The sequence below is a fragment of the Pristiophorus japonicus genome, chromosome 21 (assembly GCF_044704955.1).
Source record: "Pristiophorus japonicus isolate sPriJap1 chromosome 21, sPriJap1.hap1, whole genome shotgun sequence".
In the NCBI taxonomy this organism is placed as follows: domain Eukaryota; kingdom Metazoa; phylum Chordata; class Chondrichthyes; family Pristiophoridae; genus Pristiophorus; species Pristiophorus japonicus.
Window position 1 is genome coordinate 87,939,991 of NC_091997.1, and position 144,179 is coordinate 88,084,169.

Genomic DNA, 144,179 nt, shown 5'->3' on the forward strand with positions numbered 1-144,179 from the left:
CATAATATAAAAAGGATATAGAGGCATCGGAGAGGGTGCAGAGAAGATTTACAAGGGTGATACCAGAAATACTAGGGTATATGTATCAGGAAAGGATGAACAGGCTGGGTCTCTTTTGTGAGGTGACCTAATAGAGGTCTTTAAAACGATGAAAGTTTTTGATAGAGTGGATACAGAGAGAATGTTTCCACTTGTGGGGAAGAGCATAATTAGAGGCCATCAATATAAAATAGTCACCAAGAAATCCAATGGGGATTTCAGAAGAAACATCTTTACCCAGAGAGTGGTGAGAATGTGGAACTCGCTACCACAGGGAGTGGTTGAAGCAAATAGTATAGATGCATTTAAGGGGAGGTTAGACAAGCATACGAGGGAGAAGGGAATAGAGAGTTATGCTGATAGTTAATGAGGAAAGACGGGAGGAGGCTCGAGTGGAGCATAAACACTGGCTGGGCCAAATGACCTGTTTCTGTGCTATTTATCCTATGTAATCCTATGTAGATACTGAATGACCTGCTGTGTATTTGCAATATTTAGTTTTTGTTTGTTATTTGTTACTGTGGTGCTGTCAGGATTAATGCATGGTGTGTGGGGCTAGTGCTGTCGGGGTTAATGCGCGGGGTGTGGGGAGGTGCAGTTGGGGTTAATGCGCGGAGGGGCCAGTGCAATGGGAGCTAATGCACAGTGAGCGGAGGTCCAGTGTGTATTGATGCCCGCCCGTGCTCGTATTGCACGGGACACATGACTCTTCATTCTGTAGCTGTCAGTCAGCAGTGAATGACGATTTATGCATGCTTAATTCACTGATAAAATGAGCACTGAATAATGGTTGTCTAGGAGGGCCATGCAGCTGAATGGAGTGATGAGGCAGTTGACCTGGGACCCTATGACATGGACAGGATGTGAGTTTGAGCTGGCACTTTGAGAATCTGCTAATTATTGGACACACAGGTCTCAACTATTCATAAAACGTCACCCTGTCTCAGTTTGTGAAATAAAGCAATCACTCAGCACTGAACTCCTGCATACAGGAATGGGCTGAGTGCAGATGTATAATTTGTGACGTTAGTCCATTTTCCTGCTCACTTTCTGTCAGTTTATTTTCAGTATTTTTCTGCTGTTCTTTATCCCTCTGCTCTCTGGAATAAGTCCTGGCTTGCAGGTCACTCTTCTCTTGCTGTGATATCGCTGAGAACTGCTTGAAGGAGGGGAATATTGTGAAGCACGGGCGGCGTGCCATCAATCACCTGTAGATCTGGGCAGTTAAGCACGGTCACTATGGGGCCAGGCCACTCTGACCTCAAGCACAGGAGGCACCAGGGCAAAGATTGCAGTAATTAATGAGAATTAAAAGAATGACTGCTGTACTGACATTTAATTCCTCCTTACAGTCCCAATGAATGAAGGATTGCCCTGGAGTCTCCAGGAAATAAAAACTAATCTCCCGCAGAAAAAAACCTGGGATAACAATCATTGGGCCATTCAAAAGAAAAAACGTGTTTTTTTTTTACATTTTCTTGGAACACTTCTCTTTATTAGTTATAAAAATTTTGGAGATGGGGCAAAAGTTTGTTTGACTGACCGTTAAGAATCATCCAATTGGGAAACGAGGAGCCAATTCGCTTTTCAATTGGTACGGGGGGAGGCACCTTGAAGATGGACGGGTCGGGCAACCAATAGCAGGATTGTGGAAGGGGGGGCACCGCAAGGATGGATGGGTCGGGCAACCAATTGCAGGAGTGTGCGGGGGCGGGAGGAGGCACCGTGAGGATGGATGGGTCGGGTGACCAATAGCAGGAGAGTCAGAGCGAAGCAGTTGGAGTAGGACGTCATGGGATGAAAGCTCTTGGAATACGCCAGCTCACAGTTGGCGACCCTAATTGAACGGGGCAGTGGGACGGACATAACTCCGCGTGCAAATTCATGGGTAATTACAGCCTGTTTATCCATGCTTTCCCTACACTGAATGCTGCATTTGTTGATAAGCCGGTTTAAACCAGTGTGGCCCATGCTTGCTCACACCAGAGAGGAAAGATTGCTGATAAATTGAGCAGATACTGAAGGTGGTGACTGGACTTCTCTCCTGCAGGGCTGGCGTCTACTTGTCAATGTGTTACTTTGCTCTCAGGCATCTGGCTCTCCTGCCCCGGGAACGGGAAACATGCCCCTTTCAACAGTGGCTCTGGATTCCTGGGTGAAGGGAGGTAGAAAACATTAGCTTGTTGTTTGAGCTGACACTATGTTGATGAGTGTGATGGGGCCTATATGTGCTCTCCGTTAACATGCATCAGTGCAGGCCACAGCCTCTGGCAGCAGCATAGGCAGAAATAGTTAAAGAGCAGATCATGAATGTTGTGATGATAGATCCAGAGTCTGCCAGTATTCATAGAAGTCTTCACTAATAGCTCGCTCTCGATAAAAACAAGATCTCAACTGTCTGCATATAACTTCCAAGGCTTGCAAACACCTTAAATAATAACTATAAGCAATATTCTTGTAAAGTCAGTTTTTAACTTCTTCGGGCCTGTGTGTCATTGCTGTGTTTACAGTTACAAGAAATACTGACCATTCCACACCCTCATTATAATCTTACATTGTCCCTGAGCTAAAATTTCAAACCCTCCATCTGACCTTCTACATTTTCTTCCTAGGATTCTTATAATTTAGTCAGAATTCTGGATTGTCGTTCACAGTAACAGCAATCGCCAGGCGCGTCTCACAGCCGACAACTCATCCTTCAAATAAACAGTGGCCGGACTCCAGGATCTCGACCCACTCTGGGATCCAGACCGACTCCGGGATCCTAATCAGACTGACTCTGGGATCCAGACTGATGCCGGGATCCCGACCGACTCCGGGATCCTAGTCAGATTGACTCAAGGATCCCAACCGAAGCCGGATCCAGACCGACGCCGGGATCCTAGCCAGACTGACTGCCTCACACACAGACACACAAGTGATGCAGTCAAGAGCCCTTTGCAGAACAAGAGACTGTACAAACAAATGTTTTTCTTCCCTGAGGGGTAAAGTGTACACCAGCGAGTGCCCTTTGTACATATTGCACTACCGAGGAATGACGTAAATGTGCAAAAAGCAACAGTGACACGGGCTCACTACACACACACACACACACACACACACACACACACATCTGCTTTAAACATTTCTACATCTTCGCCCTGTTTTTGGAATGTTGTTTCACAAGGAAACCTCCATTTCAAGGTTAAAATATTTTTTTTCCTCATTACCGGAAACACACTTACACTGTGGCACAATAGACAAGATTTCACTAGACAGAACCAGACATATTCTCGCAAGAAAATAATACCAAGCTTTTCGAAAATAACACTTCTTTCTATTATTGACTTGCCTTACAAAAAAAACGTAGTCTTACACAAATCACATCTCTTATTGCAGGAATATTTTAAGTGCTTCCTAATATTCATACGCGGGTTATAAAAATAGAACTCTCTCTAAAGTGGTCCAGACAAGGCTTTGTATTTTATAAATCATTTGATTCCATCATCTTTCACCATCCTATTCTTGATCTGAATCATTGACACATTAACCAGCCACACAGACTATGAAAATTGGAGTGAGTTTGTAAACCAAACTAAGTGTGTGGGCGTTCCTACAATACACATACATCCACCTAAAGAGCAGCATTCAAAACTCCCAACCTCCCCTCCAATACTCATCCGTTAAACTTGTATTTCTTGTGCAGTCCTATTAACAGAACTAATAAATACCAACATATCATGTACAAATTGGGAAAAAAAGGTGCTTAAAATGTAGATTCATATATCGTCTCACAGCACATCCAGGTTAAAATGATATACTGATAATAAATGTTATATTCACTGTATTTACTCTATATACCCTGTAAAGGATTTGTTCTAAATGAGCTTCCTGCATTATAATGTCACTGTACGCTGTGCTCTACACAAACTAAATGCATGAGAAAAACAAGTTCAACTTTTACTAAGAAACTAATATTAATCCCCGTCCCCACCCGCCAACCCCCCAAACTCCCCGCCCCAGAAATGTGCCGCCTCTTTGATCTCCTGGTCTGTGTGCGGGCACTGCAGTGTAGCAACAGAAGGACGCAAAGGTCTCTTCAATTGTTGGCTGCCGGTACTTCCAGGGTCCCGACGTTCTCTGGTGGCAATCTTTAGCCATCTGTTGGCATCATCTGCTCAAACTCAGAGCTGAACAGCTCCTTGTACAACGGGGGGAAATGGACCCGCACAATGTCTGGATGTATTGCTTTGAAGGAAGACAGCTTCTCAGTGTGTCGATTACACAGTGCTCGTAATGTAGACACTTTAGATAAGAGCTGGAAAGAGAAGGGGAAAGCAGTTAGAAAACATTCCCATTTCTAGCAATGTACAAATATTGGCGTTGAGCCTCCTCACACACCAAGGATTGATACTGTGCCCATTACTGAGGGAGAACTTGCCAGTGCCTGCAAGGTCCCTGTTATGCCATCTTTGAAATCATACAGCACAGATGGAGGCTATTCAGCCCATCGTGCCTGTGCTAGCTCTTTGAAAGCGCTATCCAATTAATCCCATTCCCCTAATCGTTCCCAATAGCCCTGCAATGGCTTCCTTTTTAAGCATATATCCAATTCCCATTTGAAAATCGCTGCTTTCACCATTCTTTCAGGCCATTCCAGATTGTAAGAACTCGCTACGTGAAAAAATTCCTCCTCACCTCCCTCTGGCTCTTCTTAAATCTGGTTACCAGCCCTCCGGCAGTTTCTCATTATTTACTCTATCAAAATTCATCCATTAAATCTCCCCTTAACCTGCTCTGCTCTAAGATAAATAAGGAATGATTTAATTGCCGTCCTGCCTAAGCCAATAGCAGGTTCATGAACAATCCATTTTTACTGCCATTTGCAAATTGGATTGTGCCAGCAATCATAATTCACTGTGTGAACAAGCGATTAGTTGTCCTATAAAGTCCTACAATCACCTACCACATCACTAAACTGGCATCAGCTGAGTTTTTCTGTGTGTAGGTGTGCCATATAAACCTAGAAATTTATGGCACAGAAGGAGGCCATTCAGACTATCGTGTCTGTGCTGGCCAACAAAGAGCTATCCAGCCTAATCCCACTTTCCAGCTCTTGGTCTGTCGCCCTGTAGGTTACGGCACTTCAAGTGCATGTCTTAAGTACTTTTTAAAAGCGGTGAGGGTTTCTGGTTCTACCACCCTTTTAAGCAGTGAGCCCGACCCCCACCGCTCCAGGCTAATGTGAAGACCTGCTTCCTAGTTCCCCCCAATCGGCCCTGACCCCGACATCCCTGGACTGCTCTGTGGCTGAGACTGGGAGCCTAGCACAGGTTCACGTGCCACCAGTGGGGCTCCCACACTCTTTTTAGCTACACATAAAACCATCAGTAGTTTCTGTAGAGGCAGAGAGAGAAGTTGTGTTGTTTCACACGATGATCCACGAGCTAAGACATTGTTCCAGTGCCTTGCCGAAATAGCCATTGTACCTGCCAGATTACTTACATATAGGAGCCCTTACGTCTGATTCTGATTCCAATTCCGACTACACCAGGTGTCCACTTACGCACTTACAAGCAAGGGGTCACTGGAAAGTGATCAGCAGAAAGAATCCTAGCTAGTAGAACTCTGGCCTCTCAGTCCAACTCCTGGACTCCAGCATGTAATCTTGGCTGACCTGGCAATACAGTATTGAGGGGTACTGCATTGTCAGGAGTGCTATTTTTTCCAGAGATAATTAATCCAGGCGCCATTTGCCAGTTCAGGTAGATGTAAAAAAATCCCGTAGCACTATTGAAAGAGCAAGGGAGTTCTCCCGGTGTCCCAGCCAATATTCCTCCCTCAACCAAAAATACATTAACTGGTCATTTGTTGCTTGTATGAGCTTGCAGTGTGTAAGTTGGTTGCCCTGTTTGCCTACGTGTTTTTTATTTGTTCACAGGATGTGGACGTCGCTGGCAAGGCCAGCATTTATTGGCGATCCCTAATTGCCCATGAGAAGGTGGTGGTGAGCCGCCTATATTACATTAACAGATTCAATAGTAACTTTCAGAAGGGAATTGGATAAATCCTTGAAGAGAAAAAATTGCAGGACTATGGAGCTCACACCATTCATCACCAGACACTCTCAGCTCTGATGGTGTAACGCGACCCCTGAGCTCGAGCCAGGGTGTCCACCGGTTCGCTTGCAGCCTTCTGCGAGAGGTGGATGCCGGAGGGACTGGAGTGCATCATCATCCCCGGCATCCAAATTTTAATTTGAATCATTATTGCAAAAAGTTAATTTGTTTAATTTGTCAGTTTTATTGCCCCCTTAATAAGGGGGCTCTTGATTTATTGTTTCAACCCAAATAGTTGTAGAGCTGTGAGTTGGGAATGGCTTAACCAGACATGTGATGGTCACAAGACTTAATAAAACCCCAGCCAGTTGGGTTCGGGGGATCCACGATGAGGCAGGTGGTTGTGAGCCTGGTGGTTCACATTGAACTCATTCCTTTTTGGCGTGGAAGCAAGTCATCCTCGATATGAGGGACCGTCTAAGAAGGAGGAAGAGGATGGGCTGGTAATATGTATTTAAATTTTAAACCTTTTGCTAATAAACCAACTAGTTCTTAACAAAAAAAACGCCAACATTCGTTTATATAACATTAGATATAGTAAAACGTCCCCAGTCATTTCACAGGAGTGTTTTCAAACCAAACCTGATACCGAGGTACAAATGCCTCTGTTTATATTAGGTCAGGTGATCAAAGAGGATTTCAAGGAGGGAATGCCAGAGCTTCAGGCCTCGGCAGCTGAAGGCATGGCTGTCAATAGAGGAGCGATGGAAATCACGGATGTGCAAGAGGCCAGAAATGGAGGAGCGCTGAGATCTTGGAGAATGAAACACTCCCTCTACTCTGGGCATTTCTAGAACCAATAGGACATTTTACCATCTCCTACTCCAGCCATTTCTGAGATTCCAAACTCAGTGACAATTAGTCGATTGAGAAGCTCCACATCATGTTACTTTTGTCTCTTGCAGATTTTCATCGCAGCAGTGCAGCCTGGATTTGAGCCCAAGCCTCAGGGATGAGTAGCCAGTGTCGAACTCACTACATCACCACACAAACTGCTCTTAATTCGATTTTATTTCCACCACCAGTTGGGGAGAAGCAACTGGCACTCTGCAGTCCTGTGTTGTCACTCTAGATGGCACTGATTCCATTTAATGTGTCAGGATGAGGCCAAGATCGGTTTCAAAACAAAAGCTCTGATTTTAACAGGTGTGCAAGGGTTAGTATACCGGTCAGGTATGAAACCATTGCCCCAACAACAACAACAACTTGTATTTATATAGCGCCTTTAACGTAATAAAATGTCCCAAGGCGTGACACAGCCACATAAGAAGATGACCAAAAGCTTGGTCAAAGAAGTAGGTTTTAAGAAGCGTCTTGAAGGTGGAAAGAGAGATAGAGAGGCGGAGAGGGGTTCCAAATCCTAGGGCCCAGGCAGCTGAAGGCACGTCCACTGATGGTTGAGCCATTATAATCAGCGATGCTCAAGAGGGCAGAATTTGAGGTGCGCAGGCACACATTGGCCTGACTGAGATCAAACGCCAGGGCCTGTCATTCAGACCCTGACTATATTTTAACTGGCAGCAGTGAGCTGAGTACCTGGGCCTGGCCTCACTGTGGAAACCACTGCCCTGGAATAGTAGGCCAAAAAAGGGCCGTAGACATTAGTCAGTCTTACTTGGGGAGCCAGGAGGAGCCCAGAAGGAATCCTTCGGCCCCCCTCTTCCCGGCCCCCCTGCCCCCCCCACTCTTCACTTGTCCTATGGGGGCCTTTCATGTGGGTCCCCGGATGCCAGCTCCTGCCATGCTCCCGAGTGCCCCACCCGCCTTTCGTCACGGACACTGGGCTCAGGCAGCTCTCGGGCCGGGTCAGTTTAAAGTGCAGCCCAGGTGGTAAAATGGCCTCAGCCCTAATTAAAAGCAGGGCTAATTACACGGCAACGTTTATTGGAAATACTCCAGTTTCTAATTATATAGCCATGAATTTGGCTCCTGGATCCATTAGTCTGATGACAGTGGGGAATAGCCATATATTAATATAACAGAACGCTGGGCAGCAGACACCAATCATTGTCACCTTTCTGACTAAAGGTGATGCACACCCCCAGATTTCTGGACTTCACATACAGTGACCAGCCTGCTGATTACCTGGAGAGATATTCTGACCGTGTCTCGGAAGATTTCAAACATCTTGTTTGCTTTTGCAAGAAATAGCAAACCGAGGAAATGTCTCCCTGCACACAATGAGCCGAGGAGAGCTTATTCCAGGCTCTCAATCCCAAACATAACTCTCTACTCAAAACAAAGCAGTGGACAGCAGCGGGCCGTTACTTCTGTCAAGCTGCTTGCTGAAATCCATCCTGTTTACGGGCATGAGTGATGACCTGCCTGACGGGCCAGTGTGAAGGGAAATCAATGGCAGCCTCCAGCAGTGGGAAGCTAATAGCAGGCTAATCATTTACAATAATGGCACAGGCTGTCAGGCACAAGTGTCCTCGGCAGGAAGATGGGCTTTCCTCAGAAATTGTAAGGTTACGTCAACCCCTAGTGAGTAATGGCAACTTGTTCATGTTCAACGGCACGGTTCCAATGCACTTCCAACCAGCGAAACTAAAGCAGAGTAAATGTTGAGATCCCCTCCACTAGTGAGAATTGATACCACACTGACTTAAACAAACTTTCAAATAGTATCTGTCATTGTGGAGGAGCAAACTTTCAGCGACAGTCAATGGCTGTGTGTGTGTGTGTCTATGCCAACCTCGAGACATCTTGTCCCGTGTCCCCACGGGTGACAAATTGATCCTCCTGGGTGATTTTAATGCCTGGGTTGGCAAAGACACAGCCCTCTGGGGAGGCGTGATTGGCAGAAAGGGGGTAGGGAATGCCAATTCCAGCAGTACCCTACTCCTGACAAAATATCTAAAACATGAACTCCTCATTACCAACACCCTGTTCCGCCAGAGGGACAAATACAAGGCATCGTGGCAACATCCTCGCTCCAAACACTGGCACCTGCTTGACTATGTCACTGTTCAAGCCAGAGATCGCAAGGATGTGCGCATCACCCGCGCCATGATAGGAGCTGACAACTGCTGGACGGATCACCGCCGAATCTGATCCATCATCAACATTAACATTGCCCCAAAGCAGAGAGGACAGCAGAAGCAGTTCCGCAAAAAAGTTAATGCTGGGGCACTGAGAGACCCAGCTAAGAGAGCCCTATACAGCCAGCACCTCACAGCCAATCTGGCGTGCCTTGATGACCCTGAGATGCTGAATCAGACCATAGCACTTGGTCTGCCCTCCAGGCCTCTATAACCAGTGCCTGTGAAGAGACACTTGGTCACTCAGCCAGAAAACATCAGGACTGGTTTGATGAAAATGATCAGTAGATCGAAGAACTAATAGATCGCAAGCGCAAAGCATTTCTGAGCCTCAAGCAACAGCCCAACTCGGGAGCTGCAAAACAACATTACAGACAGCTCAAGGCTCAGGTCCAACAAAAAACTCGGGACCTAAAGAACAGGTGGTGGATGGAGAAAGCACAGGAGATACAACAATTGGCTGACAGCCACGATATGCGAAGATTCTTCACTGCAGTCAAGGCCACCTACAGTCCAAACTCTCAAGGCCCCACCCCACTCCTGGCCAAGAACTGGGAAACACTTATCAAGGACACCGAGGCTGTCAGGGCCCAATGGAAGGAGCACTTTGGAGATCTCCTCAATCAAGACTCTGCCTTTGACTCGAGTGTTCTCGATTCCATCCACCTGCCACCAACTCAGTGAAAATCCAACGTTGCATGAGGTTGGCAAAGCCATAAAACAGCTTAAGAATAACAAGGCTATGGGTGCGGATGGAATCCCTGCTGAGACGCTAAAATATGGCGGAGAGACGCTGTTGGCGCGGATACATGATCTCATCTCTCTCATCTGGAGGGAGGAGAGCATGCCGGGAGATCTCAGAGATGCAGAGATTGTGACCATTTTTTAAAAAGGAGACAAGTCCGACTGCGGCAACTACAGGGAAATCTCCCTGCTTTCAGCCACTGGGAAAGTTGTCGCTCGAGTTCTCCTGAATCGTCTTCTCACTGTGGCCGAGGAGCTCCTCCCGGAATCACAATGTGAATTTCGGTCGCTACGGGGCACAATTGACATGATCTTTGCAGCGCGCCAGTTGCAGGAAAAATGCAAGGAGCAGCGCCAGCCCTTATACATGGTCTTTTTCGATCTTGCAAAGGTCTTTGACACTGTCAACCGTGAAGGTCTATGGAGTGTCCTCCTCCGTTTCGGATGCCTTCAAAAGTTTGTCAACATCCTTCGCCTCCTTCACGATGACATGCAGGCCATGATCCTTACCAATGGATCCATTACAGACCCAATTCACGTCCAGACCGGGGTCAAACAGGGCTGCGTTATCGCTCCAACCCTCTTCTCAATCTTCCTCGCCGCCATGCTCCACCTCACAATCAACAAGCTCCCCGCTGGAGCGGAATTAAACTACAGAACCAGTGGGAAGCTGTTTAACCTACGCCGCCTCCAGGCCAGGTCCAAGATCACTCCAACCTCTGTCATTGAGCTGCAGTATGCAGACGATGCCTGTGTCTGTGCACATTCAGAGACTGAACTCCAGGATATAGTCAATGTATTCACTGAGACATATGAAAGCATGGGTCTTACGCTTAACATCCATAAGACAAAGGTCCTTCACCAGCCTGCCATCGCCGCACAGCACTGCCCTCCAATCATCAAGATCCACGGCACGGCCCTGGACAACGTGGACCATTTCCCATATCTCGGGAGCCTCTTATCAACAAAGGCAGATATTGATGCGGAGATTCAGCATCGTCTCCAGTGCGCCAACGCCGCCTTCGGCCACCTGCGGAAAAGAGTATTTGAAGACCAGGCCTTCAAATCTACCACCAAACTCATGGTCTGAGGCCTGGACAATGTACAGAAGGCACCTCAAGTCGCTGGAGATATATCACCAACGATGTCTCCGCAAGATCCTGCAAATCTCCTCGACCAGGCTAGCATCCCCAGTATTGAAGCACTGACCACACTCGATCAGCTTTTCTGGGCAGGCCACATAATACGCATGCCAGATACGAGACTCCCGAAGCAAATGCTTTATGCGGAGCTCCTTCATGGTAAAAGAGCCAAAGGAGGACAGCGGAAACGTTATAAGGACACCCTCAAAGCCTCCCTGGTAAAGTGCGACATCACCACTGACACCTGGTGGACCCTGGCCACAGACCGCCCGAGGTGGAGAAAGTCCATCCGGGAGGGCGTTGAGCTCTTTGAAGCTCGACGCAAGGAGCATGAAGAGGCCAGGCGCAGGCAGCGGAAGGAGCGCGCGGCAAACCAGCCCCACCGACCCCTTCCCCCGACGTGTGTGTGCGCGTGCGCGACCAGGGCCGAAGGGACCCCGTGCCGGCCGCTTCTGTCCCGGGCCGAAAGGACTCTGCACCGGGCCAAATGGACTCTGCACCTGCGGAGCCCATCCCGGGCTGAAAGGACTTCACATCTGCCCATGCCTGTCCCTGTGGTCGCACACCAGCTGTTTGTTGTGCTGACAGATTCAGGGGACGTCGAACCGGCCAAAGGGACTCCTAGGCCTACGATCAACCGGCCGAAGGGACTCCGGGCCGGCGCTGAACCGGCCGAAGGGACCGAGACGGCGGGCTCAACCAAACGTCTTATACTCCCAACCAACTTTTAATTAATTTTTAACTTTTAATCAACTTTTAAACTTATTAAACAATTTGGGAGAACTTTTAAAACTTACATTTTAGACTCTTAATCGAAATACTTTTATAATCTATTATTGACCTACATCTTTGACTTTTTAACAACTTTTAGAAACTTTTTAAACTGGGGAAACTTTTATAATCTATTATTGATTTACATCTTAGACTTTTTAACAACTCTTAGAAACTTTTTAAACAAATTGGAAATCTTTAGCAACTTTTAACTTTTAAAATAACTTTGGAAGTCACCTTCCTAATGCCTGCCCCCAAACCAAGCCTCGGGCCATCTACCACCAATGGTGCTACTCGGCGCCGAGCTTGCGGCCAATACCTCGCCGTAGTCAATTAGGCTTAAAGAGCTGTGCCTGGTCTCCAGTTGTCTTGGACCTCCCTTGCCACTGGACCAAGACCTTGTTCAGCTAAGCCTGTGTGGTTGCCGGTGTGCAGCAGCCACCCCACGTTAAAAGAATTCACGCACAGGCATCTTCCACTTCGTCAGGATGAAGTTTGGGACCTGGAACGTCAGGACCCTCATGGACAATCCCAACAGCAACAGGCCGGAATGCCACACCGCGATAGTTGCCCGGGAACTCAGACGTTTTGACATTGACATCACCGCCCTAAGTGAGACCCGGCGGGCAGGGGAAGGCCAGTTGAAGGAACATGGTGGAGGTTATACCTTCTTCTGGAAAGGGAAACCAGAGGCAGAACACCGCCTTCATGGAGTCGGCTTTGCCGTCAAGAATGAGCTGGTCGACCGCCTCAAAGACTCCCCCTGTGGGGTTAATGAAAGCCTCATGACTCTTCGTATTACCCTATCCCGGAACCAATGCGCCACAGTCATCAGTGCGTATGCCCCTACACTCAATGCAACGGATGAGGCTAAAGAGAGTTTTTATTCCAACCTCGAGACATCCTTGTCCCACGTCCCCACGGGTGACAAATTGATCCGCCTGGGTGATTTTAAGGCCAGGGTCAGCAAAGACACAGCCCTCTGGGGAGATGTGATTGGCAGAGAGGGGGTAGGGAAAGCCAACTCCAGTGGTACCCTACTCCTGACAAAATGTCTAGAATACGAACTCCTCATCACCAACACCCTGTTCCGCCAGAGGGACAAATACAAGGCATCGTAGCAACACCCTCGCTCCAAACACTGGCACCTGCTTGACTATGTCATCATCCGAGCCAGGGATCGCAAGGATGTGCGCATCACCCATGCCATGACAGGAGCTGATAACTGCTGGATGGACCACCGCCTAATCTGATCCATCATCAACATTAACATAGCCCCAAAGCAGAGGCGACAGCAGAAGCAGTTCCGCAAAAAAGTCAATGCCGGGGCACTTAGAGACCCAGCTAAGAGAGCCCTATACAGCCAGCGCCTCACAGCCAATCTGGCGTGTCTTGATGACCGAGATGTTGAATGCCCATAGCGCTTGGTCTGCCCTCCAGGCCTCTATAACCAGTGCCTGTGAAGAGACACTTGGTCACTCAAGCAGAAAACATCAGGACTGGTTTGATGAAAATGATCAGGAGATCAAAGAACTAATAGATCGCAAGCGCAAAGCATTTCTGAGCCTCAAGCACCAACCCAACTCGGAAGCTGCAAAACAACGGTTCAAGGCTCAGGTCCAATAAAAAACCCGGGACCTAAAGAACAGGTGGTGGATGGAGAAAGCACAGCAGATACAACAGCTGGTTGACAGCCACGATATGCGAGGCTTCTTCGCTACAGTCAAGACCACCTACGGTCTAAACTCCCAAGACCCCACCCCACTCCTGGCCAAGAACGGGGAATCACTCATTAAGGACACCGAGGCTGTCAGGGCCCGATGGAAGGAGTACTTTGAAGACCTCCTCAATCGAGACTGCCTTTGACTCGAGTGTTCTCGACTCTATCCCGCAGCATGCGGCCAGCCACCAACTCAGTGAAACCCCAACGTTGCACGAGGTAGGCAAAGCCATAAAACAGCTGAAGAATAACAAGGCTACGGGTGCGGATGGAATCCCTGCTGAGGCGCTAAAGTATGGCGGAGAGGCGATGTTGGCGCGGATACATGACCTCATCTCTCTCATCTGGAGAGAGAAGAGCATGCCGGGAGATCTCAGAGACGCAGTGATTGTGACCATTTTTTAAAAAGGGGACAAGTCCGATTGCAGTAACTACAGGGGAATCTCCCTGCTATCAGCCACTGGGAAAGTTGGCACTAGAGTTCTCCTTAATCGACTTCTCCCTGTGGCCGAGGAGCTCCTCCCGGAATCACAAAGCGGATTTCGTCCCCTACGGGGCACAACCCCCGGACAGCCACGGATGCATCTGCAGACCTTGAAGTGATGCCATGTGAGTAAAGCTTACACCGTTGCGTGATGTAAAGTCAATAGATGCCACACCAACTCATATCCGACCAATAATATATGATGGGTGATTGCTAAAGATGTCATAGAAATAATGCTGGCCTAATGAAATTCATTGCAATGCACAATGTGTTGATGGTCATGAAATGTGATGGCTGCGATGATTTTGAGAGAGGTGGTGCTTTTGTCGTGCATATGCTGTGTGTAGCACTGGACTCACCTTATCACCCTAGCACCCCCTTCTCCTCTAACAACCTCATTTGTGTCTTGCAGCTCAGCCAGCAGCACGGCTCCAGGCAAGGCCACAGAGGCCAGAAGGTGGGGGCGTGGGGCAGGAGTTGGCGGACCATCCTACTACATCTGGTGCTGAGGAGCTCCGATTGTCGCCCGTCAATCCGCTGGGTCTGTTCTCGATGGATGAGAGCGCGGACTTCGAAGAACCTGCATCGCCATGCTCCAGAACCCATTCCACCCCAAGGCCATCTATTGGTCCTCCGGTCATTCCCGCCTCCACGCTGGAGGTGCCGGCCCCAAACACCTCTCCACAGGGCGCCCCATTTGTCCCCAGGATGGCGCCGACGCCGCAGAGGTCTCGTAGATGCAGCAGGTCTGTTCCACGAGCGCGACGTGACAGCGGAGAGATGGTACTGTTGTCCAGGAGGACTGTAGACATTGGTGACCAGCTCATCAAAGCTTTGGGGGGCACATCCCGACACCTGGCCAACATGACCGAGTACATTCCGCACATGGCAGAGGCCCTGGATGCGATAGCCAGGAACACTGCTGCCAAAGTCTTCCCAGTGGTCCCAGAGCGCGGCACTCCACCCCTAGGTTCCGCACCACCACTGCGAATGACAGATGAGAGCAAGGACCAAGATCCTGCTTCTGCCCCCTTGGCACCCCCCGCTCCTGTACCCGTCCAACCAACGCATCTGCCTTCATCCCCCCCAATGAGGCATCGCCTGAGGAGCTCCTCGGCCAGGCACCATGGAGCGAGGAGGGGAAGGGATAGAGGTGGGGAGAAGGAGAGGGGGGAAGGAAAGTGAGGTGCATGTGCGCAGGTGATGGCTGTATTATATCTCCATCTGGGTGTATGCAATTTGTTGCAATGTATGGGGGCTGGGGACCACGCTCCTGCTTTGCCTTTGTATTCTGTGTTGGTGGACATATTGAACATGTGATTGATGTCAATGGTGGAAAAAGTGGGATGTGGGCAGGGGTTGGGTGTTATTGGCTGTGATACTTATGATTTCAGACCAATGTTGGTATAAAACTTTTGTTATTGAACATAACCTTGTTGCACATTGTCTCAGATAGCTGGACCGTTACACACTAGTGATTCCTTACCATGAACGGGTTAAATACAACTTATCAATCAATGTAAACTTTAACTGGCACCAAGGTGATGGGCACCACTGATGTCTGAGCTGCACACACACAGCAGTGTGTCAGCGTTGTCACTCACATCAGTGCTCTTTCAGTCAAATCTTTCCGATATCAGCTCCTCACGTAAGAGTGGGATTTAACAAATGCCAGCCACACTGCTGGTGTTCGTTCAGGTTAGTTCCACTTTTTATGGCCGGTTTTTTGAGCGAGCGATATTGTGGGCGATATGTGTGCGAGGTGGTGAAATTGAAGATGGGCGATCTCCACGGCCGCTAGTTTGGGTAAATATGCTCTTTACGACAAAAAACAGTCACCGGGCGTTAATATTGAATCTCGGCGTTAATTTCGTGCAGAAAGTAACACTGGGCAATATTAAAGGGCGTTGAATTCGCCCATTCTGCTGATTCTGCCCAAAAAACAGTGGGCGGGCGGTGATATTTTTTCACGCCATTAAGCCCATTGGGAAAATAACGCTCGGTGATGTCTCCCAAAAAAGCCCGTCAGTTTCCATTTTGTGCCAGAATGGGCGATATCAGGGCGTTATATGTCATTTCAGCAGTTAAATGGGCTTTATGTGGGCGTTAACCATGCAAAAGAAGTTGAGGTTCTAGCACATGGACTTTTACGTCCACCTGAGAAGGGCCTCGGTTTAAAGACTCATCTGAAAGAGTATCAGCCTAGATGTTTGTGCTTAGCTCTCTGGAGTGGGACTTGAACCACAAACGTCTGACTCAGAGGCGAGAATGAGCCACAGCTGACACAAATTCTCAACCTAATCCTAACCCTAGTCCTTTGTTTCCTGTCAACCAACTTTCTATCCCTGCTTTACATTTCCTCTAAGACCATATGCCTGCATTTTTGGAACAAATTTCCTGAGGGACATCTAATTGAATGCCTTCCGAAAAGCCACACACACTCCATCTATTGCACCCCTGAACACACTCCCAACCCTCTTTTGTGTTCTTGTATTTTATTCTCTCCCCTTTCCTCTCTTTTTAGCTGAGAAAGCAAGGAGGAGGCATCCAGCAGCAAGGCATGTGAGCAACTGTGTGGAGATGCCTGGGAATAGCCAGCTAAACCTTGTTGTCTCAAGGTCCTTCCCCAGAGAGAAATGCCTAGTGTTTGACCAGAGTGACCCAGCAGAAAATCTGAAATAGGGGTGGTCTTCAGGGGACCCCTGATTCCACATAGCCTGCATGATATTGACGGGTCTGATTGCTACCACAGTTTATGCATGAGTAAGATGCCATGTCAGACTACTGTCATCTGTAACAAGCGAGTAATCACACCAGGTCTGAACACTAACCGTGCAATCAAATAGTGCCACTCTTCATCTCACACTTAATCCTTTTGCAAACAAGAACGTGAGTTAAAACAACATGCTAAACAGACCAAGCAACAAAACCATACTATCCTATGTTGTAGAATGATAGAATCATACAGCATAGATGGTCATTTGACCCATCGTCCCTGTGCCAGCTTGTTGAAAGAGCAATCCAGTTAGTTCCACCCAATGTTCCCTCTACTTCTTATTTGGGACCACATGGCCCCTTTAACGGGCTGTGCAGCTCATCCAAAATTCCGCGCATGCGCATTTTTTTCATTTAAAAAACGGATCACTGGCTGCATGGGACCTCCTGAGCCACACTGCTTAAATATTGGACCCACTCCCCCGCTCTTTCCCCAGAGCCAGGCAATGTTTTCCTTTTCAAGTATTCATCCAATTCTCTTTGTGAAAGTTATTATTGAATCTGCTGCCATCACCTTTTCAGGCAGAACATTCCAGATCACAATAACTCGCTGTGTAAAACAAATGTCTCCTCATCTCCCCTCGCGTTCTTTTGCCAATGATCTTAAATCTGTGTCCTCTGGTTACTGACCCTCCTGCCAGTAGAAACACTTTCTCACAAGTACTCTATCAAAACCCTTCATGATTTTGAATACCTCTGTTAAATCTCTCTCTAACCTTCTTGCCATACACCCTGTCTTATATTAGAGGACAAAATTCCTACCAGGAAGAAATGGACACGCAAGGGCCAGAAGATTACGAGTTGTAGAGTGAGCAGCCTGCAGTTTCCTTGCTCCCAGACAGTAATTAGCTCACCCTTTTAAAATTGGAATTGAATGCCAACTACTGTACATTAGCCGCTGTCGGGAAGAGCATCCTTAAAATGAGACTGCCCCTGATGCAGGCAGGTCTGCAGTTACTCCAGTGCTTGACTAACCATCGTCCAGCTCACTGAGTGAACCATGGAGGGGGAAACCTGTCATTAGGGGCTCGGATTCTGCCCACTGAGATACATCGGCAAACCAATACTCCAGTTAATGGTCCTAGCAGGAGAAGCAATGGGAAGTATACCATCACTCTCTGCACGTTAAACTCCATGGGATGCTAAGCCCCATGACTCTCCCTGCCTGTACAAGAGCACTCTGGATTTAGGGAAGTGGGTGTTGTAATGTATTTGCTTCATGGGTTCTTGGCTTAAGAATTCATAGCAACACATTGCTATTAAGAACTAGTTGGTTTATTCGCAAAAGATTTAACAATCACGCTACACATTACAATGGGAGCGTAGGAGGTTACTGCCCAGGAGCGCAGCTTTTAGTGCCCCGACCGAAAATTCATTAGCGGCTTACCAGGGACGCAAACCACTAGCGCCCGGCTGCTGACGATCGCTCCGATCCTGACATATTCCTTGTGCAACGCCTACGCTTGTGCCCGGTCGGTAAATTCGGTGCATGCGCCTCATTGAGCGCCCGCCAAGAACAACGTGGCTACTTAAAGGGATGAGGAAGCGCTTCCCTCGGCGGTCACAGTCAGTGCAACGTTTACACACAGCATGGTGCGGGAGCCTCCGAGCTTGCAGCAGCAGACAGACATAACAGCACAGGTTGGAAACAAGTGATTTTGAAAACTTTAATGGGTGCATTACTATGCCATGCCTTTAAGTCTTCGCTTTTCCCGGGATCTGAATCGGAGATCGGCGCATGCGCAATGGGTCTGCAAAATGTACCGACCAAACTTTCATTGACCCCCCCAGCTCTGGCATGTAACGGCTGATTTATCGCCCCTGTTAGCTCTTCGACCGATTCTGATGAATTTCTGGGAGTGAGGCGCAAACTTTCTCAAGGCGCTAAAATTATCGCCCCGCCTGGATTAACGCCGCAACAGAGGCGTGGCCAAATTTCTGTCCCTCTGGCTTTTAAAGAAGAGCATGACCTCTTCCAGTACATTTTATTAAACTTGTATTTTGTGGCTATCTGGTGTTCTTGTATGTGGTAAGTGTCAGCCGTGGATCAGTGGCCTCTCAGTCAGAAGATTGCGGTCATGTCCCACTCCAGAGACTTGAGCACAAAATCTAGGCTGGTACTCCCAGTGCAGAGGGAGTGCTGCACTGTTGGAGATGCCATCTTTCGGATGAGATGTTAAAAAGTGAGGCCCTGTTTGTTCGCTCAGTTGAACGTAATACATCGCATGGCACTATTTTGAAGAAAAGCAGGGGAGTTATCGCTGGTGTCCTAGCGAAGATTTATGGTCGCGTCAATTTACAACACCAGATTTCTGATTGGTCCCCTTGGAGGGCAAGACACATCCAGCAGTTTATCTGGAATGTGTAATTAGATCCTCCCTGCCTAAATAACTAAGTATTTTGCAATGTGTAATTTGATCTATTCCTTCTGATTGCCAGGCTCCAGACAGAGCTCAGAGAACAGACAGGGCTCACCCTCGTGGGTTAGGACCTTCTCACCTCTCCCTCCCCCTCCCCAAACAAGTTCCTGCACATCTCCCTAACAAGTTCCTAACCTTCCTCCTCACCCTTCCCCCTGCCCCCCAAAAAAGTTCCTGACCTTCTCCTCCCAACAAGTTCCTGACCTCCCCCCGCACCCCCCCCCCCACCCCCCTCCCCAAAACCATAGATGGGGCAGTATGTGTGGGTCACAGATTGTTAACAGGTTTATTGGGTAATAGTGACAGTGTCATGGCTTCCAGATTTCATCTAGTCCAATGGTATGAGAGTCAATGGCTATGGGGAGCGGTCAGGGAAGTGGAGTTGAGGCCAAGATCAGATCAGCCATGTTCTTATTGAGTGGCGGGGCAGGCTCGAGGGGCCAAATGGCCGACTCCTGCTCCTATTTCTTATGTTCTTATGTTTTTATATTCTCTAGAGTTTAGAAGAATGAGAAGTGATCTCATTGAAACATACACAGGGTAGATGCAGAAAGGATGTTTCCCTGGCTGGGGAGTCTAGAACCAGGGGTCACAGTTTTAGAATAAAGGCTCCACCATTTAGGAGTGAGATGAGAAGAAATCTCTTCACTCAGAGGGTGGTGAATCTTTGGAATTCTCTGCCGCTTGGGCTGTGGAAGCTTGGTCATTGAGTATATTCAAGACGGAGATCGCTGGATTTTTGGATATTAAGGGAATCAAGGGATATGGGGACAGTGCAGGAAAGTGGAGCTGAGGTCGAAGATCAGCCATGATCTCATTGAATAGCGGAGCAGGCTCGAGAGGCCGATTTGTTATGTTCTTATGTTATGTTCTTAAGAACCTTCATTGCACTCCCTCAATGGCAAGTATATTGCTCCTTAGGTAAGGAGACCAAAACTGTACACAATATTCCAGGTGTGGTCTCACCAGGGCCCTATATAATTGCAGTCTTTACTCTTATACTCAAATGGTCATTTGCTCTCTTAATTGCTTGCTGTATCTGCATGTTAACTTTCAGTGATTGGTGTACAAGGACACCCAGGTCCCTCTGAACACCAACATTTACCAATCTCTCACCATTTAAAAAATACTCTGCTTTTCTATTTTTCCTATCAAAGTGGACAACTTCACATTTCTCCACATTATATTCCATTTGCCATGTTCTTGCCCATTCACTTAGCCTGTCTATATCTCCCTTGAAGCCTCTTTGCATCCTCCTGAAACTTACATTCCCACCTAACTTTGTGTCATCAGCAAACTTGGATATATTACATTTAGTCCCCTCATCCAAATCATTGATATAGATTGTGAATAGCTGGGGTCCAAGCACCGATCCTTGTGGTAGAGATTTCTCTCTCTTATCTCCTCTCTCTTCCCCCATCCCCACTGTGCTCTCCGTGCTCTTTATCCTCCCCAAGTTCCTGACCTTCTCTCCCCGAGTTCCTGACGTCCTCTGTCCCCTCCGAGCTCCTGTCCTCTGCCCCTCCGATCCTCTCTCTTCCCCCTTCGATCATCTCTCTTCCCACCCCCACCCCCAATTATCTTTTACTCTTTGTCTCTGATCTCGTATCTCCCACTGATCCTCTCTCTACCCCGCCCTATCGCCCATCTCTCCCCGATCCTCTTGCTCTCCTCCCTCCGATCTCCCAGCTGTCTCTCTGATCCTCTCTCTCCCCCCTCTGATCCTCTCTCTCTCTTTCTCCCCCTCTGATGTCCTCCCTCTCTCTGATCCTCTACCCCTCTGATCTGTTCTCTTCTCTCCCATCGAGTTCCCCTCTCTCTCTCCCTCTCTGATCTCCCCTCTCTCCCTCCGATCTCCCCTCTCTCCCTCCCCACTTTCGACCTTTGATCTCCCCCCACCTCCCTAATCTTTTCCGCATGGAGCCGAGGAAAGCGTGGCCCATGGTGCAGGCCGCAACTGCAGATTGGGTACTGCACATGCGCGACTCCGGTATACTGCACGCCTGCGGAGAAGGTCGCAAAGGTGTTCATGGAAATAATCACAGCGAATATTTATCCCTGAATCAACATCACAAAAAAAAATTACCTGGTCATTATCACACTGCTGTTTGTGGGAGCTTGCTATGTGCAAATTGGCTGCCGCGTTTCCTACATTACAGTGACTACACTTCTGAAGTACTTCATTGGCTGTAAAGCGCTTTGAGACGTCTTGAGGTGGTGAAAGGCGCTATGTAAATGCCAGTCTTTCTTCCTCGGTGTTTGTCTGTGTCCAGGTTTTAAGCTGTGACTCAGAGGTCTCGAGTGAGCAGAGCTCTGAATGTGAACCACAGAATCAATGGGCCCGAAATCGGTGAAACTCAAGGCCCGCCCAAGTACTGCCCAAAGGACCGCTGATGGCTGCCAAGCGACCGGGCGGTACTTTGCCAGGAAGATTCCACTAAAAGTGGTGACAGTACCGCTCGACGGCAAAATAACGGTTACGCCATCAATCTGGGCGGCAGCGGGCGGGAGCTCTCAATCTCGGCGGCAAAGGCTCTTGCCGCCCAAGTGCCGGTGAAGATGGAGTCGGGCCCAGGAAGACCTGAAAATAAAAATCATTACAAAGAAAAAAATAAAACACCGTAACACCTTCAGGGGACCCCATCCAGGTAAGTCGCTGAAAAAAAAATGTTTTAAAAATGTTCACTAACCTTTTATTGCAGGTCTTTGTACTTAGACCTGCCTCCACGCAGTGGTCCTTCCCCCTGTTGGCGCCGACTCCCGCCCGCACCAATCTGGCAGCTCAGCGGGCGGCAGGCCACTTAGACTACTTGACCGCCAGCAGTCGTCAACGGGTGGCTCCCAGCGGTACTCCCCTCCCGCACACTGCAGCCCGAGTGGAAACTGATACAGAGGTGAGACCGGAGGCAAAACTCGGCGGCAGTGGATGGCATTGGGCGGTAAGGCCACGAATATCAGGGCCATAGAATAATACAATGCAGAAGGAGGCTATTTGGTCCATTGAGTTTGCGGCAGCTCTTTTGAAGAGCAATCCCACTCCCTCACTCTTTCCCCAGCCCTACAATTTGTTCTCCCACCTCTCCTTGGTTACCTTGGTCAGAATGCCGTCCTCTCTGTGATGTTTCTGCAAAATATGCTGAAGTGTTAGTTGGATTTTCTGTTGCAGTTTCTCAACCTTTATTTTCTCCTGAAGCCACAGACGATCTGGGAGGAGAAACAATGACAGAATAAACCCAGGAATCGACACAACAGCTTCGCGCCAGTTATTCTCATAGCCTTCACTGAGTGACTGTTCAGATATTCAGTGGGAGCTTGCGAGAGCAGTCAGATCCTCTTCTGTTCCCTATCTCACATAGAGACACCCAGCCCCCAACCCCGAGCCCACAACCAGCCCATAACCTGCACCTAGCACCCAGCTCACACCCCGCACCCAACCCGTACCAAGCACCTAGCCCCGAGCCCGCTCCCAGCCCATAACCTGCACCCAGCCCCCAGCACACAGTCCGTAACCTGAACCTAGATCCCAGCATATACCTAGTTTGTACCCGTCACCCAAGCCCACCTTCACCAGCTCTATCTCATGTGGTTCTATTTTTGGTGAAGGAATTGGCCATGTACAATGTTCGTACAATCCTACGATCAGAAAGTGGAATCATTATGGGTAGAGATAAGGAATAACAAGGGGCAGAAAACACTGGTGGGAGGTCACTCAAACAGTAGCTATTCTGCTGGGCAGAGTATTAATCAACAAATAATAGGAGCTTGTAACAAAGGTAATAAAATAATTGTGGGGGACCTTAATCTTTACATCGACTGGGCAAGTCAAATTGGCAAAGATAGTCTGGAGGACGAGTTCAAGGAATGCATTCGAGACAGTTTATAGAACAATACAGCATGGAACCAACCAGGGAACCATTTTAGATCTTGTATTGTGTAATGAGACAGGATTAATTAGTAATCTCAGAGTAAAGGGTCCTCTGGGGAAGAGTGATTATATATGATAAAATTTACATTGAGTTTGAGAATGAAATACTTCAATTCGAAATGAGAGCCTTAAATTTAATTAAAACCAATTACATAGTTATGAGGAGTGAGATGGCTAAGGGTAAACAGCCAGTTGTCATGGTGCATATAGGTACCAACGATATAGGTAAAAAACAGAATGAGGTCCTACAGACGAATTTAGGGAGCTAGAAGCTAAATTAAAAAGTAGGACCTCAAAAGTAGCAATCTCAGGATTGCGACCAGTGCCACGTGCTAGTCAGAGTAGGAATTGCAGGATAGCTCAGATGAATACGTAGCTTGAGGAATGGTGCAGAAGGGAGGGATTCAAATTCCTGGGACATTGGAACCGGTTCTGGGGGAGGTGGGACCAGTACAAACCAAATGGTCTGCACCTGGGCAGGACCGGAACCAATGTCCTAGGGGGAGTGTTTGCTAGTGCTGTTGGGGAGGGGTTAAACTAATATGGCAGGGGGATGGGAACCTATGCAGGGAGACAGAGGGAAGTAGAATGGGGGCAGAAGCAAAAGATAGAAAGAAGAAAAGAAAAAGTGGAGGGCAGAGAAACCCAAGGCAAAAAGCAAAAAAGGGACCACATTACATCAAAATCCTAAAGGGGCAAAGGGTGTTAAAAAGACAAGCCTGAAAGCTCTGTGCCTCAATGCGAGGAATATTCGGAATAAGGTGGACGAATTAACTGTGCAGATAGCAGTTAACGGATATGATGTAATTGGCATCACGGAGTCTTGGCTCCAGGGTGACCAAGGCTAGGAACTCAACATCCAGGGTTATTCAACATTTAGGAAGGATAGACAGGAAGGAAAAGGAGGTGAGGTGGCGTTGCTGGTTAAAGAGGAAATTAATGCAATAGTATCTCCAAATTTGCAGATGTCACTCAACTGGGTGGCGGTGTGAGCTGTGAGGAGGACGCTAAAAGGCTGCAGAGTAACTTGGACAGGTTAGGTGAATGGGAAAATGCATGGCAGATAATGTGGATAAATGTGGGGTTATCCACTGTGGGGGCTAAAACACGACGGCAGATTATCTGAATGGTGGCAGATTAAGAAAGGGGGAGGTGCAACGGGACCTGGGGGTCATGGTTCATCAGTCATTGAAAGTTGGCATGCAGGTACAGCACGCAGTGAAGAAGGCAAATGGTATGTTGGCCTTCATAGCTAGGAGATTTGAGTATAGGAGCAGAGAGGTCTTACTGCAGTTGTACAGGGCCTTGGTGAGGCCTCAACTGAAATATTGTGTTCAGTTTTGGTCTCCTAATCTGACGAAGGACGTTCTTGCTATTGAAGGAGTGCAGTGAAGGTTCACCAGACTAATTCCCGGGATGTCGGGATTGACATATGAGGAGAGACTGGATCAACTGGGCCTTTATACACTGGAGTTTAGAAGGATGAGAGGGGATCGCATAGAAACTTACAAGATTCTTATGGGACTGGACAGATTAGATGCGGGAAGAATGTTCCCGATGATGGGGAAATCCCGAACCAGGGGACACAGTCTTAGGATAAGGGGTAGGCCATTTAGGACTGAGATGAGGAGAAACTTCTTCACTCAGACAGTTGTTAACCTGTGGAATTCCCGACCGCAGAGAGTTGTTGATTCCAGCTGATTGGATATATTCAAGGGGGAGTTAGATGTGGCCCTTACGGCTAAAGGGATCAAGGGGTATGGAGAGAAAGCAGGAAAGGGGTACTGAGGGAATGATCAGCCATGATCTTATTGAATGGTGGTGCAGGCTCTCAGGGCTGAATGGCCTACTCCTGCACCTATTTTCTATGTTTCTATGTAAATTGAGAAATTATATTAGTAGGTATAGCAGTAAATAAGCAATGGAAAACATTTAAAGAAATATACCAAAATTGTCAACAAATATAGATTCCATTGAGAAATAAAAATTCCATGGGAAAAGTGATCCATCCGTGGCTAATTAAAGAAGTTAAGGATAGTATTAAAAGAAGAGGGTTATAATGTTGCCAAGAATAGTAGTGAGCCTGAGGATTGGGAGGGCTTTAGAAACTAACAAAGAATGACCAAAAAGTTGATAAAAAGGAAGAAAATAGAACAAGAAGTAGCAAGAAGTATAAAAACAGATTGTAAGAACTTCTCTGTGTAAAAAAGATGAGTGTATCAAAAGTAAGTGTTGGTCCCTTAGAGGCTGAGACAGATATAATTATAATGGGGAATAAGGAAATGGCAAAGACTTTAAACATATATTTTGAATCTGTCTTCACAGTAGAAAATTCAAAAAGCATACCCAAAATAGTGGGGAACCAAGGGACTAATGAGAGTGAGGAACTTTAAAATAATTACTATCAGTAGAGAAAAAGTACTTGAGAAATAAATGGGAATAAATCCCCTGGACCTGATAGCATACATCCTAAGGTTCTAAAAGAGGTGGCTGCAGAGATAGTGGATGCATTAGTCTGATTCCCTAGATTCTAGAATGGTCATAGCGGATTGGAAGGTGGAAAATGTAACCCTGCTTTTCAAGAAAGGAGATAGAGAGAATTACAGGCCAGTTAACCTGACATCAGTCGTCAGGAAAATGCCGGTATCCATTATTAAGGAAGTGGTAACAGGGCATTTAGAAAATCATAATATGATTAGCAGAGCCAACATGGTGTTATGAAAGGGAAATTATATTCAAAAATTAATTGAGTTTTTTGAGGATGTAACTAGCAGGATGGATAAAGGGTAACCAGTGGACGTAGTATACTTGGATTTTCAAAAGGCATTCGATAAGGTGACACATAAAAGGTTGCTACGCAAGCGAAGAGCTTACGGGGTTGGGGGTAATATATTAACATGGACAGAGGATTGATTAACGGTCAGAAAACAGAGAGTAGGGATAAACATAACATTTTCCAGTTGACAGGCTAGCAGGGTGCTGCAAGGGTCAGTGCTGGGGCCTCAGCTATTTACATCTATATTAATGACTTAGATGAAGGGACCAAATGTAATGTATCCAAGTTTGCTGACGATACAAAGCTAGGTGGGAATGTGAGCTGTGAGAAGGACACAAAGAGACTGCAAAGGGATATAGACAGGTTAAGTGAGTCGGCAATAAGGTGGCAGACGGAGTATAATGTGGGGAAATGTGAGGTTATTCACTTTGGTAGGAAGAATAGAAAAACAGAATATTTTTTAAATGGTGAGAAACTATTAAATGTTGGTATTCAGAAAAATTTAGGTGTCCTCGTACAGGAAACACAGGAAGTTAGCATGCAGGTACAGCAAGCAATTAGGAAGACAAATGGAATGTTGGTTTTTATTGCAAGGGGGCTGGCTTACAAGAGTAAGGCAGTCTTACTACAATTGTATAGGGCTTTGGTGAGACCACACCTGGAGTATATTGCACAGTTTTGGTCTCCTTATCTGAGAAATGACATACTTGCCTTCGGGGTGGTGCAACAAAGGTTCACTAGATTGATCCCTGAGATGAGAGGGTCGTCCTATGAGAAGAGATTGTGTATACTCTCTGGAGTTTGGAAGAATGAGAGGTGATCTCATTGAAACATAAGATTCTGAGGAGGATTGACAGGGTAGATGCTGAGAGGTTGTTTCCCCTGGCTGGAGAATCTAGAGGGTATAATCTCAAGATAAGGGGTCGGCCATTTAAAACCCGAAAGGGCTGTGGATGCTCAGTTGTTAAGTATTTTCAAGGCTGAGATAGATAGATTTTTGGACTCCAGGGGAATCAAGAGTTATGGGGATTGGGTGGAAAAGTGGAGTTGAAGTTGAAGATCAGCCATGATCTTACTGAATGGCAGACCAGGCTCGAAGGTCCCTATGGCCTACTCCTGCTACTAATCTTTATGTTCTTGTGTTCTTATGTTATAACCACTAGATCACCAAAACAATCGTATTAAAATGGACATGAGGTAGGCATCCAGTCGTCAAAGGATTCCCAATTATTTCTTTTAGCGGTGCCCAGTTTTTCTAGTTGCATGCCTCGCGACCTCTTTTCCTCCTAAGTCGCTCCTTCAAACAAATATTTGACAGGTAACCTTGCCCTGTGCAGCTGTAGCATTTTCCCAAAGGTTCCTCTTTTGGGTAATAACTGAGCTCTGCTCATCACCCACTCAATTAACAAATCGCACAGCATTTCTACGTCTAATCAGACAATTACTGGAGACAATTTTAAACAAACCCATCTGTCAGGAATACCATGGGATCAGGTGGAATACTGGCTTTACACCCAGACCACTGACTTCAATGGAGAGTAAAATCGGGCCAGGTGTTAAACCAGCATTACTTTTTCGATGGGTGGGTTGGGTTAAAATTTCCCCCACTAGTTCTAATGCAAGTGTGGGCAATTATTTGAACTGGAGGACCACTTAACAAGTTTTGGTGAGCTGTTGAGCTGTTGAGGGCCGCACACATAAAATTAATTAGGTTATCAACAGCTACCATTAAAATTTATCCTGGCATTTATTGTTTCCACACATTATAAAAATAACAACACTTATTAACATGCTAACGAACATGGTGCATGTTTACGAGTCACACAAAGTCTGTTTATTCCAAATGATCTAATTCATTCTTATAGTGGAAAATGAGAGATCGATTCTGCTTCCACTGGCAATTATAAATAAGGTATAAGGCACAATCAAGGATAAAATCATTGATACAACCTTTAAAAATTGCACATGAAAGTGCTACTTTAATTCTTTTGAAACCTCGCTAAGAAATAATTAGGTGACTCGGAAAATGATTTATACCGCAAATTGGACCCCTGATCAGCCATCAAATTGGGCTTGTTCATTGTCAACATGCTATCACTCATGCCAATAAAGCCAAGATGCCTATAAGTGGACTTTCATTTGAGATTGGCCACAAGTAATGCACCATTACAAACACATTTCTTCCCCGAGTGCTATTCATTACTGGGACTGGCCAACAAAATAAATCTCTGCAACCCTCTTCCAGTCAGGACAAATTTAAATTGATCATGGTATGGGGAAAAAAGGTTTAAAATTAAAAACAGTGAATGCAATGTCCCATATAACTGGATCCATTTAATTATGTCTCCACTAAAATCATTAAGTGGGATAATATTAAAATGAGTGAATAATTGTGCAAGAATTAATAACCACACTAACAGTGATTGGTGAGAGCAAAGTGTTAAACAGACCAACTCATAGGGTTGATCATCACTCCCACTGCTCCCCTCCCAATAATTTATAAACATAAATTCTGATAGTAGTCACATACTATCATAAGTACATAAAATGCAATGTAAAATAGTAAAATCTTCCATGACTAAATGGATGAAATGTTTAATCAATCGATTATATGTAGTACTGAAGGTCTATGTTGCTGTTTGGCAGAGCGGCTCGAGTCTCAGGATCCTCCGACATGAGAGGTGTTCTCTTTTCAGTGTGCAGAATACGGGAGCTCGAGACTTTGCAAGGCCTGAGCTACAATCGTGTGCCATTGCCTGGAGTCCTTGTGCTCCGGGATCCGCCCCCATGTCTAAGACGGCGATGAGAACCCCCTGCCCCCTGGGTACTGGGATAGGAAAGACGTAGCACCAGTCTCTTTCTTCGGTAAAAGAGTCATGGAGATGACTCGACTCAGACTGATGTGCAGCTCATCAGCGGGCGGGGAAGTGGAGCTGAGTCCATGATCAGATCAACCATAATCTTATTGAATGGCGGAATGGGCTCGATGGGCCAAATGGGTGACTCCTACTCCTATTTGTTATATTCTCATGCTCCGGCTCACGTTCTATTTCTATCCAATCTAGCAGGCCAGATAGAATTAATTGGTGGGCTGAATAAGGCCCGCTGGCCATAATTTGCTCACCACTGCGCTAATACATGGAACAGGTTACACCCACAAGAACTGTCTCTAATATGGTGCCATGGAACGCCTTCACGGCAAACGAGCCAAAGGTGGGCAGAGGAAATGTTACAGGGACACCCTCAAAGCCTCCCTGAAAAAGTGCAACATCCCCACTGACACTTGGGAGTCCTTGGCCAAAGACCGCCCTAGTTGGAGAAAGTGCATCCGGGAGTGTGCTGAGCACCTCGAGTCTCATCGCCGAGTGCATGCAGAAATCAAGCACAGGCAGCAAAAAGAGCATGCAGCAAACCTGTCCCACCCACCCTTTCCCTCATCGACTATCTGTCCCACCTGTAACAGGGACTGTGGTTCTCGTATTGGACTGTACAGCCACCTAAGGACTCATCTTAAGGGTGGAAGCAAGTCTTCCTCGATTCTGAGGGACTGCCTATAATGATGATGATGATGATGATGCCATGGGACAGTTTACACCCGCAAGAACTGTCTCTAACATGGTGCCATTATTATGACACCTGAGGCATTTGCTAATTGTCAAAAATCTTTAACAATGATTTTGACCCTGAGCCAACCCAGGACAGGACTTTAATGGTTTTATCACCACCAGAAAGAGCTTAAACATCCATGCCTGTGTTGCCTCTAGACTTGACTATTCCAACACACCCCTGGCCTGCCTCCCATCTTCCACAAACTTCAGCCCATTCAAAACTTTGCTGCCTGCTTCCCATCTGCCCTGTGCTCGCTGATCTACACTGGATCTCCGTCCTCTATTTTGAAATTCTCATTCTTGATTTCAAATCTCTCCATGGCCTTGCCAATCCCCGCCCCCCAATTATATCTCTGTAACCTCCTCCAGCCTTACAGCCCTCCGAGATCTCCACACTCCTCAAATTCTGCCCTCTTGCGCATCTCCGGTTTTAATCTCTCCACCATTGGTGGCCGTGCCTTCAGCTGCCAGGGCTCTAAGCTCTGGAACTCCCTCCCTAAACCTCTCTACCTCTCTACTTCTCCTCCTTTAAGACGCTCCTTAAAACCTACCACTTTGACGAAGCTCTTGATCATCTGTCCTAAAATCTCCATATACTGTTCGGTGTCAAATTTTGTTTGATAACACTCCTGTGAAGCGCCTTGGGATGTTTTACTATGTTAAAGGCACTATATAAATGCAAGTTGTTGTTAAACACAGTCAAAGTTGTGCTAAAGGCATCAGAGCTAAATGTTGGCAAGTGCCCATCTCAGATGTGCATCATATGGAGAAACAGAAAGCGAGAGCATCTGATTGAAGGGTGGCACTGAGTCGTGTGCCTCCCTTTCTGATTAAGATATATGGGTATATGTTTCAGATGAGTGTTCGTGCTGTCAGAGAATCGGACGCAGAAGCCAATGCACCTTAATTGCGGTGCTGCCGATTTTCCAGCAATTGAAATGAATGCCCATTAATCGGGAGGATCGTGAGCGGCTGTACTGACCTCACCAGAATCTCTGATCGCTGATACGCCCTTGGAAAAATTTACCGGATTACGTTTGGCAAAGAGTGGCCAAGGGAGGGTGGACTACAGAGATTAAACTAGGTGAAATGAATGGAGAAAAGTCATTAAATGAGAATTGGTCTCCGTATTTAAGGAAGGATATGCTGAGGTTCAGAGGTTCACTAGGTTGATTCCGGAGATGAGGGGGTTGACTTATGAAGATAGGTTAAATAGGTTGGGCTATACACATTGGAGTTCAGAAGAATGAGAGGTGATCTTATCGAAACATATAAGATAATGAGGGGGCTCAACAAGGTGGATGCAGAGAGGATATTTTCACTCATGGGGAAACTAAAATTAGGGGGCATAATCTCAGAATAAGGGGCAACCCATTTAAAACTGAGATGAGGAGGAATTTCTTCTTTCAGAGGGTTGTAATTCGATGGAATTCTCTGCCCCAGAGAGCTGTGGAGGCTGGGTCATTGAATATATTTAAGGCGGAGATAGATTTTTGAGCGATAAGGGAATAAAGGATTATGGGGAGCGGGCAGGGAAGTGGAGCTGAGTCCATGATCAGATCAGCCATGATCTTATTAAATGGCGGAGCAGGCTCGAGGGGCCAGGTGGCCTACTCCTGCTCCTATTTCTTATGTTCTTATGTTCTTAACTAGTTTATTGAGAAGCTTACCTGCAGAGATCAGCACATATGCAGAAAACAAGGCAATCTCGTCCTCTATTAGATGAAATGAACACAAACTTTTACCAAATTCAAAGATGGAGTTGATCAAGTCATCACAACCTGCCAGGAGAAGGGATGGAAGAACAATTAAAATAGACACACTCGGCTAATCACATTTTGTCCTAAACAGTCCAGTGTGGTGATACTTTTATAAATTGATGTAAATGTTTGAACTCCAGCGTGATCCAAACATGTAATTCATAATACAATTTGTAACTCATAAATATTCAAAGATCTGGAGGCTGACTAATGGAAGCATACTATGGTATATCAAACAGTTTACATTCATGATGGGCCAAATCTTGCTGGAAAACTAATGACGTGTAAATGGGCAAATCAGCCAGCAAATTCAGGGGACTAAGAGATGTGGCGTGAGTTGTGAATTCAAGAATTTGCTTGTCATAGAATCATAGAAATTTACAGCACGGAAGGAGGCTATTTCAGCCCATCATGTCTGCGCCAGCCGGCCAAGAGCTATCCAGCCTTATCCTGGTCGATTTATTTCGTTACGCTGTTTGCTTCGCATAATTGGCATTTTGGCCTTAGCCTCTCTGTTATTAATAGGAACTTGTTGGATTTGCACGCTAATTGCCCATTAAACTCGCTGCAGATAGTTAGGGCTGGGACTTAACAGTGAAAGTATCTTTTTAACGTTGTGCTAATTGTTAGTGCAATGCCAATCAACCTCTCTGACCCAGAAAAGGAACAATCTCATTCCTTCAGGTCATATATTCTTAGATTTTTTAAAATATCAAATTTTTATTTAATTTTTTTTTACAACTCATTTCTGTCTCTTTTTCTCTCCCTCTCTTAATTCTATTTTCCCTCTCTTTATTTATTTTTCTATAGCTGATTTGACTTGAATTCATCCTATTTTCTTCTCTGTCGTTCCTCGGTTTCTTTCTCAATCCTTGAATTCCACTATTCACTCAGGTCCCAGATGCCCCGTTGTCCCAGCTTGCACTTTTTGTGCTGAAGGGTGCAGGGAAAAGTCTAACTAGCGGCGCACCCCACTCCAGCAAGATTCGGCCCAATATTTATAGATTAAGAAATTGTTTTAACTGATTTATAATACAATAACATGATTTGAGGCACCTTACCTCCAAATCAGAGTGAGCATTAATCTAACAAATAGCACTCGGTGTATGGAATATGTTATGAAAAGCCCAGCTCTCACACTCAGGGTTCGAAATTCCGTTTCTAACGCCACCCGTTAACGCCGGAGAGGGGCGGCTAAAGGGCGTAAGTGCTTACTGTTGGCAGGGAGTGGGTCCCTGGCCTTCAGAAAAATTTAGTTGGGCGATGGGGACGGCGCCAAGAGGTACTGTTGCACGCTCTGCCGCCACCCACATGGTACTGTCATCGCAAGTGCTGCGCCCCCTTGGTGCCACGGCTGCGGAATTAGGTTGGTATAGTGGCCTTACCGGCAGGCGTCCATACGGCCTGGAAAAGTTGTTGGGACGTCAGGGATCCCAGAGCGGTATCATCCAGAGATCAAGGGTAAGTTGTTATCTTTAATTTTTTTCAGCATTTATGTATTAATGGCACCAGCGGGAAAGTGTGGGTCAGATACATTTTCGGAAATTTTTTTTTTTCAGTTTTCCCAACTCCGTCGCGAAATTCGATTGGCCTCCTGAACTACTGCTCCGTTGGCGTCCGAGGAGTGTGCAATGCCACTTTTAGCGCTGCTCTCTCACCTTTGGGCGGCAAAATTGAATTTGGCAGTTTGAAGAGGTGATTGCCGGCTGGCGGTAAAATCATCACTCAGCCGGTGTCACCGCCTCAAAAACAGCGATAACGATTTTCAACCCCTCAGTGTTTGGACAAGTTCAGTTGTATCTTTAACTATTGAGATATACTTGGTAAGCAGTCAGTTGGATTGTAATCTGGTTTGTAAGTAGTTAGTTCCACATATGAAAATTCTTAACTTGAATCACACACACAAATCTTAAAGTTAAAAGTCTCACAAGAACTGCCAAAATGGAGCCCGTTACCCAGGCTTAATATTTTACATGCAAGTCCAATTTCCGCGCCTACTTTAAATTGTGCCGATAACTTGTGCTGTATTTTGTAATCAGTAAAAACGGCTTTTAAATTGGTTATGCTCATTTTTCACTTCAACCCATAACTGTCAGAGAGAAGAGTTCACTGGCTCCTGTGAGCACTCACTGCAAGGTTACACCGTAATGCACTTAAACAGATGCTCTCTTGGGACTGATGGACTGGGTTTATATTAATAGAGTTTTCACATTGTGACAGGCCTTATGTCTTTCACTTATGATGCTTACAGAATGGTGAGGCATGAAGGGTGAAAGTTACACACTGATTCCAGGGGGACTGCACCACTGGAGATTAAGGTCTGAGGCAAGGAACTGAGAATGGAATTCAGACCCACACACGATCGCAACCAGTTGGGTTAACTTGTGGATGTACAAGATTTTTCCTAGTTCAGGAAATATGGTCTACCTGCCTTGGCTGGAGATGTCCCCGAGGGTGTAAGATGTCCCTCTGAGTAAGATCCCTCCAGCTATCTCTTTTCCCATATGCCTGGGATAGGAGAGAGGGTTGGACGGGGTGAAGAGGGTGGGGGAGGATGTCTGGGGTGCGGGAGGGTGGAGGGGGAGGTTGGGGAAGGGAGAGGGGAAGTTGTGAGGAGTTTGGGGAGGGAGGATGGTGGTGGAATAGGAGGGTGAGGGAGGTCGAGGTTGAGAGAGGGTAAGGGAGGGGGAGAGTAATTCTCGAGAGGTTGGGGGATGGTGGGTGAAGGGGAAGTGCTGGGGGGAGGTTGGAGGAGGGTATTTACAGTGGTGGGAAGGATGGAGGAGGGTATGTATCTGAAAGAAGGTGGGGAATATATCCAGGGTGGGGGGGGTGTGTTTGGGGAGTTTGGGGAACGTGGGTGAAGGGGGAGCGCGTGGGGATTAGAGGAGGGTATGTACTGAGATGGGGGTGGTGGATGGGGGGAAAGATGCAGGAGGGTGTGTACTGGAAAGGGGGGGGGGATGAAGGATGCTATGTACTGGGAGGGGAGAGGATGAAGGAGGGTATACACCTGGGGCCGGGGGGGGGGGGAGAATGGAGGAGGTATTTATCAGGGAGGATGTATCCAAGGTGGGGAAGGATGGAGAAGGGTATGTACCCTAGAGGGGTGGGGAATATATCCAGGGTGGGGAGTGTGTGTCCAGGTCCCTCTGAGTAATATGCCTCCTGCTATCCTGCCATCTCTTCCCCATGTGTTCGTGGTGGGAGTGGGAGGGTGGGAGATGAGGAGAGTGGGGGGGGGGGGCGGGAAGAGGCTGGGAGAGAGTGTGTCTGGGGTGTGGGAGGATGGAGGGAGAGGTTGGAGAAAGGTGTGTGTCTAAGTGAATCAAGGGATATGGGGATAGTGCATGAAAGTGGAGTTGAGGTAGAAGATCAGCTGTGATCTCATTGAATGGGGGAGCAGGCTCGAGGGTCCGAATGGCCTGCTCCTGCTCCTATTTCTTATGTTCTTATGTTCCTCAGTTGAAGGATGCTCCAGTTTATGACAGTACAATAAAGGCAGCCCTGCATTTCACTGCCAGTCTCGGTGCGGTTATTGGACCTGGGTGTAAGAAATCGTGGATTGGAAGAAATTGTGAATTGTTAAGAAATAACTTGAGACAAAAAAGTCCTTTCAGACTGGTAATACAATAACTGGATAAACGTTTAGAATCTGCTTATGTTTTTGATTTCCTGTGGTGATTTTATTTCCAGGCTAGCTGTTTGCCGTTTGTGTGCTAGAAAGATTGCTGACTGTAGCTTTGATTTGGCCAATCTTGGGAGGATAAACACGGGAGAGATAGTAGGAAATCAGATGGATGGGCCTTCAGAAGTATAAACAGGAAAGACATGTGTACAAAAATATGGGACCCCTTAGCGGAGAAGTTTCACTGAAGAATTGAGACAAAAACTTGACATGGCATTGGGCACCTAGTTTTAAGGGGAACCTCTATAGGTTGAATGATACTGTCCATCTTCTATAAAAACAGAAAATGCTGGCAATCTCAGCAGGTCAGGCAGCATCTGTTGAGAGGAAGCAGAGTTAACATTTCGGGTCGATGACCCTTCGTCAGAACTCTGAGGCACTTTCCCAGGAGGCGGTAGCGCCTCCTCCCCCAGGCAAAAACATCTTGTGCCCCGTTAGCGTCCCCCGAGGCACTAACGGGGCTATAAAAAGGGACAATTTTGCCCCCAAGATTTGCTGAGTGAAACGAACCTTAAAAAAAAATTTGAATTTCAGTTTGTATGAAAGTATGTGTTGAAGTATGGAAGTTTTCCTGATTATGAATGTTTAAGAAGTTACAGTATTCCTTTTGAATGAAAATCTGTTTTTAAAAAAAACCACATGTTATGGTTGTTTGGGCCCTAAGCGCTAATATTTCCTCCCTAAACCGCTCTGCCTCCCTCTCCTACTTTAAAATGCTCCTTAAAACCTACCTCTTTGACCAAGCATTTGGTCACCTGTCCTAATATCTTGATATGGCTCGGCGTCAAATTTTGTTCTGATAAAGCTTCTGTGAAGCACCTTGAGACATTTAACTATGTTAAAGGCGCTATGTAAATGTAAGTTGTTGTTGTTTTAGCTCCACCCACTTTTCGATGTACAGAGCTAAAAGCCGTTTAACCCTTTGTAGTCTTGTCTTGTCTTTTGGAAGTTTTGAGAATGTGTGAATATGTTGAGTGTGTTCAATTCAATTCATTAAGATTGTGCACGCAGAATTGGGGAAAAACAACTTTGAACTACAATTTAAGTTAAGTTGGTGTAGGACAGTGGAGAAAAAAAAAGTTTGTTTAACAAAGATTAAGTTTCAGTCTAAGATTTAACCTTGGAGTCACAGTTGCTATCGTGAAATTTACAAAGCAGTTTGATTTGATTTGTTTAAATGTGAAAACAAATTTTTCTCCAGCTGTGTTCAGTATTTTTAGTCATTTGAAAAGGCATCTGAAGAACAAAGAAACATATGATATAATTTACTGGGTTTTTGTTATCTAAAAATGCTGTCTTCCCTGATGAGAATGTTTAATTTAAAGTTAATAAAGATGGAGATCCAGCAGTTTTAAGAACTTAAGAACTTATCTGCAGACATCGACAGACATCAAAGTCACAGCATGGTGTGACGGGGTTATAAGGAATTTTTAAAAAATGTTAATAACTTGGGCCAAGTGGGACTGTTTTCTATCTTTAGTATTGTACTGGACAGTAAATTTCCTCCAGGGCTCATGAATGAGATATGCATGGTAATTGAAGGGATGTCTAAAATGGAGAGAGGAAGTGATTGAGGGTTTAAGATAAAAACAGAAGAATTACACTACCAAAGGGAATTTTCCTAGCTTTCTAGTGAAAGTCAGGAAAGTGTAGTTATGAATAGTAAATTGATAGTTTTCTCTTGGAGACATGTGTGCCCCTGCCTATAATGAACTTTAAGGAAACTGAATTTGATAGCTTGGCCACTACCCAAGACATCAGGACGATGCAGAGGGAAATGAGCAAAGATCTCCAGATGACTACAATCTTTTGATAAGATCACCTGAAAGCCCGAGAATGGCTTCTATCGGATAGCACATGTGACATGATATTCGGATGACATGGTATGATTGTGCAAATGTGATTTGTACTGAAGAACGAGTCTCATATATGCTTTTGTTACTTGACAACAGCAAAGCATAAAATGGCTAATATGGCTCAGGAGAGTGAGACAATTTTTAAAGCATTGACATACACACCATCGAGAAATTATCTAATTAATGAAGCAATCAGGATAGAGTGAAACACACTAGTACGTTAGAGGGATTGAAATTGAAGTTGAAGTGGAGAGTTACATTGAATTTGGATTGGAACAATTGAAGGCTAGGGAGAAATAAATTTAGCAAGATTTATGGATATGAGTAAAAGAGAAATCTGGAGAATCTTTCAAGTCCATGACTTGTTGATTAGATGTTAAACTGTAAGACTGGATTTAACTGTGACTGTAATAATTGCGGTTTGTAGGTAACAGAGCGTGCAAAAAGCCAGTATGAACCCAGCATGAGGTGGTTTTGGTGGTCCTTCCCGTCACTACTACTGTATTATGCTTTATGGGTCTAACAGGACCTCTCTCATTAATAGCCATTTCTGCTACACACCATCAACCAACACGTTTTACTCAATATCAAAATCTATACTCAAGTGAAACCAACAGTACATTCCCCTGTTGTCTGAGGGCTTCAGTGAGATTGTGATGTGACTGAACTCCCCCCCTAAAGCATTTTTATGTTTTGGAGCAAGACAACTCGAGAATAGATATTGATATTGACAGCATAGGGGATGACTCACGCTGGTGGGATACTGGGCTTAATATATCAGCACATCCTTAGGTTTGTATTATTTCACATGCTCTGTGAGATGAATCGTGGAAATGTGGAAGTGAAGGGATATCCATTTCTTCTTATAGTACAGTAAGGATTGGGAGGGCATGGGGAAAAGAGGCGTCACATTTTCTGCTGGCCTCTGCCTCCTCGCCTCCTGTGTGTATAAACCCAATCTTGGGATCTCCCAAGGCTAAATCACAGACTAACCCACATTTGAATAACAAGAATATCAGAACTGGTTCCTGTGACTTGCACAATCCATCTTGTGGTCATCCCCACTGAAGTGATTAGCATATTACATGACTCTGCCACAGTCTAACTTATTATTTCAGAAGAGTAAGAGATGCTTTTACTTTACCTAATGATTTGAAGATATCTGGACCAGCATACTTCCCATCAAAATAAACGGTATTGTTCTGTGGGTCGAAAGCTCGACACATTCGGACAAACACAACTTCTAAAGAACCTGAGAAGGTGGAGTGAAAGTTAACAACTCCGAATTAGCATTAACAGATCTGGAAAAATATGCAACTGTCTCTGGGGAGTGTCATCATTCTGTGCTACCAAACACATGAGAGTAGACAAATAGCAATATGGCAACTTGTACACATCAATTCTTCATACTGCTGCTCATGCAATACATGGTTTGAGAGACTTGTATGACAAGTCTGCGGCAGTAATGCGTTAAACTCCCAAAACTGTTTGTCACTCCAGCCCATCAGCCATGCTTGTGAAGACATTTCCCAATTCCTTATTGGGGCATTATTCCTTAATAGAGGAGAGAAAGGGCAATGATGAAAGAGACTTTCTTGTGCTACAGCAAGATATCCATTGCTGGCTCGAAAACATCCACAGTGCACCAACTCCCATCAACCCACCCTACCCCACCCTGATCACTGCCCAACACATCCCATCCCGTCTCATCCTACTCCACCCAGCCACCCCATCCCTTCCCACCATCCAGGACAAAGCAGTCCGCTTGATCGGTACCCCATCCACAAATATCCACTCCAGTGGAGTTAGACCCAAAGAAAAAAAAGAAAAGGGAGACTTGCATTTATATTGCATCTTCCACAACTTCAGGACGTCCTAAAGCATTTACAACCAATTAAGTTCTTTTTGAAGAGTAGTCACAGTAGGAATTGCGGCAGCCAATTGTGCACAGCAAGCTCCCACAACAGCAACGGGATAATGACCACATAATCTGTTCTTGTGATGTTGGCTGAGGGATCAATATTGGCCAGAACAGCAGGGATAACTCCCCTGCTCTTCTTCAAAATAGTGTCATGGGATCTTTTACATCCACCTGAGAGAGCAGACAGGGCCTCGGTTTAATGTCTCATCCAAACGATGGCTAGAAATAAACAATGTGGTTGACTCTTATTGCCCTCAGGGTGACTAGGGATGGGCACTAAATATTGTCCTTCCACTGTCACCCACATCACATGAACAATTTCTTTTTAAGTTTCCAGTTGTCAGTCGGTAAGTACCCTTACATAGAACTTACAGCACAGAAACAGGCCTTTCGGCCCGACTGGTCCACATGAGCCTCCTCCCACACCTCTTCATATAACCCTATCAGCATATCCTTCCATTTGTTTGTGCCTCATGAGCTTATCTAGCTGGCCTTTAAATGCTATTCGCCTGTATCACTTCATGTGGTAGCGAGTTCCGCATTCTCACCACTCTGTGGGAAAAGAAGTTTCTCCTGAGTTCCTTATTTTATTTATTAGTGACTATCTTAGATTTAAAAGAAAAAAGATTTGCATTTATATAGCGCCTTTCACGACCACCGGAAGTCCCAAAGCGTTTTTGAAGCATAATTACAGTTGTAATGTAGGAATCGTGGCAGCCAACGAGTTTCCATCCTGCCCGGTGTGCCCACCCGGCCAAAGCCCTTCCTGGTGGCCCAGTGGGCGCCACTAAAGTGGCTGCAGAGCTCGCAGCAGCCCTCTCCTTTAAGTGAAGAGGAGGAACGTCGCTACGCGTCAGCATGCGGCGGCACTTCCGCGTCGCGCTGATGTCATCAGTGACATGCTGACTTGCTCAGCGCGGTGCTGATGACACCGTCCGCCTTCCGCCCCGCTCCAGACCCACAGCCGCCCGAAACACCGCCGCAACGAAATCACAGAGGAAAAGAGGGCAAAATCCCTCTATTCTCCGCCCCATGGATTGGGGCAGAGAATAATCATTTAATTCGAATTATCCGCCCTGTTTGGGGCAGAGGTCAATTTCAGCCCCCCGGTCTCTAAACCTGTAAACAATCAAGGAATAACAAGGCAATGATTGAGTACCTGCTTTCAGAAGTACGATCTGATCGTTTTGACATAGTTCCATGAATCCGTCAATGCGTTTGGCAAACTCCACCACATACTGAATTGCTTCTGTTATTTTGATTGCGCACAGCTGCCACATCACCTCCCTGGGCTACACAAGAGGATTATCATGTTAACTTCCACATTCCAATAAGAAAGTGAGGCTTGTTGCTGCGGCACTCACTGTTTGATCAGGCGCTCTTGGGTCCCCTACCTTATTCTGGTAAATCTCCACTTCCTCTTGCACATATGCTTGCCATGTTATCTGCTGCAGCTCCTCCCGTAAGTACTGGCAGGTCTCAATGTGGGACTTGGAAATGTTCTGTGCAAGGTGCTCTACAGGGGAGAACATTCAGCAATTTAGGGAGCATCAGAAAAAATGACCAATGGTCACAGAACCAAATGAACAACAATTCTAAACAAATGATATCAAAGTCTTGAAACACATGAGCGGGGTCTGGGGAGGGTGTCTTACTGAGACCAGCAGTGCTGTGTGTGGCAGCAGTAAGGGTGATCAATCTTTAACAAGGGGATGTACCACAAACCCCAGTTGATAATGAGGCACTTACACACCTACCCCAGGACAGCTGTGGTCACTGTAGTAGAGTGAGGCTAGAATCATACACGTTTACAGCACAGAAGGTGGCCATCCAGCCCACCATCTCTGTGCTCGTTCCCAATCTCTACTGCACTGTATCAATTGAAAACTAAGCTCAGTGCCCTGCTCTCTCCCCATAGTACTGTATCTTTGGTTGCTTCAAATATTTAGCTAACTTAAGAATGTCAAATATTCAGCACTGATAGATTGCAGTGCAACAGGTGGCTGCATAATAGGGCAGTGTAACAGGATACGGGAGCACAGTGGTTAGTAATCTAGAGGCCCGGAATAATGATCTAGAGATGTGATTTTGGATTCCCCAATGGCCATTTGATTAAATAAGTCTGAAATAAAAAGCTAGTATCAGTAACGGTGAACATGAAACTGCCGGATTGTTGCAAAAACCCATTTGGTTCACTTACCCAGTCTGGCCTACATGTGACTGCAGAACCACAGTAATGTGGTTGACTCTTAACTGCCCTCTGAAACAGCCTTGTCAGCAATGCCCACATGCCGTGAACAAATGTTAAAAAAGAACGGATCAGTGTAACAGAGGTTAAGTGTAGCAGGGACTTTGTAACATGGATGGGTCACACCGCCTCCCATGACATGTTTCTAATTCAAGCAAATATTCGAATGAGTCCATGCCCAAATCATAACCTCATCTTTTCCCATTCAAGATGCTGACTTTCTGTGGATTTTCAGCACTTTCTGATTTATTTCTGTAATTATCATAATTCATCGAATATATAACTGCCGTAGAAATGCGGCTGGGATTTTCTACTTTAGCTCACTCGGGTAATTTCCCCCATTTGGTCCGAACATTACAGGCTGAAGATCTGAACCTTCTTGACCTCGAGGCATGTGTCAGGACCAGCGAAGTGAAATATCCCCACCACAAATACTCATTGTTATATTACAGGAACCACCACCCAGCATTCCTTTTTAAATATTAGAAAGCAGTCAGTGTAAAGGTATGAAATGAGATGACCATTCCTTAACCGAAACCATTACTTCATTAAGACTGTTCCTTAACCAAGACCATTCCTTCATCGAGACCATTGCTTAACTGAGACCATTCCTTCATCAAGATCATTCCTTAACCAAGACCATTCCTTAACCGAGACCATTGTTTAATCGAGACCATTGCTTCATCAAGACCATTCCTTCATCAAGATCATTCCTTCATCAAGATCATTCCTTAACTGAGACCATTGCTTCATCAAGACCATTCCTTAACCGAGACCATTCCTTAACAGAGACCATTGCTTCATCAAGACCATTCCTTAACCGAGACCATTCCTTAACCGAGACCATTCCTTAACCGAGACCATTGCTTAATCAAGACCATTTCTTAACCGAGACCATTGCTTAGCCAAGACCATTCCTTCATCAAGACCATTCCAACAGCAACTTGCATCTATATTGCACCTTTAATGTAGTAAAACAAGGCGCTTATCAGGAGCATAATCACATGAGGACAGGTGACCAAAACTTGGAGTGTATTCAAGAAGGAGAGGGAGGTAGCAAAGTGGAGACATGTAGGGAGGGAATTCCAGAGCTTAGGGCCAAGGCAGATGATTATACAGCCACCAATGGTGTGATGATTCAAATCGGGAATGTGCAAGAGGCTAGAGCTGAGGTAAGGCGGAGACGGATGATGTTCCGGAACTAGAAGTAGGCGGTCTTGGTGATGGAGCGGATATGGTGTCGGAAGCTCATCTAGGGGTCAGGGAGGATGTCGAGGTTGTGAATGGTCTGGTTCATCCTGACAGTGACCAGGGAGAGTGATGGAGTCAGTGGCTAGGGAACAGAGTTTGTGGCAGGGGCCCTTGTCTTTGGTCCAATGTCGTATGAGGAGAGATTGGGTCGACTAGGCCTGTATTTACTAGAGTTTAGAAGAATGAGAGGGGATCTCATTGAAACGTATAAAATTCTGACTGGGTTGGATATACTGGATGCGGGGAGGATGTTTCTCCTGGCTGGGAAGTCTAGAACAAGGGGTCACAGTCTCAGGATACAGGGTAGGAAATTTAGGACCGAGATGAGGAGAAATGTTTTCACTCAGAGGGTGGTGAACCTGTGGAATTCTCTACCACAGAAGGCTGTGGAGGCCGAGTCACTGAATATATTTAAGAGGGTGATAGATAGACTTCTAAAAACAAAAGATATCAAGAGATATGGGGAAAAAGCGGGAATATGATGTTGAGATAGAAGATCAGCCATGATCATATTGAATAGCGGTCCAGAATCGAAGGGCGAATGGTATACTACTGCTTCTATTTTCTATGTTTCTATATCCTCGCCCAAACTCCGTTCACTAGCCACTGACTCCACCAAGCACTGTATGTCGGATAAGCAGTGTGTCGCACCAGGCACTGAAGCAGTTAAGACAGGTTGGTGGTGAGGTACAGTCTGGGTATCATCAATGTGCATGTGGAACCTGGCATAGAGTTTTCAGATGATGTCGCCGAGGGGCAGCATGTAGATGAGAAATAGGAGGGGACCAAGGATAGATCCTTAGGGCACTCCAAATGTAAAAGTGCGGAAGCAGGAAGAGAAGCCATTGCAGGTGATTCTCTGACTATAACTGGATAGATAAGAATGGAACCAGGTGTGGGCAGCTCCACCCAGCTGGATGACGGAGGAGAGGAGTTAGAAGAGGATGGTGTGGTCAACTGTGTCAAAAGCTCCAGGCAGGTCAAGAAGGATGAGCAGGGATAGTTTACCATGGTCACAGTCACAGAGGATGTCATTTGATACTTTAATAAGGGCCATTTCAGTGCTGTGGCATGGGCGGAAATCTGATTGGAGAGATTTAAAGATGGAGTTCCGAAAAGATGAGCATGGATTTGGGAGGTAACTCAAGGACTTTGCAGATGAAAGGGAAGTTGGAGATGGGGTGGTAGTTTGCAAGAACGTGGAATCAAGGGTTGGTTTTTGAGGAGGGGGATGACAGCAGATTTAAAGCGGAGGGGGGACAGTACCTGAGGAAAGGGAACCATGAAAAATATTAGCTAACATGGGGCCCAGGAAGGGAAGTTGGGTGGTCAGCAGTTTGGTGGGAATAGGGTCGAGGGGATAAAATGAGCTCAGAGAGGGCATGAGGGGAGATAGGAGAGAAACTAGAAAAAGACGTGAGTTCAGGGCTAGGGCAGAGGAGAATCTTGGTGGAAGTTTTGCCGAGTGAGCTAGGGGAAGGGAGGGAAGCGGCAGAGGCAGCTGAACAGATGATCTCAATCTTAGTGACAAAGATATCCATGAGCTCCTCACACTTGTTGTTGGAGGTGAGGGTGGAGGAGACAGGGGAGAGGGGTAGCGGAGAAGAGAAGCCGGGGTTATTTTTGCATTCCAGGATGATCTTGGAATAGTGAATGGTTTTGGAAGACGAGAGCAGGCCCCGATGAATGGCTAAACCAGTTGTCCGCCAGAAACGTTCAAGTCTGCATCCCTTGACCTAAAAACAGTCGTCAAGACCATCCTTAACCAAGACCATCCTTAACTAAGATGTTCTCAAACATGATTCCATACAAGTAATTTATCTCAAGTTAGCTAGCACACTTGGTGAACAATGAAGACATTCTAAAGTGAAATTTCGAACAAAGATAAACTCAACCCTGCTTTCAGTAGTTTCTTGTTATATCAGTGATAAATCCATTAGCCCTTATCTTTGAGACTATGAATCCTATGAAAAACTCCTTCCGGAGTTTGTTGCAGTGGGTCCTAATATTATCACAGCCTGTGTAGATCACAGCCTCAAATCATTGCAGTTTATTATGGGTGATAATTGGCAGTGCTCTGATGCAAACACCGGCATCCAAAAAAATAATTTCAGGCTCAAAAATAGCACAGGAAATGATTCTTGTCCCGAATCAAATTCAAACTTAAAAAAAAAAGATAAACAATATAAACTCTTGGACGTAGCCCTTGGATGTGACATTCTGTCCCAATGCAGACCCCTGGATGTGGTGCAGCAGTGCGTTGGAACAGAGACACCATCCATGGCCAAGAAGGAAAGCAGAAGGGTAACAGGTCCCCCTCAGAGTTCTTCTCCCCCAGGCAAACTTTTCCACCTATGCTAATGACATGGGGGAGACCAGCCATTTGATGTGGGTAGCAGAATTCATGAAGCCACCAAAGTCACAATCCCTACTTAGAAACATAGAAAATAGGTGCAGGAGTAGGCCATTCAGCTCTTCTAGCCTGCACCGCCATTCAATGAGTTCATGGCTGAACATGCAACTTCAGTACCCCCTTCCTGCTTTCTCGCCATACCCCTTGATCCCCCTAGTAGTAAGGACTTCATCTAACTCCCTTTTGAATATATTTAGTGAATTGGCCTCAACTACTTTCTGTGGTAGAGAATTCCACAGGTTCACCACTCTCTGGGTGAAGAAGTTTCTCCTCATCTCGGTCCTAAATGGCTTACCCCTTATCCTTAGACTGTGACCCCTGGCTCTGGACTTCCCCAACATTGGGAACATTCTTCCTGCATCTAACCTGTCTAAACCCGTCAGAATTTTAAACGTTTCTATGAGGACCCCTCTCATTCTTCTGAACTCCAGTGAATACAAGCCCAGTTGATCCAGTCTTTCTTGATAGGTCAGTCTCACCATCCCGGGAATCAGTCTGGTGAATCTTTGCTGCACTCCCTCAATAGCAAGAATGTCCTTTCTCAAATTAGGAGAGTACACAATACTCCAGGTGTGGCCTCACCAACTGTAGCAACACCTCCCTGCCCCTGTATTCAAATCCCCTCACTATGAAGGCCAACATGCCATTTGCTTTCTTAACCGCCTGCTGTACATGCATGCCAACCTTCAATGACTGATGTACCATGACACCCAGGTCTCGTTGCACCTCCCGTTTTCCTAATCTGTCACCATTCAGATAATAGTCTGTCTCTCAGTTTTTACCACCAAAGTGGATAACCTCACATTTATCCACATTATACTTCATCTGCCATGCATTTGCCCACTCACCTCACCTATCCAAGTCACTCTGCAGCCTCATAGCATCCTCCTCGCAGCTCACACTGCCACCCAACTTAGTGTCATCCGCAAATTTGGAGATACTACATTTAATCCCCTCATCTAAATCATTAATGTACAATGTAAACAGCTGGGGCCCCAGCACAGAACCTTGCGGTACCCCACTAGTCACTGCCTGCCATTCTGAAAAGTACCCATTTACTCCTACTCTTTGTTTCCTGTCTGACAACCAGTTCTCAATCCACGTCAGCACACTACCCCCAATCCCATGTGCTTTAACTTTGCACATTAATCTCTTGTGTGGGACCTTGTCGAAAGCCTTCTGAAAGTCCAAATATACCACATCAACTGGTTCTCCCTTATCCACTTTACTGGAAACATCCTCAAAAAATTCCAGAAGATTTGTCAAGCATGATTTCCCTTTCACAAATCCATGCTGACTTTTTCCAAATGCGCTGCTATGACATCCTTAATAATTGATTCCATCATTTTACCCACTACTGAGGTCAGGCTGACCGGTCTATAATTCCCTGTTTTCTCTCTCCCTCCTTTTTTAAAAAGTGGGGTTACATTGGCTACCCTCCACTCGATAGGAACTGATCCAGAGTCAATGGAATGCTGGAAATTGACTGTCAATGCATCCGCTATTTCCAAGGCTACCTCCTTAAATACTCTGGGATGCAGTCCATCAGGCCCTGGGGATTTATCGGCCTTCAATCCCATCAATTTCCCCAACACAATTTCCCGACTAATAAAGATTTCCCTCAGTTCCTCCTCCTTACTAGACCCTCTGACCCCTTTTATATCCGGAAGGTTGTTTGTGTCCTCCTTCGTGAATACCGAACCAAAGTACTTGTTCAATTGGTCTGCCATTTCTTTGTTCCCCGTTATGACTTCCCCTGATTCTAACTGGTACTGTGCCACCACACGCTTTTATTTCAAAGCGCTGCTCTTTGGTTCTCTATTGAACATGTTTGTAGATGTATGTCCCCTTTCTCCAGAGGTGTACCTTACCTAGTTCCGTCATCGAAACAGTGGGAGACGTTTCACCATTTGTAAAGGAGCAGTAAGGAAAGAAATCTGGGACTGCTGTGTATTCACATATGGGTTCCTGTTTAATACCATTGATGTCTAGACCAGACTGGTCTGGGGATGGCTGAATGTCCAAATAAAAGTTGTTCATTCCTGAGTCTGCTTTGCCCACCTCCGTCGTATGCCCATCCATATACAGGTTGCTGAGGTCATTGTTTAGTTCTGTCAGCCCGTTATAAGTGGGAGTCAGGGGCTCTGCTTCCCCAGGTTGCTGCTGGTGATCTCGCTGTTGCTGCTGCAGACGATGTTTTTGTACCTCAGCGTACAGGCTGTCCCTCTGCTTCTTGGACATCCGACCAAACTTGACGGCTGCAAGAAACAACACACACCTCTGTATGAGACATGGGGTGAAATTGCCCTTTTTTATAACCCCATTAGCACCTCCAGGGGACGCTAATGGGGCGCATCGAGGTTATCGGCCGGGGAAAGGGATCGATAGTGCCTTCGGTGAAATTGCCTGGAGGTTTGCAGGGCATTGTGTCGTTAGCGCCACGCTGCGCGATTTGTGCCCGGGCACGCACACGCACGCCGATGATGTCATTGCTGAGTGCGTCGCACCCTCACCACCCAACGCTGATCCATTTGCGCCCCGCGGGGGAAGTCCACCGCCAGGGCAACCCTTAAAGGAGAGGCCGTTTGTGCCGAGGGCTGCCATATTTTTCTGCCGGCCGACTCTTCTGTCGGCCAAAATTGGCGGCCCTCGCCTCGACCGGGCTGCCATCTTGCAGCCTTGCACTCTGTTATGGGTGCCGGGCTAGTGGCCCGGTCGAGGGCGTCCCTGGTGGCCCAGTGGCGGCCGCCAAAGGGACTGCAGAGCGCGCAGCGGTGCTCCCTTTTAATTGAAGGGGAGGGGCATTCTGCCGTGGATGCGGGGCACTGAGCTCCAATAGCGATGATGAGGGGCGGAACTTCTGGGCCGGGTAATAAATGTCCCGGCCCCGGAAGGTTCTGCCTCCAAATGGGGCACCGGGCAATTTTGCCCCCATGACCTCTGCCTTGTTTGCAAAACTAGGTTGACCTCAAAACCATCTGCCATACTAAATTAAACTTTTAGAAGCTCGAGGAACAGCACCTCAGGCTAAAAATTCGTTATAGCCTGGTTTGAGGCGGTAACACCGCCTGATCGTTAACTTTAGCGCCGGGAGATGTTTACCACCTCCAACTGCGATATTCACTTTTAGCGTCCCAAGAAGGGAGTTGAGCGCTAAGGGAAGCGTTCCACACCCCTCTTAGGGCGCTTACCCTGATTCCTGGGGCACTATTACGGGACCGCTGCAGAAGTTCTGCCGCTAGAAAACCAGCATCCCAGCGCCTAAAGGGGAGGACAGCTGGACTACCCGAAAAGTTCAAGAAAAGCCAAGGCAGCTAAACACCAGTGTCCAGCATCTAGGAGAGATGCATTAATGGAATAAACATTCATTTTAACGGCCCACTAGCTCCCCCTCGACATATCGGCCAGCAGCTTCTCGGTGACACCTGCTTTCTCTGTCGGAAGTTGCGCTGGGCGCGACGGCAGGCAAAAACAGTCAAGATCGCAACCGTAGCGCTACAGGGGCGTTGCACACTCCCTGACATCACCCAGTGGGTGGCACTAGAGTGCGCAGCGCTAACTGCTAGCACCGCTGGTAGACCTCCACTGAAGGTGGCGGGAGGCACTCGGGCGGTAAATGCTTCGGGGCCCGTTAGCATCCCTCTCAGGGAAGTGGACCTGAGTCCATGATCGGATCAGCCATGATCGTATTAAATGGCGGAGCAGGCTCAAGGGGCCGTATGGCCTACTCCTGCTCCTATTTCTATGTTCTTACGTTCTTACATCTCGAACCTTTTTCAGTTCTGACAAAAGACCAGCGACCTGAAACGTTAACTCTGTTTCTCTCTGCACAGAGGCTGCCTGACCTGCTGAGTATTTACAGCACTTTCTGTTTTTATTTAAAAAATCTAGAGATATCTGCTGGTAATTACGGATACGATAATTATGTGCATTGTTGAATCTGGTGGTACCCTGCAGATTTTAGCCCTGCAATGGCATCTGATAATAGCGGACAACTATTAAGTTTGTTGGTATCAGAATTAGCTACTCACTATTCGGTAAGGTATTAACTTGTTTCTAGGCTAAATATGGACAGAAAGTGTCATAGGGCCCAAGTTTCGGCCTCAGTTGCTCATGATTTTTTGGAGCAACTGGTGTAGAACGGAGTATCTTAGAAACTCAAATTCTCGGCATTTAGTTTGCTCCAGTTCTAGTCAGTTGGAACAGTTTCACTTTGGAACAGAATTTTTTTTTCAAAAGGGGGCGTGTCCGGCCACTTACGCCTGTTTTCAAAGTCTCGGCAGTGAAAACTTACTCCAAATTAACTTAGAATGGAGTAAGTGAAGATTTTTGTATGTTCCAAAAAACCTTGTCTACACTTTAGAAAATCAGGCGTAGGTTACAAATTAGGTGTAGGGAATGGGTGGGGGGGCGGGGGGGTTTAAAGGGAAGTTTACAAACATTAAACACTTCAGTTTTACAAATAAAGAGCCATCATCAATAATAAATTATAAATACATCAATAAATCAACCAATAAATCAATCAAAAAAATTTAATTAAAAAAAAAAATCAATAAATAAAACATTTTCTACTTACCGACTGCAGCACCGGGAGTCCTCCAACAGCGTGCTGGGATGGTCCCCCCAGTGTGTCTCTGTCAGTGTCTCTATCTGTCTGGCTGTGTGTGTGTGTCTCTCACTCTCTGTCTGTCAGTGTCTGTGTTTCTGACAGCGAGGGGAGGGGGAGAAGGGGGGGAGGGGGAGAAGGGGGGTGGGAGGGGGGGGGGAGAAGGGAGGTGGGGGGGGGAGGGGGGCGAGAAGGCGAGGGGGAGAGTGGGGGGGGAGGGAGGGAGAGGGGGAGAAGGAGAGAGGATGTAGGGAGGGAGGGAAGGAGAGAGGATGGAGGGAAGGAGAGAAGAGGGAGGGAGGGAGAGAGGAGGGAGGGAGGGAGGGAGAGGGGGGGAGGGAGAGAAGGAGGCTGAACAGCCAGGCCCAAGACCTCGGGCTAGATTTACAGGTAGGTGGTGTCGGGTCTCGGGGTGTGGGGGGGGGGGTCGGGGAGGTCCGCGAGGGGGGGGGGGCGGAGAGAGAGTGTCGCGGAGGTCCGGGGGTGGGGGGGGGGTGAGAGAGAGTCGTGGAGGTCCGGGGGGGGGGGGGGGGGGGGAGAGAGAGTCGCGGAGGTTGGGTTGCCGGGGGGGGGGGGTGGGGGGGGAAAGCGGGAGTTGAGTCGGGTCGGGAGGAAGCAGGAGCTGGGTGTGGGAGGCAGCCTTATGCACACAGCCCCAGTGAGGCCATTTGGCCAGGGCTAGGGGCTGCGTGCTTAGGGCCCCTCCCACACAGTTTTGGGCGCCTGGAGCTACTGCACATGCGCGCCCACTGTAGCGCATGTGCAGAGGTCCCGGCACTGTTTTTGGCGCAGGGACCTGGCTCCGCCCCCAACAGCTCGTGCTGCGCTGCGCCGAGGGTCAGAGGACCTGCAGGGAGCCGGAGAATCTGGAAGTTTTTTTAGGCGCACTTTCTGGCGCGAAAAACGGGCGTCCAGGTCCGGCCTGCGCCATTTTAGGCGCGTCCCGAAACTTGGGCCCAATGAAACTACAACACATAAACAGTCTATTTGTCCCATCAGACCATGTTGGTGTTTATCCTCCACATGAGCAGTATCCCAATCCCATGAGCCCACCCAGCTCTCATATCCCTCGTTCCTTCATTCACCTATCTAAGCCATTCCTCAATGTTGACAATCTGTTTCGATCACCCGTAGTTCGCTCCACAGCTTCACAAGCAATGCTCCCTTGAACGCGGTCCCTTGAACGAGCTGCGCGACCCATTCAAAGTTTCGCGCATGCATGAAATTTCACATTTGAAAAGCCGTTCCCGGTGTCCGCGCAGCGTAGCGGAAACATTGCTCACAAGTCTCTGAGAAAATGTCTCACCTCCTCTCTGTCCTACATCATTTACATTGATTCTTTTGTCCCCTCACTCTATTTCATTTAACCACAGATCACACTCTAGCAATGCAGTTTGCTAAAAAATCTTATCTGTGGTGTCCCATTGGGAGTTTAAAGCATGATCTTGTGATTGTACTTTTCCTGTTAAAGTGAGGTGGGATTTTGTGGAGGTTCCACTGAACAAAGAGTTGGTCTGTGGTGCCAAGTGTACAATCACCAATGTCACAATTAAATTCCTAGCCTATTCGCATGGCTGATATTTTGGCCAGTTTTACGTGTCACTGGTGAGATTTCTAGGCAAAACAGACAAAACAAAATTGTGAAAATCGCTTTAATTTGTGGAGCATATATGTACGTTCCTATTGTCCATGGTCAGTCCGGGCATCTCCTCCTTGAAAGCACTCATGCACACACATGAAAACACATACTTGCACACACACACACACACAAGCACGCACATATACACACGCGCGAAAACACACATTTGCATACAAGCACACACGCACCCACACTTGGACACTGACACAGAGGAAAACTATAATAGTGTACAACATTCTATTCAGTTTGTAATAACCTCCAGTGTTATGTTTTGGTGAATCTGGTTAAATTACAGGTTTTAGATCTGATGCTGTTTATGATATATGTAGCATGCTAAATATTGCTTGATATCACTACCGCTCAACTTGGACAAGGACAGAAACAGTCACCATGGTGACAATCGCCAGACCAGGAAGGAGGGTCTCTAATGAGCTCACACTATCAGGGAGAAGCCATTAATTAGAGGAAGGTTTTCCTGATTGGTAAACCCGATGTCTCATTACAGATAACAAATGTTGGAAAATAAATTTAGTCTGCTAATATTTAAATATGATATTTATTCAAATATACTTGTTTGCCCCAGAACAAAACAAAGGCATACACTCTTCAAGAAACTATACCATTCTTCACAAAATGGAACAGGATCCAGAAGGAATACTAAACTTTGGGAGAGCGACAGCAAAACAGGACCAGTTTTAAGTTGTGTTAAAAGCATACTTCTAACTCACCCGTGCTGTTAGGCCTGGGTTTGCCACGCCAGGGTCTTGGAGCCACGAATGGGGAGAATGTCCCCCAAAACCAACCCTTGAGAGGCTGTTTTGCAGGTACTGTCCTCTGCAGCATACCCAACGGGCACCGGGAGAACCTGCGGCATCTTACCCGCTGCTTCTAGGGTTGCCACCCCTCCAGGAATACGTCCAATCACAGTTGGCAACCATAACTTTTTCTGACAAACCCACTCTCCACATCCTGTGAGAGACTCAGTAAACTCGTAGCATCTCACACAAAAGCAGCTGGAAGCCTGGGCAGTTCTTTAATAAGAACACCAGCTGCTTTTTGAAAGGAGGCAGGATCTGTCCCTCGAGCTGAGGGAGTTGGGCACCTAGAGCCACAAGGTGAGATTCTCTCTTTTCTCGCTGTCTGCCGCCTGCTCCATTGTAGCCCGCTCCTCTCCTCTGGATTCATGTCTGGGAAAGGGGAATAAGACAGCTTATTGTTGGCAAAAGAATATTTTATTCAATTAAATTTATAAAGTGTGAGATATTATCTGTGAAAAATAACCTAGTCAAATTAGAATGGTAGAACTTCTCAAGGTTGGAAGGAACCATGAGACCACTTTACATGGCCTGTGCAACGCCCCCGCCCCCCCCGACCAGGCATGCTCCATTCCCCAGGTACAAAGGATACAGGAGACTTGGGGGCTGAAATTCAGGGTCTGAATAAGGCCCGTTATTGCCGTTTTGCGGCAGCCATGAGGCGGAAACAAGTGGCTGCCGCATTGCCATCCACTGGCCACCACAATCCAAATTCAGCTCGAGGATTTTTCGGCCTGTCCCCATTTCCACCCCGCTGCTGCCGACCACCGCAAGCGCATCATCAAAGCACGCACCGCCACTCTCCCGCACCTACATCCCAATCCACGTGAAAATTATCCGCCCAAATCTTTCACCCACCACGCAGTGCCCACGACAGCTTTCTCTGTCAGGGCACCTTGTTTCGTGTGTGTGAGCCACGGCATCGCGGCGGTCCTTCAAGGGGAGGGCGCACTGTTGTGGCCTCCATGTTTTTTTGCCAGCCGACTTCCCGATCGGCTGGACAATTACGACCCCGGGTTCAGCCGTGCCACCAACAGTCAGCCTGGCACCCCCTCTTGGGTGCCAAGCCGCTGGCCCGGCCAAAACCCTCCCTGGTGACCCAATGGCCGACCTAAAGAAACGCTGCTTCTCTCCCCTATAATCTCCGTCCCTTCACCAGCACTTGCCTCCGCACTTCCGCCCCTATTATGACCGACTTCCAGTCTGGTCGAAAAAAAACGACAAAGACCTGAATATCGATCAAGAGTTGACCTTTTCCCATACGGTGGTGAGAACAGTTAAAAAATTGTAGGTGCGCCAAGTTTTTGGTGGGCCTGAATTTCGGCCCCTTGGATTGTTGGGCCTTTGCTCCTTTAATGCTGCCCTAGATTTCTGGGGCTATCCTGTTGGTGGTGGTGGGACCAGGGGTTTGGGGGAGGGGCAGAGCTTGGCCTGCATCTGCAGTAGATACTGGCCTGATGATTTAAATGAGGTGGGAGGACAGTGTTCCGATTCTCCTGCCTTATTTTCCATCTGCAATGTTAGCAAGATGCCTCAGTGTGGCCGCCCAGAATGGTTGATCCATCCAATGTGACTCCCTTTCCTCTTCTGATGTTATCAGTAATTTCCTATTAATCCGGTAATCACTCTGCATGAAAGATCCCATGGCAGTATTTCGAAGAAGAGCAGGGGAGTTCTCCACGGTGTTCTGGCCAATATTTATTTCTACACCAACATCACGAAAACAGATTATCTGATCATTATCACATTGCTGTTTGTGAGAGCTAGCTGTGCTCGAATTGGTGTTTCCTACATTACAACAATAACTACACTTCAAAAGTATTTCATTGGCTGTGAAACACTTTGGGTCGTCAAAGATATTATAGAAATACAATCCCTCTTTTATCTGTTCCCGTAGTTTTAAGTGCATGACATTACATGTGTCCATATTAACCTGCAGCAGAGGTTCTTTCTCCAGTAATCAACCCCTCTGCCACTGGAAACAATTTATCCTTATTTAATTTATTAAAACCCTTCAGAATTTTGAACAACTCTATCAAATTTCTTCTTAACCTTCTCTGCTCTAAAGAGAACAACCCATCTTCTCTAATCTCTTCACATAACTGAAGTCCCTCATCCCTGGTACCATTCAAGTAAATCTCCTCTGCTCCCTCTCCACGGCCTTGTCATCCTTCCTAAAGTTTATTGTCCAGAATTGGCCACAATACTCCAGCAGAGGCCGAACTAGTGTTTTATAAAGGTTTAGCATGGCTTCTTTGCTTTTGTACTCGATGCCTCTATTCATAAAGCCAAGTATACTTTTTTAACAGCCTTCTCAACTTGTCCGCCAACATCAAAGATTTGTGTATGCGAATCATTTTATTTTACAAAAGTCACTGGTAATTATGCAATTCGCTAATTTTTTCCAAATATATAAAAGAATCAGCATCATTTATTTGTCTGTTGAAATGAAGAAATATTACTCCATCACTCCATCACTTCGGTATCAGAAGCTCTCTCCTCACGGTCACAACCAGGTCCCCATAAGAACATAAGAAATAGGAGCAGGAGTAGGCCATACGGCCCCTCGAGCCTGCTCCGCCATTCAATAAGATCATGGCTGATCTGATCATGGACTCAGGTCCACTTCCCTGCCCACTCCCCATAACCTCTTATCCCCTTATCGTTTAAGAAACTGCCTATTTCTGTCTTAAATTTATTCAATGTCCCAGCTTCCACAGCTCTCTGAGGCAGAGAATTCCACAGATTTACAACCCTCAGAGAAGAAATTTCTCCTCATCTCTGTTTTAAATTGGCGTCCCCTTATTCTAAGATTATGCCCTCTAGTTCTAGACTCCCCCATCAGTGGAAACACCCTCTCTGCATCCACCTTGTCAAGCCCCCTCATAATCTTATACGTTTCTGTGGTGTCCCTGCACCATACTACAAACTCACACGAGGTATGAACTGTCGACAGTCACTACGTGACCTTAACCTTTATTCCCAGGACCAAGGAGTGATGATCCTGGGTGGGACCTACCCTTTTATACCTGGAAACCCAGGTGAGGAATGTCTCCCACAAGTTCACTCCCTGTGGTCAGGGTGTGCATTTCTAGGGTATAAGTACAGTGTACAGGAGTTGCATGAAGGTTACAGTTACATGAAGATTACCATTGCATGATGGTTACATACATGCCAGTTTCGATAAGATCACCTCTCATTCTTCTGAACTCCAATGATTAGAGGCCCAACCTACTCAACCTTTTCTCATAAGTCAACCCCCTCAATCCAGAATCAACCTAGTGAATTTTCTCTGAATTGCCTCCAAAGCAAGTATATCCTTTCGTAAATATGGAAATCAAAACTGAACGCAGTATTCCAGGTGTGGCCTCACCAAAACCATGTATAGCTGTAGCAAGACTTCCCTGCTTATATACTCCATCCCCTTTGTAATAAAGGCCAAGATACCATTGGCCTTCCTGATCACTTGCTGTACCTGCATACTATCCTTTTGTGTTTCATGCACATGTACCCCCAGGTCCCGTTGTACTGTGGCACTTTGCAATCTTTCTCCATTTAAATAATAGCTTGCTCTTTGATGCCAAAGTGCATGACCTTACACTTTCCAACATTATACTCCATCTGCCAAATTTTTGCCCACTCACTTAGCCTGTCTATGTCCTTTTGCAGATTTTTTGTGACCTCCTCATACATTGCTTTTCCTCCCATCTTTGTATCACCAGCAAACTTGGCTACGTAACACTCGGTCCCTTCTTCCAAGTCATTAATATAGATTGTAAATAGTTGGGGTCCCAGCACTGATCCCTGCGGCACCCTACTAGTTACTGGTTGCCAACCAGAGAATGAACCATTTATCCCGACTCTGTTCTCGTTAGCCAATCCTCTATCCATGCTAATATATTATCCCCAACCCCGTGAACTTTTATCTGCTACCGTAACCTTTTATGTGGCATCTTGTCAAATGCCTTCTGGAAGTCCAAATTCACCACATCCACTGAGACAGTATCACCCATTGTGACAGTAAGATGAAGACATTCCATGGAGTCAGTGCAGTAAGGTGACCCTTTTGCTGGACCCTTATCTTCTGAATCCTCTTGTGTGTATGTATGAAGAAAGCAGCTTGCTTTGTACCAGATCATTTACCAAAATAATCAGAGGAACTGCAAATTGCACTCATTTTGCTAATTGCTCCAGAGAGTAAACTACCCTCTCCGCATTATTAGGTGGCTTGTAAAAAACAAGTGCATTGGCATAAAGTCTAAAATGTCTCCATGACAGCATCCTAATGAAACACAAGTCAAAGATTCTGCGCTCATGCGAGACAAGCCCCATCTCCAAGCCACACTGGAGTTAAGCCGAGTTTCCTGCTGGGAATGTGAGCTCATTGATTTCACCCTGTAAAGAATCCCGACAGTTTGATATGTCTAAACAATACGGCAGAATACATCTGTCAGTGGGTGGAACGAACTCAACTTTATATATGTCCACGTCTGCAAGTTCAATGTGCAGAAAATTGCACGCCAGCTTGCTTGAGTCAGACTCGTTCCCTTGTAATTGGATTTAACAGGATCTTAGTGGGTTTGTCTTTACTACTTGAGTTCTGTGACTAACTGCAGGAAAAGAGCACTGGAGTAATTACTCTCAAAGTACAGTTAACATTAAAATGATCGTAATGAGAGTTAACATTACCACACACTAGAGACTTGGGCTAACAACTTGTGTTTGTACAGAGTGTGCTGATTAGGACATCAGACTTAAAGGAATTTCTGCGGGTAAAAGTGTCAAGGAGCTGATTTAATAGCGAGTGATGATCAGAGTATTCCAGTTCCCGTTTGCTTTCTCCAATTATATCATAATCAAACCTTACTTGAATAAAACTATTCAAAATGTCAAAGTAACAGAGAAATTTAAAGGAAGCTTTTAAATTAAATCGCGGCCCCAATTTTAACTGCGGACAGGTGGTGGGCTGAAAACCCGCTGCTGCAGAATTCAGGCTCCAGATATTTTAACTTCGGGCCTCATTAGCATGTGCCCCGCTGCTCTCGCCCGCAATGGGCAGGAGGTGGGGCGTCTGCTGCAACAAGGTAGGTGTCAGAGTCTGGATCCGGGCACAACCTGTGGGGGGGTCTTATCTTTGGGCGGGGAGGTGGAAGTCTGGAGCAGGGGAAGTGTAAGCTTTCCTTGTAGGGCCCAGAGGAGACCTCCAGCTCATCCTGGCCTCACAAATGAACGACAAAGATTTAACTTTCTTGGCCTAATCCTTTTCTGATCCGGTTTAGCCTGGCGGGAAAGGTGCAGGGGCCTTCCCGCTCAGGCCCGAGTTAAAATTGCAGTTGGGCCCTGATTATGTCATGGGGACATATGGAAAGGACCCGCTGGCTTTGGGTGGGTTTCCTTGCCACTTGTCCAGGAGAGGTGTTAAAATCGCGGACTGGGGCATCCCAGCAGCTCCAGGGCAGGTAAGTGAGCCAGTTGATTTTAACTGCTCGCTCGCCCGGTTTCCACTGGGAGGATAGAATTTAAATTGCCCCCCTCCCTCACATCTTGAAATTTAAATGGGAGGGGCACACGGGGAAACACCCTCATAAAAGATCCAGTGAATTCTGTCAGTGTTTTTCTTTCCATTCTGACTTTAAAATGTTAATAGACTTTTCATGCCATCAGCCCATTAGTAAATTATGTCACTATGTTATACTGGTGCAATTTGTGCATAGATCTCTTTCAAACGATAACACCCTTTATTATGTGTCAAGCATTGCAAGCCATACTTAATAAATTATTGATTGTGCATTCTTTCAGGTACAGCAGTGCTGGTCACTCTGACTTTATGTTCAGGAGTGTGCCCAGCCTGCCCGATATGTAACTAAATGTTAGCATAACCCAGGGAATAACAACATGACCATGCGTTCTGAACTGGATATTGTATTTTTTGCACATGCCTCTCTCCTATCTTTCACTAGGTTGACTCATAAAAGCACTTCAGTCAGTCAAGTCAAGATACAAATCCTTACGCTGCCTAATTTACAGTCAGCAAGTGAACAGATAGAGTAACAGTTGTAAACAAACTTCACTGACCTAATCGGTTTTTACTTCTCGTCTTGAAAAAAATGAGACCAAAATAATAACCCCTGTGCCCTGTCACTTTCACGTGCCAATATCTTTTTATTGCATTACCATTCTTTCTCAACAACTTCAAACTGTAAAAACTTACCTCCTGCATCTTAGCTTCAGGCTCTGGTCCTGCACCTCACAGTTTCCTGTTTAAAACCTTCTGCCTCTGCTCTCCTATTCTCTCTCTGCAGAGTGGAAAGACAATGTTCCTCTGGTTTCTTTCCCATTCAGTGATTCGCCAGTAGGCTAGTCAATGCAATTGGCCCCTCCCCCTTTTGGGATGTGCATGTAAATCCTGATATTTACAAAATGAATAAGGGCCATCCTGGATTAATGGGCCTGGGATGAGTAAATTGATCCTCATTGTCTCATTTTGAAGTAGATTATGAACCACAATATTCCACAAACTGGCTTGTCAAGCTTTAATACATAGAAACATAGAAACATAGAAAATAGGTGCAGGAGCAGGCCATTCAGCCCTTCTAGCCTGCACCACCATTGAATGAGTTCATGGCTGAACATGAAACTTCAGTACCCCCTTCCTGCTTTCACGCCATACCACTTGATCCCCCGAGTAGTAAGGACTTCATCTAACTCCCTTTTGAATATATTTAGTGAATTGGCCTCAACTACTTTCTGTGGTAGAGAATTCCACAGGTTCACCACTCTCTGGGTGAAGAAGTTTCTCCTTATCTCGGTCCTAAATGGCTTACCCCTTATCCTTAGACTGTGACCCCTGGTTCTGGACTTCCCCAACATTGAGAACATTCTTCCTGCATCCAACTTGTCCAAACCCGTCAGAATTTTAAACGTTTCTATGAGGTCCCCTCTCACTCTTCTGAACTCCAGTGAATACAAGCCCAGTTGATCCAGTCTTTCTTGATAGGTCAGTCCCACCATCCCGGGAATCAGTCTGGTGAATCTTCGCTGCACTCCCTCAATAGCAAGAATGTCCTTCCTCAAGTTAGGAGACCAAAACTGTACACAATACTCCAGGTGTGGCCTCACCAAGGCCCTGTACAACTGTAGCAACACCTCCCTGCCCCTGTACTCAAATCCCCTCGCTATGAAGGCCAACATGCCATTTGCTTTCTGAACCGCCTGCTGTACCTGCATGCCAACCTTCAATGACTGATGTACCATGACACCCAGGTCTCGTTGCACCTTCCCTTTTCCTAATCTGTCACCATTCAGATAATAGTCTGTCTCTCTGTTTTTACCACCAAAGTGGATAACCTCACATTTATCCACATTATACTTCATCTGCCATGCATTTGCCCACTCACCTAACCTACCCAAGTCACTCTGCAGCCTCATAGCATCCTCCTCGCAGTTCACACTGTCACCCAACTTAGTGTCATCCGCAAATTTGGAGATACTACATTTAATCCCCTCGTCTAAATCATTAATGTACAATGTAAACAGCTGGGGCCCCAGCACAGAACCCTGCGGTACCCCACTAGTCACTGCCTGCCATTCCGAAAAGTACCCATTTACTCCTACTCTTTGCTTCCTGTCTGACAACCAGTTCTCAATCCATGTCAGCACACTACTCCCAATCCCATGTGCTTTAACTTTGCACATTAATCTCCTGTGTGGGACCTTGTCGAAAGCCTTCTGAAAGTCCAAATATACCACATCAACTGGTACTCCTTTGTCCACTTTATTGGAAACATCCTCAAAAAATTCCAGAAGATTTGTCAAGCATGATCTCCCTTTCACAAATCCATGCTGACTTGGACCTATCATGTCACCATTTTCCAAATGCGCTGCTATGACATCCTTAATAAGTGATTCCATCATTTTACCCACTACTGAGGTCAGGTCTATAATTCCCTGCTTTCTCTCTCCCTCCTTTTTTAAAAAGTGGGGTTACATTGGCTACCCTCCAATCCATAGGAACTGATCCAGAGTCAATGGAATGTTGGAAAATGACTGTCAATGCATCCGCTATTTCCAAGGCCACCTCCTTAATTACTCTGGGATGCAGTCCATCAGGCCCTGGGGATTTATCGGCCTTCAATCCCATCAATTTCCCCAACACAATTTCCCGACTAATAAAGATTTCCCTCAGTTCCTCCTCCTTACTAGACCCTCTGACCCCTTTTATATCCGGAAGGTTGTTTGTGTCCTCCTTAGTGAATACTGAACCAAAGTACTTGTTCAATTGGTCTGCCATTTCTTTGTTCCCCGTTATGACTTCCCCTGATTCTGACTGCAGGGGACCTACGTTTGTCTTTACTAACCTTTTTCTCTTTACATACCTATAGAAACTTTTGCAATCCGCCTTAATGTTCCCTGCAAGCTTCTTCTCCTACTCCATTTTCCCTGCCCTAATCAAACCCTTTGTCCTCCTCTGCTGAGTTCTAAATTTCTCCCAGTCCCCAGATTCGCTGCTATTTCTGGCCAATTTGTATGCCACTTCCTTGGCTTTAATACTATCCCTGATTTCCCTAGATAGCCACGGTTGAGCCACCTTCCCTTTTTTATTTTTACGCCAGACAGGAATGTACAATTGTTGTAATTCATCCATGCGGTCTCTAAATGTCTGCCATTGCCCATCCATAGTCAACCCCTTAAGTATCATTAGCCAATCTATCTTAGCCAATTCATGCCTCATACCTTCAAAGTTACCCTTCTTTAAGTTCTGGACCATGGTCTCTGAATTAACTGTTTCATTCTCCATCCTAATGCAGAATTCCACCATATTATGGTCATTCTTCCCCAAGGGGTCTCGCACAATGAGATTGCTAATTAATCCTCTCTCATTACACAACACCCACTCTAAGATGGCCTCCCCCCTAGTTGGTTCCTCGACATATTGGTCTAGAAAACCATCCCTTATGCACTCCAGGAAATCCTCCTCCACCGTATTGCTTCCAGTTTGGCTAGCCCAATCTATGTGCATATTAAAGTCACCCATTATAACTGCTGCACCTTTATTGCATGCACTCCTAATTTCCTGTTTGATGCCCTCCCCAACATCACTACTACTGTTTGGAGGTCTGTACACAACTCCCACTAACGATTTTTGCCCTTTAGTGTTCTGCAGCTCTACCCATATAGATTCCACATCATCCAAGCTAATGTCTTTCCTAACTATTGCATTAATCTCCTCTTTAACCAGCAATGCTACCCCACCTCCTTTTCCTTTTATTCTATCCTTCCTGAATGTTGAATACCCCTGGATGTTGAGTTCCCAGCCCTGATCATCCTGGAGCCACGTCTCCGTAATCCCAATCACATCATATTTGTTAACATCTATTTGCACAGTTAATTCATCCACCTTATTGCGGATACTCCTTGCATTAAGACACAAAGCCTTCAGGCTTGCTTTTTTAACACCCTTTGTCCTTTTAGAATTTTGCTGTACAGTGGCCCTTTTTGTTCTTTGCCTTGGGTTTCTCTGCCCTCCACTTTTCCTCATCTCCTTTCTGTCTTTTGCTTTTGCCTCATTTTTGTCTCCCTCTGTCTCCCTGCATCGGTTTCCATCCCCCTGCAATATTAGTTTAACTCCTCGATGCTTGGTCCACTAAACAATAATAACTGTAGCCTGTAGCTTTTTAATCTGTGTAAACACTTAAACATTACTTATTCCAAAATGCTTTCCTTGAAAAAAAATTTAAAATCCTGAAACTTGATAATGATATTTTTGTAAAACACGGCTGAATTATCTCATGCATTATTACATGGAGCTACATTAAGATTGGAGTATTTTTAACAGTATGCCAGTACTTTGAAATCTCACCCTCCTTTCATTTAACTCACTCATACTGAATGAGAGTTTAGGGCTAATATCCCTCTGCTTTGTTGCTTCTCCCCCTCAAGCAGTTCTCAATATAAACCTTTAATAAAGCTTTAATAGTCCTTAAGAAGCACGTTTTTCTGTTGTTTCCTTTTACCCATTTCCGGATGAAAACAAGAAGTAGAATAGTGCTAATTATGAACAAACCATGTGTCACCCTGTTCACTTGGCCTTGTATGTCTACTTACCATTAAATTTAACACCCAGAGGACAATGTAACTCATGTGCTTATGCTGCCAATATAGCTCATGTGCATAAAGCGCTTTCAGTCAGGGAGAGCACATACTGGATAATCAGAATCACTCCCAGAAACAGGAGACAGCTTACCATCTCGTGACATTCCAACCGTCAAACATTTCTGTAACCGGCAGTGCTGGCATCGATTCCGGCTTGTTCGGTCGATCAAGCAGTTCTTTTGCCGAGGGCACGAGTATGTGGCATTGCTCTGTTGGCTTCTCCTGAAGAACCCCTTTGGAACAAATAAAACAGTCACATCAGACAGAGGCTCACGCTAAGACCCAGCTTCAACCTTCTTCACTTGTCAAACTGAACCCCATTTCTGAGCTTGGTTAGAGTAATGTGCAGTCAATATAAGAAGACCACTAGAAAAGTTAGGGACAAGAAAAGGTCATTCTGCCCTTCAAAGAAAAGCCCATCCTTCCAGTACATTAATTCTCCAATCATGACATCTAGTATTTTAAATCAGTTCTTTGCTTTTCTTCGTAAATATTCCATACATTTCTCACTCTTCGAGCAAAGAAGATTTTCCCCATTTGTTTACATTTACTTTTCACTTAATTCCATGAGTGGTCCGACTTTCTTAGAGTACTTTGAAGTAATAATCTGGGTTCAGCGTATCTATACTACTTAATATTGTATCTACTTCAATGAGGACCTTCCTCAATTACCAACTTTTTTTTGTTTGTGTGCCTAACCAACTGTATACTTTTATGCTGAGTCCTCTGTCTCTACTGCGATCTCTGACAGAAAACGTATCAGTTAACAACTGGTTTCAATATCCAGGTCAATTATACAGATTAAAAATAGAGGAGTTTACTGGAATCTATCATCAGGGAAAGAGTGACTGATCACTTGGACAGTATTAGTTGATCAAAAGGAGGCAGCATAGATTTGTGAAAGGTAGGTCATGTCCGACTAATCTAGTTAGATTTTTTGAGGACGTCACGAACATAGCGGATAGGAGAGTGTCTATGGATGTTTTCTATATGGACTTCCAGAAAGCATTTGAAAGGGTTATGCACAAAAGATTATTAGCAAAAATGGGAGCGCATGGAATTGCAGGTAACTTTGTGACACGGATTGCTAACTGAGTGGAGACAGAAGATAGAGAGTAAGGATAAAGGGAATGAACTCTGGCTGATGGGATAGGACTAGTGATGTTCACCAGTGATCTGTACCAGGGCTTTTCATCATAGTTATCAATGACTTGGATGAAGGAATAGAGAGTCGTATACTCAAGTTTGCAGATGGCACTAAGTTAGGAGGCACAGTAAGTGGTGTGGAGGGGAGCAGGAAGTTACAATGACCACATACAGACTAAGTGAGTGTGAAAAGTGTGGCTCTAAGGAGTTCAATGTGCGGAAGTGTGAGGTCATCCACTTTAGATCTGAGAAAGACAAATCAGAATATTTTCTTAATGGTGAGAGACTCGGAGCTGTGGAGGAACAAAGGGATGTAGGAGTCGATATACACAAATCATTAAAGGCTAGTGCAAAGGTACAAAAACATTAACAAAAAGGAAAATGCATTATTGTCCTTTTTCTCAAGGGGGTGGAATTCAAAAGCGAGGAATTTATGTTCACTGTGATTATTTGCACGGGGCCTTCTGCGCACTTCTGCATGTTGAAGTATGGGGACAGAGCCTAATCATCGGAACCATGCATGCGCACCCGACATTGCAGCGGTTGCAGCTTGCAACATCAACCACGCTTTCCTCGGCTCCCTGAGAAGGTCAAAGAAATGGAGTGGGGGAAGAATGAGAGGAACTCAGAGAGAGGAGCAAGGTAATTGGAGGCGAGGGAGAGAGGCGGCAGGGAGAGAGGAGCATGGAGAGCGGTCAGACGGTCAGGAGTTCAGAGAGGGAAGAGAGGAACTCTGGTCGGGGTGTGGGGGGCGTGGGGAGGAGAAGGTAAGGAACTCTGCCGGGGGGGGGAAGTCAGGAACTCTGCCGGGGGAGGGGGGGAGGTCAGGAACTCTGGGGGGGGGGGGGATGGGAGGAGAAGGTCAGGAACTTGCGGGGGGGGGGGGGGCGGAGATCAGGAACTCTGGGTGGGGGGGGAGGTCAGGAACTCTGCGGGGGGTGGGGGGTTGAAGGTCAGGAACTCAGTGGGAGAAGGTGAGGAACTCTGGCGGGGAGAAGGTCAGGAGCTCGGGGGTGGGGGGGGAGGTCAGGGACTCTGGAGGGGGAAGGTCAGGGACTCAGAGAGGGTGGGGAGACAGTCAGGAGCTCGGGTGGGGAGGTGGTCAGGAGCTCGGGTGGAGAGAAGGTCAGGAACTCAGGGAGAGAAGGTCAGGAGCTCGGATGGGGAAGTGGTCAGGAGCTTGGGTGGGGAGACGGTCAGGAGCTCGGATGGGGAGACGGTCAGGAGCTCGGGTGGGGAGGTGGTCAGGAGCTCGGGTGGGGAGAAGGTCAGGAACTCAGGGAGAGAAGGTCAGGAGCTCGGGTGGGGAGGTGGTCAGGAGCTCGGGTGGGAAGAAGGTCAGGAACTCAGGGAGAGAAGGTCAGGAGCTCGGGTGGGGAGAAGGTCAGGAACTCAGGGAGAGAAGGTCAGGAGCTCGGGTGGGGAGAAGGTCAGGAACTCAGGGAGAGAAGTTCAGGAGCTCGGGTGGGGAGGTGGTCAGGAGCTCGGGTGGGGAGAAGGTCAGGAACTCAGGGAGAGAAGGTCAGGAGCTCGGGTGGGGAGAAGGTCAGGAACTCAGGGAGAGAAGGTCAGGTGCTCGGGTGGGGAGGTGGTCAGGAGCTCGGGTGGGGAGACGGTCAGGAGCTCGGGTGGGGAGGTGGTCAGGAGCTCGGGTGGGGAGTAGGTCAGGAACTCAGGGAGAGAAGGTCAGGAACTCAGATGGGGAGAAGGTCAGGAGCTCGGGTGGGGAGAAGGTCAGGAGCTCGGGTGGGGAGAAGGTCAGGAGCTCAGAGCATGGAAAGAACAGTGGGGATGGGGAAGAATGTGATCCAGGTCTAAAGGGGAGGGCGGGGGGGGGGCGGTGAGGTTGGGAGCAAGAACGTGATCCAGATGGGAAAATGAATTACGTTCTCCCCCTTTGTTAGACGTGGATCACGTTGTTCCAACCAGATGAATTGGTGAATCCCTTTTCACACAGAGCAGGTGAATGGCCTCTCCCTCGTGTGAACTAGCTGGTGTGTCAGTAGGTTGGATACACATACAGACCCCACGTACACACAGTCTCTTCAATCTGAATTAAAAAGTTTTTATCATATCCAGGAGGGAAAAAAATCATAAAACTCCAAAGGAACTAACTTACTAATTTGAGTATAAAGGAGGAGAAATTCATTACTGCAGGTAGGATTAAATTACACATTCCATAAAAACTGTTGGGTGTGTCTTGTCCTCCAAAGTGATTAATCAATAAACGCAGCTATTTATGTTACAACTGTATAGAGTTTTGGTTAGATCACATCTGAAACACTGCGTTCAGTTCTGGGTACCGCACCTCAGGAAGGATATATTGACCTTGGAGAAGGTTCAGTGCAGATTCACCAGAATGATACCGGGGCTAAAAGGGTTAAAATGTGAGGACAGGTTGAATAAAGTTGATTTGTATTTTCTTGAGTTCAGAAGTTTGAGAGGTGCTTTATATGATAACGGGATTCGATAGGCTAAATGGAGAGAAATCCTTTCCTCTGGTAGGGAATCCAGGACAAGAGGGCATAACAGTTAAAGTAGAGCAAGGCGATTTAGGCATGAAGCAGTTTTTCCACACAAAGAGTACTGGAAATCTAGAACTCACTCCCCAATTGACTGAGATCGATAAAGTTTGGTTAGTTAAGAGTATCAAGGGACATGGAACCAAGGGAAGTGGAGAGTTTTGTGGATAGCATGAGGACAAAGGGTTTGATTAGGGCAGGGAAAATGGAGTACGAGAAGAAGCTTGCAGGGAACATTAAGGCGGATTGCAAAAGTTTCTATAGATATGTAAAGAGAAAAAGGTTAGTAAAGACAAACTTAGGTCCCCTGCAGTCAGAATCAGGGGAAGTCATAACGGGGAACAAAGAAATGGCAGACCAATTGAACAAGTACTTTGGTTTGGTATTCACTAAGGAGGACACAAACAACCTTCCGGATATAAAAGGGGTCAGAGGGTCTAGTAAGGAGGAGGAACTGAGGGAAATCTTTATTAGTCGGGAAATTGTGATGGGATTGAAGGCCGATAAATCCCCAGGGCCTGATCGACTGCATCCCAGAGTACTTAAGGAGGTGGCCTTGGAAATAGCAGATGCATTGACAATCATTTTCCAACATTCCATTGACTCTGGATCAGTTCCTATCGAGTGGAGGGTAGCCAATGTAACCCCACTTTTTAAAAACGGAGGGAGAGAGAAAACAGGGAATTATAGACCGGTCAGTCTGACCTCAGTAGTGGGTAAAATGATGGAATCACTTATTAAGGATGTCATAGCAGCGCATTTGGAAAGAGGTGACATGATAGGTCCAAGTCAGCATGGATTTGTGAAAGGGAAATCATGCTTGACAAATCTTCTGGAATTTTTTGAGGATGTAACCAGTAAAGTGGACAAGGGAGAACCTGTTGATGTGGTATATTTGGACTTTCAGAAGGCTTTCGACAAGGTCCCACACAAGAGATTAATGTGCAAAGTTAAAGCACATGGGATTGGGGGTAGTGTGCTGACGTGGATTGAGAACTGGTTGTCAGACAGGAAGCAAAGAGTACTTTTCAGAATGGCAGGCAGTGACTAGTGGGGTACCGCAAGGTTCTGTGCTGGGGCCCCAGCTGTTTACATTGTACATTAATGATTTAGACGAGGGGATTAAATGTAGTATCTCCAAATTTGCGGATGACACTAAGTTAGGTGGCAGTGTGAGCTGTGAGGAGGATGCTATGAGGCTGCAGAGTGACTTGGATAGGTTAGGTGAGTGGGCAAATGCATGGCAGATGAAGTATAATGTGGATAAATGTGAGGTTATCCACTTTGGTGGTAAAAACAGAGAGACAGACTATTATCTGAATGGTGACAGATTAGGAAAAGGAGAGGTGCAACGAGACCTGGGTGTCATGGTACATCAGTCATTGAAGGTTGGCATGCATGTACAGCAGGCGGTTAAGAAAGCAAATGGTATGTTGGCCTTCATAGCGAGGGGATTTGAGTACAGGGGCAGGGAGGTGTTGCTACAGTTGTACAGGGCCTTTATGAGGCCACACCTGGAGTATTGTGTACAGTTTTGGTCTCCTAACTTGAGGAAGGACATTCTTGCTATTGAGGGAGTGCAGCGAGGATTCACCGGACTGATTCCCGGGCTGGCGGGACTGACATATCAAGAAAGACTGGATCAACTGGGCTTGTATTCACTGGAGTTCAGTAGAATGAGAGGGGACCTCGTAGAAACGTTTATAAGATTCTGACGGGTTTAGACGGGTTAGATGCAGGAAGAATGTTCCCAATGTTGGGGAAGTCCAGAACCAGGGGTCACGGTCTAGGGATAGGGGGTAGGCCATTTAGGACCGAGATGAGGAGAAACTTCTTCACCCAGAGAGTGGTGAACCTGTGGAATTCTCTACCACAGGAAGTAGTTGAGGCCAATTCACTAAATATATTCAAAAGGGAGTTAGATGAAGTCCTTACTACTTGGGGGATGAAGGGCTATGGCGAGAAAGCAGGAAGGGGGTACTGAAGTTGCATGTTCAGCCATGAACTCATTGAATGGCGGTGCAGACTAGAAGGGCTGAATGGCCTACTCCTGCACCTATTTTCTATGTTTCTATGTTTCTATGTAATAAAGAGGAGAGACAAGGTACACAAAAAACTAAGGAGAGACAAAGAGCAACAGAATAGTGTAGAAAGAGCAGGAATTAGATGAAGGGAATAATCAAAGTTGACTAGCATTGTATTGGAATGCATGTGTGCTAATGTGAGGTGTGTTACAAATATGGTTTAAACATGGGCAGGAATGGCAACTAAACATTCCTGGTTACAATGCATTTAGGAGGCATAGAGAAGAAAAAAGAAAGGAAAGGGGTGGCAATATTGTTCAAGGATAATATCATAGTTCTACAGAGGGACGATATACTAGAGGATTCAAAGACTGAGGAGGAAAGTTTCATCCCCTTAGCATTACTAGTTATCGCTGTGCGTTAATGTGGCGTTGAATCCAGTGCCGACAGGGCGAGGTGAGTCCAGCGTCACACACTAAATCAGAACCCCCCACCTGTAGCGCTTTTTCCGAGGAGATCGTGACGTCAGTGAGTGTGCAACGCTCATTGAGTACCCGATTTCCCAAATTGCTTTTAATTACTTACCTCTCCACCTGGTATAAACACCAACAGGGAGAGCTGATATGCAGCACCAGGAAGCCGGCTGCAGGAACGTTATTTAAATGGATCATCAGTAATCACTCGCACCTGTCATGTTAGTACAGTTTCAGTGGCTTTTTGTTAGTTTCAGCTACTACAACAGTTTCATTGAGTAATTTCAAGGTTCTTTTGTATCAGAAGTCTTGTAGTAAGTACTAGGTAGCTACATTTATTCTTCAAACATTCAAACTGCAACAATTGGTAAGATTAATGGGGGCTGTACTGGCATGCCAGCTTTCCTTCGGGACGAGGACAAGGAGAAAGAAGATGAGGAAGAAGATGACGAGGAACAGGAGGGAAGGGGGACGGGTGGTCCATGATGTGGTGTACCACCTCCCTCCACAGCGCGGCAGACTTGTGGAAGGGCCTCCTGCCAGTTGGTGGGTACAGGACTGCCCGCCTTCTCTCCGGCACTAAAACCAATGCCTCCAAAGCTTCATGGGAAAACCTGTGGGCTCTTTCGCTGGGGCGGCAATCTGCCATGAGGATTTGTAAATAAGTGCTCCTTCTCCTTGTCCTTCTTATGATTGTTGAGGCAGCTGCTGAGAATGAGATGCTGCAGCATTAATGAACCTCTCCTTTAAGTAGTGAAAAAATCCTGTGTCAATCATGAGTTGCGATTAGACTGCACCCGATATTGGTCCAGCCTTTAAGTGTAACGCCAAAGAGCTTGTGTTTTTAGATTTGATTTAATATTCCAATCATTTTATTGAGCAGTGAGGACGATTAATTTGTCTGTTATTTAATTCCTAGGAGCCATTGGCAGTACATAAGAACACAAAAAATAGGAGCAGGAATAGGCCATACAACACCTCGAGCCTGCTCCGCAATTCAATGAGATCATGGCTGATCTGATCATGGACTCAGCTCCACTTCTCTGCCCGCTTCCCATAACCACTTTTCGGTTAAGAAACTGTCCATCTCTGTCTTAAATGTATTCAATGACTCAGCTTCCACAGCTCTCTGAGGCAGCGAATGCCACAGAGTTACAACCCTCAGAGAAGAAATTCCTTCTCATCTCAGTTTTAAATGGGTGGCCCCTTATTCTAAGATTATGCCCTTAGTTCTAGTCTCCCCTATCAGTGGAAACATCCTCTCTGCCCCCTCATAATCTTTTATGTTTTGATAAGATCACCTCTCATTCTTCTGAATTCCAATGAGTAGAGACACAACCTTCTTAACCTTTTCTCATTAGTCAACCCCCTAATCTCAGGAATCAAGCTAATGAACTTTCTCTGAACTGCCTCCAAAGCAAGTATATCCTTTCCTAAATATGGAAACCAAAACTGCACGCAGTATTTCTAAGTTTACCCTGTATAACTGTAACTGCTTTTATACCCCAGGTCCCGCTGTACTGCAGCACTTTGCAATTTTTCTCCATTTAAATAATAATTTGTTCTCCGATTTCTTCTGCCAAAGTGCATAACCTTACACTCTCCAACAATAGTTTCAGGAGCGTTTAAGTGAGTTGTATTGTTCAATTTGGGGTGGAAGGGGAAGTTGGTTTTGAATCTTCAAGGGTTAGGGGAGCAGTGCACGTCCACAGTGCAGAAATAGAAAGCGTTCACTCAGGGGGATTTTAACTTCTTGCTCCCGATGGAGTTAAAATTAAAGCTCTTTCCCTACCCTGCAACAGTTTTAAAGCTGAGTGGTTGACTCAGGAGGGAGCCTTGTGAATTTGTGCTAATGGGGCTCCAATTAGATTTCTTTGATCCGAACACCATTTTCACAGTGTATTGGGGCAGAATGTCTGGAGTTTTCGCTGTGCCCGGAGGTGCCTCTTGGCTGATGTGGGCACTCTGCTCTGTAGAAGCAGTTGGAGCAAAAATGGAGGCTCCCCAAAGTAAGTAAAAGAAACATATTTATGAGGCGCCAGGTAGAGCAGGAGAGCTCCTCTGAATCCCAAATAAATAGTTTGTTTGGGCTTCTGCCACCCTGGACTCCTCCACGCCCCATCACCCCAGCCTCCGGACCACCCGACATTGCACGGCCCAAATTCCATCAGCTGCCTCTGGGCACCTGTTTCCCAGCTCACCACTGAGGCTTGGACATGAGAATGAACGGGGCTTGCGCTGCACCCCACAGTCAGTCAGCACACTCATTCAACAGGGCGACTATCCGGAAGATAAAATAACCCCTTCTGTGTCTATAGTTTGTTAATTCAAAAGAATAGGAAGGAATTTAATAAAGGGACAGCACATATTTGTTGTTTACCTTTGAGGAGCCAGATATAGTTTCCACTGCAAATATATTTTTGTTACGTTCTCGTTCATTGTTGTCTTGCACTTAATCAATGCACTTTTAGTCAAAGTCTGAATCAAAGTTTGATGTTGTAAACTCTGGTTACTTTCCATAGTTGAGTAAGATTGTGTGAGGTATGGGTAGCCCCAGCAGGTAAAGCAGTGGATGGTCTTCCCATTTGTTTTCTCGGGTCACAGGGAGATGGGTCTCAGCAATGAGAGAAAACAAATAGAGCAGCTAGAAAGTCTCGAGCCAAATACTTGAATTGTGCAAACATGCAACATATTAAACAGGACAGGCCCAGCTGGTCTGAACAGTCTTGATCCCAAACTCTGTCAAGGCCCTGAACCCTAAACACTTCCCCTCCCCTCCACAACCCAGGAACACATTCACTCCCAGAGTCAACCCCTCTAACTCCTTCACTCTGACCCTCACACCCTCTAACTCCTTCACTCTGACCCTCACACCCTCTAACTCATTCACTCTGACTCTCACACTCAACTCCTTCACTCTAACCCTCACATAGAAACATAGAAACAGAGAAAATAGGTGCAGGAGTAGGCCATTCGGCCCTTCGAGCCTGCATCACCATTCAATAAGATCATGCTTTCTCTCCATACCCCTTGATCCCCTTAACCGTAAGGGCCATATCTAACTCCCTCTTGAATATATCCAATGAACTGGCATCAACAACTCTCTGCGGCAGGGAATTCCACAGGTTAACAACTCTCTGAGTGAAGAAGTTTCTCCTCATCTCAGTCCTAAATGACCTATCCCTTATCCTAAGCCTATGTCCCCTGGTTCTGAACTTCCCAACATCGAGAACATTCTTCCTGCATCTAATCTGTCCAGTCCTGTCAGAATCTTATGTTTCTATGCGATCCCCTCTCGTCCTTCTAAACTCCAATGTATAAAAGCCCAGTTGATCCAGTCTCTCCTCATATGACAGCCCAGCCATCCCTGGAATTAGTCTGGTGAACCTTCGCTGCACTCCCTCAATAGCAAGAACATCCTTCCTCAGACTAGGAGACCAAAACTGTACACAATATTCCAGATGAGGCCTCACTAAGGCCCTGTACAACTGCAGTAAGGCCTCCCTGCTCCTATATTCAAATCCCATAGCTATGAAGGCCAACATACCGTTTGCCTTCTTTACGCCTGCTGTACCTGCGTGCCAACTTTCAGTGACTGATGAACCATGACACCCAGGTCTCGTTGCACCTCCCCTTTTTCTAGTCTGCCGCCTTCGTGTTTTTGCCCCCAAAATGGATAACCTCACATTTATGCACATTATACTGCATCTGCTATGTATTTGCCCACTCACCTAATCTGTCCAAGTCACCCAGCAGCCTCTTAGCGTCCTCCTCACAGCTCACACCGCCACCCAGTGTCATCTGCAAACTTGGAGATATTACACTCTATTCCTTCATCTAAATCGTTAATGTATATTGTAAAGAGCTGGGGTCCCAGCACTGAGCCCTGCGGCACCCCACTAGTCACTGCCTGCCATTCTGAAAAGGACCCGTTTATCCCGACTCTCTGCTTCCTGTCTGCCAACCAGTTCTCTATCCACGTCAGTACATTACCCCCAATACCATGCACTTTGATTTTGTACACCAATCTCTTGTGCGGGACCTTGTCAAAAGCCTTTTGAAAGTCCAAATACACCACATCCACTGGTTCTCCCTTGTCCACTCTACCAGTTACATCCTCAAAAAATTCCAGAAGATTCGTCAAGCATGATTTCCCTTTCATAAAACCATGTTGACTCGCTGTCGCTGCTTTCCAAATGGGCTGCTATTTCATCCTTAATGATTGATTCCAACATTTTCCCCATTACTGATGTCAGGCTAACTGGTCTATAATTACTCGCTTTTTCTCTCCCTTCTTTTAAAAAAAGTGTTACATTAGCTACCCTCCAGTCTATAGGAATTGATCCAGAGTTGATTTTGTACACCAATCTCTTGTGCGGGACCTTGTCAAAAGCCTTTTGAAAGTCCAAATACACCACATCTACTGGTTCTCCCTTGTCCACTCTACTAGTTACATCCTCAAAAAATTCCAGAAGATTCGTCAAGCGTGATTTCCCTTTCATAAATCCATGCTGACTTGGTCCGATCCTGTCACTGCTTTCCAAATGGGCTGCTATTTCATCCGTAATGATTGGTTCCAACATTTTCCCCACTACTGATGTCAGGCTAACCGGTCTATAATTACCCGCTTTCTCTCTCCCTCCTTTTTTAAAAAGTGGTGTTACATTAGCTACCCTCCAGTCCATAGGAACTGATCCAGAGTTGATAGATTGTTGGAAAATGATCACCAATGCATCCACTATTTAGGGCCACTTCCTTAACTACTCTGGGATGCAGACTATCAGGACCTGGGGATTTATCGGCCTTTAATCCCATCAATTTCCCTCACACAATTTCCCGCCTAATAAGGATATCTTTCAGTTCCTCATTCTCACTAGACCCACTGTCCCCTAGTACATTCGGAAGGTTATTTGTATCTTCCTTTGTGAAGACAGAACCAAAGTATTGGTTCAATTGGTCTGCCATTTCTTTGTTCCCCATTATAAATTCACCTGAATCCGACTGCAAGGGACCTATGTTTGTCTTTACTAATCTTTTTCTCTTCACATACTTATAGAAGCTTTTGCAGTCAGTTTTTATGTTCCCTGCAAGCTTCCTCTCGAACTCTATTTTCCCCTTCTTAATTAAACCCTTAGTCCTCCTCTGTTGAATTCTAAATTTCTCCCAGTCCTCAGGTTTGTTGCATTTTCTAGCCAATTTATATGCCTCTTCCTTGGATTTAACACTGTCCTTAATTTCCCTTGTTAGCCATGGTTGAGCCACCTTCCCAGGTTTATTTTTACTCCAGACAGGGATGTACAATTGCTGAAGTTCATCCATGTGATCTTTAAATGTTTTCCATTGCTTATCCACCGTCAACCCTTTAAGTATCCTCTGCCAGTCTATTCTAGCCAATTCACGCCTCATACCATCGAAGTTACCTTTCCTTACGTTCAGGACCCTAGTTTCCGAATGAACTTTGTCACTCTCCATCTCAATAAGGAATTCTACCATATTATGGTCACTTTTCCCCAAAGGGTCTCGCACAACAAGATTGCTAATTAGTCCCTTCTCATTACACATCACCCAGTCTAGGATGGCCAGCTCCCTGGTTGGTTCCTCGACATATTGGTCAAGAAAACCATCCCTAATACACTCCAGGAAATCCTCCTCCACTGCATTGCTACCAGTTAGGTTAGCCCAATCTATATATGGATTAAAGTCGCCCGTGATTACTGCTGTACCTTTATTGCACACATCCCTTATTTCTTGTTTGCTGTCCCCAACCTCACTACTACTGTTTGGTGGTCTGTACACAACTCCCACTAACGCTTTCGACCCTTTGGAATTCCGCAGCTCCACCCATACCGATTCCACATCATCCAGGCTAATGTCCTTCCTTACTATTGCATTGAGTTCCTCTTTAACCAGCAACGCCACCCCGCCTCCTTTTCCTTTCTGTCTATCCTTCCTAAATGCTGAATACCCTTGGATGTTGAGTTCCCAGCCTTGGTCACCCTGGAGCCATGTCTCCGTGATGCCAATCACATCGTATCCGTTAACTGCTATCTACGCAATTAATTCATCCACCTTATTCCAAATACCCTCTAACTCCTTCACTCTGACCCTCAGACCCTCTAACTCCTTCACTCTGACCCCAGACTCCTTCACTCTGACCCTCAAACTCCTTCACTCTGACTCTGAGACCCTCTAACTCCTTCACTCTGACCCTCTATCGCCTTCACTCTGACCCTCCGCTTCCTTCACTCTGACCCTCAGACCCTCTAACTCCTTCACTCTGATCCTCTAACTCCTTCACTCTGACCCTCCGCCTCCTTCACTCTGACCCTCTGACCTGCTAGCTCCTTCACTCTGACCCGCTAATTCCTTCACTCTGACCCTCCCTCACACCCTCTAACTCCTTCATTCTGACCCTCACACCTCTCCTTCACTCTGACCCTCCCTCACACCCTTGAACTCCTTCATTCTGACCTTCACACCCTCTAACTCCTTCACTCTGACCCTCAGACTCCTTCACTCTGACCCTCAGACCCTCTAACTCCTTCACTCTGACTCTGAGACCCTCTAACTCCTTCACTCTGACCCTCTAACTCCTTCACTCTGACCCTCCACCTCCTTCACTCTGACCCTCAGACCCTCTAACTCCTTCACTCTGACCCTCACACCCTCGAACCCTTCACTCTGACCCTCACACCTCTTCTTCACTCTGATCCTCCCTCACACCCTCACACCCTCTAACTCCTTCACTGTGATCTTCAGACTTCTTCACTCTGACCCTCAGACCCTCTAACTCCTTCACTCTGACTCTGAGACCCTCTAACTCCTTCACTCTGACCCTCTAACTACTTTACTCTGACCCCCAGATCCTCTAACTCCTTCACTCTGACCCTCCACCACCTTCACTCTGACCCGCTAACTCCTTCACTCTGACTCTCACACCCTTTAACTCCTTCACTCTGACCTGCTAGCTCCTTCACTCTGACCCGCTAACTCCTTCACTCTGACCCTCACACCCTCGAATTCCTTCACTCTGACCCTCACACCCTCTAACTCCTTCACTCTGACCCTCACACCCTCTAACTCCTTCACTCTGACCTTGAACTCAGGGGTGGGCAATTATTTGGGCTGGAGAGCCACTTAACAAATTTTGGCAAGCTGATGAGGTCCGCCCACCAATGTTCTCCCAAGACACGTGGCCGCACGGTCGCCCACCAATCGCACGGTCCCGTGCAGGCCGCTCCCCAGCTCCTGCCTCTGGAAGAGACACTGCGCATGTGCAGCTGCATAGTTGCCGGTCGCACAGCAAATTTAAATGGCCCGCGCGCGAAAAATAATTAGAGGGAACATTTCATAAACATAAACATTACATAAACATAAATTCAGATAGTAGTCAGATGCTATCTTTAAATTCACAACATTAATTCGATACTGCCTAGAAATGAATCAAAGATAAAAGTTGAAAATGTGGTATCTTGAGGTCTCTGTAAATCAGTGCTGTAGAATAGAACTGTTCCTTGTGTCAGCATCAATTTCCGACCTCAGTCATCCTTATGTCCCTCTGCAAAGATTACTATTGCCATCCCAAAGATGCCAGATGAGAAATTCTCTGGGTACTGGAAGAGGAAAGATGCAGCGCCAGTCACTTTCTCCAGTGAAAGATGCATGGAGATGAGCAGCCATGACTCCACTCTAAAATGGATAGGGCATAGTCAGTACACAGTGTATTCTGGGTAAGGATGTCCACCATTGGGGCCCAGAATCATGGAACAGATCTTTTTAAGATCTGGCTGGGAGAATCACTTTTGCGAATTGTTAATTTTAATGAAGTATTACTTTGTTTTTTCCTTGGCTGCAGTTCGGTTCTGACCCATGAGAAGTGAAAGTGCACAGACAAATGTGCAGCTCGAGCTCCGGCTTGCGTTCTATGTCTGTCCCATCCAACAGGCCGGATAGAATGACTTGGCGGGCCGCATATGGCCCGTATTTTGCCCACCACTGCTCTAACTCCTTCAGTTTGACCCTCAGATTTCTTCACTCGGACCCTCAGACTCCTTCACTCTGACCCTCAGACCCTCAGACTCCTTCACTCTGACCCTCAGACTCCTTCACTCTGACCCTCAGACCCTCAGACTCTTTTACTCTGACCCTCAGACTCCTTCACTCTGATCCTCAGACTCCTTCACTCTGATCCTCACTCCCTCTAACTTCTTCACTCTGACCCTCAGACTCCTTCACTCTGACCCTCAGACTCCTTCACTGACCCTCAGACTCCTTCACTCTGACCCTCACTCCCTCTAACTCCTTCACTCTGACCCTCAGACTCCTTCACTCTGACCCTCAGATTCCTTCACTCTGACCCTCACTCCCTCTAACTCCTTCACTCTGACCCTCAGACTCCTTCACTCTGACCCTCAGCCTCTTCACTCTGACCCTCACTCCCACTAACTCCTTCACTCTGACCCTCAGACTCTTCACTCTGACCCTCACTCCCTCTAACTCCTTCACTCTGACCCTCAGACTCCTTCACTCTGACCCTCAGACTCCTTCACTCTGATCCTCACTCTCTCTAACTCCTTCACTCTGACCCTCAGACTCCTTCACTCTCTCAGACCATGCATCACCCACTTTTTTATGCATTCCCGAACTCAGTCCCAGGAATGCCACCACTCCCAGACTCATAGAAACATAGAAATTTACAGCGTAGAAGGAGGCCACTTCAGCTCATCGTGTCTGCGCCGGCCGACAAAGAGTAACACGGCCCTTGGTCAGCAGGTACCTGAAGGTTACATATAAACCTATGAACAATGAACAACGTCGAAAGGTAGAGCACCCAGCCCAACCAGTCCGCCTCACACAACTGCGACACCCCTTACACTGAAACATTCTATACTCCACCCTAACCGGAGCCATGTGATCTCCTGGGAGAGGCAAAAACCAGATAAAAACCCAGGCCAATTGGGGGAAAAAATCTAGAAAAATTCCTCTCTGGCCCATCCAGGCGATCGAAACTAGTCCAGGAGATCACCTTGGCCGTATTCAATTCCCTGCAATACTTAGCATTATATCTGCGCCGGCCAAGAGGTTATTCAGTCCAATCCCAATTACCAGCTCCAGGTCCGTAACTCTGCAGGTTACGGTACTTTAAGTGCCCATCCAACCATCTCTTAAAAGTGGTGAGGGTTTCTGCATCCACCACTCTTCCAGGCAGTCCCAAGAATGCTTGCACTCCTGGACTCAGGACCGCTCTGACCTCTGACCTTGCCTGATGCCCTGGACTTTGCTGCTGCTCGTGGTCAGATCACAGGGAACTGACTCAGGTTGGTCCCTGCTTGAACCTGGTCTCGCTGTCCTGTCTCCTTGCTCCAATTCCAAGTTCCCCAACAACTCCTCTACCCTGCCTATGCTGCATTCATCACTCAACTGCTGCGGTCCCTGGAAAATTAAGGGAGAAAGCACCCGATTTTCTGATGTGTGCTCCCAGCAGAAACAGTTATGCCTCAGGAGTGTGATTTTTTACAATTACTCCTATATTACAGCACAGAAACAGGCCATTCGGCCCATCTGGGTTACGCTGGTGTTTATGCTCCACACGAGCCTCCTGCCACCCCTCTTCATCTCACTCTATGAAAATAACTTTCTATTCCTTTCTCCCTCATGTGCTTATCTAGCTTCCCCTGAAATGCATCAATGCTACCCACCTCAACTAGCACACGTGGTAGCGAGTTTCACATTCTCACCATTCTCTGGGTAAAGAGATTTCTCTTAAATTCTCGATTGGATTTATTAGGTCCCTAGTTTTTAACTCCCATATTTTGATTTCTGCAGATAGTCAGTGGGATCAGTGCACAGCACGTCAGAAACAGCCAATCCGGATAGAGAGAGCTGGGGTCTGAACATATGGGCCGGAATCGCCACAGAAAGAGTAGCCACCAGATTGGGCAAGTGCAGAGCTCGGATCAGATAAAGGACGGGTTAAAAGTTGACATTGTTTGGTAAACTGATGATATTAGCTAAATGAATTGACACTAACAGCTAATTATCATAGAGCTCTGCCCCAATAGGCCCATATGTTTTAATTAGTTAGTCACTAGCTGTTTAATTAGGACAAAAGCAGCTGACAGCTGCCAAGATGCTTTTGAAAGCGCAGCACTTGCGCATTTGCAAGAGAATAGCCCATGACAAGCGGGCGAGTTTATTCTTAGTACAGTGAAGTGATTTATCATCTCTACTCATCTTTACCAACATGCCTCAGTAAATCATTCTGGTTGCATTAAATCTGCGTGTTGATACAGTGACAACAATATCAGGATCTTGCACACCCTTCCTGCCCAGACTAACAGAGGACAAAAACATAAGAGGCAAGGACGAGGAAAGTCCATCGAAGCTCATCCTTCTAGGACCCTGACCCATGTCCCCAGCAACTGTACTTCCAACAACCCCACTGTGCTTTACCTTCACTGCCCAATTTCAAAGATTCCAAACATTTCTCAGCTTTTGAGTGAAACGGTTTTTCCTAATATTCGTTTTAATTTTGTTTTCACTGATTTTACTTAACTACTTAGGTATCAGCGGTGGCTCAGTGGTAGACTCTTGCCTCTGAGTCAGTAGGTTGTGGGTTCAAACTTCACTCCAGAGACTTGAGTACGTAATCTAGGCTGACAATCCAGTGCAGTATGAGACATAAAACTGAGGCCCCGTCTGCCCTCTCAGGTGGATGTAAAAGATGTAAAAAATCTAAAAGATTCGAAGAGGAGAAGGGGTGTTCTCCCTGGTGTCCCAGACAATATTTATCCCTCAATCAACATCATTGAAACACATCTCATTATAACGTTGTTTGTGGGACCTTGATGTGCACAAATTTGGCTGTTGTGTTCCATACATTACCGTGGTGACTACACTTCAAAAGTACTTCATTGGCTGTAAAGCACTTTGGGACGTCCTGAGGTGGTTCGAGGTGGTGTAGAAGTGCAAGGTTTCTTTCTTTAGTTTATCTCTTGTGGCATTTCTCACAGATAAAGAGTTAATCTCCCACTTCCAGCACAGACTGTGAGCTGAGTACTTGGTGCAGGGCCACACAGCTTCCTCCTGGGTACCGGGTGCATGTGGAGGCACACAACAAGCATAGGCCAAAGAGTAGGGAGCCTGGGAAAAATGCTGGATCTAAGGTACTGTTAAAGCAGCTGGCAACAACGACTTGGCCTTGAAATTCAATAAGGCCCGAAAACGGGTGGTACCAGCGCGGGGCGAGAACCGCTCGTGTCCATAAACAATCGCATGCAGCATGATATTTTGGTACTGCCTGCTGATTTGAATGACTTCAGTGCACAGCTGAGCAATGAATGTGCTGCTTCAGGCTATGTGCTCAGCAGGAGGCCCAATGCCGTGACCCTGCAGCGAGGCTGCCTTTTCTTAGCTTTTACATAGACTTACCTGGCAGCAACAACACGGAAACAGCTCATTCAGCCCAACACTGTGTTAGTGTTTATCATCCACATGAGCAGTAGTCTGATCCCATAATCCTGCCCTGTTCCCATATTTCTTTACTCCCCAATCCTTCAACCGCCTGTCCAACCTATTGTCAAATGTTGGCCTGATCTCTGGTTCAATCACTAACTCTGCTCGTGCATTCCACAATCTCACAGCTCTCTGTGGAAAAACAGTTTCTTCTGTTGTCTGTCTTAAATATATTAGTGAATTTTATATCTGTCTCCTGGTTGTAGATCACCAATAACTAGAAACAGTCTGTTTCTATTTGCTCTGTCCCATCCCATAATTTTAAACACCTCTAACTTTGCCCCTTGCCATAAAACCCAGATATCCATGAGCTTTTATGGCCTCATCCACTTGAGGTTCTGCTTTTCATGTCTTGTAAAGCTGAACCCCCAAATCCCCCAAATAAATACAATCGGAAATTTAGGAGAAACTTTTTTTTAGCCAGAGATTGGTGGGAATGTGCAACTCACTATCACAGGGAGTGGTTGAGGCGAATAGCATCGATACATTTAAGGGGAAGCTGGATAAACACATGGGAGAATGGAATAGAGGGTTATGCTGATAGGGTGAGATAAAGAAGGCTGGGAGGAGGTTCCTGTGGAGCATAATCTCTGGCCAAATGGCCTGTTTCTGTGCTGTAAATATTATGTAATTCTATGTTTAATCTCCTCCGTTCTAACAAAAACAGTCCATAATTTTATTTCTTATTTGTATTTCCCTTATGCCAGGCAGCATCCTAGTGAATCAGCGCTGTACCCTCTCCATTGCCTCAGCGTTCTTCATATAACCCCCAAAACTGCACACAGTTGTCCAATTGTGGGCTTACTAAGGTTTTATATAGATTCACTATTACATCTGCACTTTTATATTCTCTACCTCTTGCCATAAATCGCAGGATTCCATGAGCTTCTTATGGCTTTCTCCACTTGAGGTGCCACTTTTAAACCACTTGTAAACCTAAACTCCCCAAACCCCCCGCTCCCCCCTCATCACCCAGCCTCCCCCCATTCAAAATAGAATGATCACTTTTACTTTTTCGAAAACAAAATGTACCACCTCACTTTCCACCAATATTTGGTGCTCAGAATTATCCGTAAATTCGAAGACCACTCACTCTGGCCCTAAATCAAAATTAATATACACAGTGAACAGAAGCGGCTCCAGAACTCACCCTTGTGGGACACCACTACCTACTTCCAACCTCTCTGAAAAACTGCCCTTAATTCCTACTCTCTGGTTCCTCCCTTCTACAACAACAACAAATTGCATTTATATAGCACCTAAAACATAGTAAAAAGTCCCAAGGTTCTTCACAGGAGCATTATCAAACAGAAATTGACACTGAGCCACATAAAGAGATGTTATGACAGATGAGATGTAGGTTTTAAATAGCATCTTAAAGGAGAAGAGAGCAGTTTAGGAAACGAATTCCAGAGCTTAGGGCCCAGGCAGCTGAAGCCATGGCTCCCAGTGGTGCGTCGATAGAAATTGGGGATACACAAGAGGTCAGAATTGGAGGAGTGTAGCGATCTTGAAGGGTTGGAGGAGGTTATAGGGAGAGGTGAGGCCATGGAGGGATTTGAAAACAAGGATGATCATTTTAAAATGGAGGTGTTGCCGGATCGAGAACCAACGTTGGGGTGATGGGTGAACGGGACTTAGTCTGATTGGTTGATGAGCCTTGCTTTTTCTTTACCTGCTCACACACAGCACAGATTCCCTGTACAGGGCACCTCGCTAGATCAGATGTGCGAGTTAGGACACGGGCAGCAGAGATTTGAATGAGCTGAAGTTTATGGAGGATTAAAGTTGGGAGGCCGGCCAGGAGAGCACTGGAATATTCTATCCAGTTTTTAATCCAGGTCTCTCTGCTCCTCTACTCATTGTAAAGTTTTACCATCTAATGTATATGTGCTCTCCGTAATTGATCTTTTGAAAATGTATCACCTTGCATCTCTCTGCCCGATTTACTATCCTGTCTGTGTTCTCCTGAAGTCACTTGCAGTCCTCTTCACAGTTTCCACAGATTGTTGTGTAAGCTAAAAATGTGACCCCTTTCCGCCCTGCGGATTGTGAACCGGGTCGGTCACCCATCACGGGGCGAACATTAAAGGGGAGGTGCGCTGCGCCACACGCCATCATCTTTAATTGCACCCCCCCTTACCAGTAGGGCCATTCGCCGCTCCTTTCGTGGGGTCCGGACCATGGCACCCCTTCGCTTTCATGGCCCAGTGGAGACCTTCAAACGGCCTGCAGAGTCCGCAGCGCCCTTTCCCTTTAACAGAATGTGAGGGGCGCTACGTGGCTCCCGAAGCTGCCCGCGTAGTGCCCTCGGACCCGCCCCAAAAGGAAGTGGCGCGCATGACATTGCACTCCACTTCCTGTGGGGGCGGAAACCTGAAATTTCGCGGCCGGGGCAGGAAGTCCCCAGGTAATCCCGTCTCTCCTCAGTTACCACCCCCAAACGGGGCATAACCAAATTTTGTCCCCAAGGACTCTGGTGAGTTTGTAGACTGCAAACAAACTGCAGCGGTTGTGTAATCACTTTAGTCTGTTTTGTTCAAAACGCACACAGCCTATTTTTAAAAATACAATGGCCCAGATTTTGCAGTCAGCGGAAAAGGCACAGCTAGCTGCCCACAGAGTTTTCATGGTTTTTAAGCAGAGACTTGCTGTCATCGGACGTCTGATCCAATGCTTCTTCGATCCTCTCCCCCACCATCCCCCCTCCTCCCTCCCCATCTACAGGGCATCTGTGACGTATGTGAGCTGAACAAGCAACAGTGAGTCTCATCATCCAATCAAATTAAATAATCCTCACTGAACCACAGAGTCTAAACTAGGAAGTATAAATCAAATTTAAATCAGTACAGAAAGCAAAATAAATATTGATAAAAAAAGATGGGGTTAAGAGAGAGAGAGGTGAAAGAGATAGACAGAAAAAGTTAAAAAATAATAATTAAAAAAATAATAACGTGCTGGGATGAGGGTCTTCAGCTGGCGGAGGGATGCACTTGCGCTGGGGTAATGGACTTCAGCTGGAACTTGGTGGCTTTTGGGGAGATCTATCCTCTGTGGCTTCTGAAGTCAAAATGGATCGAATTACAAATTCGAAAGTCACTCAGAACTTGGGTTGGGCAGTTCCAGTTACACATTCCAGAGGAACTTCAGGGTGTGGCTTATCCTCCAATTAGCAACAGGTTATGTGAAAATGGAGAGCCAATCAGAGAAACGGCTGCCTTTCAGTTAGTACACATAGACGCACTCCACTATTATACACCTCCTGTTCCATTATAAATTGCTATGTTACATGAGTAAACTACTTGTTGCACTGTAATTACACCCTTACCACGTGTAGAAGTTTATTACACTTGGTCCTTGTAATCGACTAGTATATATGAAAAAAAACTTTAGTGGCCCGCCCACCCACTTCCTGTTTTGTCACAATTGTCTTTTTTTCTATTGTAAATTCCTATGCCAAATTTCCCAATCAATTTTGTCGTGTCTGCTGTCACAATATAAAATCACTCCAGGCTATCTGGAAAAAAATTGCCCACTATCTTATTTTTCAGTAACGAAAATTTCTGTATCTACAATAAGGTTTTAAACAAAAGAAAATTAAAAATCTACTTCACAATAACATGATTAAATTCACCTAATGAATTGTCTTTTTCGTCTCCCAATATCGTCATTTAATATTTTTACTTGAAGGCCTTGGCCTCTCACAAAAGCCTGGGTTGGAGTTAATATTCTCCCCCCAATCTGTGACACTGTGAGCTGAATGCAGATGTGCATCTAATTTCCCAGGATGCACCAGTAGCACCTAATTTACTGAATATTGGAATTTTTAAAAATCTTTTACCCTCTAGCCATTCCTGATCAGTTAGTTTATGAAATGTATTTCAAGAGCTAGAGGAAAGTTTCATGAGTTTTATTAAGATAAAGTTTATATTAAACAGGTTTGATTTTGCGGCCCCTACGGTAAAATGGTAAGTTCAGCTCAAAATTATTTTTAATAGGCTCTTAACAAGGTCATAATGACCTAAATTGCCTTCCCCACTGCTGCATGTCGGGTCTGTTTAGCGTTGGCAGACCCAGCATCTGGGAAAGTAGTGTGATGGCGGGTCCCGACCTCTGTCAATCATTTAAAATTTACCAGCTGACTCGCCACCGATCCTATCCTCTGAGTGCCAGCAATTCCAGCCTAAGTGTTTGTTGAAACTTCCTAAACTTGCCTTTCTTGCAGTGCACTGTTGAAACACATAAAAGATGGGGATTCCAGTCTCAGCATATCACTGGTTTTTGTGCCCAAGATATATTACGTATCAAATAATAACTAACAATTTAAGAGGGAATGCCCTTGGCAAATCATTACTTCAGCTGAAATCAGGAATAATTTAGCCATCTCACCCATGAAATGACCTTGTGTGACTCTGCCGTACACCGTGCTTACTGCCGCTGAGTTAGAAAACCAGTTAATGAATGGGGTGTGACCCTTCTGAGGGACTGTCCTATCGAATCACCTTCAAATATGGGAGAGGCTGGAGGAGCTGATTTTACAGGAGGCCTTCACAGAGATTTGTACCTTTGCAGAGATTTGACATCAAGCCAAGGAAACTGAGCAGAGTGCGGAATTGCTGTTGAGCACGACCGGAGTGTGCGGTGATGCACTTGATGAGTTTTGGAATTTACTCAAACGTACCTGATGCTTGAACAGTACATAAATGAACAAACATAAAACTACCTTGCTGTTTAAACATATATGTACAAAGATGCACCAATTAGAAGATTGCCAATGCACATCTCTGATGGCTCAAATTATCTCCTGATAAAATAATTGAATTATTCATCAATTTGAATTGAGTAAAGTAAGTAACATTGGAAAGCAGGAGTTGGATTTTCAGGCTTCTGCCGCCCCTGTTAGGCCCCGCAGAGGCTGCAATGGCGGTGGTAAACACTTCTGGGCGGGGAGGCCAGCTTCCAGCGCCCCACCAGGACTTTCAGTGCCGGTTTCGACAGGGCACGGAAGAAGCGAGCCGGTGTGCAACACCCCTGGTTGCGACACTGGCTCGACTTTTGGCTGCCGCCCGATCTGTAGAGCGGCCCCTGCTGGGACTGCCTGGGAAAGTGAGCAGTCCGAGCTGTAGCAGCCGCAGTGAGGTAAGTAATGTTCACCTTGTTATGTATGCAACTATGTAATACTTGCCACCAGAGGGCGCGACTGTTGGAGTCCTAATGGTCACCTGCACACACGTGCAGGGCCAGTATAAAAGGTTGGCTGCCATATTGTTTAGGCACTCTGGAGTTGTAATATCAGAAGACTAAGGTCACACTAAGTTTAGCTCACAGTACTCAGGCTCGTGGAGTTCTTCTATACATAATACACCTAAGTGGGACTGATTTTTATTTTTTATTGTTTGCAATTCATGTTGTGGTGTCGAGAGTTATTTAGTGGGGATGTTTTTGGTGTTTTTTCTTAAGGTTTTTTCTCCCCCCAGGCCTCTCTTACAGCGCTCCGAGGCCGACTGTTTAGCTCGGGATTTTCGCATGCTCAGCTGGCCCAGCACCTTAAGAGAAGTGTGGAAGCCTCCTTTAGCGCTCCGTCCCACACTCGGGGCCCAGCTGATGAATTTTGCTGACTGAGGCGCAAACTGTTCCTGGGCGCTAACTTTACCGTCCTGCCGTCATTACCACCCCAAAATGAGCAGAACCGAAAATCCAGCCTCAGGAATTTTGAATGATCAGATAATTTAAATGAAGAATCTTTGAAGTAAAAGTAGATAGTACATGCAATTCTGCTTGTAAAATATTTGCTTCATGCAGTGCCTATCCATCAAGTGTTTTCTCCACGAGTAACCTGGACTAATCCAACTCCTCGCTCTCTTTAATATTCCTCTTTTACGAACAATGCTCTAAGTTCCTTGTAAAAGAATTGATGGGGTCTGTTTCAACAACAGTGTGAGAGAGAGTTCCACACGCTAAACACTCAATGTGTAAATTAATATTTTCCACTTAAATAGTTTAATAGTTGTCTAAAATTTGTTCCCTCTTGACCATGTCACTAACCAAGCAAAATAATTATCACTGTTTATCTTAACTTGAAGACACCTATCTGCTTAACACTTTACCTTCTCAGTTCACGGCCACCATTTGTCTCTCAACCAACATCATTAAAACAGATTATCGGCCCATTTATCGCATTGCTGTCTGTGGGAGCTTGCTGTGAACAATTTGGCTGCCCCGTTTCCTACATTACAACAGTGACTCCATATCAAAAGCATTTATAAAGCCTTTCACAGCTGATGAAGTACAAGTTCTTTCTCTTTCTTGCAAACAGCTTGCTATCAATGCTGCCACACTCCCTTTAACACCCTGTGCTTTCATTTTATTAAGCCTCCAATGTGGCACTTTGTCAAAAGCCTTTTGAAAATTCATATACACAACATCCACAGCACTTTCTTTATCAGCACAGTTGCTCAAAGACCCCGAGTACTCTGTAGAAACAGGGTTCAGCCTACCTTGCAGCCTTCGCAAGTAATGACACCATAATGGATTCCTGATGATTTATCTCCACAGATCTTGCACGGGATAATTTCAATTTGAGCTGAAACAGAAGAATATAGGAGTTTAAACACATTTTACTTTCATAGGATCATAGAATAGTATAGCACAGAAGGGGGCCATTCAGCCCATCGAGTCTGCGTTGGTCCAGTTAGTCCCACTCCCTTGTCCTTTCCTCATATTCCTGCAATTTTTTCTCCTTCAAGTATTTATCTAATTTCAATAGCACCCTTTTGAAGGCTGCTATTGAACCCTATCATGCAGTGCATTCCAAATACTAATCACTCGTTGCGTAAAAATGTTTTTCCTCTCTGGTGTCCCCTCGGGTTCTTTTGCCAATCACCTTAAATCTGTGCCCTCTGGTTACTGACCCTTCAGCCAGTGGGAACAGTTTCTCTTTAATCACTCTATCTAAATCCTTCATGATTTTAAACACCACTATCAAAACTTCTCATAGCCTTCTCTGCTCCAAGGAGAACACCACCAGCTTCTCCAGTCTATCCACATTCCCTCATCCATTCAAGTAAATCTCTTCTGTACCCTTCTGTGAGATTGGTGTGTGTGAGGCTGAGCTGCAACACGGTTTGTAAATACAAGCAAAAGCCCTAGTTATCATTCAGAGGAACAGAATGAGTACTGTGCAAGGTTGTATCTGTGCGCACACACGTGGGGACTATTCTGTGAGCACTGCGTAAGGTTGTTTATATGTGAGTACATGCAGTTGGGGTGATTCACTCAGTATCTGTCACTGCTTGTGACAGACCTGTTTCTCGAGTAATGGCAACAAGACTGTTTGCTCTCAGGAGGTTGTCTGGAGGTGACTTGGAGAGAATGTTATTTCAGTAGACGTATAGGTTGTGTCCCTGACAGCAATACCACCAGACATCAGGGTCTGGAGTTTCCTCCCCATTCATGACCAGAGTCGCACGAAATCCAGCCACAAACCAATCACATGGCCTAAAAGATCGCAGAACTTTGGGCATGTGAGTTACCCACATAACTACAACACGCCCGATTCTCCTCCATCTTTTACGTCTGTCTGACGTCCAGACGCCTTTCCGCCAACAAAACTGACCATGCCCACAAACTGGCACAAACAGACCACACCCACAACACAGGCCACACCCACAATACCAGCATAAACAGACCACACCCACAACAGAGGTCCTGCCTGCAAAGCAGGCCACACCCACAATATCAGCATAAACAGACCACACCCAAAGCATAGTCCACACCCACAACACAGGCCACACCCACAATGCCACACCACCAACACAAACAGACCACACCCACACCATAGGCCACACCCACAATGCAGGCCACACCCACAACAGGCCACACCACCAACACAGGCCACACCCATAATACCAACGCAAACAGACCACACCCACACCACAGTCCACATCACCAACACAAACAGGCCACACCCACAAATCAGACCACACTCCCATAATACCAACATAGACAGAGCACACCCACAACACAGGCGGTGCCCACAAAACGCCCACAGCCACAATACAGGCCATGCCCACAAAACCAGCTCAAACAGACTACACCTACACCCACCGGACACACCCACAAAACATACCACACCCACAGAACATACCTACAGCACTGGCCCTGCCCACAAACCTGGCAACATCCACAAAACTGGCCACGCCCACAACACTGGCCATGCCCCTGACTCTCAAATGCACGTATCCTCCAATTGCACATGTTTGGAGAGTTTCAGCTTTGCAACCAGATTTTCAGGTGCAGCTGACACGGACATGACTTTAGCTTCTTGTGCTGTAAGTCTGTTCAACAATCCACTGCACTGTAGAGAGGAAACTTAACCAAACTATAATTCTCCTTCAAAACTTGGTACATGTGCCCTTGTGTCCTCAAGTTCTGCCCCAGTAAAATAAGTTAACTTTTATACTTACACGTATATTATTCATTTTAAAGATATGCATCATACTAATCTCACAATCAAGCATCTAAAAGAAAATCTAACTTAAAATAGCTGGAGAAAACATTCGGGATACAATCAAAGCACGTCTGTCTCATTGTGTGGACATTTCTTGGGATGATAGTCAGTCATGCAGGGAGATCCACTCTGGTAAGGTTAAACAGGGGCCACTGAATGGCCAGACTGCTTAATCCTGGCCGACAAACATTCTCTCCCTGGAACAGGCAAATGGGCATGAGATGCGGCTCCTCAGAGATCAGGTCGGAGGTGTACACTGACCCTCCCCTCCTACCCCATACACCTTTCCTTCTTCCTCCACCCTTCCTCCTCCTCCATGCACCCTCCTCCCCCCCTTCCCCTCCTCCTCCTTCCCTATCCAGTCCTCCCATCCTCCTCTCCACCTTCTCTCCTTTGTTTTATTCATTCACGGAATGTGGGCACCTGGGCAGGACCGGAACCAATGTCCTAGGGGGAGTGTTTGCTAGTGCTGTTGGGGAGGATTTAAACTAATATGGCAGGGGGATGGGAACCAATGCAGGGAGACAGAGGGAAACAAAAAGGAGGCAAAAGCAAAAGACAGAAAGGAGATGAGCAAAAGTGGAGGGCGGAGAAACCCAAGGCAAAGAACAAAAAGGGCCACTGTACAGCAAAATTCTAAAAGGACAAAGGGTGTTAAAAAAACAAGCCTGAAGGCTTTGTGTCTTAATGCAAGGAGTATCCGCAATAAGGTGGATGAATTAATTGTGCAAATAGATGTTAATAAATATGATGTGATTGGGATTACGGAGACGTTGCTCCAGGATGATCAGGGCTGGGAACTCAACATTCAGGGGTATTCAACATTCAGGAAGGATAGAATAAAAGGAAAAGGAGGTGGGGTAGCATTGCTGGTTAAAGAGGAGATTAATGCAATAGTTAGGAAAGACATTAGCTTGGATGATGTGGAATCTATATGGGTAGAGCTGCAGAACACCAAAGGGCAAAAAACGTTAGTAGGAGTTGTGTACAGACCTCCAAACAGTAATAGGGATGTTGGGGAGGGCATCAAACAGGAAATTAGGGGTGCATGCAATAAAGGTGTACCAGTTATAATGGGTGACTTTAATATGCACATAGATTGGGCTAGCCAAACTGGAAGCAATACGGTGGAGGAGGATTTCCTGGAGTGCATAAGGGATGGTTTTCTAGACCAATATGTTGAGGAACCAACTAGGGGGGAGGCCATCTTAGAGTGGGTGTTGTGTAATGAGAGAGGATTAATTAGCAATCTCATTGTGCGAGGCCCGTTGGGGAAGAATGACCATAATATGGTGGATTTCTGCATTAGGATGGAGAATGAAACAGTAAATTCAGAGACCATGGTCCAGAACTTAAAGAAGGTTAACTTTGAAGGTATGAGGCGTGAATTGGCTAGGATAGATTGGCGAATGATACTTAGGGGGTTGACTGTGGATGGGCAATGGCAGACATTTAGAGACCGCATGGATTCCTGTTTGGCGTAAAAATAAAAAAGGGAAGGTGGCTCAACCGTGGCTATCTAGGGAAATCAGGGATAGTATTAAAGCCAAGGAAGTGGCATACAAATTGGCCAGAAATAGCAGCGAACCTGGGGACTGGGAGAAATTTAGAACTCAGCAGAGGAGGACAAAGGGTTTGATTAGGGCAGGGAAAATGGAGTACGAGAAGAAGCTTGCAGGGAACATTAAGGTGGATTGCAAAAGTTTCTATAGGTATGTAAAGAGAAAAAGGTTAGTAAAGACAAACGTAGGTCCCCTGCAGTCAGAATCAGGGGAAGTCATAACGGGGAACAAAGAAATGGCAGACCAATTAACAAGTACTTTGGTTCGGTATTCACTAAGGAGGATACAAACAACCTTCCGGATATAAAAGGGGTCAGAGGGTCTAGTAAGGAGGGGGAACTGAGGGAAATCTTTATTAGTCGGGAAATTGTGTTGGGGAAATTGATGGGATTGAAGGCCGATAAATCCCCAGGGCCTGATGGACTGCATCCCAGAGTACTTAAGGAGGTGGCCTTGGAAATAGCGGATGCATTGACAGTCATTTTCCAACATTCCATTGACTCTGGATCAGTTCCTATGGAGTGGAGGGTAGCCAATGTAACCTCACTTTTTAAAAAAGGAGGGAGAGAGAAAACAGGGAATTATAGACCGGTCAGTCTGACCTCAGTAGTGGGTAAAATGATGTAATCAATTATTAAGGATGTCATAGCAGTGCATCTGGAAAATGGTGACATGATAGGTCCAAGTCAGCATGGATTTGTGAAAGGGAAATCATGCTTGACAAATCTTCTGGAATTTTTTGAGGATGTTTCCAGTAAAGTGGACAAAGGAGAACCAGTTGATGTGGTATATTTGGACTTTCAGAAGGCTTTCGACAAGGTCCCACACAAGAGATTAATGTGCAAAGTTAAAGCACATGGGATTGGGGGTAGTGTGCTGACGTGGATTGAGAACTGGTTGTCAGACAGGAAGCAAAGAGTAGGAGTAAACGGGTACTTTTCAGAATGGCAGGCAGTGACTAGTGGGGTGCCGCAAGGTTCTGTGCTGGGGCCCCAGCTGTTTACATTGTACATTAATGATTTAGACGAGGGGATTAAATGCAGTATCTCCAAATTTGCGGATGACACTAAGTTGGGTGGCAGTGTGAGCTGCGAGGAGGATGCTATTAGGCTGCAGAATGACTTGGATAGGTTAGGTGAGTGGGCAAATGCATGGCAGATGAAGTATAATGTGGATAAATGTGAGGTTATCCACTTTGGTGGTAAAAACAGAGAGACAGACTATTATCTGAATGGTGACAGATTAGGAAAAGGGAAGGTGCAACGAGACCTGGGTGTCATGGTACATCAGTCATTGAAGGTTAGCATGCAGGTACAGCAGGCGGTTAAGAAAGCAAATGGCATGTTGGCCTTCATAGCGAGGGGATTTGAATACAGGGGCAGGGAGGTGTTGCTACAGTTGTACAGGGCCTTGGTGAGGCCACACCTGGAGTATTGTGTACAGTTTTGGTCTCCTAACTTGAGGAAGGACATTCTTGCTATTGAGGGAGTGCAGCGAAGATTCACCAGACTGATTCCCGGGATGGCGGGACTGACCTATCAAGAAAGACTGGATCAACTGGGCTTGTATTCACTGGAGTTCAGAAAAATGAGAGGGGACCTCATAGAAACGTTTAAAATTCTGACGGGTTTAGACAGGTTAGATGCAGGAAGAATGTTCCCAATGTTGGGGAAGTCCAGAACCAGAGGTCACAGTCTAAGGATAAGGGGTAAGCCATTTAGGACCGAGATGAGGAGAAACTTCTTCACCCAGAGAGTGGTGAACCTGTGGAATTCTCTACCACAGAAAGTAGTTGAGGCCAATTCACTAAATATATTCAAATGGGAGTTAGATGAAGTCCTTACTACTCGGGGGATCAAGGGTTATGGCGAGAAAGCAGGAAGGGGGTACTGAAGTTTCATGTTCAGCCATGAACTCATTGAATGGCGGTGCAGGCTAGAAGGGCTGAATGGCCTGCTCCTGCACCTATTTTCTATGTTTCTATGTTTCTATCCCTAATTGCCCTCGAGAAGGTGGTGGTGAGCTGTCTTGTTGAATCCCTGCAGTCCTTGAGTGTTGTTAGGGAGGTAGCTCCAGGATTCTAACCCAGCGACTATGAAGGATGGCAATATATTTCCAAGTCAGAATGGTATACAACTCAGAGGGGAACGTGGAGGCGATGGTGTTCCCATGCGCCTGCTGCCCTTTTCCTTCTAGGTGGTAGAGGTCGCGGATTTGGGAGGTGCTGTCGTTAGAAGCCTTGGCGAGTTGCTGCAGTGCATCTTGTAGATGGTACACACTGCAGCCACGGTGCGCCGGTGGTGGAGGGAGTGAATGTTGAAGGTGGTAAATGGGGTGCCGATCAAGCGGGCTGTTTTGTCCTGGATGGTGTCGAGCTTCTTGAGTTTTGTTGGAGGTGCACTCATCCAGGCAAGTGGAAAGTGCTGCAATACACTCCTGCCTTATGCCTTGTAAATGCAGGAAAGACTTTGGGGAGTCAGGAGGTGAGACACTCGCTGCAGAATACCCAGCCTCTTACCTGCCCTTGAAGCCATAGTATTTATGTGGCTGGTCCAGTTACATTTCTGGTCAATGGTGACCCCCAGGATGTTGATGGTGGGGGATTCGGCGATGGTAATGCCGTTGAATGTCAAAGGGAGGTGGTTAGACTCTTGCTTGTTTGAGATAGTCATTGCCTGGCACTTGTGTGGTGCAAATGTTACTTGGCACTTATCAGCTCAAGCCTGAATGTTGTCCAGGTCTTGCTGCATGTGGGCATGGATGCTTCATTATTTGGGGAGTGAACACTATGCAATCATCAGCAAAAATCCCCACTTCTGACTTGATGATGGGGGAAGGCCATTGATGAAGCAGCTGATGATGGTTGGGCCTAGGACACTGCCCTGAGGAACTCTTGCAGCGATTTCCTGGGACTGAGATGATTGACCTCCAACAACCACAACCATCGTCCTTTGTGCTAGGTATGACTCCAGCCAGTGGAGAGTTTGCCCCCTGATTCCCATTGACTTCAATTTTACTAGGGCTCCTTGATGCCACACTCGGTCAAATGCTACCTTGATGTCAAGAGCAGTCACTCTCAACTCACCTCTGGAATTCAGCCCTTTTGTCCATGTTTGGACAAGGTTGTAATGAGGCTCCAGACCTCATTACAGCCTTGGTCCAAACATGGACAAAAGGGCGGAGCCCAAACTGAGCATCGGTGAACAGGTTAGCACCGTCAACGACACCTTCCATCACTTTGCTAATGATCGAGAGTAGACTAATTATAGAATCATATAAATTTACAGCACGGAAGGAGGCCATTTTGGCCCATTGTGTCTGCGCTGGCCAACAAAGAGCTACCCAGCCTAATCCCACTTTCTAACTCTTGGTCTGTAGCCCTGTAGGTTACGCACATCCAATGCACATCCAAGTTCTTTTTAAATGTGGTGAGGGTTTCTGCCTCTACCACTCTTTCAGGCAGTGAGTTCCAGGTTCCCTCTGGATGAAGAAATTTCCCCTCAAATCCGCTCTAAACCTATCAATTACAGATTGAACGTCCGAAATCCGGAAACCTTGGGACCGAGGCCGTTCCGGATTCCGGGTATTTCCGGATTTTGGAACGTCTTTGCCTGGGCCGAGGTAGGTGGGGTCGGGCAGCCAAGGTAAGTGGGGGGGGGGGGGGGGAAGAGAAGGGGCCAGAGCGAGGTTGGGCCGCCGAGGGCCGGGGCGAGATCGGGCCACTGATGGCCGGAACGAGGTAGGGGCAGAGCGAAGTCGGGTCACCAAGGCAGGGGGAGTCCGGATTTTGGAACATTTTCCGGTTTCTGGATGACCCCGCCATGGATTGGCCCGGTGTCCGGATTCAGGAACATTCCGAATTTAGGAACTCCGGATTTCGGACGCTCAACCTGTACTTTATCCATGCCACCTGATTATTGACTCCTCTGCTGAGGGAAATAGGTCCTTCCTATCCACTCTCTCTAGGCCCCTCATAATTTTATACACCTCAATTAAATCTCCCCTCAGCCTCCTCTGTTCCAAAGAAAACAAACCTAGCCTATCCAATTTTTCCTCATAGCTAAAATTCTCCAGTCCAGGCAACATCCTCGTAAATCTCCTCTGTACCCTCTCTAGTGCAATCACATCCTTCCTGTAATGTGGTGACCAGAAATGCACGCAGTACTCTAGCTGTGGCCTAACTAGTGTTTTACACAGGTCAAGCATAACCTCCCTGTTCTTGTATTCTGTGCCTCGGCTAATAAAGGCAAGAATTCCATATGCCTTCTTATCTACCTGGCCTGCTACCTTTTGGGATCTGTGGACCTGCACTCCAAGGTCCCTTTGTTCCTCTACACTTCTCAGTGCCCAACCATTTAATGTGTATTCCCTTGCCTTGTTAGCCCTCCCAAAATGCATTACCTCACACTTCTCAGATTGAATTCCATTTGCCACTGTTCTGCCCACCTGTCCAGTACATTGATATCTACCTGCAGTCTACAGCTTTCTTCTTCATTATCAACCACACAGCTGATTTTAGCATCATCTGCAAACTTCTTAATCATACTCCCTACATTCAAGTCTAAGTCATTGATGTACACCACAAAAAGCAAGGGACCCAGCACTGAGTCCTGCAGAACCCCACTGGAAACAGCCTTCTAGTCACAAAAACACCCATCAACCTTTGCTTCCTGCCTCCGAGCCAATTTTGGATCCAACTTGCCACTTTGCCCTGGATCCCATGGGCTTTTACTTTCGTGACCAGTCTGCTAATCAAAAGCCTTGCTAAAATCCACATACTCTACATCAAACGCACTACCCTCAATGACCCTCCTTGTTACCTCCTCAAAAAATTCAATCGTTAGTCAGACATGACCTCCCCTTAACAAATCCATGCTGATTGTCCTTGATTAATCCGTGTCTTTCCATGTTAAGATTTAACCTGTCCATCAGAATTTTTCCCAATATTTTCCCACCACCGAGGTTAGGCTTACTCGGTCTATCCCCTTCTCCTTTTTTAAACAAAGGTACCACATTAGCAGTCCTCCAGCACGACACCTGTAGCCAGATAGGATTGGAAAAATGGGATGGTAATTGGCTGGATTCGATTTGTCCTGCTTTTTGTGGACATACCTGGCAATTTTTCACATTGTTGGGTAGATGCTTGTGTTGTTGCTGTACTGGAACAGCTTGGCTAGAAGTGTGGTTTGTTCCAGAGTGCAAGTTTTCAGCACAACACCGGGATATTGTCAGGGCCCATAGCCTTTACTATATCCAGTGAGCTCCGCCGTTTCTTGATATCACATGGAGTGAATCGAATCGGCTGAAGAATGACTTCTGCAATGGTGGGGACGTCGGAGGAGGCCGATATATCCTCTGCCGCCCTCCTCTTCCTCCCCCACTCCTCCCCCTCACCCTCCGACTCCTCCCCTCTTCCTCCTCTGCCCCTTCCCTTCTTCCCTCCTCCCTCCCTCCACAACAACAACTTGTATCTATAAAGAGCCTTTAACATAGTAAAACATCTCAAGGCGCTTCACAGGAGTGTTAGAAAATAAAATTTGACACTGAGCTACATAAGGAGAAATTAGGACAGGTGACCAAAAGCTAGGTCAAAGTTGTAAGGGGCTTCTTAAAGGACGAAGGAGAGGTAGAGAGGCAGCGAGGTTTATGGAGGGAATTCCAGAGTTTAAGGCCGAGGCAGCTGAAAGCATAGCCACCAATGGTGGAGCGATTAATAGGAAATAGGTGGTCTTAGATGTGGCACGGATATGTGATCGGAAGCTCATTTCAGGATCAAATATATAACCAAGGTGCGAACACTGTGGTTCAGCCCTCCTCCCTTCTCTACGAACTGTTCCTGCTTTCTCCTATCTTCCTTGCTGCTCTCCCCTGTCTTCTAGCTCCAAAGACAGCTCGGGACCACCATGACTCTCTCTCTCTCTCACACTCACAGTGGGGTAATGAAAATTGGGAGAGATGTCTAACGCGCAGCTGAATCGACAGCACCCGTTTTACACTATCGCTCAACATCAAAATTATCCCCACACACTCTCCCATACACTCGCTCACACATTCTCTCTCCCTCCCACATACTCTCTCTCCCGCCCACACACTCTTTCCCACAAGCTCCCACACTCTCTCACAATCTCTCCCCTACACTCTCTCATGTTCTCTCTCTCTTTCTCACACACTCTCCTACAAGCTCCCACATTCTCTCTCTCCCACAAGCTCTCGCACTCTCTCACCCACACTCTCACATGTTTGTTCTCTCCCTCTCTCTTTTGGTGCAGTTACAAGGAGGGAGCAAGAGGGGGCAGTGTGGGTCTGAGAATTGCTGCATCCTTCCAGTTGTCAATTATTGCCAGGAGACTCCCAGGGGACGATTATAAACCTAACCCTTTGGCTTAAGTTCAGCTGAAATGTGCTTTGGGCAAAGTGTAAGTACATGTCATTAGTTCAGGCTGTGGCTTTCATGACATTTGCAAGACAGAAATGAATATGGTTCAGTATTATGATAGCCATGTTTTATTTTGTAATATTCTGGGAGAGAGCACCTGAGGGGAGCCAATGTGACAGATTGTTGGAAGCTAGTCTTGGTGAAACCACACTGATCTGCTAAAGGACCAGTCCGAAAGGCTTCTTTCTGTGTTTGGTTTGCTGTGAGGAGTTCAGGGAAAGATGGTGTCTGGGTCAGAGTTCAGCAGCTGGCACTGTGTCCGAGCTTTGTAGCTGCCTGTCCCCTGCAGTGTGACCTGAACTGCCCGTTACCAACAGCTCATCTGGCTAAGACTCTCTAATCTACAGCAGTGTCGGGCCCCAGGATGGAAGATGCATTTCCCCTTTCCATTTCCAGACTGACCTGCCGTGTGTTTTCAGAGTTTAGGATTTTGATCACAGTCTGTCTCAGTTTGACTGAGCGGAGGGGAAGATAGAAATCTCGCTCTCTGGGAATGAAATGGCCAATTAGATAAAGGAATCGATAAAAACTTACCACTGTGCACAAATTTTCAGTTACAAAAATGGCGCATTTTGCTGTTGCTCAGTGGGTAGCACACTCGCCTCTGAGTCAGAAGATTGTGGGTTCAAGTGAGCAGAAAAATCTAGGCTGACACTCTTAGTGCAATGCTGAGGGAGTGCTGCACTGTCGGAGATGCTGTCTTTTGGATGAGACGTTAAACCAAGGCCCCGTCTGCTCTCTCAGGTGGATGTAAAGTATCCCATGGCACTATTTCGAAGAAGAGCAGGGGAGTTATCCCCAGTGTCCTGGCCAATATTACTCTCTCAATTAACATCACTAAAACAGATTATCTGGTCAGTATCATGATGCTGTTTGTGTGTGCAGATTGGCTGCCGCGTTTCCTACATTATAACAGTGACTACGTTTCAAAAGTACTGTAAAGTGCTTTGGGATATCCGGTAGTCAATGAAAGGCGCCATATAAATGCAAATCTTTCTTTTTTCTCACGATACTGGCTATTGTGATGATTTCCTAAAGTTTTTTAATTTTCTCCGAAAGGTGCACCTAGAATTTCCATCACCGCACAGTACTCTCTTATGTTTTCCACCACAGCAATTTATGCAAATAGGCAGTTCTAGCTGTAAATGATGGGCACATGCCTGACACATTTGTATATATTGAGACCAGTATTCCTGGCCAGAATGGAGATGATTGGATAATTCCCTCCCGTCAGTCACACCTGGAGCCCGTACTGCTGCAAGTGACTGGGACTGATTTTACACACTGTTTGCTGCAGTTTATAGAGATTCTTTTTAAACAGTCTCTGTAAACAGACTTTGTGAATTTTGCTCTGTTTCTTGTAAAATGCACTTGTTTAACTAAGTCCTGCTGGCCGGAAGTCCTGCCCCGTCCCTGCCTCATTGGCTGACACAGTGGTGTCAATAATCACTGCTGTCAGTCACAAGAGGTACAAATGGCTCCAACGCCACCAGTCAATCAGCGCATTCGTCACAAGCAGCGCCCAACTAATCGACAGGGATCTCGTGTATGTAACTGTGATCTGCTACACGTTCCATTACACAGGTTATAACACCGTCATACTCACTCTGTATGAACGGGGGATGCTACTGAGTGAATCTTACTGGAAACGGCTTGCTTATGTATCAGCCGTGGCTCAGTGATTAGCACTCTCGCCTCTGAGTCGAAGGTTATGGGTTCAAGTCCTACGCCAGGAACTTGAGAACAAATTCCAGGCTGACACTCCAGTACAGTACTGAGGGAGTACCGCACTGCAGGAGGTGCCGTCTTTCTATTAGAGACCTTAAACCAAGGCACGAGGGTGTGGAAGTTCTTCCCAGTATCTTGGCCAATATTTATCCCTCAAACATCACTAAAAACTGATCATTATCAAATTGTTGTGCACAAATTGGCTGCCACGTTTCCTACATTACAACAGTGACTACACTTCAAAATTACCTTCATTAGTTGTAAAGCGCTTTGTGACGTCTTCAGGTTGTGAAAGGTGCTATAGAAATGCAAGTCTTTCTATTGCTGAATGTCCTGACTTTCAATGAAGTTCCCAACTATCAGCTTGGATCAATCGGTAACATTCTGGAAATATGTGTAATTTAGCGTAAATTGTCCTGACACAATATGGGTAGAAATTGAACATAGTGCAATTGGAGCATCCTACTGTGTGAGTGTTCAGGTTTGGAACACAACAGTAGTTGAGGAGTATCATACAAACTTACAGCACAGGAGGAGGCCATTCGGCCCATCGTGCCTGTGCCGGCTCATTGAAAGAGCGTTCAATCGGTCCCACTCCCCTGCTCTTTCCCCATAGCCCTGCAAATTTTTCCATTTCAAGTATTTATCCAATTCGCTTTTGAAAGTTATTATTGAATTGGCTTCCACCATCCTTCCAGGCAGCGCATTCCAGATCATAACAACTCGCTGTGTAAAAAAATTCTCATCACCCGCTGCCCTGGTACTTTTGCCAATGACCTTAAATCTGTGTCCTCTGGTTGACGACCCTCCTGCCTGTGCAAACAGTTTATCCCCATTTACTTCATCAAATCCCTTCATAGTTTAGAAATCGGAGGCAGTTTGAGTACAGATAGTCTTGAGCCAAGGGAATGAGGTCTTGCTTCGGTCCCCAGCGTGAGATGTGAGTGAGCTGTATTTTTTGACCTTTTGATGCTGCACACTTTATTTGGTGCATTCTCCAGCAGTTTAGAGCAGATCTTGTAGAGATACAGACCAGTGCAATAGGCAGGACATTTTGGGGGGAAAGTACAGTCTTGTCAGAAAAAGAGATTCTTGCATTTCTACACCACCTTTCACAACCTCAGGATGTCCCAAAGTCTTTTACAGCCAATAAAGTACATTTGGAGGGTAGTCACTGTTGTAATGTGGGAAACACAGCAGCCAATGTGAGCACAGCAAGCTCCCACAAAAAGCAATGAGATAATGACCTGATAATCTGTTTCAGTAATGTTGATTGAGGGATATATATTGGTCAGAATACCCCTCCTCTTCGAAATAGTGCCGTGGATCTTTTACGTCCACTTGAGAGAGCAGATTGGTTTAATGTCTCATCCAAAGGACAGCACCTCCGACAGTGCACTGCAGTGGAGTGTCAGCCTATATTTTTGTGCTCAAGTCTCTGGAAGTGGGACTTGAACTCACAACGTTCTGACTCAGAGGCAAGAGTGCTATCCACTGAGGCATGGCTGAATGACACTTTGACTGGTTTCTGGGACCCAGAGTACAGCTTCTGAAGTTTTGCACATATTGACATCTGCATGCAATCCCTGTCGAAAAAACCTCACATCCTGTTCTCACATTTTGGTCACAATTTTTTCCATTGCAAGTTTCTATGTGCACATCTATAATGGGAACTGCCCATGTAAATGTGTCACTGAAATTACAACCTCCCGCAGAGGTGACGACTTGCCGCACAATTTTACACAGGATTTCAGACCCTACCTTCTAGGTAGGTTTAAAACAACAGCTTTAACATCTTTAACATAGTAGAAAGTCCCAAGGCACTTTCTAGGAGTATTATCAGACACAAATTTGGCACCGAGCCAAATAAGGAGATTATGAGGACAGATGAGGGGTAGGTTTTAAGGAGCATGGTAAAGCAGGAGAGGTGGAGAGGTTTAGGGAGGGAATTCCTGAGCTTAGAGCCTCGGCAGCAGAAGGCACGGCCGCCAATGGATGGGCGATGAAAATCGGGAATGTGCAATAGGCCAGAATTAGATATCCCAGAGGGTTGTGGGGTTGGAGGAGATTACAGAGATAGGGAGGGACGAGGCCATGGAGGGATTTATAAGCAAGTATTGCCAGACCGGCAGCCAATGTAGGTCAGCGAGCACAGGGGTGATGGGTGAGCGGGACTTGTGAAATATGTAAATTATTTTTACATTTTATAATGCTAGAACCTCACCAGCCTGATGGCAAAAAAAACGGGTTGCTGTGGCTGCTGGATCAACTGAAATTGATAGACTTTTCGGTAAGGGATTATGGAAAAGGAAATAAAGCAACAGAAGCTGACACTTGCGAGGGCATTGGTGAGAGAGTTAGAGGATCTGCAGATTGGCAGGGAGGGATGTGTCTCAGGAGAGAGACAAGGACAGACTGTTACCCTTTAGCAGTCAAAACTTTTCATCCTCAGTGCCTAAGAGGGTTAAATTATGAGGACAAGTTGCATAGACTAGGCTTGAATTCCCTCGAGTATAGAAGATTAAAGGGTGATCTAATTGAAGTGTTTAATATGACTAAAGGATTCAAGGGGGTAGATCGAGAAAAACAATTTCCTCGGGTGGGGGAATCCAGAACAAGGTGACATAACCTTAAAATTAGAGATGGGCTATTCAGAAGTGATGTCAGGAAGCACTTCTTCACACAAAGGGCAGTGGAAATCTGGAACTTGCTTCTCCAAAAAGCTGTGCAGGCTGGGGGTCATTTTTAAAACTGAGATTGCGACTGCGATACCCTGGTCCACTCTTCAATCAGCCTAAACACCTCTTCCCCTTTCCACGGCATCTTCCTATGCAAACGCAGGAGATGCAACACCTACCCTTTCACATCCTAACTTCCCACTATCCAGGCTCCCAGACACTCCTTCTGCGTAAAACAGCGATTTACTTGTACTTCTTGCAATTTAGTATAGTGTACTCGTTGCTCATAATGCAGTCTCCTCTACATTGGAGAGACCAAATGCAGATTGGATGATTGCTTTACTGAACACCTCCAGTCAATCCGCAAGTGTGACCCTGAGCTTCCTGTCGCTTGACATTTTACTTCTCGGTCCCACTCCGACCTCTCTGTCCTTGGCCTCCTACACTGTTCCAATGAAGCTGAATGGAAGCTCAAGGAACAGCATCTCATCTTTCAATTAGACGCTTTACAACTTTGAGTTCAACAATTTAAGATCATAACCACTGCTCCAATTTTTTTGGATAGCAGGTTCAGGTAATGATTCTGCTGTCTTCCACTCGATCACAGACCTTCCCTTTTGTTCCTTCCTCCTCTCCCCCCTTTCCTTGCCTCTGTACTTGCTTAAAACCTGTTACTTCTCTAACCTTTTCCAGTTCTGACAAAGGGTCATCGACCTGAAACGTTAACTGTTTCTCTCTCCACAGATGCTGCCTGACTTGCTGAATATTTCCAGCATTTTGTATTTACATTTTAGATTTCCAGCATCGCAGTATTTTGCCTTTGATAAATTTTTGTTGGATAAGGATATTAAGGGTTATGGAACCAAGGCGAGTGGATGGAGTTAAGATACAGACCAGTCACGATCTAACTGAATGGCGGAACAGGCTCGAGGGGCTGAATGGCCTCCTCCTGTTCTTATGTTCTCATGTCTGGGCAGTAATCTGGCGGTGTGGATTGTCCGCATGTTACAGGACTTGCAATGCACTCTGCCAGGTCACTGCCTGGGCAGTGACACCATAAATCTGTCCCCATAGATCGAAGGGGGTTGATGTGGGTGTGGTTGAGAGAGTTCATGTGGAATGTTAAGTTGCACGAGGAAAGGAGAGGGCAGAGTCAGCGCAGGTCTGTTTTCTATGTTTTGACAACACAAATTCTCACATGTTTTTCACAGGGAGCAGTATTTACTCATATTGGTGTGAAAAGCAACACGTGGAAAAGCAGCAGCAGCCGCAAAGGGAAGCAGTGCTGGTGGGAGACTACGTACAGGCTTACTTGTATAGAAGCAAACACTGTTTCACAGATAGGCCCCTGGCAGAATGAGTAGGTGTGTTGGTGCGGAGGCAGATTGATCTGTGGAGGGCAGAGGTGGCAATGGTTCTGATAGGATCCTGCCACCAGTTGAACACAGTATCCAAGATTTCTGAGATAAGGGGTAAAGTGTGCCTTCAGAAAACCACCATGGTAATAGTAATAGAGGGCGTGTAAAAGGACAGATATGGATTGCAAGCCATTTATTAGGTGCTGTGTGTACTGAGAGTCCTGCTGTCATCACATTGTGAGCTAAATGTGGTGTGACAGTTTAAATGAATGTACATAAGTTCTACAAAGATTGCTGACATGCATATAGAGGATGAATCAACCTGGCTACTACTGTAAGTGAGGAAACCACATACTGTCCTATAAAGGCAGGTGTCTCTGAGGAAATGGAGAGGGCAGCTTCATATCACCGAGCCGATCTGCTCTTGCTGCCGTGCACATCCTGTGTTTGAGGCACTCTGAATGAACGGCTGTGCCATATATCTGGGTTGGCACGGCAGCACATCAATATCACAGCTTATTCCAGGAATCCCAAATCCTCACTCACCCATTCACATAAACCAGCTGCCTCTGTGAAACCTTCTCAATGAGCAACATTCGGTATAACTGACTTCTGGCCAAAGTTACCCTGACAGCCGGACCAGAGATGATAGCAGTAGCGGAGGATTCGGGGAGAGGACCAGGCGCCTGTGTAGCAGAGCAGTAGCTCGTGACACCTAGCTGCATCTCTCCACCAGTACCACCAAATCCAGCCCTACTATGCGACTGCCTATCTGACATCCTCAGGGATAAGCTTAAACTTCCTTAACATGCATTTCAATTCCTGCTGGCTCCAGGCTGAAGTAACGGCAGCCAGGCTGAGCCATGAGATGCCAGGCCTCCACACCACGCTTGCCCCTGAGCCGATGCTCGAAGATCACACCCAGGTCACCAGGATTGCACTTTTCCTCAGTTCACTATTTCCTGCTGTAATGTATTTGCTTCATGAGGAAATATAATGTAATGTATTTGCTTCACCATGACCGGTGGTTGTGAAAGACGCTATATAAATCCAAGTCTTTCTTTTTCTCTTTTCATGGTTTCTTTGCTTAAGAATTCATAGCAACACATCGCTATTAAGAATTAGTTGGTTTATTAGCAAAGGTTTAACAATCACACTACACATTACCAGTTCATCCGCCAGGCTCACATCCACCTGCCTCATCGTGGATCCCCCGAACCCAACTGGCTGGGGTTTTATTGAGTCTTGTGAACATCACGTGACTGGCTAAACCACTCCCAACTCAACAGCTCAACCAACCTGTGAGCATCCTCACAAGTGCATACATTACACCTGCTCTTGGGAATTTCATCCCAAACCACTTTTCCTTCTTGCACTCTACCTTTCCCCTGAACTCTAGAGCTTGAGTCACCTCAGGCCCAAAGTCACACATATACAGCACCTCCATTCTTGAGCTCCACTGCCTCCCTGTGTACTGAATTCAAGCTCTTCCACATCCTCACATCCCCCATGGTCCTTCTCTACCTTCCCAGAACAATCATAAGTCCTACTTCACACCCACTACATCTCTAGATCGGGATTCTGCTCCTTCCCCCACTCTTTCTACTTCACAGTCGAACCCAGTTCACTAGTTCCTGCTCTTGGGAATTTAATCCCAAACCACTTTTTTCACTTTTGATCCCTTCTTTCGAAAGTCTACTGCAAACCTCCAATGATCCTGGCCTATTGGTGTTAGTGCACCACATGGGTGGCACGGCCACATAAAGAGAAACTCACTGACCTGTCCCCGACTTACAGGGATGGGGTCGCTGGCTCGCCTGGTCAGGGTGCCTACCCCAATTGACACCCAGTCTGATGGAGGGCTCGCATGCAGAAAATGTGGCGTAAGCAGGACCTCCCAAAAACAAGGTAGCCCCTCCAGCTCTGCAGCCTCAAAAAATCCCTGTCCCACATCCCTGCGGACGACAAACTGATCCTCCTCGGTGACTTCAACGCCAGGGTCGGCAAGGACACAACCCTCTGGGGAGGCGTGATTGGCAGAGAGGGGGTAGGGAAAGCCAACTCCAGCGGTACCCTACTCCTGACAAAATGAACTTGAACTTGTCATCACCAATACTTTGTTCCGCCAGAGCGACAAATACAAGGCATCGTGGCAACACCCTCGTTCCAAACACTGGCTCCTGCTCGACTACGTCATCGTCCAAACCAGGGATTGCAAGGATGTGTGCCATGACAGGAGCTGACGACTGCTGGACGGACCACCGCCTAATCCGATCCATCACTGATATCAACATAACCCCAAAGCGGAAGGGCAGCAGAAGCATTGCCGCAAAAAAGTCAATGCCGGGCCATTTAAAGACCCAGCTAAGAGAGCCCTGTACAGTCAGTGCCTCACTGCTAACCTCGCGTGCCTTGATGACCCCGAGACGCAGAATTCCCACAGTACTTGGTCTGCCCTCCAAGTCTCCATAACCAGTGCCTGCTTGGTCACTCAACCAGGAAACCAGGACTGGTTTGATGAGAATTACCAGGAGATTCAAGAGTTAATAGATCGCAAGCGAAGGGCATTTCTGAGCCTTAAACAACAATCCAACTCAGAAGCAGCAAAGCAGCATTACAGACGGCTTAAGGTTGAGGTCTAACAAAAAACCAAGGACTTAAAGAACAGGTGGTGGATGGAGAAAGCACAGGAGATACAACAGCTGGCCAACAGCCATGATGTGCGAGGATTCTTCATCGCAGTCGTGGCCACCTGCGGACCAAACACCCAAGGCCCCACCCCACCGCTGGCCAAGAACGGGGAAACACTCATCAAGGACACTGAGGCAGTCAGGGCCCGCTGGAAGGAACACTTCGAAGATCTCCTCAATCGAGACTCCGGCCTTTGACTCGCGTGTTCTCGACTCCATCCTGCAGCATGCTATCCGCCACCACCTCAGTAAAACCCTAGCACTGCACAAGGTAGAAAAAACCGTAAGACAGCTTAAGAACAACAAGGCTACGGGAGCAGATGGAATCCCTGTTGAGGCACTGAAGTATGGCGGAGAGGCACTGTTGGCGTGAATACATGACCTCCTCTCTCTCATCTGGAGGGAGGAGAGCATGCCGGGAGATCTCAGAGATGCAGTGATCGTGACCATCTTTAAAAAAGGGGATAAGTCCGACTGCAACAACTGCAGAGGAATCTCCCTACTATCAGCCACTGGAAAAGTCGTCGCTAGAGTCCTCCTCAACCGTCTTCTCCCTGTGGCTGAGGAGCGGATTTCGTCCCCTACGGGGCACAATGGACATGTTTGTGACAGTTGCAGGGAACAGCACCAACCCTTATACATGGCCTTCTTCGACCTTACAAAGTCTTTTGACACTGTCAACCGCGAGGGTCTATGGAGCGTCCTCCTCTGTTTCGGAGGCCCCCAAAAGTTGGTCACCATCATCCGCCTGCCTCATGACGACATGCAGGTTGTGATCCTTGCTAACGGATCGATTACAGACCCAATCCACGTCCGGACCGGGGTCAAACAGGACTGTGTCATTGCCCCAACACTCTTCTCAATCTTCCTCGCTGCCATGCTCCACCTCACAGTCAACAAGCTCCCTGCTGGAGTGGAACTAAACTACAGAACTAGTGGGGACCTGTTCATCCTTCGTCGCCTCCAGGCCAGGTCCAAGACCACCCCAAAGTCTGTCGTCTAACTACAGTACAGGGATGATGCCTGCGTCTGTGCACATACAGAGGCTGAATTACAAGTCATAGTCGACGTATTTACGGAGGCGTACGAAAGCATAGGCCTTACGCTAAACATCCGTAAGACAAAAAAGGTTCTCCACCAGCCTGTCCTCGCCACCCAGCACTCTCTTCCCTCTTCTCCCCCCCCCCCCCGTCATCAAGATACACAGCGCAGCCCTGGACAATGTGGACCATTTTCCATATCTTGGGAGCCTCTTAGCAACAAGAGCAGACATTGACGACGAGATTCAGCACCTCCTCCAGTGCGCCAGTGCAGCCTTCAGCCGCCTTACGAAAAGAGTGTTTGAAGATCAGGCCCTCAAATCCGCCATCAAGCTCATGGTCTACAGGGCTGTAGTAATACCCGCCCTCCTGTATGGCTCAGAGGTCATGGACCATGTACAGTAGACACCTCAAGTCGCTGGAGAAATACCACCAACGATGTCTCCGCAAGATCTTACAAATCCCCTGGGAGGACAGACGCACCAATGTTAGCGTCCTCGATCAGGCCAATATCCCCAGCATTGAAACACTGACCTCACTTGAACAGCTCCGCTGGGCAGGCCACATCATTTGCAAGCGCTCTACTCGGAGCCAAAGGAAACATTACAAGGACACCCTCAAAGCCTCCCTGATGAAGTGCAACATCCCCACTGACACCTGGGAGTCCCTGGCCAAAGACCGCCTTAAGTGGAGGAAGTGCATCCGGGAGGGCGCTGAGCACCTCGAGTCTCATCGCGAGAGCGTGCAGAAATCAAGCGCAGGCAGCGGAAAGAGCGTGCTGCAAACCTGTCCCACCTACCCTTTCCCTCACGACTATCTGTCCCACCTGTGACAGGGACTGTGGTTCTCGTATTTGACTATTCAGCCACCTAAGGACTCATTTTTAGAGTGGAAGCAAGTCAATTCCGAGGGGCTGCTATGATGATGATGATGATGATGCAGTTCCCAAAGGAATTTTCAAACGGTCCTAGGAAGGTATTCAATCCCATTCAGGACTCAGTAGTTGCCACCTCCAGCATACTAGCCCAGATCGAAACCCCTGCCCTCTCTCAGCTCTCAGCAGGAGTGGGTTCCAATGGATCTATCAAGAGATGTACTGAGTAGAATTCCCGTGTAGCCCAGGAACTTGCCACATTGAAAACAGTAAACATAGAAACATAGAAACATAGAAAATAGGTGCAGGAGTAGGCCATTCAGCCCTTCTAGCCTGCACCGCCATTCAATGATTTCATGGCTGAACATGCAACTTCAGTATCCCCTTCCTGCTTTCTCGCCATACCCCTTGATCCCCCTAGTAGTAAGGACTTCATCTAACTCCCTTTTGAATATATTTAGTGAATTAGCCTCAACTACTTTCTGTGGTAGAGAATTCCACAGGTTCACCACTCTCTGGGTGAAGAAGTTTCTCCTCATCTCGGTCCTAAATGGCTTACCCCTTATCCTTATACTGTGACCCCTGGCTCTGGACTTCCCCAACATTGGGAACATTCTTCTTGCATCTAACCTGTCCAAACCCGTCAGAATTTTAAACGTTTCTATGAGGTCCCCTCTCATTTTTCTGAACTCCAGTGAATACAAGCCCAGTTGATCCAGTCTTTCTTGATAGGTCAGTCCCACCATGCCGGGAATCAGTCTGGTGAATCTTCGCTGCACTCCCTCAATAGCAAGAATGTCCTTCCTCAAGTTAGGAGACCAAAACTGTACACAATACTCCAGGTGTGGCCTCGCCAAGGCCCTGTACAACTGTAGCAACACCTCCCTGCCCCTTGTACTCAAATTCCCTCGCTATGAAGGCCAACATGCCATTTGCTTTCTTAACCGCCTGCTGTACCTGCATGCCAACCTTCAATGACTGATGTACCATGACACCCAGGTCTTGTTGCACCTCCCCTTTTCCTAATCTGTCACCATTCAGATAATAGTCTGTCACTCTGTTTTTACCACCAAAGTGGATAACCTCACATTTATCCACATTATACTTCATCTGCCATGCATTTGCCCACTCACCTAACCTATCCAAGTCACTCTGCAGCCTCATAGCATCCTCCTCGCAGCTCACACTGCCACCCAACTTAGTGTCATCCGCAAATTTGGAGATACTACATTTAATCCCCTCATCTAAATCATTAATGTACAATGTAAACAGCTGGGACCCCAGCACAGAACCTTGCGGCACCCCACTAGTCACTGCCTGCCATTCTGAAAAGTACCCATTTACTCCTACTCTTTGCTTCCTGTCTGACAACCAGTTCTCAATCCACGTCAGCACACTACCCCCAATCCCATGTGCTTTAACTTTGCACATTAATCTCTTGTGTGGGACCTTGTCGAAAGCCTTCTGAAAGTCCAAATATACCACATCAACTGGTTCTCCCTTGTCCACTTTACTGGAAACATCCTCAAAAAATTCCAGAAGATTTGTCAAGCATGATTTCCCTTTCACAAATCCATGCTGACTTGGACCTATCATGTCACCTTTTTCCAAATGCGCTGCTATGACATCCTTAATAATTGATTCCATCATTTTACCCACTACTGAGGTCAGGCTGACCGGTCTATAATTCCCTGTTTTCTCTCTCCCTCCTTTTTTAAAAAGTGAGGTTACATTGGCTACCCTCCACTCGATAGGAACTGATCCAGAGTCAATGGAATGTTGGAAAATGACTGTCAATGCATCCGCTATTTCCAAGGCCACCTCCTTAAGTACTCTGGGATGCAGTCCATCAGGCCCTGGGGATTTATCGGCCTTCAATCCCATCAATTTCCCCAACACAATTTCCCGACTAATAAAGATTTCCCTCAGTTTCTCCTCCTTACTAGACCCTCTGACCCCTTTTATATCCGGAAGGTTGTTTGTGTCCTCCTTAGTGAATACCGAACCAAAGTACTTTTTCAATTGGTCTGCCATTTCTTTGTTCCCCGTTATGACTTCCCCTGATTCTAACTGCAGGGGACCTACGTTTGTCTTTACTAACCTTTTTCTCTTTACATATCTGTAGAAACTTTTGCAATCAGCCTTAATGTTCCCTGCAAGCTTCTTCTCGTACTCCATTTTCCTTGCCCTAATCAAACCCTTTGTCCTCCTCTGCTGAGTTCTAAATTTCTCCCAGTCCCCGGGTTCGCTGCTATTTCTGGCCAATTTGTATGCCACTTCCTTGGCTTTAATACTATCCCTGATTTCGCTTGATAGCCACGGTTGAGCCACCTTCCCTTTTTTATTTTTACGCCAGACAGGAATGTACAATTGTTGTAGTTCATCCATGCGGTCTCTAAATGTCTGCCATTGCCCATCCACAGTCAACCCCTTAAGTATCATTCGCCAATCTATCCTAGCCAATTCACGCCTCATAACTTCAAAGTTACCCTTCTTTAAGTTCTGGACCATGGTCTCTGAATTAACTGTTTCATTCTCCATCCTAATGCAGAATTCCACCATATTATGGTCACTCTTCCCCAAGGGGCCTCGCACAATGAGATTGCTAATTAATCCTCTCTCATTACACAACACCCAGTCTAAGATGGCCTCCCCCTAGTTGGTTCATCGACATATTGGTCTAGAAAACCATCCCTTATGCACTCCAGGAAATCCTCCTCCACCGTATTGCTTCCAGTTTGGCTAGCCCAATCTATGTGCATATTAAAGTCACCCATTATAACTGCTGCACCTTTATTGCAGGCACCCCTAATTTCCTGTTTGATGCCCTCCCCAACATCACTACTACTGTTTGGAGGTCTGTACACAACTCCCACTAATGTTTTTTGCCCTTTGGTGTTCTGCAGCTCTCCCCATATAGATTCCACATCATCCAAGCTAATGTCTTTCCTAACTATTGCATTAATCTCCTCTTTAACCAGCAATGCTACCCCACCTCCTTTTCCTTTTATTCTATCCTTCCTGAATGTTGAATACCCCTGGATGTTGAGTTCCCAGCCCTGATCATCCTGGAGCCACGTCTCGGTAATCCCAATCACATCATATTTGTTAACATCTATTTGCACAGTTAATTCATCCACCTTATTGCGGATGCTCCTTGCATTAAGACACAAAGCCTTCAGGCTTGTTTTTTTAACACCCTTTGTCCTTTTTAGAATTTTGCTGTACAGTGGCCCTTTTTGTTATTTGTCTTGGGTTTCTCTGCCCTCCATTTTTGCTCATCTCCTTTCTGTCTTTTGCTTTTGCCTCCTTTTTGTTTCCCTCTGTCTCCCTGCATTGGTTCCCATCCCCCTGCCATATTAGTTTAAATCCTCCCCAACAGCACTAGCAAACATTGGTTCCGGTCCTGCCCAGGTGCAGACCGTCCGGTTTGTACTGGTCCCACCTCCCCCAGAACCGGTTCCAATGCCCCAGGAATTTGAATCCCTCCCTGCTGCACCACTGCTCAAGCCACGTATTCATCTGCGCTATCCTGCGATTCCTACTCTGACTAGCATGTGGCACTGGTAGCAATTCCGAGATTACTACTTTTGAGTACTCGCTAGTGAGCAGGTGTTGATAGAATTCTGATTTTACCAACAGGCGTAGATCTACCCAACGCCCCCCAGCCCCACTCCCCCACCCCCCCACCAACCGGAATTTCCCAACCTGCTCCCCTCGGCACGAAATCTTGGGTTCGACCCTATTACACCTCCCCCCCCAACCTCGGCAGCAACACTTTGGGATGCGCCCATTGCATGGGCGGAATGTAGTTTACCAGGTTCTTTGTCCTCCTCCCACCTCCTGCCCTCCCTTTAATCTCTCCAGCCTCCAGCTCGCTGTCCTGTTTTACACCTGTAACTGGGAGACCATAAATGCTTTTGCTGCTTTAATAGTGAAAAGCAAAGCAACACACAATGACACACTGATAGGGAGTTGGACAGCCACATAGCAACACACAAGTGTTGCCACTAACTGAGATAGCACACTGTCCACGCCTGTTGGTAAAATCAGAATTATATCAACACCTGCTCACTAGCCAGTACTATTACGATGTAGCACACCAGCACAAGATGTTAGGATGGATATCATTATTCTGGAGTAAAGAAAAAGACTTGCATTTAGATAGCGCCTTTCACAACCTGAGAGTGTCCCAAAGTGCTTTACAGCCAATGAAGTACTTTTGAAACGTAGTCGCTGTTGTAATGTGGGAAATGCGGCAGCTAATTTGTGCACAGCAAGCTGCCACAAACAGCAATGTGATAATGACCAGATAATCTATTTTTAGTGATGCTGATTGAGGGATAAATATTGGCCAGGACATTGGGAATAACTCCCCTGCACATATTCAAAATAGTGCCACAGGATCTTTTCGTCCATCTGAGAGAGCAGTCAGGGCCTCGGTTTAACATCTCATACGAAAGATGGCACCTCTGACAGTGCAGCACTCCCTCAGCACTGCACTGGAGTGTCAGCCTAGATTTTGTGTTCAAATCCCACTTGAACCCACAATCTTCTGACTCAGAGGCGAGTGTGCTACCCACTGAGCCACAGCTGGCACTAAGAATAATGTTGCACCTTAATAACTGGGTAATCAACAAGTCTGGAACAGTTTCACTGGGTAATAAATATTGGCCAGGACATTGGGAATAACTCCCCTGCCCATCTTCACTGGGTAATCAAGGAGCCTAGATACCTCCAGAATTCACTTTTTCTGAAAGACTGAGTTGACAGAAGAACCTTCCCCTTCCCTCCCCCACCTTCCTTCTTCCTCCTCCCCCCCCCCCCTCAGCCTCCCACACACAATTTCCCCTCCTCCCTTACCCTCCCCCTCCTCCCTCCAATCTCCCTCTCCTCCCCAAAGCTTGGTTACATTCTAAATACCCGATTCTAGTTCTCTCATACAAGCCCTGTGCTGTTTAGTATCTTGTCTTGTGAATGAGTTTACCATTTGAACCTTTCTGCAAATGTGTCTGTATATTGAAAGTACTGTTCACAATGGATGTTGTCCTCCAAAACCCTTCTTGAAAGATGTGCAGATGCACAAAGCAATGGCCCTGAACTGTTGCTTAGCTACCTAAATGGGTAGAGTTTATGAATTTGCACTCTTGCTTTGCCTGTTGGGAGAACACATTGGGTCTGTGATCTCAGAGACCATCGGATTTCATACTCGGCTCTCTATCTGCGTCTGCACTCACGCAGTCTGCCACCAACCCCTCTCCCATTCTATAATGCCTGGCCATTCTCTCTCTCTGTTCCCTAACCCCAGTATTCCTTCTTTTCCCTTATTTTCAGTCTGTGATGGTTACTTCTTTCCATCAACTTAATAGTTTTAATCTTTCTTGAGGCAAGATAGCGAGATGAGTAGAATTTTTTTTTACACAGCGAGTTGTTGTGATCAGGAATGCATTGCCTGAAAGGGTGGTGGAAACAGATTCAAATAGTAACTTTGAAAAATGAATTGGATACAGACTTGAAGTGGAAAAAATTGCAGGGGGAGTGGGACTAATGGGTTAGCTCTTTCAAAGAGCCGGCATAGGCACGATGGGCCAAATGGTTTCCTTCTGTGCTGTAACATTCGATGATTCTATGCTAAATGTCACTGGCTGGTAGATGAGATCTGGCAGATTAAATCTAGCTGGCTGGATTTCTGATAATGTTTTGATGCACCTATAGTAAGAGGATTAGAATCGAAAGCTGTGGTGCGTTTAGAACCTTCTGGATACTACCTAACCAGGGGCTCCGAACCAAATCAGTCAGCAACTGTCTGAAAAATGTTTACCAAATTACAGGAAGCCTTAAGTTTTGTTCCTATATACTCTGCAGCTTAGTGATCACAAGATCAGACTAATCCACCATCTCTAATCAGGAGAATCTCTGACTGATGGCATAGTGGATTCAGCACCTTTGGCTGTTTAAATAAATCAATAGCTACCATAAACACGCTGCAAGACTAGCATGCGGTTTGTTCAAAGCACTTCACAGAATCATAGAATGATACAGCACAGAAGGGGGCCTTTTTGGCCCATTGTGCCTGTGCTGGCTCTTTGAAAGAATGATCCAATTAGTCCCACTCCCCTGCCCTTTCACCCATAGTCCTGCAAATCTTTCCCCGCCAACTATTTATCCAATTCCCTTTTGAATTATACTTTTGAATCTGCTTCCAGCAGTGCATTCCAGATCACAACTCTCTGTGCAAAGAAAATTCTCCTCATCTCCCCTCTGGTTCTGTTGCCAATGACCTTAAATCTGTGTCCTCTGGTTACCGACCCTTCAGCCAATGGAAACAGTTTCACCTTATTTACTCTGTCAAAACCATTCATGATTTTGAACCTCGATCAAATCTCCCCTTAACCGTCTGTGATCTAAGGAGAACAACCCCAGCTCCTCTAGTCTATCCACAAAACTCAGTGGGTCACAATCCTGGAACTCCCTCCCTAACAGCACTGTGGGAATACCTTCACCACACGGGACTGCAGCGGTTCAAGGTGGCGGTTCACCACCACCTTCACAAGGGCAATTAAGGATTGGCAATAAATGCTGGCCTTGCCAGTGACGCCTACATCCCAGGAATGAATCATCCCTGGTACCATTCTAGTAAATCTCCTCTGCACCTTCTCTGTGGCCTTGCCATCCTTCCTAAAGTGTCAAACTCCTGCCTACCCCATGGTGTTAGTGTGAGGCTGAAGACATTTCCCAGTCCAAAGTATGAAATAATATAAGTTTAATTTTTTTTAAGCTGATAATTTACTGGGAATCTGATTGTTGGTGTCAGTATCAATGCTCTTGCGTGCAGCACTCTGGAGGTCCTGCGCAGGACGCTTGCTGGCTTTACAATGGAAAAAAAACGTTCATGCACGGAAATTTGCATGGGTCCGTTAAAGGGGCCACACACCCCCAAAAAATTAAAGGGAACCTTGGTCAGCACATGTCAAATCCCTGACCTATAATTATCGGCACATTGAACTCTGCCCATCATCATTTCCTTTTAGACTTGTGTCAACATCTAGTGGTATTTGAGAAGCCATTCAGCAGGATGTTCAATTAATCTGGGCTGTGCTTTAAGATACCAGTGGATGGTTTTCTAGTTTACCAAATTCACTTTCTCAAACACAACTGATACTTTGCTAGCAATGCTCTTAGATTTCCAATATACCATCGCTGCTTTGATCCGATTGGTTTAGCTGGGGACAGTTTCAACAACATACTTATGAGCTGCATAAACATCTTTAATTTCTGTGTCAAGTGCTAATATCTTTGCAGTCAAAAACGGGTGTTGTCGGTAACAGTGTTTACCAAATATTTTTTCATTTACAAACACCCATAGGGCACTTCATATCAAAATCCGTGACAAAAAATATATTTAATTTAGGCAGTACTCTCTTTAAGCTTCCTTCTCTGCCTACAGTAAAGTCTGTGGCACTGTGATTAACAGGGATCATTCTCCGCTAACTCCATCCAACTCTCAGAGCAATTTGGTAATGCTCTTACACCCAAATGTCATTTAGTCTGTAGTGCAGCATTGCAGCTGCAGTTACTCAACATATCTCCATATATTAATATTTGCATGTTTCATTGACCACTGCTGCTTTGGAGATTGCCATATTAAATGTCGACACTTGCCTGTTACATTTCCTCATTACGCCAATAGGTGGCACTCCAATAAGAGTTTCAATATTAATGTGAATACTCGCCTGTCACAGCTCTGTCACATCACCATATCATACAGTGCTCGAATATCTTTTGCCACAGAATCATTCAAAATACTTTCTACAAAAAAAATCCATCATTTTCTCTCAATATCTGAAATTTCTAATGTCCAAATAATTTTAATCACAAATTTATATATTTCACAATATTAATTACATTTATCCCTTGAATCCCCAAACTCAGCTACTTGTGTCCTAACTCGCACCGAGTCCCGCGCACCCATCACTCCTGTGCTCGCTGACCTACATTGGCTTCCGGTTAAGCAACACCTCGATTTCAAAATTCTCATCCTTGTTTACAAATCCCTCCATGGCCTTGCTCCTCCCGATCTCTGTAATCTCCTCCAGCCTCACAACTGCCCCTCCCCCCTCCCCTGAGATGTCTGTACTCCTTTAATTCTGCCCTCCTGAGCATCCCTGATTGTAATTGTTCAACCATTGGTGGCCGTGCCTTCTGTTGCCTAGGCCCCAAGCTCTGGAACTCCCTGCCTAAACCTCTCTGCCTCTCTACCTCTCTTTCCTCCTTCAAGACATTCCTTAAAACCTACCTCTTTGACCAAGCTTTTGATCACCTGCGCTAATTTCTACTTATGCGGCTCGGTGTCAAATTTTTATCGTAAAATACTCCTGTGCAGCACCTTGGGACACTTCACTGTGTTAAAGGCGCTATACAAATACAAGTAAAGAAGAACATAAGTACATAAGAAATAGGAACAGGAGTAGGCCATACGGCCCCTCGAGCCTGCTCCGCCATTCAATAAGATCATGGCTGATCTGATCATGGGCTCAGCTCCACTTCCCCGCCTCCTCCCCATAACCCCTCATCCCCTTATCGTTTAAGAAATTGTCTATTGTTGTTATTGATGTTGTTGCGTTGTCTTTTGCGTCATTTAAAGCTTTCATTGAAATGTTTACTTGAAGGCCTCAACCTCTCCAAAAAGCCTTGGCTCAGAGTTGTGACTCTTAACAGAATCCAGACGATGTAGTTTGAGCATTTCTAGTATTTTGGTTTCCCAGGAAGAATCTATACTATTTAATAAACTGAACTGTTGGGACATTTTCTTCAGATTTCAGCAGTTTCTGCTCAGTTGATTTTCAAAATGATCTGATGAAAAGCTACAGGACAAATTTCAAAAGCTTTACTCAAATAAAGTTTATATTGATGGGGCTTTTTAAACATGTGAGAGAGAGAAATGGCAGTCCATTAATTATTCAGATTATTGTAACTTTTGTTTTAAGTTCCATAAACTTCAAAAGTGTAATAAGTGGAGTCTTTCCTCATCCCAATTTGAATGAAACTTTCAAAAAAGCATGAGTTGAATGTTGAAGAAAATAGAAGGGCGCCGTTGGAGGCCTTAACCGAGGCGAGGCAGGACTTCCTGCATCTGGTGCGGATGTCCCGCCCCAGCCGCAAAACTGGGCTTCCTCTTGGGTGTGGGACCAGGACGTACGTGGGCGAACTTTGCAGCGCTACGCGAGCACAGAGCAGGGCACGCTGCAACTCTGCAATGGGGCAAGGGGCCACCACTACGCCACAGGGGAGCAGGGTGCTGTAGCCGCTGCACCATTGCGGCAAGGACCCCGTGAAATCATCAGTGAAAGGCAATTAAAAAAAAAGATGGCACGCACCTCCCCTTTACTTTTCGCCCCGCCGGCGCAGTGACCTGGGTTCTACTGGCGGGAGCAGGGCGCTGCCCATTTTCACCACCACTAACTCCCTCCATGAGAAATTGTTTGCGGCCCACGCTAACGGGAGACGCAAACAACGCGAATTTCTCCTCCAAGCTCTTTAATTATCCACTGTGTATAGCTGACAAAAAATTTAAACATTCTAATCATTGCCACTTATGAGACAGAAGTTGAAAATGTAACATGTCAATCTGGGAAATTCATTGATCGGGGACATCGTCTGTACCACTGGCAGTCTGGAAATGTTATTGATCTCGTGATCTCTGTGCAAAAACTTCAGCTTTCTCGTTTTAGACGTTAATTTGATTGTCGCGCAGTCTGTAGAGTATCTCCAGTGTACAGCAGCAGAGATGTCACCAAACTAGCTAATTAGCCCATCACATTCTCAGACAGCAAATCAGGGAATAAAAAATACTGATTATCAAATCAGTTTTTTTTTTGTTTTTTTGAGAGTGAAAGATTGGGACATACACGTGGTTAAGGTAGAAGCTGAAAATCATAAACAGACTTTAAAAAATACTTTTTATTATTTTAAAATTGTAATTTTTCTACTAGAGAAATTTGACTATTCCACTAATATACAGAGTTATTCAGATTTTCAGGGCCAGAACAGTTGTTGAGCAGTCAATATGCCATTAAAACCACAGTTACACCTATTTCAACAAGGCTGAACTTTTTATGAAGTTTTTAATTGCGATATTAGAGTGGAAAAGGGGAACTTGTAGTCAGTTCATGTGATTTCATTGATTGCTGGCTCTGGGGACGACCAGAGTGCAACCTGTTTCGGAGCAGGGAATGACTTACCGCAACCTCAAGATTTCCTGTTTATCTGCGCATGTGCTAAATCCTGACGTTACGGTCAGTTTCAGAGGGGTAATGATGGCAAACGCTGACGGTTTTGCCATTATTACCAGCTTACCTTCTCCACGAAGGCAGCCGCGATCCCGCCCAATCAGCCTGGCATTCAGGCAGAGTGCCGGGCTGATCAATCGTGGGCATGAACCTGAGGAAAAAAATGATGGACGCCTCCTGCAACTGCCGGTGTTTTCACCCGGTGATGCTGCAGGAGGCGGAACGCAAGTTCGGGTCCGGGGCGCTACCGGAGCGATGCGCATGGCGAGGACGTCATGATCTCCATGCGAAGGAGATCGGGGTCCAATGCTGTACCGCCTCTGCAAAACTCCCGCCTTATCAATGTTATTGTCGCGCCCGGTCGCAACTCAGTTAGGTCCCCATTATCAACCCCGTAGATGTGGCCAATTTGAGGCCGATTTCTAAGCCTGAGTGTTTAGAATGTGGAATACGCTGCCACAAAGACTAGTTGAGATGCTTAGCTAGCTTCCCCTTAAATGCACGAGGGAGAAAGGAATAGAAGGTTATGCTGATTGAGATGGATGAGGAAGGATGGGTCGAGTGGCGCATAAACACAGGCATGGACTGATTGGGCTGAATGGCCTGATTATGTGCTGTAAACACTATGAGGGGACGTAAGGTCTTTTCACCCGGGGGTAGACGGCAGGGCCGACCCATCCGCAATTGCCCCCGAGCTGGGGTCGGCAGGAACAGCTTTCTGCTACGCCCCGTGTTTCTGCCCCGCGGGGGAAATTTCTTCCTGTGAGCGTGGCCACTGGTGGTTGGTGACCCCGACAGCTTCGAGAGGCGGGAAGCTGTTAGTGGCTGGGCGGTGCGGCAGCCCTTAAAGGGGAGAGCGCGCACCGCTGCGGCCGCCATTCTGTTCTAATTGTCGGCCGAGTCCCGAGTCGGCCTGACAATGGCGGTCACTAGTTCGGCCGGGCCGCCAATAGGCAACCCGCACCCCATCCGCTGGTCCAGTCGAACCCCTCCCTGGTAGCCCAGTGGTCTCCACGTTAGCCTCGCAGCATCCCTTCCTTTTAAGTGAAGGGGAGGGACATTGCGACGCATCAGCACATGGTCAGCGCGGCCGGGTGATGGACACTGTCCCGCTCCTGTCCCAAATCCCCCCGCTACACCGCGCCAAAGTGCTGGGAGGCACTTCTCTCTGACTCCCACCAGGCGGTAAATTTCCTGAAAATTCGAATTGGCCTCCCCAATTTCCCGCTGAGGGCAATTTCAGCCCCTATGTAATTGTTTATTCAGTAATGGGATTGCTTCAAAGCCATTTTACTTGTTATAGTGCAGGGACAGAGTTACAGAGCTCAATACCTGATTGGCCATTGGTTTCCTTACCAGATTCAAGATTACATCAGCATTCCTGGCACTAACATACTTAATTAACACATTTCTGGCTGGAGAGAATCTGCACGAAAGAAGCTATCTGAATGATACTGTGCCCATCGTTAGTGTGCCAGATCCCAGAGTGCAGCAGCTGCTCATGGGCATGTGTAGTACAGCAGGTACCATGCCACGGTGATTCCCATTACACCATCTTATTGGCATGCTGTTCAGGGAGAGTGAGTGAGCCACTTGCAGGCAGCCAAGCTTGCATGAGTGGAACAGACAAAATTCTTTGCTTCGTTTAAAAAAAAAGGATGGCAAAACCAAAACATGGGAGAATTAGGAAAATTTGCCACACACTTTTCTATGTTAATTGCTGTCTTTTGCCTCCTAGGTTATAAAGACTTGCATTTATATAGCTCCTTTCACAACCTCAGGATGTCCCAAAGTGCTTTACAGAAAATGAAGTACTTTTGAAGCATGGTCACGATTGTAATGTAGGGAACACGGCAACCAATCTGCACACAGCAAGCTCCCACAAACATCAATGAGATAATGACCAGATAATCTATTTTAGTGGTGTTGGTTGAGCAATAAATATTGGCCAGGACATAGCAGAGCTAATCTGTACTGCAGCACACTCTACTCTGCCAACTAATGTACATAGAACCAATGTTCCCTGTCATTTTTTGGGGGTCGTACGGTCACATTAATGGGCTGCGCAGTCCATCCATGTGCAGTTTTTACATTTAAATGCTGGTGAGCTAGCTGCACGGTTCTTCCAGAGCATAGCTGAAAGGGAACATTGCGTAGAACCATACAAGTTTACAACACAGAAAGAACCATTTGGCCCATCATGTGTATGTTGGCTCCTTGCTAGAGCAAACCAAACAAGTTCCACTTTCCTGCCCTCTACCATAACCCTGCATCAGTTTTTAAAGATGGTCACGATTACCGCATCTCTGAGCAGGCATCGACGACAAGATCCAACACTGCCTCCAGTGCGCCAGTGCAGTCTTCAGCCGCCTGAGGAAAAGACACTGCCACCAAGCTCATAGTCTTCAGGGCTGTAGTAATACTTGCCCTCTAGAGACATGGTTCAGAGACATGGACCATGTACAGTAGATATCTCAAGTTGCTGGAGAAATATCAACAACAATGTCTCCACAAGATCCTACAAATCCCCTGGGAGGATAGGAGCACCAACATCAGCATCCTCATTCAGGCCAACATTCCCAGCTTTGAAGCACTGACCACACTCAATCAGCTCCGCTGGGCAGGCCACGTAGTCCGCATGCTAGACACGAGACTCCCAAAGCAAGTGCTCTACTCGTAGCTCCTTCACGGCAAATGAGCCAAAGATGGGCAATGGAAACGCTGCAAGGACACCCTCAAAGCCTCCCTGATAAAATGCGACATCCCCACTGACACCTGGGAGTCCCTGGCCCAAGACCACCCTAAGTTGAGGAAGTGTATCTGAGCACCTTGAATCTCAATGCCAAGAGCATGCAGAAATCAAGCGCAAGCAGCGGAAAGAGCGTGCGGCAAACCAGTCCCACCCACCCTTTCCCTCAACGACTATCTATCCCACCTGTGACAGAATCTGTGGCTCTCGTATTGGACTGTTCGGCCACCAAAAAACTCACTTCAGGAGTGGAAGCAAGTCTTCCTCGATTCTGAGGGACTGCCTATGGCGATGACGATGACGAGGTATCAGTTTTGATGAAAAGTCATCGACCTGAAACATTAACTCTGTTTCTCTCTTTGCAAATGCTGCCTGACCAGCATTTTCTGTTTTTAACCCTGTATCTTCCTCTGCTTCAAAATTTTATCCAATTTTCCCTTAAAAGATGCAATGGATTCTGCCTCAATCACTCAATTCCATGCTCCAACAACTCTCTGCATGAAGAAATTTCTCCTGACCTTTGCCTTTGTTACCTCTAGACTTGACCAGTCCAACGCATCCCACATTCTACCCTATGTACACTAGAGGTGATCTAAAACTCGGCTGCCCGTGTCCTAATTCGCACCAAGTCTGTTCACCCATCATCATCATCATAGGCAGTCCCTCGAAATCGAGGAAGACTTGCTTCCACTCTAAAACTGAGTTCTCAGGTGACTGATCAGTCCAACTCAGGAATTACAGTCTCTGTCACTGTGCTTGTGCATTGTGTTTGCGGTTTATTAGCTCCTGGATCTCCTGGTCGCTCTCGTCAAACCAGACTTGGTGTTTCCTGGTTGAGTGACCGAGTGTCTCTTCGCAGGCGCTGGTTATGGAGGCCTTGAGGGCAGACCAGTCATTGCGGGTACTCTGCGTCTCGGGGTCATTGAGGGTCACCAGGTTGGCAGTGAGGCACTGGCTGTATAGAGCTTTCTTAGCTGGGTCTTTGAGTGCCCCAGCGTCGATTTTCCTGCGGCATTGTTTCTGTTGTCTTTGCTGTTTTTGGGCCATATTGATAATAGCGGAGTGGATTAAGCAGTGGTCTGTCCAGCAGTCATCAGCTCCTGTCATGGCATGGGTGATGCACACATCCTTGCGGTTCCTCGCTCGGACGATGACATAGTCGAGCAGATGCCCGTGCTTGGAGCGAGGGTGTTGCCACGATGCCTTGTACTTGTTACTCTGATGGAACAAGATCTTGGTGATGACAAGGTCATGTTCTAGGCATTTTGTAAGGAGCAGGGTACCGCTGGAGTTGGTTTTCCCTACCCCCTCTCTGCCGATCACACCTCCCCAGAGCTGCGTCCTTACCGACTCTGGCGTTGATGTCGCCGAGGAGGATCAGCTTGTCGTCTGTAGGGACTAGAGTCAGGGATTGTTTGAGGCTGGAGTAAAATCCCTCTTTGGTCTCATCTGTTGTGTCGAGTATTGGGGTGTACGCACTGATGAATGTGCCGCACTGGTTCTGGGTTAGGATGAGCCGGAGAGTCATGAGACGTTCGCTAATCCTGCAGGGGAAGTCTCTGACACAGTCCACTAGTTCGTTCTTGACTGGGAAGCCAACTCCATGGAGGTGGCGTTCTTCCTCTGGTTTGCCTTTACAGAAGGAGGTGCAACCTCCACCTTGTTCTTTGAGCTGGTCTTCTCCTGCCCGCTGGGCAGCGTCCGAGTTCCTGGGCAACGATAGCAGTGCGACGTTCCAGTCTGACGCATTTGGGGTTGTCCATGAGGGTCCTGACGTTCCTGGTCCCGAACGTAATTTTGAAGGGTGGGAGATGCTTGTGCGTGATTTCTTTTAACGTTGGGTGGGCGTTGCACACCAGCTACCACACGGGCTTAGCAGAGCAAGGTCTTGATCCAGTGGCAAGGGGGTGCAAGATGCCTGGAGACCAGGCTCTACTGTTTGGGCTTAGTTGCCTACGGTGGGATGCAAGCCATAAGCTCGGCATTGAGCAATGCCTTCAGGAAAGGTTGTGGGAGATCTGAGGTCTGATGAGGGGAGGGGATGAGAGACGCTGGGGCCCTACTCCATTTTAGCTTCTCGAAGGATCGTGAGAGAAGTCAGAGTGGCCGCCGCCATTCCCTTCGGCCGACTCAGAGCCTTGACAGGATCTGTAATAGTTAGCTTATGTTTAAAACTCTCTCCAGCTGCTCCAGGCTCTTGCTGCCTCTGTTGACAGGGAGACTATTGTGTTCCTAACACAGATGAGGCTGCACACAGCGAGGTTAAAGTAACAGTGACCTAAGTCTTTAATAAGACATTCCAGAGTGAGGAATAGTCCTTTGGGGCCGGCTTATATATAGTGCTCCCAAGGGATGCTGGGATCCCTTGAGACTTCAGGGGATGAGCTCCCTGGTGGCGGAACATGGGAGTGCATGCTTTACAGATACACAACAGAGACGCTTAAGCGTTCACATTCACCCATCACTCCCTGTGCTCGCTGACCCATGTCCTAACTCGCACCTAGTCCCGCTCACCCATCACCCCTGTGCTCGCTGACCTACATTGGTTCCTGGTTAAGCAACATCTCGATTTCAAAATTCTCATCCTGGTTTTCAAATCCCTCTATGGCCTCACCCCTCCCTATCTCTGGAATCTCCTCCAACCCCCGAGATGTCTAAGCTCCTCAAATTCTGCCCTTCTGAGCATCCCTGATTATAATTTCTCAACCTTCTGTTGCCTGGACCCCAAGCTCTGGACCTTCCTGCCTAAACTTCTCCGTCTCTCTATCTCTCTTTCCTCCTTGAAGATGCTCCTTAAAACCTACCTCTTTGACCAAGCTTTTGGTCACCTGTGCTAATTTCTACTGATGTGGCCCAGTGTCAAAGTTGTTGTTGTTGTTGTTGTTGACCTCTCTCCTTACCTTCATAGTGACAATTTTAAATTGATGACTCTTTGTCACTGACTTGCCAACATGAGGAAATAATTCTTCCCTATTCACTCAAAAGCCTTCATATTTTTGAAAACCTCTTTTAAATTTCCTCTTAACTTTCTTTGTATTCGATGGAGATGAAAATTAGGCGGATTCTATGATGGGCAGCTGATAAGCAATGTTAGTTTCAGACCAGGCGGTACGGTAAAATCTACCCCTTTACATTTTAAACTGTAAATTCTTTATTCATCCATCCCCTACACTAGCGTTCCGTTAAGTGAAGATTCTCATTCTTGACCCCTGGGGTACCCCACCCCTATCCATTTGATCAACACCCATTTACCCCAACTCGTCCATCAACCAGTTTTCTATCCACGCTGCTATGTTTCCACTTATACCTTATGCCTGAACTTTTCTAACAAGCCTGTTGTGAAACATCTTATTGAAAGCTTTTTGAAAACTCATAGAAGCTCCATCTACTGCCTTCCCTTTCTCAATCCAATCAGTCACTCCTTCAAAATAAACTCTGTAAAAGTTGTCAAACATGAATTGCCTTTAACGAATTCATACTGGCTCTGCTTGATCAAGCCATAGTTTGATTTTCTATAAGCGGATAAGACTCAAACACAAGGCCAGCCAATTATTCTCTGTCACAGGGAAGGCAGGCCATTGGCTCCTTGAGTCTGGGACCTTACAAATTCAAATGGATTTGGATGGAAAATCGATCTTAGCTGTTTGTTGCTGGCAGAATGAGGGGCTGTAGTTACTTAAAGATCTGAATCAATGAGTTATGAGAATGACGTTGCCTCTCGTGTTTCCTTGGCAGGGCGAGGGGTTCAGAGAGAGGGAGTGAGATAGATAAGAAAGAGGAGAGCAAGCTGGGAGGAACAGCAGTGACGTGGGTCTCTGCTCTGCTCTGATTTCTCCATTCTGGCCCACTGACTGCTCCCCGTTTTCTTCTTCTTTAGCATTATTCTTGACCTTTACCCTCCACAAGAACTTCCATCCCGTTTCCTTCTGTCTCCGCTCTTCTTTCCTGAAGAACAGAACTGAAACTGAAGCTGAGTGACTACCATTAGATAACGTAGCTACTTGCGAGGTTACCAAGTGACAGCAGTACGCCCATACTGCCTGCTAATTCACAGCCACAGAGAGTAGAGGGGCTCCCACCTCCATTCAAGAGTCACAAGTAAAGTTGGATGCAACAGCCAGTGCTTAATGAGTGGAATGTCACATGCTATTAAAACTCTTGTTACATTGGTGGAGGGGGTAAGCTTTCTGTATGCTAGGTATAGCAAAATTATAAACTCACTATGAAGAATGGGCTTACAATTTCAATACACAAGCAGTTCTTCTGCCTAACATTCTGATCGAAAAAACCCATAGCACCACAGGGGTAGTTTTACAAAACCACAGCAACGGAAAACAAGGCACCATGTTACACAAGAGCAAACCAGAGTACAGCGGAGCTAAGAGAAGGGACAGAAAAGTAAGGGGCAGGGAGGCTGCAGCATTTGACGTTCCTCCAGTGGGTACTACTGGTTGAGAGATTCTGGTTTGTGTGAAAAACACAAGGTCATTCAGAGCTCTCACTCCCTGATATCAGTGGGTTACTGTGCAAGGGGCACAAATATTGATCTGTGCTCAGGTCCCCATGTCCGAGCTTCTGAAAGACAGTTACAGCTACTCAAAAGGAAATATTTTCTTTAGTTATTGCAATGTTGTATCACATGGCTTGGTATGAGCATGCTCGGTTACTCTGGCCTATAAAGCAAGCACATGGACTAGCAACTCACCATGTCTCTGGCCTTCATTTGTTCTACCCACATATATTACATTTTGGCAATGAGGGTGGGATCTTGGAAGGATACAGTGTTCAACCATCACGTGAACAAGGTGAATTTGTGACACCTAAACTAAATTTTTGCGATGTTTTACCGTCAATGCTCATGCAGAATCATCTGTGCGTCACCTTCATGTGTACGTATACACAGCAACAGCGGCGTTGATTCTCACAGGTACACAGATAGCGTGCTGAGTCGCTGTTCGACGGGATCGGAACAATCCCGCGCCTATGGGATTCATCGGAAGCCTCAGCATGTATGACCGAGTTCGCCAACCATTCAGTTCTTACATTGAATGGATGGCAATGTTTATTAGGGCCAATAACATTATTGAAACTGCAAGTTCAGATGAGAACGTGCAAGCTCAAAATAAAGTCATTTGTAAATGGAAAAAAAGCAATTTTTCTAACGGAGATCGGTCCAGATGTCTACAGAACAGTGACAAACCGATTCGTGCCATGGAAAGCCATTGTCGAGAAACACCATTTTGGCCCAAAGACATTAGAAATAACAGAGAGCTATAAGTTTGGTACCAGAAACCAAAAACAAAGTGAAACCATCAGTGAGTACATTGTAGCTCTTTAGAACCTGTCTTTGCATTATAACTTCGTCACATTTTTGGATCATGCATTGCGAGATAAATGTGTGTGTGGACTTGTGTATGAGCACACACAGTCCAAATTACTGAACACTCCAAACCTAATATTTGATATGGCATGCAAAAATGCTCTATCTACGGAGATGGCGTCTAAGAATGCTAGGGCAGCTGAGGTCCATAGTTGCAAAGTCACCGCCAAACCTAAAGCAGTTCAGTGAATTGTTATTGCTGCAATGGAAATCACTCACCACAGTCCTGCCAATACAGAAATGCGAAGCGTTTTCACTGCCAGAAGCAAGGCCATATCTCAACAGCTTGCAGGGCGCGATCTGAAACAGGAAGTAAGAACCATTCTAGAGGCAATGCAAAGCAGCGACAACAAAAGGCAGGAGTTCACAATATTGAAGTGAACGCACCTGATGTTGAAGAACTAGGCATCTACAGTATCTATGTCACTAGCGGCAATGTTAGAAGTCATGAGAAAGACTTCCATACAAAACTTTTGATCAACGAGCAATATATTGATATGTGTATCGACACGGTGGCAGACTGCTCTATCATGAGTAAGGACACATATGAGAATAAGTTTAATCAAATAACATTTACAAGAGTTAAAAACTTACTCCGGAGAAATCCTAGAGACATGTGAACAAATGGAATGTACAGCTTAATAGGCAGTCAGTAAAGCTGCCTATTATTGTAGCGAGCTACAACAGGCCACCTCTCACTGGTTGAGAAAGTTAAAACTAGACTGGAAAAAAGTCTTGAGAGTAGATGCTTCAAAGAAGCGACTAGACACAATGCTGAACAAGTATGAAAGCATATTCACAGAGAGTTATGAGGGCATCACTGGGTATGATGCACATATCCACATCAAGACCAATGTGAAGCCTATCCATTGTAAGGCAAGGCTAGTCCTCTATGCATTGAAAAGTCAGGTGGAAGAAGAGTTAACGGATCTGAGAGAGAATGAAGCGCTAGTAAAAACTGACAAAAGTAAATGGGCCACCCCGATTGTGCTAGTGCTGAAAGCAGACAAAACTGTATGTTTGTGTACTGACGACAAAGTCAACCAACAGTTGAGGATGAGCAGTACCCGTTACCGACACCGCAAGATTTGTATGCAGCACTCTCTGGGTCAAAGGTTTTCTCCAAGTTTGACCTGTCGCATGCTTACACTCAGCTGAATGTTGACAGAGAGTCAAAGTATCTCACCATCAACACATACAAGGGACTGCACTCCAAGTTGCCATTTGATGTAAAGTGCTCCCCAAAATCTTCCAGGCTACATTACAATCAAGATGACGTGTTGATCGTAACAAGCAGCGAGGAAGAAAATCTAGAAGTGTTGGGGTTTGAATGCTCACAATGTCAAATTGAAAAGGAGCAAGTGTGCTTTTTGTGCAGCCCGAGGTTGGTCTGGAAGCTGATGCTAATGGCTTGCAACCAATGAAGGAAAAGGTTGATGCTGTCATCAATGCTCCAAAGTCACACAATATGTCTGAGTTTAGATCTTTCCTTGGAATGATCCAGTACTACGCACAGTTCTTATCCAAGTAAGCGACCATGTTAGCTCCATTGCACGAGCTTCTCAAGAAGGATGTCTAGTGGAATTGGACGAAAGCCCAACAGGAAGCTTATGATGCTTGTAAGAATAAGTCTCTCTAGCGATGCTCTACTGTGCACAACGACACAGAGCGTGAGCTTAAGGTAGCCTGTGATGCTTTCAGCTACGGTGTAGGAGCTGTCGCAATGGATAACCGCCAAGAGAAAGGCACCGCGAACCCTCACAAAGAGCAAAAGAAACTATGTGCAAATTGAAAAGGAAGCGCTCGCCGTAGTGTTTGGAATCAAAAAATTACAACAGTTCCCGATTGGCAGAAATCGCTCCTAGCAATATTGGGGCCCAAATTTGCCATTCCTGCAATGAACACACCAAAAGTGCAACGATAGGCAGTGTTGTCATCACAATATCACTACACAATTGAATATCGCGCTTCAAAGCAAAACGCAATCATAGGTGCCTTGTCCAGGTTGCCATATGAGGACTCGTGTGTTGGGAGTGAAGGCGTGTTTTTCACGCTGGGTGCAGTTGATAAAGGGGGAGAAATTGCCTCTTTTTACAGCCCAGGGGTACAAGACAGTATTCTCCCGGGGGAGGTGGGCACTAGCACTTCTCGGAAATTCCCTGGGAGTTTGCGGAGGCGCTGGCACGGCAACGCCATGCCCCACGGTTAGCGCCCCGGGCCACCACGCAACCAGCGATGACGTCATCGCCATGCACGGCAACCCCTTTCCGTCCTGCAGGGGAAATTGCCCCGCAGGTCGTGAAGCTGGCAGACATCCGCTCATGGGGGCGATGATTAAAGGGTAGGGCGCCAGCGCTCCGGGCCGCCATCTTTTTTTGTCGGCCAACTCTCAGGTCGGCTCGATGATGGTAGCCCTAGCGTGGTCCAGCGCCATCCTGCAGCTTGGCACTCCTTCTTGGGTGCCGGGCTGCTGTCCCAGTCACACACTGCCCAGTGGTGGCCATCAGAGGTTGTGCAGAGTCGAAGGGGATGGATGTTGAAGTGGGGATGCTCCACGTAGCGCTGCTTTCCCCGGCCCTTTAGCACCCCAGTTACTGCCCCCGAAGGAAGTGGAGCGCAGTAGATTGAGCTCCGCTTCCTTTCAGGAGCGGTAAGGGCAATTCTGCGGCAGGGCGGGACTTCTGCGCTGGGCACTAAAAGTCCCGGGCCCAGAAAGTTACCTCCCCCAATCGGACAATTTTGTGCAGGACAATTTCGCCCCCAAAGACTTTCCCATGAATGCAACTGAGATTGCAAATGGACTGAAAAAGAGTATATGAAAACACCTTGAATGGATGGATTGATCAGTGTATGGACACAGAATTGAAACCATTCCATAACTATTATACTGAATTCTATTGAGAGCAAGGATATATCAAGTGGTGAAACAGAGTGGTATCTACTTGAGAGATAGAATTGTGGCCAAACTTCATACTGAACATCCAGGGATCGTCAGTATGAAATCAATTGCAAGAAGTTTTGTTTACTAGCCTTGCAGAAACAAACCACCCAAAACTCCACTACAATGCTGGTCATGACCAAGTAGACTGTTTCAGAGAGTACATGTAGATTTCTGTAAGAAAGACAATAATTATTTCCTGGTACTTAGTCACTCAAAATGGACTGAAGTGAAACACATGGCTTCATAACCCACAACTGGACGCACCATAGATGAGTTCAGGTTTATCTTTGCATGTCATGGTTTACCTGAAGAGCTTGCTTCTGACAATGACCCTCAGTTCTGTTCTGTTCTATTCCATGAATTCATGAACCCAACAGGTATCAAACACATTCTCATTCCACCATATCATCCAGCTTCAAAAGGAGAAGCTGAAAGGTCAGTCAGAAGCTCTCAAAAAGCAAGTGTTGCAGGCTTGTTCGAGACTCAGCATGAAGCAACGTTCGGCAAATTTCTTGCTGACACACTGAACTACTCCGCACACTACACATGGATATACCCGAACAGAACCCTTGATGAAGAGGAGACTGAAAGCATGATTTTGGTCTCAACCGAATTTGGCCTCAAGAGTTGAACAGAAACAGTTGAGTTAGAAATGTTATGACACCAATCAGAAAGATCGCAGTTTCAAACAAAACGAGTGAACTTGTGTTCTCAGTCCCCCTGGCAAGTCGAGTTCACATAAGTGGGATATAGTAACCATGATAGAGGTTGGTGGAACCAAGAGATATTTGGTTGAAATTGGTGACAAAGTCCGAAGTGTTCATGGCGATCAAATAATCTCTGCTAGCGATGAACTAAGACATGATCGTGAACCACTTGATCATGAACAAATACATGAGTTTGACTCAGATCAGACTTCAGTAACTAAAGTACCAGGTTCAAACAAGTCTGAGATAGAAACAGGATAGTATTTCAGTTCAAAACCAAAACAAAACAGCCCGGAAATTGGTTCAATACCAAAACCTTCTGTAAGGAGATCAGGACGGCTCTACAAACCGGTTCTTAAACTGGATTTGTACTTCTTTTAAAAGAAAAAAAGCCAGGAGTTTTTGTTATGAGGTATGTGTAATGCTGGGAAAGCTGGGACCATAGTTTTGTTGTATTTGCGAGGGGAATACGTACATTTTTTAAGGGGGAAAGCAGTATTATCACATGGTTTGGTATAAGCATGCTCGGTTCGCTCTGGCCTATAAAGCAAGCACATGGGCTAGCAACTCACCATGTCACTGTCCTTAATTTATTCTACCCTATAGTTATTATAAAGAAAAATATGGAATATAGAATTCTCCATACAATGCTTGGCTCTAGGCAGAAATCTAACCACCTCATGACCAAACACCCCGCCCGAAGATCCACTCACAGTCGCTGAGAATCCACACAGATCCTCTTGGGTCCATTCTCAGGCTCCGAGGATCCACTTACAGACCTCGTGATCCATTCACAGACCTGTGAATCCACTCAGATTCCTCTGGGATCCACTTGCAAATCCAGATAATCTACACAGATCCCCTTAGATCTATTCACATCCCTCTAGGATTAACCCACAGATACCCAAGGATCCACTCACAGATCCTCTTGAATCAATTCACAACCGCTCTGGGATCCACTCACAGACCTGGGAATCAATTCACAGGCCCCTTTGTGATCCACTCACACCCCTCTGGGAACCACGCATGCACCCCTTGAATGAGGAAGAAGCAGAAAATATTCCCTACATATTTCAGCTGAAATAGTCAAGAAGAGAGGGGATTATAAAATGGCATGGAATAATTTCGAGAGCCAGTCTGTGTTACATAGTTTTATGTAAGTAACTTTTAATTATATAAAACAAAAAGGAGTCTGTCAGCAATTTGTTCACAGTCCAACGTGCAGACAAATACGGCGCACTACTTCATCAATTGATTTATGATAGCATTTTATTTAGTGTGTGAGATGAGAGCCTGTCAGAAAGAGTCCGGTTCAACCTGACCTTACACTTAAGAATGCAAAACAACAGGCTGAGGAAAGCTGTTCCAGGTCCTAGCTTCTGAAAGACAGTGACAGCTACTCAAAGGAAATATATTTTTTTATTTATTATACAGAAAAATATGGAATATAGAATTCTGGCGACACTCTCCATACCATGCTTGGCTTCAGGCAGAAATCTATCAACCTCATAACACCAACCCCCACCCTTAGGATTCACGCACACCCTGAGAATCCACTCACACTCTCTACGACCCATTCATAGACCCTCTAAGATCTACTCACACATTCTTTAGGATCTATTTCCTGACCAATCTAGGCTCCATCACAGATTCCCAAAGATCCACTCACAGACCTCAGTGGGATCCACTCCCAGACCCCTTTGGAATTCATATACAGACCCTGTGGGATCCACTCACAGATCCCTAAAGATCCACACACAGGCACCTCTGGGATTCACTCACAGCTCATTGAGAATCTCCTCACAGCCCTCCCAGAGATACTGACAGATCCCTGCGAATCCACTTATTGACCCTGATAATCCACTCACAGACCCCTTAAGATTCACTTACAGATCCCTCTGGGATCCTCCCAGACCCAATGTTCCACTCACAGACCCACTGAGAATCTACTGACAGATCCCCGAGCATAGAATCATGGAATGGTAACAGCATGGAACAAGGCCATTCGGCCCGTTGAGCCCATGCCAGCTCTCTGCAAGAGCACTTCAGCCAGTCCCACTCCCCCGTCCTTTCCCCATAGCCCGACAAGATTTTTTTCTTTCAGGTACTTATCCAACTCCCTTTTGAAAGCCATGATTGAGTCTGCCTCCACCACCCTTTCAGGCAGTGCATTCCAGATCCTAACCACTCGTTGCGTAATTTTTTTTTCTCTTTTGTTCTTTTGCCAATCGCCTTAAGTCTGTGTCCTCTGGATCTTGACCCTTTTGCCAATAGGAACAATTTCTCTCTATCTACTCTGTCCAGACCACTCATGATTTTGAACACCTTTATAAAATCTCCTCTCCATCTTCTCTGCTCTAAGGAGAACAACCCCAGCTTCTCCAGTCTATTCCATGGAGTGCACGTCTTGTGCTGTATGGGGACTCCAGGATGCTTCCGTGTCCTGGTCAACCACATGTGCAGGAAGTGTCATCAGCTGGAGGAGCTCAAACTCCAGATTTCAGAGCTTGAGCAGCAGATGATGTCACTGCTGTGCATCCGTAAGGCTGAGAGCTACGTGGATAGCACGTTTCAGGAGGTGGCCACCCCAGAACGTAAGAGTGTGCAGTCAGAGAGGGAATGGGTGACTGTCAGACAGACAAGGAGGACCAGGCAGGTAGTGCAGGAGTCCCCTGAGTGCATCTCGCTCTCATATTCGTGAGGGTGATGGTTCCTCTGGGGAATACAGCCAGAGCCAAGTCCGTGACACCACGGGTGCCTCAGCCGTACAGGGGTGGTGGTGGGTGGAGTGATGGTGGGGGGGGAGGAAGATTGGGAAACCAATAGTGATAGGAGATTTGATAGTTAGGGGAGCAGCCCGGCATTTCAGGGCCACAGATGTGATTCCAGGATGGTATGTTGCCTCCCTGGTGCCAGAGTCAAGGATGTCACTGAGTGGCTGCAGGGCATTCTGAGGGAGGAGGGTGAACAGCTAGAGGTCGTGGTCCATATCGGTAGCAACGACATAAGTAGAAAGAAGGATAAGGTCCTGCAGCAGATTTTAGGGAGCTAGGAAAGAGATTAAAAAGCAGGACCTCAAAGTAGTAATCTCCGGATTACTCCCGGTGCTACGAGACCGGTTCTGGAGGAGGTGAGTCTTGTACAGGCCGGATGGGTTGCACTCAACAAAGCTGGGACCAATGTCCTCGTGGGATAGTTGCTAGTGCTGTTGGGGAGAATTTCAACTAATTTGGCAGGGGAATGAGCACCAGGATGTAGCATTAGAAAGGAGAAACAAGGTGCGCAAAAGATTGGGAGAGACAGATAGCACTAGAGTAGGAAATAATACGGTATTAGGTGGAGTCAGTCTAAGAGAGAGTATAAGACAGTCTAAGATAGGTTTTCAGTGCATGTGTGTGAATGCACAAAGTGTGGTAAATAAGGTTGGTGAGCTGCAGGTGCAAATAGACACATGGGAATATGATGCCATGGAGATAACAGAGATCTGGCTCAAAAAAGGGCAGGATTGGGTACTGAATCATAGAATCATAGAAATTTGCAGCAGGGAAGGCCATTTCGGCCCATTCCTGGATATAAGGGGGATGAAATTGCTCCATTTTGCGATGCCCATTAACACCTCCGGGGAGGGGGGCTAGTGGGACACAAAACAGTTTTCACCTGGGGAGGGGGCGGGGCGCTACCGGCCCCCGGAAAATTGCCCAGTTTGCAGAAGCGCCGTCACGGCAGTTAATTTTAATGCAGAAAAGTGCGAAGTGATAGATTTTGGTAGGAAGAACGAGGAGAGGCAATGTAAACTAAAGGGTATAATTCTAAAGGGGGTGCATGAACAGAGAGACCTGGGGGTATATGTGCACAAATCATTGAAGGTAGCAGAGCAGGTTGAGAAAGCGGTTAAAAAAGCTTAATGGGATCCTGGGCTTCATAAATAGAGGCATAAAATACAAAAGCAAGGAGGTTATGCTGAACTTTTATAAAACATTGGTTCAGCTTCTCCAGCTCCATGTAACTGAAGTCCCTCATCCCTGGAATCATTCTCATAAATCTTTTCTGCACCCTCTCTAAGACCTTCACACTCTTCCTAAGGTGCGGTGCCCAGAATTGGACGCAATACTCCTGTTGAGGCCGAACCAGTGTTTTATACAGGTTCATCATAATATCCACGCTTTTGTACACTATACCTCTATTCATGATCTACTTAGACCCCCGAGGATCCACTCACAGACCCCATGGGATCCATTCACACCCTTTAGGATCTACTCAAGCTCAGACAAGCCACTTGCAGATCCTGAAAATCCACTCCGAGATCCACCATGATCTACTCAGGCCCAGAAGATTCACTCACAAACCCACTGAGAATCTACTTACAGACCCTTTCCCAAGAATCCACTCACAGACCCCTCTGGGATCCATTAACAGTCCCAGGAATCCACCCACGGACCCCTTTGAGATCCACTCACAGCCCGGGAATCCACTGATGGACTCCTCTGGGATCCACTTGTGCACCCCTTGAATGAGAAAGCAGCAGCAATTATTCTCCACACATTTCAGCTCAAAGTGAGTGAGGGAGAGGTGACCATAAAAAGGCGTGGAATGATTTCAAGAGCCAGTCCATTGCACATAGAAATATCCGTTTTGAGAAGAGTAACATTTCATTAAAGAAAACAAAAAGAGGAGTCTATCAGCAATTTCATCGCAGTCCAAGGTGCAGACAAATACGGCGCACTACTTCATCAATTGATTTATGATAGCATTTTATTTAGTGTGTGAGATGAGAGCCTGTCAAAAAGACTCCAGTTCAACCTGACCTTACACTTAAAGCAAAACAACAGGCTGAGGGAAGCTGTTAAATAAAAACCGCAGCAGGAAAGCCAACTTATATCGGCTGAAGGCACAGGGGAAACCTCAGCATAGTGCACAAAACCTACCATTAGTACATGAAAATCAGCCCCACCTATCCCCTGAATCAAAGCCACAAATGGAGAGGTAAGCAATAAATTGAAAGTCTGTCACAAGCTGGCGCCTTCAGCACATACCAGACACGTATGTAGGGATGTAAAGTGCCAGATCCGTTAGACGGGGCTTCTCGGGCAGTGCGTCAGAGGCAGGCAGTCAGGACAGTGAGCGAGAGAAAATACTCCTGTGCAAAATACGATTGAAAAGTTACAATGGCCTGGACAGTGAGGTTGCCCCTGAATAACATCATAAAGGAATGAACATGACAGTCAATCGACGGCTGTTACGATCTGGAATGAACTGTCCACAAGCAGATTCAATAGTATCTTTCAAAGGGGAATTGGATAATACTTGAAGAAGAAAAATCGCAAGGCTATGGGGAAAGATCAGGGAGTGGGACTAAATAGATAGCTCACTCAGAGAGCCAGCACAGGCACAATGGGATGAATGGTCTTCTCCTATGATGCATGATTCTATGACAAAGTTCCTCTGGGAAAATAAAACTTCAAGAGAGACAGACCTTCAATGTTATTTTAGAAATAGGTTTGTTGGAAAATGTGCCGAGTTTTGGAATAATGGAAATGATTTTACATGCTGATTAAATTAAGAAAAGATAGATCAACTGTCTGAGGCTGAAACAGACTGTTCGCAACCTTGGTGTCATATGTGACCTCAAGATGGGTTTTCGACTATATACGTGCCTATTTCCACCTCCGTAACATCGCCCGTCTCTGAACTGCCTCAGCTCATCTGCTGCTGAAACCCTCATCCATGCCTTTGTTAACTCTAGACTTGACTATTCCAATGCACTCCTGGCTGCCCTCTCATGTTCTTCCCTCCGTAAACTTGAGATCAACCTAAATCAAGTCCCGCTCACCCCTGTGCTTGCTGACCTACATTGACTCCTGGTTAAGCAACACCTCAATTTTAAAATTCTCAACCTTTTTTTCAAATCGCTCTGTGGCCTCGACCCTCCCTATCTCTGTTATCTCCTCCAGCCCAAGAACCCTTGGTGATATCTACACTCCTCTAATTCTGGCTTCTTGAGCATCCTGATTTTAATCGCTCCACCATTAGTGGCCGAGCCTCCTGTTGCCAAGGAACTCCCTCCATAAACCTCTCAGCCTCTCTTCCTCTCTTTCCTCCTTTAGGACGCTACCTCTTTGACCAAGGGCCCTAATAGTTCCTTATGTGTCTCGGTGTCAATTTTTGTTTTATAACACTCCTGTGAAGTGCCTTGGGATGTTTTACCACATTAAAGGTGCTATATAAATACAAGTTGTTATTATTTGTCTAAATATTCTTTTAAGTCAAGAAAAGGTGGTATCAGATTATTCGGCTTCTTGGGATAAGCTAGCTCAGGGCTCACAGAACGGTTTGCTTCCTCAGATAGCAGGGAGTTTAGGGACAACCAGCGATCGTGTTGTCCACAAGCTTCTGTATTATTAAAGCTAATTTGTTTATTACCCCTTGTGCTTTGAGCCCGATTAACCGAATGTTAGGGAGGACCAATTATCTCCTGTGTTTCAACCCGAAAGTCAACATATTTAATACCAGATCAATGTACTTTTCCAAACGGAAATTGCGTAATTGCACAGTCTGCGGCCTAGAGCAAATAAATCATTCCAGCATGGTTTGTGGAAAAATAAATCTCAGCTATCAGACGGCTTACAATTCAGCTTTAACAGTTTAGTTTCTGCAAGGGACCGGTTTTTCATGGCTCCTGACAAAAGGCCAAGCCAAACTACATTTTACATTGTTCCCTGCAAATCAGAAACGGCAGTCTTGAACAAGTTGCATGCTATCTCGCCATACTCCAGCCCTTTGATTAGATTTTAGAATAAAAGGGAAAGACCACTCAAGTTCTACTTCTTGATTTGCTAACATGCAATCAGATTCACAAAAAGGGAGAATGTTCAAAGTAAACTCCTCGTAACTGCAGTAAACTGCAATAAAAAAACAGCCAAAGTAAGTGTTTGCACACATCACTGAAATGAAAATACGCAAATTAATCCTTTTGAGTACTGAATGGTTTTTGGAACTTGTATGTTTGGTTAACTGCCAAAAATGATTTTCCCCTGTCCCTGCTGTAAAATGGTGGGGAGTTATAAATACAGTCATCTTGTAAAAGTCTATTTATGCACCTGCTTGTAGTAGCCTTGCTGTGATCAGAAGGTTGTGGGTTCAACTCCTAATAAATGCTCATAGCCTCCGATGTGTTACTGGGGGAATGCTGCACTGTTGAGGCACTGTCTGCCGGTGCAGATCTTTTGGCTCAATTTGAAGTCCAGCTTGGTATTCCCCCAGTACTCTGGTTAATCATCCTGCTTCAACCAAGAATAGACAACCTGGTCATTTGTCTCAGATTTTGTTATGAGATCTTCCTGTGTGCAAGATGGCTGCTACATTTTCCTACATAACAGTTACTACGCTTCAAAGTCATTCATTGTATGTGAAGCTCTTTGAGGTGTTTCTGAGAGACGCAATGAGTTATTTTTCTTCTGGCAGCAAGGACATGGAGCTAAATAATGCGGCGGAGGCCACAATGGGCTCGATATTCTGATCCTAGACTGTTATCACTGGGAACATAGGAACAGGAGTAGGCCATTTAACCCCTCGAGCCTGTTCTGCCATTCAATGAGATCATGGCTACCGACAGGTCAAGAAGGACTGGGAGGGACAGTTTATCTTTGTTGCAGCCACACAGAGTGCCATTTGTGATTTGATAACAGCTGTTTCGGTACTATGGCAGGCGTGGAATCCTGACTCGAGGAATCAAACGTGAAGTTCCGGGAAATATACGCACGGATTTGGAAGGCGACAACACGTTCAAGGCCATTGGAGAGGAAAGGGAGGTTAAAATGAAGAAGAAAACTGAAGATTGCAGGAAGATGTCAATGCGCACTACGAATTCCACGTAGAGAAGGAAGGAGGACATTAGGAGTATATTTTGAGTTGTTGTATGTATGGGCACACGCGGCGGAGCCTGGTCTCCAGTCATCTTAGATCTCCTTGCCACTGGACCAAGACCTTGCTCCGTCAAGCCCGTGTGGTGGCTGGTGTACAACGGCCACCCCACATTAAAAGAAATCACGCACAGGCATCTTCCACCATTTAAAATGAGTTTATCAGTCACCTGAGTACTCATTTTTAGTGTGGAAGCAAGTCATCCTCGACCCCGAGGGACTGCCTATGATGATGAGGCTGATCTGTGACCTAACTCCATACACCTGCCTTTGCCCTTATCGCTTAATATCTTTAGATAACAGAAATCTATAAATCTCAGATTTAAAATTAACAATTGACCCTAGTTTGCGGAAGAGAGTTCCAAACTTCTACCATCCTTTGCATGTAGAAGTGTTTCCTAACTTCACTCTTGAAAGACCTAGCTCTAATCTTTAGACTATGCCCCCTAATCCTAGACTCCCCAACCAGCAGGAATAGTTTATTTTTACCTATCCTATCTGTTCCCCTTAATATCTTGAAAACGTCAATCAAATCGCCCATTAACCTTCTAAATTCCAGGGAATACTATCCTAGTTTGTGTAATCTCTCCCTGTAATTTAGTCCACATATCATTCTGCTGAATCGACGCTGCACTCTCTCCCATCCTCTGACAGGATTTTGTTAGGTCAGCTTATTTACATAATTTATACATTCACTATGTGATTGGTTCAGGTTCAGGAAACTTGTAATGAGGAGCAGGGTGGGACCATTACAGCTTTGTTCAAAAAGAGGACTGGAAAACACAGGGCATTGCAAACAACAGCTATTCACTTTCTAGCACAAGGCTCACAGGCACCAATGCTTCCAGGAGGCTCCATTGGAAAATCTCCCCCAACATCATGTAGTTCCTCTGCATAGGGCAGAAGTAAAGCAGCTTATCTGCAGAGAATATAAACAGTGAGCCTAGCACAGCAAGCTCAGCTCTTCACCATAGTGACATGGCTGGTGGACCTGCTCCAGGTGTTAGTCGTGGCTCAGTGGGTAGCTCTTTCACCTCTGAGTCATAATGTCGTGGGTTCAAGTCCCATGCCAGAGACCTGAGTGCAAGAGCACAATGTGCATGCGCTGAAAACTGGCTTTTCCGATATATCAAGCTCCAGCCTGACAGATCCTCCGCATCTCGGGAGCGAGGACATTTGCAAGGGCAAGATTGCGGGATTTACCCATATCTTGCCCAGCAAATATCCTCAAAACTCCTTAGCCTGATAAAAGCATCCGTAGAGTCTAAACACACAAAAATATTAAAATAAAATTTTAAAAACACATTTTTCTGTTTTAAAACACTGCCCACTATGGTAAGTTTATTTTAAACTATAATTTTAAAAACTTTTTTAAAAATCGGAATTTTTTTTCTAAGGCATTTATTAACTTTTAATTTCAATTATGTGAGGTGTGTTTTTTATTTTTTTATTTGTTTAGTGTTTTTTTCTCATTAATAGTAATGAGAACTGGAAGATACGGAGTTCCCATTGCTATTAATGAGAAAGCTGTGGAATACTGCACCCGATTGGTGGTGCAGTCACGTGACTGCACCGTCTCCGTGGGAACCTGAAGGACGGGAGCGCGCTCCGCAGCGCAGGAAGAGAAGGCCTCCCCACCGGAATCCCACGCTCCTCTCCGACCAGGTAAATTTGTAGAACTGTTTCAGGTCGGAGGCAATCGCCCGTGGCATTTCAGGGCCAATACCTCCTAGTTCTAGACTCAACAGCCAGGGAAAACAACCTCTTAGCATCTACCCGGCGCAGATACAATGGGCCGAAATGGCCTCCTTCTGTGCTGTAAATTGCTATGATTCTATGATCTACCCTGTCAACCCCCCTCAGAATCTTATATTTTTCAATGAGATCACCTCTCATTGTTCTAAACTCCAGAGAGTATAGGCCCAATCTACTCAATCACTCTTCATAGGACAACCCTCTCATCCCAGGGATCGGTCTGGTGAACCTTTGTTGCACCACCTCCAAGGCAAATATGACCTTCCTCGGATCAGGAGACCAAAACTGTGCACAGTACTCCAGGTGTGATCTCACCAAAGCCCTGTACAATTGTAGTAAGACTTCCATCCCCTTACAATAAAGGCCAACATGCCATTTGCCTTCCTATTTGCTTGCTGTTAGTGGGATCTTGCTGTGTGCAAATTGGCTGCTGCATTTCCTACTATACAGCAGTGCATAGAAGTAAACATTTTTTTTCTTTACCTCAGTGAGTGGAGGATCACAGACTCTCACCCATATCCTGCCAATCAGTGGTATCATACACTGCTGCAACAGGCTGCATCAAGGTTTTGCACCAATAAACCAATGATAGGTACAGTACCACTGACATCTGATAATCCCAGAGCTGGAAATCAGTGATTTGCAGCACAGATCTGCTCTAGAACTACCACAAAACCTTCACAGCTAGTTACTGGGCCCCAAAATTAAAAAAGCAAAAGATATTCGGACCGTTTGAAGAGTGTGTGTTTTTTCCTGCAGATTAATGTTTTGCATATTCACTCTTTTTATGGAGCACTGTACTCTGCTGCACTACCTACTTTGAACCTCAGAATCCTGCAGTTAGCTTTATTTAGGTACAATGCAGTAAGATGTTATTTAACCTCAAGGGGGCACCTAAGGTAACGTTCATTCAGTAAACGGTGCCAAGGGTGCAGTCACTTTGTATTTATAACTTACTAAATACTCGTCTGATGTAATGCACATGGAATGCACGCAAAGGCACTTTAATAAGTAAATTTGTTGCATTCTCAGTGCAAGTCTGGGGGCACAGAATGCTACCGTGAGTGCTGCTAGTTCTTTTTGTACACAAGTAATCCAGAAGAACTTAAAATTCGTCAGCTACAGCCAGCCTGTGATCCCGGACCAGTCAGAGAGGCAGGCCTTTTGGCACCTGTCCCAGATTGCTTGAAAGTAAAGATCCACAATGTAACCCGAGTGTTTGTGCGCACTCAATGCAAGCTGTTCAATTAGTAAATGTGGCTCTGGCCAGCTAAGGAATCATACGAAAATAACTTGGTATCTCCAGCACGTTCAAAAAATAAACCTCAATGTTAAAATGCACCTGGGCAGGTGACCAAAATTATGAACTAAACACATCTCACATCCTACCTAGCCAACATTACTGCTACTGTAACATATTGTACCCTTCCCTGAAAATCAGAGCTACAAACCCATCATTCACTTTGGTGCTTTCACATGTTTAACTCAGTTGATTGTTTATTAAAATAGGTTTAAGCAGTGCCTGGGTTCGGCAATGATTGAATTGCCAGTGTAACTGAGTCCAACAGTGGTCAGGAGCTGAATTGATCAGAGGTTAACTTGGTAGTGTTGGATCTTCAGCTGTGTACATGTTAGTTCCTCCCTCTCAAACTTCTGTCACAATCGCTCATCAGCACTCACTGTTTTAATAAAGGTTGGAGAAAAAATGGATAAACAGGAATGAACAAAAGAATGTTGAGGGAAATTTTTGTAGCGATTTGCATTATTCAGAACAGATGGCTAACAATTACTTGGTGACATAGTAAAGATTAAAAACTACAATTCTGATATCTACCTTGCCACAGGAGTGGTTGGGTGGGTCTGTTAGTTATGTTGGGCTGGATTTTCAGCACGTTTACGCCTCTATCTGCGCCTCAGAGGTAAATGGTGTTTCTAGGCCTAATGCAGGGCATCCAGCTTTTAAAGCCTGGTCAGTAAATTCGGCTCATGGTTTGCGGTGGCGTAAAATCTTACCGTCCCGTCCTTTAGTTTCACTGAGATCATGACGTCAATCATCGTTCAGCGCTCCGCCAATACCCCAGATGCAAAATTCGGCCCTAACGCCTCATTAAACGCTCGCCTCAGGAAACGTCTGAAAAAAACAGACGTTCCCAGGGTTTAGCAGGCAATATTGGCGGCGTATTTCAATGGAGGAATTAGGATCCTACATCGCAGATCACATTGACTGCAACGGTTGCGCACACCACGCTGAGTCAAGCTCCGACTTGACAGTGGTAGTTTTATCTGCCATTACAGTGTCCTTACAATGTCAGTGAGAATATTTAATCGGGGCATTACTAGTTCACCAGCGTATCATGCTGCATGTTACTGCCAGGCAGCATCAAGCTAGAAGAAGGGCTCTTGGCCATGTTGGCCCACGGATGAGGAGAGGCCGAAGATGTCTGGGGAAGTGGGCTTATCCCCCCACGGGTTTACAGGCACCAACGCTCCTACCTCCAGCTCTCTGATGAGCAGTGTGAGAGAAGGATATGCTTCCAAAAGGAAGTGCTGACAGAGATATGCCATCTCCTACAGGAAGACCCATGCCTGGATCACTCTGGAAGCAGCCTTCAATACTTCCATCAACAGGTTTCTGAATTCATTGTGGTGTGCTGAATGCTGCACAGCTCGGCCATCATGAGGGGCCAGGCTTTGCCAGTGGGGATTGCATGCCCACCTCAGGAGGAGGGCGATGATGAAGAGGAGCCTGGTGAGGCCCCCAATGAATAGCCACCCCATCCATGGGTAAGGCAGCGTGGAGATGCTGCCGGACCAAGAGTCGTATGTCACCAGTTCATAATGGAACGGCTCTCCGAAATGGAGGAAACTGAGGGATGGAGCTAATACTGGACACTCTTATGTGCCCCCGTAAAGGCACATCTCCGGTCAATGTTGGAATGATACACAAGACACCAACAGCAAAGGATGAATCATAATTTTTACTGCAACAAAGTAACAAATTCTTCAAGCAAAATAAAACCATACAATACACGACGTAATATTGCAGGGCACTGAGCAATAATGAAGTTCCTTAAATCAACGGAACTTTTTTAATGCTGGGACATAAACTCTTCTTTGTGCAACACCTGATTTTGCACCCCCCGATTATGGAACCTCATTTTTTGCTGAATTTTGCAGACGATGGCGCAAACATTTTTCAGGCCCTGCCGCCATTACTGCCCTGAAATCACTAAAGCCGAAAATCCTGCCCGTTGGGCCTGTTAGTTATGTTGGGTCATGTTTCCGTGAGGGTGGCACCTGAAATCAGCCAAAGCAGCGCAAAAGATCGAGGAATTTCAAGTGCTAATTACGTCCAGTGCAAATCGAGTTTCCACCATTAACAGGCAGGTTGGTCGAAGAATGTGTGACAGACATAAAAAACAAACTTTTACTGCCTGGTTTAAGATTATTAAATAGACTGTCCAGCCAGAAACAGACGAGTGGCAATATAGGGAACATCTACAACAGCCTGAGCGGAAAACTCTGCTCTAAAACCTCCTCACTGGCTGACAGTATTCCCGATGCTGCAGCTGATGCCTTATAACCCACAGGTCAGCTGGGCTCAGTGACGACCAATCTCACCTCGAGTCAGACGGCTGTGGGCTCAACCCTGATCCCAGCACACAGTCGGGCTGACACGGACACTTCAGCGCTGAATTGTTGTGGCTCAGTGGGTAGTCCTCTCGCCTCCAAGTCAGAAGGTTGTGAGTTCACTCCAGAGAGTTGAGCACAAAAATATAGGCTGCACTCCAGTGCAGTGCTGAGGGAGTGTGCACTACTGGAGCTGCCGTCTTTCGGATGAAATGGTAAACCGAGGCCCCGACTGCTCTCTCTGGTGGACGTAAAAGATCCCATGACACTATTTGAAGAAGAGCAGGAGAGTTATCCCCAGTGTCCTAGCCAATATTTATCCTAGCAAGTGTACTGGAGACAGGGACTGCAACTCCCCCATCTCCCACACAACCTGAGGAACCACTACCATTTCCAATAGGATTGATAGGCTTACTGACTGCCCCAATCAGAGGCAAATCGCAGTTCCCAGTCAGTTCACCTCAAGCTTGCACTCTGGTGCCAGTATGGATGGGCCAAAGATCCTAGCAACTCCCATCCTTTTGACTTTAAAGAGAGAACAACATATCATTATTATTATAATGATCTCTGGAATGCACTGCCTGAAAGGATGGAAGCAGATTCAATAGTAACTTTCAAAAGTGATTTGCAGGGCTATAGGAAAGAGCAGGGGAATGGGACTAATTGGAAACCGTTTTCCAAGAGCCGGCACAGGCATGATGGGCCGAATGGCCTCCTCCTGCCGTGCATGGGTCTATGATTATGAGGAGGGGGCTGTCCCAGGATCCACATTGGAAGTGAAAGCCCTGCTTAAAAATGTTGTATTTGCTGTGATAGGTGGGCTTGCATAGCTGTTCTGTAACTAGCTAGGCTGTTACTAAAGAAATGAAAAAGACATTGAGCAAAAGACAAAGGAAATGGAAAGAATTGGAACTATCACCCACGTTGTGATGTATGCACCTGTGAGTATGCTCACAGTTTTGTAGAGCTGTTGAGAATTCCTCATCGGCGCCAAGCCCCGAAACCTCCCTCGGGAGCCGACGCCTCACAACTTGAGCCACCTCGGGGAAATCCCCTCTGTGCCTTTCAGTTCTGCGCGGAGGGGTTTCCTGTTCGGGCTGCTCCTGCACACTCACAACCTTGCCATCCTCGCCTGCCGTCCGGACACGTCATGGCGCACCATCTTGCCGTCCGGAAGAGGCGGGGGTCCCCGATGGAGTGCACTCTACTTGGCCTGGAGGGTGGTGCACGGAGCAGTCCTGTGCAATAAATTTTTAAGCCGGTTCACGGGCTCCCAGGCTGCCTGCAATTTCTGCGGTCTGGAGGAGTCCGTGTTCCATGTTTTTATGGAATGTACGAGGTTGCAGCCGTATTCCACTATTTAAAGGGGCTGCTCTTCAAATTCTGGTTTCACTTCAGTCCCACACTCCTGATCTTTGGGCACCCGGTGCGGAGGGGAGCGGGTAGGTCCGAGGGCCTCCTCGCAGGACTGCTCCTGGGCACAGCCAAGGGTGCCATCAGCCGGTCCAGGCAGCGGGCGGTCGAGGGGGTCGTTCAGCCCAACTGCCTGCCTCTCTTCCGTGCTTACATCCGAGCCAGGGTGTCCCTGGAGATGGAGCACGCGGTGTCCACCGGTATGCTCGCGGTCTTCCGCGAGAGGTGGGCGCCGGAGGGACTGGAGTGCATCATCACCCCCGGCAACCAAATTTTTATTTGATTTTATATGTTTTAAAGTTTAATTTGTTTAATTGCCGGGTTTTAGTGTCCCCCTCCACTTTTATAGGAGGCACTTGTATAATTTGTGATTTTAGTGCCAAAAAACCCCACAAAAAAACCCCAAAAAAGGGCAATTGAAAAATGTTTGGAGTGACCTCCTCTTTAATCAGGGGGCACTTGATTTATTTGTTTATTTATTGTTCTCTCTCAAAAAGAGTTGTAGAGCTGTTGAACTGACCCCCGTCCGGACGGAATTCCTCATCGGTGCCAAGCCTCGAAACCTCCCTCGGGAGCCCGTGACTCACAACTTGAGCCGCTTCAGGGAAATCCCCTCCGTGCCTTTCAGTTCTGTGCGGAAGGGTTTCCTGTACGGGCTGCTCTTGCAAACTCTCCACGTTGCCATCGTTGTCTGCCGTCCGGACACGCCATGGCGCACCATCTTGTCGTCCGGAGGAGGCGGGGGTCCCCGATGGAGTGCATTCTAAGCGGGAGTCCTCCCTCTATTTATTGGGGACTTGGCCTGGAGGGTGGTGCACGGAGCAGTCCCGTGCAATAAACTTTTAAGTCAGTTCACGGGCTCCCAGGCCGCCTGCAATTTCTGCGGTCTGGAGGAGTCAGTGTTCCATGTTTTTATGGAATGTGCGAGGTTGCAGCCCCTGTTCCATTAT

General features: G+C 46.3%; 1 protein-coding gene across 1 annotated transcript; it reads right to left on the reverse strand.

The window, feature by feature from the left end:
• Positions 1-4,171: 4,171 nt before the first annotated feature.
• Positions 4,172-116,788, reverse strand: roraa (RAR-related orphan receptor A, paralog a). The gene is made up of 10 exons (XM_070863969.1): positions 116,688-116,788; positions 86,069-86,171; positions 61,984-62,125; positions 46,552-46,938; positions 40,163-40,284; positions 39,928-40,060; positions 37,992-38,099; positions 31,214-31,324; positions 22,326-22,438; positions 4,172-4,336 (listed from the first exon to the last, which is right to left on the reverse strand). The coding sequence occupies exons 1-10, from the start codon at positions 116,786-116,788 to the stop codon at positions 4,172-4,174; spliced, it is 1,485 nt and encodes a 494-aa protein (XP_070720070.1).
• Positions 116,789-144,179: the final 27,391 nt, after the last annotated feature.

What these genes read in the sequence shown, in the direction of transcription:
- roraa (XM_070863969.1), bottom strand. Translation starts at nt 116,788, where the DNA reads ATGGCAAAACCGTCAGCGTTTGCCATCATTACCCCTCTGAAACTGACC. An exon ending in ATATGTGCTGATCTCTGCAG is followed by an intron (nt 22,439 to 31,213) that starts GTAAGCTTCTCA and finishes TTCTCCTCCCAG; the next exon opens with ATCGTCTGTGGCTTCAGGAG. An exon ending in AGGACGGCATTCTGACCAAG is followed by an intron (nt 4,337 to 22,325) that starts GTAACCAAGGAG and finishes TTCTCTTTCCAG; the next exon opens with CTCTTATCTAAAGTGTCTAC.